Below are 144,179 nucleotides of genomic sequence, written 5' to 3'. Positions count from 1 at the left end.
AAGTACAAGCTGAAAGTCTCTCATATAAAAATGCAATTTAAAAACCTTTTGAAATGATTTGAATGTGTGTCAAGTTTTACAGGAGCAAAAATACTGTCGTTTATCTGCAGCTTCTGTATAAAATAAAATAAAACCTGACCTTGAGCAGGTTATATCTTATAGTTCCTCCTCATAAAAGTAATAAAATAAACCGATACCAAAAAAAAGGATTTCTAATCAACAAAACACACATGACATTTTGATGTGGGAGAGATGAATCACACATTGTCCTTGAATGCAGGCCGACCTTTGACCCGAGCATGTTGTGAGAGTAGTATATGACTCTATAGGTCACAATGGAAGCCTACACTAGAACCACACTGTCAGTAATAATAACGACAGACACACACACACGTATGGAAGCAAGAGGAAAATAACAAAGTCAGCAGAGTGAAAAATCTGAATAATACACAACAACATCAGCAGCAGCACAGGGCAGAATGTGGGGGAGCTGATGCTTGTCAGAGTGTGAGAGAGGGAATTTTTGTGTACAAATTTAATGCAGTGGTCGTGTTCTGCTACAACACCTTAGTGCAGGTTATCATAACTGTCAGAAATGTCTTAACTTCTGACAATCCACACTCTGAAGTCAGTAGAAAACATGTCTAAGTGAGAGAAAGCACCATCACTCTGCTCAGCTCTGTGCACTCTGACGGAAACTGCGTTTGACTTTTGCAAACACTTCAAAGTCACTGAGGAGTGTAAAACTTGGCAAAAACGCTTAGAGACGACGAAGAAAAGCTGGGTCGCTGTGCAGATCTGTGACTGCAGAGTCGAGATGCTGTGGCGTCTTAATGTGGCCGGGGCTCAGAACCCCTCGGGGAAGCTGCCAGTCAGGCTCAGGGAAATCAAACTGACTGACAAAAGATTCTCACTGCTCTTTGATTCCAACATGAACCACCATATCGTTACTATACCACTCATTTAAACGCATGCTTTTGCCTTTTTGTTAAGCAGACACATCTGATTGTTACCATAGAAACAGAGCGTCTTCTGTTATAGGAGACTTCGTTTTTGCCTTGTGTCATCAAGAGCGGCAACAGACGCTGCATCTGGGACACAGCGATGCACAACATCCTAACAGGAAGACTGGCATGTTTCCTTCCCGACGGTGGCAGGTTTATTTTATTACCTCTGCGACATTGACCGAAAGCAAAGCTGACAACGCTCTGATGTAAGAGGTGTAAACACGGCACAGTGGAATAGGAATAATGATGAACGGGGAGGTTTTTATACGTAGTTCATTCAGGCTACAATCACGGTTTCACTTGAATACATCCTGTTTTCATCTACTGTTAAGATACACTTTCCGAGGCGTGCTGCAACTGAGCTGCCATGTTAGCCAGTCATCTCCCTGCTGCCTTTTCAAATCTTTTGACTCCGTCTTAGTTCTCTTGCACTGCCGTCATGTGCAACCCTCCACCTCCTCACAGTCTCCAAGTCTTCATCTGATCCTTCATTTTTCATCAACAACAACAACAACAACAACCGCCGTCACTGCCTGTGCTCGGACTCAACTTCAATATCTCCACATCAGACGCAAGCGACAAACACTCCTCAACTGTCTCTTCTGTCATGTCATGTCATATACGCAATGATCCAGACACCATGTCCGTTTACATTCTTTTACAGAGAAGACATGAAACGCGGACAAGGACGGGTTTACATGCAACGGTGTTCTAATGGCAGCACGTTCAAGACATTTCTGCTACAGCAGAGTCTATAATCGCACATATGCACAAACACAGGTCAGCACACTCTGCCCTGCATTTGCTACTAAAAAGTCAAATGTTTGCATATTTCCACTCACGGGCATGTAGCCCAGCAGGGTGGCGTTACGCCGCGGCATTCAAGCATGAGAGACTCTGAAGCAGAGAGCATTTGTGTGTCTGTGTATGAAGAAAAAAAAAACCTCGAGCAAGAGTTTGTGTGTTGTTTTCCTCTCTTTTTTCTTTAATTATTTGTTTTGGTTCACCTCACTTTGAATATATTACCAGGGAGGACAAAGCAAGTCTGTGCCAGGAGGAGAACATAAATGAAAAGAGGACATTTCAAAGTCAAATTTATTTATAGTGGCTGGAAGCAGCCTCCGACATAGCCTCAAATTAATCAGGTGATCACAGAAGTAGATTTTGGCAAAGCGACGCATTCCCATTCATTAGGATGGGTGAGAGCACATGGAGGACGTGGGAAGACAGCCAGGGTGAAGATGTCATACGCCTCAAAATGGAAACAGATCCATTTAAGACTGTGTTAAATAATTACTGCAGGGGGAAAATAGAGGAGCATATTAGTTGAATGGCACTAAAATTATATATGAATCAAAAGAAAGACATCGAGGGTTGGCAGCTGCACGGCGTGTCTGATACGTAATGTCCCCCAGTGTTCGTGGCCATGTTTATTTCCTTGATGAAATTCTGCTTCCTGCATTTGACCCATTTGTGTGTTAGTTATAAACTATTTTGGAGACACAAATTAAATCTTCCAACCCTCAATGGCTAAGGTTGAGCTCACGGCTCACCATCTGATTGTTCTGGAACCAGAGCCTGAGTTTCACAGCTTCACATTTCGTCCTACACTGTACAGGACTATTAATCATCCTCGGGTCCTTTTTAACCACTTACCTAATTTGTAGTAAATAATAAAAGATGAATCATGGCATAAAAGTGACGATGATTGTGTTCTGTGACAGAATGAGAACAGGTGTATGGATGTATGCAGAAATCACTTTTAATTGACACCTCTGCTCTAGTTTTAGCTCTTTCTCAGCTTTGTGTCATCGACAAATGTAGGGAGTAGTAACAGCAGTCAAACATGTATTTCATATTCATACGTCCTGCATGTTCAAAGGTCTGTGTGGGTGTGTGTGTGTGTGTGTGTGTATGTCTCATTCCAGCTGCCATAAGTCATGGTTATCACGGTGCAAATGTGGGACCTTGAGATTGTAACACGGAGTGGTGTTGTTGGCAGGACTGATGTGATGAGAGCTGAAGGATGAACGGTGAGGATCAAATGGCTGTAAGATTTGACCCCAGCCCCCCCACCCCACCCACACACATTTAAGTAGCATGTAGACAGTGTGGTTGAATGTGTGTCAACCCTGAGCATAAACAGAAGTCTTAAGAAGCTTAGGATGAGTTCCGAGCAAATCAAATAAACAATTCCAAAAATAATAAGTGAAAAGACACACATTCTGTTGTGCTATATAAAAGCAGCGATACATATTCTGGTCACACGCACATGTGGCAAGTCAAAAGGTAGATTACCTCTGGGAATCCTTTTTCAATAAAAAGGAAGAATCTCTCCCATTCTCATCAGGCTAAGATTGGCAGTTGGGGGCTTTTGATGTGATTGGTTAATCATGTCTGTCCATGTCTCTGAGATGCAATGACGCAGATGCGTCTCGCAAGAGACTTGGGAAAGTGGTTTCAGCAGCCAGTCCTGCAAAAGAGCACCAACTGTTTCTTGTTATACTGCTCGTGGCTCAGTGCCAGTGTGTGGAAATATCTATTAAAAGTATGAAAACATGAAAATATATTTGTAGAATTTATATTTAAAAAGGTTGCAGTGAATTAGAATTGCCGACTGCAAACTGCAGTTTGTTATTGTAGTTTACATCGCTTTTTTAGGACTACAGTCTCATGATTTGTCCGGTGCCATGTTGACATTTTGGCATTTGCGACACTGGACAATGCCAACTGCCAATCATCCTGATGTCTACTCATATGTACCATAATTTACAACATAATTAAAGTCACCTAATTTTCCAACAGACTTCCTTTTTTCCCAAAGTGCAAACAGGACATGGTTGATGAGCAGGTGGCGCGAGCTCCAGTTCCTCAGCTCGAGCAATCCGTCAAATATCATGCAAATAACTTGACATCCAAGGATATAGGGACGCTTTTCACACTTCAAGGAAATTAAGCATCAATATGCAGGACCATTTTTTGCTTTTTTTGAATTTTGGAGTGTTTTTTTTTTGTGTCTGGCAGCCAACAAAAATGGATTACATGGAATCTCAGGAAGTCACTCCTCATTGACTAAATCTGACAGAACTCTTAAAATAATTAAAGCTGCAAGCAGCGTTGTGCAAGGGTGCCCTGGACTCTGTGTTCTGGCTGGTTCACTTATCTTGCATGTGAAGTTTTGATCAGATTAGTCAATGTATGGCAATGTTATCGGTCACTTCCTGTCTGGGAACACCTGCCTTCTGTGTGCAGGTCATGGCTTGCATACGTGTTCAGTGTGGGTCCCTGTCTCACATATGAAGTTTCGAGTCGATCGGTCAATGTACAGGCAAGTTAAAAGGCACTTCCTGTTTCGGTTGACCTACTTCCTGTGTGCAGGGAATATCTTGCAGACGTGTTCAGAGCGGGCCCTTGGTCTCTCATATCAAGTTTCGAGCTGAGCGGTCAATGTACGGCAAAGTTAAAGGGAACTTCCTATTTCGGGTGACCTACTTCCTGTGGGCAGGTAATGTCTTGCAGACATGTTCAGGGCGGGGTCTTGGTCTCACATATCAAGTTTCGAGCCGATCGGTCAATATACGGCCGAGTTACAGGGCACTTCCTGTTTAGCGGCGAAACCATGGTATTCAAAATGGCCGACATTGCGTTGGGTAAATTTTGCGTTTGTAGATGTGTTTGAGGGGCACTCTTTCGTGTCATTGGTCATTGTATGGTGAAGTTATAGCTCACTTCCTGTTTCGTGGCGAATCGCCGAAATTCACGAAAATTACGATGGCTGCCGTGACCACGTCCTTTTCAATAACTTTTGATCTTGGATGGGTCGAGTAGAATTTGATGCATTTTTTGTGTCAGACAAGTTTGTTTATATACGAAACGCCAAGATGGACGCCAAATCCAAGGTGGCCAACTTCCTGTTGCGTCTAGGTCATCGTCCCAAGAGGATTATTTGTTCGTCCTGGGCCGACCACTGCTCCCACCAAATTTCGTGAAATTCGACTCAACTAAATTTCAGACCACTCCATAGGCTTTGAGCTGAGGGGGGCGCTACTGAGCCATTTTGCATTGTTTTTTTGCATTTCCATTATTTTATGAAATTTTTTGCCCGTTCTGATTTGCGTGCCAATTTTTGTCCATTTTCAAGCACGTTTAGGGGGTTAAATAAGACATGGTAACAAGGAAGTGATCAGAAGATATGGAAGTCCCTGAACTATATGCCAGATGAACTGAGCAAGTTTTTGTGGTGAATAAATCTATTTTGTTTGCATTCATTGCATGTCCATTTTTATACACAGTGTATGATTAAACAGTTTCTGAAGTCAGGGAAAATACTTATGCTTCCCCAGAAAACACATTTCTTCAAAACAAATTTTCACTTTCCTACAAAAAGGAGTAAAAAAAACAGGTTTTCTAAAAGGAGACGGGATTATTATTTATCCTTACTGCCACAAAAACAAGTAGGAAGTGAGACTCACTAAAAACAAGGTGTGATATAAAACAGAAGATATTTCTGTCCCTTTTTTCCCCCGCATAAATTCAACAGACATTGACCCTTCTGTGATACCAAACCCCCACTGAGCTCACCAACCACAAACCTCCTCCTTTATAAAGCCCGGGCTGATGATCATGAGCTCACAGCTGAGAGGAGACCTCACAGGTGCCTCCAATGACTCCTGATGAACAACTGAGTCAACTGTGACCTAGATGTCTGTCACAAGACAGTGATGTTTTACAGACAAGCATCAATCACACTGTTCACATGGAAACATACACATTCATCCATGAAGTACACAGATATTCTCTTTCACCTGTGGGCATTGTGCAATACATTTGTATATATACTGTACATTTGGTGCCAGTGTGCTTTATCACACCTGACTGGCCAATAACAGCAGCTGTCACAGAAACAACGCTAAGAGGCCGCCGCAATTTGAAAACCCTGATATGGTTTCGAAATGCGTTCATTTTAGCCAGAGCAGATGTGGAGCGCAGATGCACAGAGAAAAGAAAAGGCTTATCTCCATCCTCCATCTCCGTATACTGCCGGGCTGATTAAAAAGAAAATTGACTTTGCCAAGTGGAAACCAAAATGAAAAGCGCGGCGGCGGTTGATGGATGACTGTGGTCGTGTGAGGCACAGGTGAAGCAGCCAATTTATTTATGTGCTTTAAACTTCCCCCCAAAAAGGAAACTGGAACTAAGACCGCTTGTAGGACTCACAGTCATGATCGGGCCCTCGCCCCATGCAAAACAGACATTTCATGGAGTTCTGTTGATGTTAAAGCTTTCAAAAAGTGGAATTTTAAAATAGTTTTCCTGCCATTTCAATGTCAACTTTAAATCATTCACTTGTCTAGAACATATGAACTGGGTTTGCCACGGCTAGCTCAAACGTGCTAGGATGAGGTTGTTCGAATGCGTAGACGAGCCATTTTTGTTTTTCTAAAATGGCTGACTTCTCAGCTAATGGAAGTACATTGGAAATTTGTTTGGAATCATGAGAGCACCAAGTTTACCAAGTTTGGTTATAATCGGAAAACAACTATGTGCGACTTAGACAAAATAGAAAAAATTGTAAAACATTGCATTTAATGCAATTTTGGCCGCTTTCTCTTGCGTAAAAAAATCCCCAAAAAATCCTCAAGGAACTTTGGAGTAAGCGTGACTAACTCACCAAATTTCGTCCCGAGCCACTATCGCATTTTTCACCGACCTGACCTCCGTGCCAAATTTCAATAGTTTTTTTGCACATTAACCCGCCCAAATAAAAAACTGGAACTAGGACCGTTCGTAGGGCTCACAGTCATGATCAGGCCCTCGCCCCACCCCAAAACAGAAATTCCATTTATGTTAAAGCTTTCAAAAAGTGGTATTTTAAAGTAGTTTTCCTGCCATTTTAACATAACTTTTGACGTAGAGAAAATCCTTTGACAGCTTTCAATCATTCACTTGTCTATAACACATGGACTGAGTTTGACGGGGCAAGCTCAAACGTTCTAGGACGAGTTTGTTCAAATGCGTAAAACAGTTTTTCCAAAATGGCTGACTTCTGGGTGGGCAGAGCTAATGGAATTACATTGGAAATTTGTTTGGAATCATGAGAGCAACAAGTTTACCAAGTTTGGTTATAATCAGAACAACTATGTGCAACTTAGACACGATAGAAAAAGTTGTAAAAAAAAATTGCATTTAATGCAATTTTGGCCACTTTCTCTTTCGTAAAAAAAAAATCCCCAAAAATTCTTCAAAAACTTTGGAGTAAGTGTGACTAACTCACCAAATTTCGTCCCGATCGGTCATCTTTTTTTCACCTGCTGACTTCTGGGGGCGCTATAGAGCCCTGGGGCTATGAACGTGTTTGTACCCTATTCCACTATTGCATTTTTCAACGACCCGACCAAATTTCACAAGTTTTCAAGTTTCAAGTTTTTATGCACGTTAACCCCCTCAAAAATGAGAGCAATGTCGGAGAAAAATAATAAGAAGTTGAGAAACCTGGTGTGTGAAGCAGTGTTCACACAAACACACTCATGATGAATCTCAATAAATTCAGCTGAGCATTAATTATGAATCACGCATACTGTATACTGTATACAGGGTTTCCCTGCTCCAACACACCTGATTCCAATAAACGGCTCATTATCAGGCTTCAGGACCAGAACTGTGTACACGTGTGTGTGCGTGTGTGTGTGTGTGTGTGTGTGTGTGTGTGTGTGTGTGTGTGTGTGTGTGTGTGTGGAAGCAGCAGCCCAAAAAAATCTATATATTTTCAATATATATTGTAATCGTGGTTCAAAATCCCACTATTGGATGCTTGATAGATGACTTTGTGCTCCGTTATATGCGTGGATCCTTAACAGCAGCTAATGCTATTCATAGGTTGTGACATGCGCATGCTCGGATTAAGGATATTTAGGATTAATCACAGAGTAACAGGATACATAAATACATAAAATCGGACAAATACATAGAGTACAAGTGGATCCTGGGTGACAGACCGCATCAGTCACACTGCAGGGCTCCATAAATGATGAACAAGGCAGCCCTGTGGTAGGTGGCATGACATTATTCCAACTCATTACCATCAAACCTGGATTATTGTAACGCGACGAAATAATTAATAATCTATTTTTTAAAGTAAATGTCCAGTGACACATGCGTTAGTTACACATAAACTGTGTGTTACTGAACTTTGAGCTGCCAACATTCAGCAAATGTGACGTAGAATCTGTTTGTTTATTATTATTTTATCAGTGGTGTTCATCATCATGTTTCCATTTCCTTCTCCTCCACATGTTTGAAAAGGTCTGGGCTGAAGTATAAACTAAATATGTCCTCACCTCCTTCCTCTTACACACAACTCTACTTTATCACCAAATATTTACACAATATTTTAAACAATGTTCTTGTTTAACACACAAATATTTCTGGCATTAAACACAACCATTTCCATTACTATGCTGGATTAAACTTCATCCTTAAATGTTTATAAATGTGTATTTTGTACATTCTTTTGTTTTCCTGCCCAAACACACCTGATTCAAATGGTCATGATAACGAGCCCTTTATTAGAATTAGGTGTGTTGGAGCAGGAAACCTCATCTCAAAACTGATAGAACTTTACATATTTTCACGATTTGTCTCTGTTTCACACAACACATTTTATTTTGAAATATTTCCATGCTAAAAGAAAGTCTAAAGTCTATCAGATCAGCTTTAAGTCAACATTTCAACTGAATCGCCACAATTATTTTTGCTTGCTTCTTTTAACGATCCATCCAGGTAATGGCCTACAAGCATCACAGTGACACTGTCGTGCATCACAGCCACACTGGATCATTGATCAACGTGATTTTGTCAGGATAGTAATTCATCAAAACATCAGTGGGGAAATGGATACATGATTTTTTTTTTTTACATTACTCAAGCACAGCGTTCCACACTGTGAATTTAAGAAATATCGAGAGTGACAAAATTCAACATTTGTCTGTGGGGGAAAACTGGATGTCATGAGTTCATCATTTTTGAATTTTGAACCCATTAAATGATAGGCTACTCAACATATGTGCTTGATTTTGTTGGATATGAAGATATCATAAAATGTGACTGTGAATATTTGACAAATATACAGATTATTGAGGCTCTGTGCTACGTATGTGCTAATGTATGCAAAGTAACAGCAAACACTAAGCACGTTAACCATGGAAGAATTCCAGACATCGCAGTAATAATTCAGTAATTAAGTCATTTACATAAACTGTCTTCATTAAATGGAACAATTATGAGCATAAACAAACAAACAAACTGTCACGTTTGTTCCCAAACACTGGGGATTAAGCTATGAATAGAGAGGTAATAGCAGGGCTTCTCACTCCTGTCCTGCATGTTTTTAGATGCTCAAACACACCTGATTCAAATGGTCAGCTCGTTAGTGAGCTCTGCTGAAGCCTGATAACGAGACCTTTATTTGAACCAGGTGTGTTGGAGCAAACTAAAACACAACATGGGATCAGGATAAGGATTTTAAAAGGAGCCAGGAACCATCAAACTTTCTCAATAAATCACTGAATCTGCAAAATAACAGTAGGCGAAAAGAAAACCTATTGTTACTTCAATGAACAGCACAGATAAGTGATTGTTCCGTACACGGTCAGCTGCACTGAACATTTACAGCGTGTCTGTGTCTCTGTTGTTGATGTTGTTGTTGTTGGTGTGGTCACAGTGTTTCTCTCTCTCTCGATCTCTGTCTGAAGTCACACCGACTCTTCGCCCGCTGTCAATACAGCGACACGAAGCTCACTCGTGCAGCAGAACTGACAATTTCCTTCTCGAAAAGTAGTTATGGTGATGTCAGTGAGTCGCTACATTTGTTGCCACAAAAATAACGTTGCAGCGGGTCGGTAAAGTCGCTAAATATAGAGACAAAGTCACCGACACTGTTGTCTGGCCTATTTGCTTTATGATAACTTTTAGTTTCTTCCTTTTGTTTCCCTTTCTTTCTCCTGGCTCGATTCATTCCGTCTCCATTTACAATGTCTTCTCCTCTGTTTTTGGTGTAGCAACATGACAGCGCCACTCACAGGCTTGGTATATGTATGTACTATGTACGACTATACTGTACTTCTGTGTAGCCTCGTACTGGCTGACACCCTGACTCTCCTGCCTGACGGACCTTTCAGTTGATGAGTCCTAGGTAGCTGTAGCATCGTTCTTTTCTTCTTCGGTAGGAATGCGTCCTATTCCCTGCATCCAGACTTGTACTGCCACCCTACAGTGAAGTGGGATACTACAGTAATGATATGCAATGAGCAAAGTGACACACACTGCAGCACGTGCGGCATGTGTGCGGAAGTATACCAGGGCCTTTAGACCTCGCCTATTGCTCTGTGTCATAGAGTGACATAGAGCGACCCTCCTGTGGAGGATAAAGTGGTAGAAAATTAATGCTTGGATATAATTTCATCAAAGGGACTTTGTATTAGCACTGGAACAGCACCCGTTCCAAACATCCACTCTCTGCCAAAATGTCATGCTCTCTCTCTCAGTGTTCTTCAGTGTTTTTTCAAGATCAATTGATTTACATTTCAGTGAAAGTTTATCGTGAAGTGATTCACAATAGTACGTTTATTTAGGGTCCTCTGGTTTCTTCCCAGAGTCCAAAAACATGCAGATTTGGGGATTAGGCAAATACTCTTAATGATGTGTCCCTGTGATGGACTGGCAGGGTGTGACCCCGCCTTTCACCCTATGTCAGCTGGGATTGGCACTGTGGAGGATAAAGCAGGAGAAAATAGATGTATCGATGGCAAGTTTTTACTTACATAACACCTTTCAAGAAAAACCACTCTGCTGTACAAAGGAATCGATTTAAGGGAGAAAAAACTCAGAGAATTCCAGTCTTGAGCCGGCAACGAGGGATAACAAGCAGGTCAACTCAGAGTCCTTTTCAGTAAGGCTGTAATAAGTCTGTGATATGAGATGTCTGACAGTGGAAGGCTATGAACGTGATCACAAGGATCACAGTGGAGACATTTAAGAGGACTTTGAAGGAGTGTTGTGAACAACTTGTACACCATGAAGCTAAATTCCTTGATGCTATTGCTTTAAGAGAGAAACGGATTCCTTTTAATAGAACTTATGGTCTGATACATGAGTCAGTGAAAAGTGAAAGCTGATTGACCATGCCTTGTTATGTAGATTAGTGAGGAATTAATTTCCCCTGATCAGAATAAAGGCCGGTGTCCCTCACACAGGCTACTGTGAGTGGAGCTTGTCAATCAGCTCTTTGATCAGACTCTCCGAGTGAAGAGCACACGCTGACTGACAGCTTTGATATCTGTTCATCCAAAGATTCACGTTTTCCTGTGAACGTAGATCACTCAAGCTTACGCTATACATCATGAGTCCTTGGAGAAGAGAAACCCAACAGCTCATACAATGATTTACAGTAATTAATGATTTTAAGGAAGGACTGACGTCTGATTTCTGGAATGTTTACATGCACAGTTTAGTCGAGCTAAGGCTGTAGTCCGACTAAAACAGACAATTGGACAACTTGACATCTGACTCCGCCCCCGTAAATGACACTGTGTTCCTTTATAAGCTAGTGCATATTGAAATCAGTTTCCTGTTGAGGGGAAAACAGCAAACTGTGAGATGCATGTGTCGTAGATCGAGTGTGAATCTTCTCTGACTAAGGCTAGCTATACACGACAACGATCTGAACACAAACCGCAGAAGTGGCGTTGTGTTCCCACTTTATTTTGCGTTTAGACGAGCGTCTTTGGGTGGAAATCTGCATGCACACGGTGACGCAAAAGTGTGTTAAATTGGATGTAGTATGCATGCCAGGTGGCTAGGTGTCACTGTGAAGCACTGCCATACAACAACACCAGGCGCGCGTGCATGCGTTGAAACTTCCTTCTAATTCTCTCTAGTAGCGCGAAGTAGCCCACAGTGGAAATCCAAAACATTAACTCGGCTTAATTGCTGAAATGACTCCTGGATAGGTATCAGAGCAGCTAAGGCAACTTGAATGTCTGACTGATGGATATAATCTGACATGTTTGTTGTTGTTTGGCTGTACTGCACATGGATCTGACGTCAATGAGTACAGGAGGATAGCCAGCGTGAGCAGCTCAGAGCACACTTTTGCGTTTTCAACCCTTTAGACGGGAACGCGACGGTTTCACCCAGGAGCATTGTCGTGTAAAGCCAGCCTGAGCATATACATGCAGGAGTAATCAGAATATGAATCACATTATCCAGGTGTGTTAGTCCGACTAAGACTAGCTCAGTTTTAGCAGTTATTAGAGAGTTTATAGCAGTGTTTTGGGTGACAGAAGTTACACACTGGAGCTTTAACGATGTGCTAATGCAGGCAGAAAGTCTGAATACAGACCAAACCAAAACAAAAAGAGGAGAAGCAGAGACAGAATGAAAGAATGAAAAGCAAATAAATTGAGACACTGGCAGAGAAAAGAGAGACAGAGTGAATAAATGAGGGAAAGAGAGAGAGAGAGTGACTTGCACCTCCTTTATTGTGACAGTCCAGCTCCACTGCCCCTCTCTCTCTCTCTCTCTCTCTCTCTCTCTCTCTCTCTCTCTCTCTCTCTCTCTCTCCCCCTCTCTCTCTCCGCCTCGCATCCACATCATCTCTTCATTTCTCACTCGGCTCCGCTCCTCTTCCTTATTTTTTCTTTTCTCCATCTCTTGTTATTCTCATTCTTCTTCTTTCTTCGACATGCTCCTCACGTGACGTCCGACAACAGCAGCTCCGCAAAAAAGACGTCAAGAAAGAAACAAGGAAAGAAAAGAAAGAAAGAAAGACAACAATAGAGGCTGAGTCCAACGCTCTGTGGGGGAATATAAGAGGGAGAAAAACACACGCACGTTCGCATCTGTGACTGAACTGAGGCTGAGCAGCAACAACATGGATCTGTCGTTCATGGCCGCGCAGGTGAGTCATTTCTCTCACTCATTATTGGCGCGTGCCAACTTTTTTAGTGATGTCAACAAATATTTGACCACTGAGTGCATGGGCGTGGCCGCGGTCAACAAGTTCACCAGAATAAAGACAAGAAACATTGTCATAACATTGATATTTCAAAAGAATGTGGAAAAGAAACAATGCATATATTGAATAAATGTCACACAGTTTTTATTTTTGATATAGTTGGACTTACAAAGTTGTCATGGACTCTTTGTTTTTGTATCCAAAACCCAAACATGTTCAGTTTTTCTGTTTTTTTGGAAAATATATAGAAGATATTCACATTCAGAGAAGCTAAAAACTTGTTTTTATTGAAGGTAAAAAGGCCCAAATTGATCAGCAAATCAGCAACAAGTTGATCTGTAACATCATAATGTATAAATGATGTACCATAAAAACAAGTTTTAAGAGAGCCAGGGTCGTCCTATTGTAATTGTAAGGTGAATTCACACTAAATACTTGACATTTAGCTGTTTTATTTCATGAAAATACATGTTTTATACCTACGACCTCATGTGGAGGATAAAGTGGTAGAAAATGGATGAATGGACATGTTTAAATCATGTTTCCCTAGTTTTCTGTACGTATTACAGCCCTAACATCACCAGAACAACATTTCCATTTTGTTTTGTTTACTTTAATTACACATTATTGTTTTAATCGACCGGGACATCTGCATATTCTGCCCTCCTGTGCCTTTTTCCATTCGGAATGAAACGCCCAATTGATTTTGCTTTGGTAGAGGACATGTGTTGCTGTGCATCTGTTTTTTTTACAGCAGACACGTGGTTTGTTTTTTATTAGGAGCCGAGGTCTCTTCTTCTTCCCCGTCTGCCTCTCACTGTCTGGCTGCTTATGGTTTGTCTGGTGCCATCTGCTTTGCCATTTTGTGCACAACTGCTATTACAAGGATCTTTTGCCGAGCCAAATGCTCCCAAAGTCTCTTCAAATCAAGGAGTCCTACATAGATAGGCGTTGCGTCCTGATTGAAAGAGAGATGGATCAATAACAGAACGATTGAAACCTAAGCTGCATTCATTTATTGTTCGATTATTTGTTGGATGTTGTTTTGGTAGCAGCATGTGAATCAGGTGTCAGACACAGACGATAGAGGCAGGATATTCTTTATTTACTGGAGCTGCTGTGAGAAATAATACAAGTTAGAGGAGTGAGGACTTCGATGCAGGTAAAGGTGCTGTATTTTGACCTCACCTTTGTGCTTAAGTGCACATGCATGCTTTCAGATGCTGCAAAAATGGCTTAATCTCGGATGCCCAGTGTCACATTTGTATAACTGTAACAATAAAATACCATAGCAACACAGTAATTAATCTTGAGCCACGGTAAAAGTTGATTTATTGATTTATTAATGGCAGAAAATCAATAAAAGTAATACAAAAACTGTTGCTTTTTTGTTACTATTTTCCATTATTTGCAGGCACACGGTGATCGTTAATTTGATAATGGAGGGAACGACTGGCAGATGAATCAATAATGGAAATGCTCATTAGCAGCAGCTCTTTTAATGCTACACTCGTCAAGAGTAAAAATATAGATGTGTCAGTGAATTAACAGCTATGTTCCATACAGAATCTGCACAGACAGGCAGACAGACAGACACAGGCCAGCTTAGTTGTGCTAAGGCTTAATTTAACTAAAAACAGAACGGTGTTACAGGCTAATTAAACTGTAACTGCTAATGTGCCAGTAACAAACTGAAGCCAATCACTAGTTGCAGAATAAAACACCTCTTTGAGAGCAAGACGCCATAATTTTATCTGGATATAAAGCATCATCATATCTCATCACTGCCGTCCAGTTCACCTTTTTTCCTCCCAACATTCAAACTTCTCTTCTCCCAGATTATTCAGCCTCGTCACAGAGTTAATGAGTCACTCAGTGAAGTGAGGCAAATGTCCCTTGAGTTTTAAAGACTTAGTTCACTTTGGCTTCTTTTTTGTCCTCACTCTCTCATTGTAGCCCTGACACCTGCAAATCACTGGACTGTGTCTTTAAAAGATGACGGATGCTGCCATAAGTGTTAAGCACATAAAACTCATAGGAGCTGGTTACTGATGATCTCCCTCAAGCAAAGGACAGGGGATTAATAATCTGTAGGATGTATTGGTCAATATTGTACAGAAGAGTATTAGGGTGAGGAATTACAAACAATTTAACAGCATGAATTCTGAGATTAAATTCAGAATTCTGAGATTAATTCAGAATCGAATGGTTAAAGGTTAAAGAAAGACTTCTGGGATTAAGTTCAGAATTGAATTCTGAGATTAAATTCTGAATTGTCAGAATCCTGACTTTAATCTCAGAATCCTGATTTCAATCTCAGAGATACTGACTCAGAATTCATGCTGTTTTATGTTCTTTAGTCTTTCTGATGTTGTGATGTTTCCTACAGGGATAACCTGAAGTTATTATGTGAGACAAATATGTGGATTATGTGTGTGAACACCAGTTGTGACTGGTGTTATAGTCGTCCGTTGTTTTGTTGCTGATGTGTCACGCTTCTTTTTGCTTTCATGATTTTGTATATGTCAAAACCATGTAGTTTAAGTAGTTTTCTGAAGAATAATAAGAGCACTGTTGTGTTTTTGGTGATTTGCCAGCTCTTCCTCACTGCTTTAAAATGGCATACTTCATTAGAGTGAAATGGTTTCATCTTCAAGCTTGACAAAAACACAAGAATAAAAGTTGACGATCACTGCGAAGCTTCGGAATACTTAGCTGCAGGCAATGAGGCAATTTCTACTTTATCATTTCAAATACAATGAATTTAAGATGAAAAAAGCAGGTTTTCCTTCCGCAAATGGAGTGCTAAACCCAGAAAGTAGAATTGTATTATGTGCATCTTTGTGCAGGCTGTGACTTTTTTTTTTTACATTTACTAGAATGTCAGAGTTTAAAAGGCTTACAAAGCCACTGTGTTCTCTGGGTATTTACTGACGTTAAGGTCATGTCTTCAGTGTTGGAGACAGACTCGAGATCCATCCTGGGCTTTTTGCCAGGTTCAGACTCAGATCTGCCACACACAGTGACAATAACACTAAAGGCCTCTCGCTGACCCACTGGCATTTTATATATAAGTCATATAGGCAACAAATGGAATGAGCTTTAAATGTTTCTGTCCTTTATCATGATAGGCCATCAGCAGTTCTCATATGACTCGATTACTTATTCAGTGAAGCTGCGGCCCTGAGTCGTTCTCTTTGACAGGGCTGTCCATCACCTCTCATGTTCCAAAGCACAGACGAGAGTGAACGGATGAGAAAAGAGGGAGATGTTGACAGCAAAAGAGAGCCGTATTTATTTATCTATCTACAGCAAGAGGCAGCAGACAGGACCGGCTGATACACATTTATTTATGTTGGTGGCAAATGAGAGGACAATGCCACCAGAATATAGGAACTATGAATCAGTGCAAGTCTGTTACAGCTACCCTTTGATTATAAAGTGACATTAAGATGAGTGAGGTTTCTGACTTGTGTGCATTGTCACTCTATGATATGGAAATGAGAGTTGCACAGTTCACAAATTAGATTATTTTCCTATTAAACTGTTTTTTTTTGTTGTTGTTTTTTTAAATAAAAAGCAGCCCCCACAAGGCATATATTGAGATATTCTCAATTGCATAAAAATTCAATTACATAATCTTGTTATCTGGCTGTGTAGACTGTCCCTTTAAAAACAAGACCAACAACACACACACACAAATAAAAACCCTCATGGTCTCTATAGGGGATGCTTATTTGAAGACTGTAATAATGGCACAGCAGCCTTTTCATCTCAAGGAGTTCATTTCCCCTCAGGTCTTTTGTCTGTTTTCTTTTTTTTTTTTTCCAGCAATTGGTTTTATATGAAAGCTGTAGTCCTGAGATAGTGAAAACTTGTAACAGCCCAATTTTCTCCCCCCCCATCCCACTTTTATGAGTGCTCTGCAGGGCCGTAAACGACTGTAGGAATAACAATCACCACAAATCAATTAGGAAGAAGGTGTATGCACACGGAAAATCAATGTGTTAAACACACACGAGAAGCAGGTGTATCCGTCTCTGTTAGGTCTCGTTTCTATTTTTAGCAGCTTTCCGGGGAGATCTATTTGAGGATTTGAAGCCTTTTAATCTCTGTGTCTTTCCTGCTTAGTTTTATCTGCACATGTTGGTCTTATTTCAAGATGCAGCTGGAGACTTGTTTTTAATATCAAATTGCCTGCGATGTCTCTAAATCATTTTATCGTGTGTGTCACTGTGTGATTTCACACAAGCAGCAGGCGCGTTCACAAACATTGACAGGCTGCGAGGGCGGCGGTGAGCAATGTGAAAAAGTCGACCCGGCTGTGGCTGAGGAGAACATGCAGTAATGGGGATGTAACCCTCGCTTGACACGTCTCCATTTATAGACGATTTTCACCGTTGGGTTGAAGGAGAGGTCAAGCTCCTCACAGCAGGGGGTCAACTTCAGAGTTTTACCCTCCGTTGATGGATGCACCTCATGCCGTGAGAACAGAACGGTGTAGAGCACAGTTTGTGGCGCGCAGGTTTGCTTCAGCTGAACATACTGGAGAGGAAAATAGAGGAAATGTGTATTTTCGGGAATAAAAACAGCTTCTTAAGTGTCTTTCCTGTGTACACACAACTGATTCAAATGGTGAGCTCATTAGTAAGCCAGATAACAAGCCATTTATTTGAATCAGGTGTGTGTGTGTATGTGTATGTGTGTGTGAACCACATAAAACATGCAGGACAGTGGCTCCCCAGGACCAGGAGTGACAAACCCTGGGTTAAAGTGTCACTTAGTCAGTCTGACGCTTGAACAATAGCACTTTTATTTCATGTTAACGAATTAGAAAGACAAGAGATACACGAATGGTGTTTCCATATTGCTGTTAGAAGAAAAGAAAGACTTGAATGCAAAAAGTTATCAACGAGAAAACAAGAAAATATCATCAGCCATAGCTACAAAAATAAAAAAAAGGAATCCATGCTTTAAAGCAGGGTTTCTGTCCTGAATGTTTTAGGTGTTTCTCTGCTCAAACACACCTGATTCAAATGGTTAGCTCATCAGTGAGCTCTGCTGAAGCCTGATAACGAGCCCTTTATTTGAATCAGGTGTGTTGGAGCAGGGAAACACCTAAGACATGCAGTGAGAACCCCTGCTTTAGAGGTTACTCCTTCTCATTTCCACGCTGCTTGTTTTGCACGGATTGGACAACCACGTCGTAGACCGGAAACTCCAATTATTGTTGTTTTTGGGTGTGTATCTGCGTCATTAGCTTGTCTATGAATCCCTAAAGTTTCACAACAAGTTCAGTCGTCTCTATTTTCTTGTGACTCCAAACGTAAGGAGCAAGCGACGAAGCTACCAACTGCTACGTTGCAGCTAGCTGCTAGCGCCGTTTGTTTTTAGCATTGAACGGAGAAACTAGGAGTTTTTTTTTTTTTTGTTTGTAAAAAGACGTCCATAACTCACATTTTTTAGTGACATAAGACCATTCTACCTGTAACTGAGTGCGGCTCAGAAAGAAGCTCATTCATGTCTTCATTAGCCAGCACCACAGCTCTATACCTACGTGTCAAGTGAATGGGACGTGATGCAGACATGAGTTTTCATATTGTAGTTGTGCGCTCGTTGAGATGTGACTCAGCCTCCAGTGTCTTATATGTTACAACACTGTTTGTACTGTAAACACAAACATCTCCCAGGTGTTTTGCACCTGAAGTGAGTGATTGCATATGGAAAGAAAGTCCTGAAAGGGAGACTTAATGGAGTGTGACAACCCGGTATGAAGTAATAACCTCTCTCCCTGATAGACCTAAGCCCCCTAACTACACGTTGCTTCCTGCACAACTGTGATTGTGATATTCCACTGGCATCAATTATGTATCTCTACATAAATAATCTATTCTCCGCCCATCTTGAGATCATTTCCAAGCTGCACCGCCCTGTGCATTAATACGTCCCTGAGTAAAATTGAGCCATGATTTAGGGGGAAACTTTATGCCTGTTTGTCATAAATAAGCTCCAAGCTGACATTTTTTACCACATTATATCACACATGCAAATCTTTATTCAGCCCATGAGCGGTCGTTGTGATGAAGAGGAAACAGAGGTGGGAATCATGGAGAGTTACACACACAGTCGACGGCTGCTTTGCTTTGGCGAATGCCGGCGAAACGGTGAATGGCAGCAGCTGAGTACACACACACACTCTACCTCTAAGAGGAGGCAGAGACGAATTATGATTAGAGTTATACATCAACGTGACTGCCGTAATTTATCGGGATCATTATGCATTTTTGAAATCATTAGTATGTTAAGTATAATGAAACTGCACGAGTGAGTGTTATTTGTGGTTACAAAACAGAAATCATGTTCAAACTCTGCTCCAGTGTTCACAGTTTATGTCACTTTTCACTGACCCTTTGTGTTCTCTCTCACTCACCCTGAGGTCACTGCACATAATGAACCTTCACTGCCCTGAGAAATATTGTTGACCTCATCCTTTATTACATTTTCAGAGACATTCTAACGCCAACCAGGTATTTTATGTGTTTAATCTAACAACAGGTTACTCACAGTGTCGTCACACCATGAATGTAAAGAAATGCAAATGTTTAGACAACATATTATGCATTTATGTGGTGCGTAATTGAAAAAAAATGACACACAGTTTATAAACAATCTAATGACTGCTTAATAACTTGTAGTTAATTTAGTCTATCTCTGCTCTGTTACATTTCACCACCACAGGCTTTAGCAGCCATTTTTTTGTCAGACAGCACTGGTTAATGATCCACATTTCCTATGATGTGACCTTCTCAGTTTGGGTTCATGCAAATTTAATGCCCAGATGATGAAACAGGGCATTTACAGTCAGTTTGGTATTGCATAATGTGATCACTTGGATTGGTGGAGAGGCATAATAAAAAAAAAAGTGTGCTTTTACACTGAAATCAGAGGATTTAACCTGGATGAAGCAGCTGACATTGCCATTGTCAGTGGTCCTGGATCTGTGCTGCATGTGCGTCACACCTCCATTTGTGATCGTTACACAGCTACTACAGGGGCTGATGCTGAAAAAGGATTGGTTTTTACTCACCCGTGTGTCTAAAAACAAAGAAAAAAAGTTTTTCATATACACACTCACACAGCTGAGCTAGCTCACCTTGTTGATGTGAAAGGCACAGAAATCTATTCATTTATAGCAGTGATTTATGGACTGAATGCCCTAAAGCGATAAGCTCTATAGAGTGCACGCATGTTTGCAACTGAATAATTCTCCTATCAATTGGTTGCTATGTGTATGTCGTGTCACATGAATTATTAAGTAACATAAAAAAACAGGATTTTCATTGATCCCTCGTACCGTACACACACACACAAACACACAAACATGAGGATTATGAATTAAATTGTCATATTTTATGCTCTAGTCTTTGCAATTCAATATTTTTTCCCGAATCCGTCCGCCCTGACAGAGCCGTGCAGAGTGAGCGAGCTCTCCTGAGCCGTCACGGTGTCTGAAAACACTGTACTCGGTACAGTAACTAGGCCAACATGGCACATGCGTGACAAATTCATAACGTCCCCACACCCACTCACACTCACGGGGGGGAAAGCATACAACAACCATTCATAAATGCTGATACCAACCTGCAGCAGTGACATTAGAGATATTAAACCATATTAAATAGAGTTTCATTATCATAGAGCCGATAGAATAAAATTCAAATTATTCTATGCATACTAATCACGTACAGAATACTGAATGGAACCAGGGAAAATAAAATAAAATTAGAATTTTGGTTCACTTCTTTTCTTACAAAACAAGATTGGATGGTGTCAGACTCCATTGACCTTTTACACTTGAGAAACACTCTTACAGTAATGTGTTTGGACACAAGCAGAGGTGATACATGCACTTATATAACAAATGGGTCGATATATATATATCTATATATAGCAAATTCTCCAAAGACATACATACATTCAAATATTTCTTCTTTGTGCACTTTACTTTAAAGTGTGTTTAAATGTCTTCTTTCCTCTTCCTCACTGTTATATTGTTAAGGATGATTTAGAAATGAAAATTCAAAGGCATTTTTCTTTGTCTTCTGTTTGCTGCACCTGTGATGAGTTGACCACGTGCAGCTGAGGCTAATTATCTGAGTTAACCACAGCTGGGCCTGATGAACCCTGCTTCATATAAGGAGGTTCCTGGATCTTTGTTGAGTTTGGCTCTGTGTTGTCAGAGAGGAAAGATCTCTGAGGAGTTTTTGTGTTTCGTAAAAAGCAAATCAGGGGTTTAGGCTGTTTGTTGTAACTTTTGATTGACTGTTTCCTTGTGCATTACCACTACAACTTAGTGTTTGAAACACCATTTTAAATAAAATACTCACTTCAAACTTGTTTAGTATGAGATTGGGATAAAGGCTTTTGAAGAGCTTTTTGCTTCTTTAGAACAGAGAAATGTGTTCTCTCTCTCTTTCTCTCAGGGCTGAGAGAAAAGAAAGGCCTCATTTTTTTTTCTTGCAGCCCTCGTTTGGGAGTTCTCACAGCTTGTCCTTGACACATCAAACTTTTTTCTTGTGTGGTGTCCAACAACTGTTGTGTGATTGGACAGAAATGTTAATATCCTATGAGGACTTTTTTCGTGAAAGTATGAAACTTTCTTCTTGTTCTTGCCACTTAACAAGAACAAGAACTAATCTCTCTATTCTTGTTCAGGCCTAAACAGAATAATAATTAATCTGTTTTCCTCTCCTTGAGATTGACAGTTTGACAGCAGCAGATTATTACACAAGACCACACAGAGAGAGGGGGGGCAAAATGGAAGGAATCCTGAAGGATTGAAACATTCTTAATCTATATTTGACAGGAAGCGTTGGTGCAAGCTCTGAAGCGTTAGCTGAGGGTGTGCAGAAAAACACTGTGCATGACTGGAAAGTCAAGTTAATAATAATACTGTACATGTTCTGATATCTTGTTCTAAACTTACAGTAAAGTGTAGGAGAAAGTTTTGACTCCTACTTCCTTCAAAAAAGTTGTTAAATATGCCGTGCATTGTGCACATGTTTAATCCCAACACTCACAGTGATTTCACAGTAAGACACAGCAGTATAAGAGCATCTGTCTGCAAAAAATATTATGGTATGCAAGGAGTGCATATCACTTTAATTTCTGCCTTCTACAGCTAATGAGGCAGGACTTTAATGAAAGCAGTCAAAGAGATGTGTGAATACAAATTATTATCCAGAAGAAACAGAGAATTAGCCGTTTCTAAGATGTAGCACATGGTGTTACATTAGCACTAACCGTCATATTCATATTACATGCATGCTATACGAGGGTGCAACTATAACGCCTCTGTATGGATCACTGCTTCACAATTACATCTTCACTAAGAAAATAAATGAAGTGTAGATGGAGCGTGAAGATGAGAGATGTTCCACCTCTTCAGGAGTTGACTTCTCAGCCCACGAGAGATCAGAAGTGAATATTTCAGCTTGTGAAAGCCGGGAGGGAAAAGATTTGAGACCAGCCATGAGCAGGTCAGAGCAGAGGGAGAGTTTCTAAGACGAGACAGCAGAATGAAGTCTGGCATGCTGGGATTATGACCCACGGCGGGCTTCAGGGACATGAAGGGGATCTCTTCAGCCTCTTCTCAGCCTCTTTAAGGTTTTTGAAGCGAGAGGACTGACACGAGGTGAATGTGAAGAGACTGAAGTCGAGGCGAGATGCAAAGTGCTCTCTTCCCTATAGCTCCATATAGGACATGAATGAGTTTTAATGCAACAGGAACCTTTGCGTCTTTACCAACACTAAACCAAAGGACACATTTCTGAAAATGATGTGCTGGTCATGTAACGTTAGCTCCTGTAGCTGTGAAACTGATGAGTTCAGGAAGCACATGACGTCTGCCCGCGAGCCACCAGAATATTAACTTTTTGAACTTAATATTTTAAGTGTCTTCCTTTTTTGAAGGCATAATTGTAGGTGAATTATTAATCATGGTCAAATCAACAGAAAAGAGTGTTTTTTAAAGTTTTTAGTTGAATGAATGTGGCCCCGACTGTCTGCTTACTTTGGTTTATATAGTTATATCTTACTTAAAGGTCCAGTGTGTAACATATTGGAGGATTTAATGGCAGGAACTGAATTTAATGCCCTAAAGTGTTTGTGCAGTGTACAATCACTGTAAATAATAAAAAAAAGCTTTTAGTATAAATATGTGGTTCAGATGAGGAGCTTTATTTCTATAGCGCTTTATTATATCGAGTCTAGCGGAGACTATTAGGTGTGAAAACAACCTTTATATCTCCTTTTTTTAGTTCATGTGACTCAGATCTTTTCATGGCTGTCACCGAAATCCAATTATTGGAGTGTCACCCTCACTAAATGTCACTCTCAAAAAATCTGTTTTATGTTGTTAATGTATGCAAAAACACTTTTGTGTGCATGCGTGCAGTTTGAGAGGGCAGACGCATTCAAATGCAAGACATTTAACTACTTAAGTCGTAGTTATGAATGTGGACACTCAAATCTGATCTGTAAGGACTAGATCAGAAGGCTACCATAGTTCTCTGATGCACTTGGGAAACCCTAACCTAATTATCACCCTGAAACCAGGTCTTGATCCTCAAAAATCCTGTTAAAGTTGTATGAACCAGCCAAAATGTCCTCACAAAGATACTTAAGACATGTACTCACACACACAGAAGATGTAAATAGAGCATTAATGAGGTGTGACACCTGTGTCTTTTCCCATATGTGATTGTTTGTGTGTGTCTTGGCACAAGGGGGCGCTCACTCGAAAACAGTCCTGTGAGGGCCGCCCTGTCACGCTGTAACTCTTCTGACGCCCACTGAAGAAGTGACACGTGACTCCACTGGGTGTGTTTGGAGTGAATGTAAAATACATGAGGAACACATGGAGAGTCTCTGCCGTGTGTGTGTGTGTGTGTGTGTGTGTGTGTGTGTGTGTGTGTGTGTGTGTGTGTGTGTGTGTGTGTGTGTGTGTGTGTGTGTGTGTGTGTGTGTGTGTGTGTGACAGTGAAATCTCCGCTGCCTTAGCATGACATGTTCTCGGGTGTAAACAGTGCCGTACGACACATGCTGCACATAATCCAGTCTATACATATTTAAAATAAATGCTGAGATTATTAATAATAAACAAGTGTTGGCTCGGCTGAAAAGGCATTTTTTTTGGTAGAATGTGAAAGTTATATTTGCATAAACACAGCAGAAGAAGTAAAAATATTCTAAAATCAAAGATTTAGGCATATTTCTGTATTTATGTCATGTTCACTTTAGGGTGCATAATTCCTTTTAACTTTCCAGCACCACTTAAGTCTCATTCTCTGTAAGAGTACCCAACATGGCAGGTGTCATGTTTAATTTTAGATTTCTTTCTTTGTTTATCAGGGGACAACGGCACAAAACAGTGAGGGACTTTTTGTCCTTCACATCTTCTCCTCAATCAAAATGAATGTACTTTTGATCATCTGCTCTGACGTCGCCTCTCACTGTCCTCCTTTTGTTTGAAATGGATTTTAATGTTTCATTGCAGTGAACATTTTTAAAGTCACGCAACGGCTAAATGTGGTAGCGGCATATATCATTGAGTAGCAATCCCAGATGGAAACATGCATTATTTCATTACCCCCCCCCCCCCCCCAAGCCTTTATTCTATTTTTTATGTTTTTTGAATACACATTTTACAAAAAAAAATCTATCCCACTTATAATGCAAAGTATAATAATCTTTCTCCTGCAGGTGCAGGTTTGAGATTGAGCTGACACACTGACCGGGGCGTCGAGCGCAAATAACTGAGGCTACACTTGTTCAATTGAGCTTTAAGATTTATTGAAACATGGCCGCTTGGCTGCGGAGACGAGGAAAATCAATGCTGTAAATCTGAGCAGCAGGAATCAGGCTGGAAACTTCAGGTCTCTCATCACTTTCTCTGCAGATGAACAAGACTCCGTTTTTTTTTTAAAACCTTTGTAAATTGCTCCTGCAGATTTAAGGTGTGTCCTGGTCAATACACTGTGATATACATCACCGATGCACAGGACAGATCTATTGTTTTCACTAAGTGGAGGCCATTAAATGGAGGCAGTGGCTGCAAAACCACAACACGTCAGAGATTAAACACTGGATCTGTTGTCGATACTGTAAACCCAATTTATTTCCCTGATCTGTTGTTGTCATGAACTGCATGCACTCTATTGTATAATACTATTGTCAAAAAGTGAATTTTTTTCCCCAAAAAAATTGTTTTTAATCAGGACAAAAGTGCATTTTACGAGTACTAAAATTAAATCAATGTCTTTAACTTCTTTAAAATGTTGGATTTATACAGTTTAACATTGTGCAGTAAGCCTGTCGGGTAGATATCACTCCATCCACTCCTGCATGAAAACTTGAAAATCTGCTGTAATGTTCCCTTAAAAGTTATCACACAAAAGACATTGTGTCAACTGCAAATGACAGGTAATTAAAGCTTAAATCCAGCTGTAATACCCAATTAAGACAAAGTTGGATTATTTTTTTCTTAAAATATCTTAAAATAATTTCTTTAAAACCAAATGTTTGCTGTGTAATGCCCTCCATAGTAGACATTAAAGTTGACATTAAAAGCACAGGTGTTCCTGATCACATGAACGGTGACAGGTCAGTGTGACTGACTGTGAGCTCACATTCACCCTAAAGCTTTGATTTTGATTATTTACACCTGCACTTTTCCGACGGCGACCTGTCACAAATGTCGCACACCTGTCAGTGATGATGCAACACTGGCTCACCACAGTCAATGTCACCACCTGTGTGTGTGTGTGTGTGTGTGTGTGTGTGTGTGTGTGTGTGTGTGTGTGTGTGTGTGTGTGTGTGTGTGTGTGTGTGTGCGTGCACTGCTTTCTCCTGTCATTTTGTCACAGGTTAAATTGATGGCGATGATTGAAATTTGAGGCGCTTCGTTGGCAACTCAGTGACACGTGTAATAATCATCAAACTGTAGTCATTATCTTTGTCAGTAAAGCCTGTATATAAGTGACTTAAGTAGGTATCAATTAATAAGGTATGAAGAGGACTTGAAGATAATGTGATAGTCCTCAATTAAGAACTATATTTTAACATGCATAAGCCAGATTTCCTAATACTGAACATTATTGATGACAAATTGCGTAAACAGTAAATGTGTAAATGCTGCAGGCTGTGAAGCATTCTGACCTGCTGCTAGAGACACAAAAGTTGCTCATCCTCTGTTCTTATAGGTATAAAAAACCCAGGAGTTCTTTCAGTTCCTAAAGTTTTTGAAATACATCAATCAATCACTTGTTCAAATTTGATTTATAGTTACCTTGTGTGTGTGTGTGCTAAACACCAAAGTCAGATACAACCGTGCAAAGCTCCCAAAATGCATTTTGTGGAAGCAGAACCTGGTGTTTACATGGATTGTGCGTGCCACGTCGAGCGTAAACGTCCACATTCTCTCCACTGCAGTGATTTTTGCCTCTGTGACTCTTGTGTTTCCCCTTGAGTGCACCTCCCAGAGTTTGTTCTGCACAAGGACACGGGTATCGACTTTGATTTGAGACCGACCTCATCGTTGTTCTGTCTGCTTTGGTCTCAGCGGCCCATGCTCCAGTGCCTCTGTAGTTTACTACGTTACATGTTTTGATTTCTCCTCTCTCCAAAGACTTTTATTTTTGGGGGTTTCGCTTGTTTTTGTTCCAAAGCCATTTTTGTGCTGAGCAGTCACTGGTTGGTGACATCCCCACAGGAGGCAATTATAGGCCATTCTATTTCACAATTACTGTGATCATCTGTGTGGGGATGACTAAGCAGAGTTTGTACGGTGCAGGGATCGTCGCTGTGTCATCTGACACCAGGGTTAGTGTTTTTACTGCGTGGGTTTTTTTGTTACAGGTGAAGCCATCACTCAGAGTCGAGAAGGCGTGAATTATGCAACTCGGCAGATTTTACCAGCGTTATGGAAGGAAAGTTAGTTTTTAGCAACAGGAAGCTGTTTGCATGAATATCAGTGATGTTATCCAGAGGACTAACTGTAAAAGTGAGATTAATTGACCTAATTTGATGAATATCTGTCTTTTTATAGTCTGTTAATTAAAAAATAGAGACAGTAATACAATGTGGAGCAGTGTGATGGTAAGGGGGTTAACACTTGTGCCTCACAGTTATTCAAATTCTCCACCACTGGGGTTTTGCTGTTAGATTTTAGCATGTTCCTTCCGTGTCAGCGTGGTATCTCTCCGGGTTACTGCTGCTTCCACCGTCAGTCCAAAGACACTGAGGTTAACTCTAAATTGCACATTGGTGTGAATGTAAGTGTGAATGGTTGTCTGTGTAAATTGGTCCTGTGAGAGAGGATGGTAAACCTGTCAAGGATGTACGAATTTCTCTCACCCAACGTCAGCTGGGATTCATGGTTTTGTTCCATTTACATCACAGATGATGTCAGAAGTGGCAGTGATGTCAATCCCCACGAGGTCACTGGACACAAATGTATTTTGGCGATATTCCAGTTGATGTAACACCCCCTCAACCCCTGAATTGCAACTTTTGGATACAGCTGGAATAACCATCAAAAGTAGAAGCTGGATCGACGATGAGATAATGTAGGACAAGAAGTTAAATGTGTTATTTATGAAAAAGAAAAGAGTGAATTCCCTCTTGTTCACTTGGTGCATTTGAAACAAGGAGCCAAAAAGGTTCACACTGGCATTATTTTTGTCACTCATCTTTATAATTCAACGATTGAAAAATGGTTTTATGGAATAAATTTGAAAGTTGCATACAGTCGTAAAACATTAGGTGTCTATGTATTAAATTGAACCACAATAGTTTGCTATTGTGATGGAAAAGTAATGTAATATTTACAGACAGAACTCACTCGTCCATGTCCACCAACAAGTACGACATTCTTGGCAGTGATGCTTCAGGGATGCTTCCCCACATACAGTATATAAGTGCTCCGATGATCCGGACACTCCTCCTCCTCCTCCTCCTCCTCCTCCTCTTTTCTGAGGTCTCTATTTCCCTCTGTTGCATTAGCGCTCAACTGCTTGCTTTCAAAAAACTCAAGTGCAAGATCCACGGGGGATTTGTGGGGAAACAGATGGATGGAGGAGCATCCCCAGGAAAACATATGATCTGACGTATATTTGCACAGATATATACGTGTGTGTGTGTGTGTGTGTGTGTGTGTGTGTGTGTGTGTGTGTGTGTGTGTGTGCACCATCTCTGCCTGCCGCTATAACAGCAATCAAATATTTACATTCAGGCTGACTACTGGAGTATTTTTTTTTTCTCCATTTTGTATGATACATTTACCCGTTTCTGCAAACATCTCGCTCCTTTCGACCGCAAGTTATTTATATTCAATGAAACATCAGACTGAGCATAAGATGAAGCAGGATTTCACTTTGTGTCATTTAATTGGACGAGGCACTCCACGAGTGCCCCTGCCTCACAGGTGGTCATAATAATCATTAAGTAGATATCCGCAGATATCACATAAACATGTCAAATCAAGTCAACACATTTAAAAAGCAATTCCTTATATAATATATGCTATATTGGTATATAAATATTTTTGAACAGTTTAATGCAGATATAAGCCTTAAGCCTACATATTGTGGAGAATAAATGTTAAAATGGATGAAAGGTCCCAGGGAGAGCCAGGTGGGTGGACCTCATACATGCCTGTCTGCCTCCATCATGTCCACGTGAGCAGCAGGAAACTCCACAGGATGTGTCATGACATGATTCACCACCAGGGGCCAATGAGAGACGAGCAGCACCGACAATGTTAACTAAACAGTGTGTGTGTGCGCGTGTGTTTGTGCGGCATGTATGTGTGTGAGGGGCAGCAGTGAAGGTGAGAAAATGAGCATGCAAGAGAAAGTGCGTGTGTGTGTGCGCTCATCATCAGGCCTCTGAGGTATTTTTAGCATTGTTTTTTTTCGCCATCTACTGCAGAGTCTGTTCTCCAGTCGCCAAAGCGTGGCACACGCGCGTCTCTCAGGCATTTCTCAATCATACACCCCTGTATGGAGCTGCACGTAACACACACACACACACACACACACACACACACACACACTCACACACACACACACACACACACACACACACACACACACACACACACACACACACACACACACACACACACACACACACACACACACACACACACACACACACACACAGTTCAGTTCCCCATGCTCTAATGGTCTAACAGGACTCTTATTGTCCCAAGCAATGCATCATTTTCACTTTGCCACATCTGAAATATTCATTCCATGTTAATCAAGCACTTTTTCCACACATGCACATGACTGTGTGTGTGTGTGTGTGTGAGTGGCTCACTCCCTTCCTGTCTACGTAGAAAACCTCATAACCACATTAATGACTTGTGACAAAGTATACCTCTTATTTCCTCGAATACAGCACTCACACTTGCTAATGTATGACCAACACAAACTAATCCCTCATGGATTCACTCTCACTAGAACTGTAGTCAATAATGATTACATTTCAATTCACATTTATTCCATTACACTTTCAATAAACTCTCTCTCTCTCTGTGTGTGTCTTAGTAAAGTTACAGGAAATTAAATTGAGAATGTCTTTCCACCAAAGACCTGCTCAGGTTGTGTATGCACTTAAAAACACTATAGTATAGTAAAGTTTCTATCCCATACGAAACAATATAGAGAACTATAGCGCCATGAAATGAAGCTTCAACATGAATGCACTTTCTTTCATTCAGGCCTCTCTAAGCTTTGCTTTGCAGCAAGGGAACGCAATTATGGTGCTGAGAGGAACTTGGTCTGGTGGAAATAAAACTAAACCTTTGATATAAAAAAAAAACACGTCAGTTTTGAAAATAACACAAGGATATAAAAACACTTTTAAAAAAAACCACACATATAAACTTATAAATAAAATAAATATTAAATTAATTTACGGTGCTTACAAAGAAAGTGAAATGAAATGATAAAAAGATAAAAAATAAAATGATAAAAAAGACAGCATCACATAAAGACCAGTCTATAAAAACAAGTTTTAAGAAGTGATTTAAAAGAAGACACTGATACAGCAAGGATGGAAAAACAAGTCTATGCCTCTCACTTCTAATGTCAATTTTAATGAATGGTCTTCAGGTTGCTATTTTCAGGTCTTCCTCAATAGAACATGGTGTTCATTTTGTTCTTATTAAGGGGCAGTAGCAAAATATCATATGCAATTCATCTTCTTATACTTTATTTTAAAGGTCCCATATTATGCAAAATCAACTTTTTAATAATTTTAATCCTTATATTTGGGACTCTGGAAGCACTACCAGTGGCCAAAGTGTGAAAAAGATGACTCACTCATGTTTTTGTGGTCCTCCTCAGTCTAAGTACAGGAGATAAAACACGCGAGAGTGCTGGCTAGGGCAACGGCATCTGAAAACTGGAAGTCAATGAAAACGTTGTATTCTTGGCTCCACAGTGCAGCACAGAGTCCTACACAAACGTCCAGCCTCAGAGGATTTAACTGTCTAGTGGATACATGTTATATATGACGGCAATGTGCCTGCTAGAACCGGCAAATGATCACTTTTCCAAATGCTAACTAGTAGCCTCTGTGGCTGATCATTTCCTGAACCCTTAAGTTTCTTTTTACTTGGACAAATAGGATATAATATTGGACCTTTAAACATATGTTGTCTACGAATGATGAAAATGTGCATTTATTTTTATGTTTTTAACCCTCTGTCCTACATAGATCCCAGTCATGACGGGCGCGTTCATGGACTCCTCGCCCAACGACGACTACAGCGGCGAACACTCGCTCTTCAACTCGTCCGCCAGCGTGCACGCCGCCGCCTCAGCCGCCTCTGTCCACGGCGCGCAGGACGAGTCGCAGCCCATGTCCAGCGACGCCATCTGGCTGTGGATCGCCATCGTCGCCACCATCGGGAACATCGTGGTGGTGGGCGTGGTCTACGCCTGCACTTTCTGATGAGCAGAGAGTGTGAGGTGACAAAGACAAAACTCTGCAGATACACGTGTTCGCTCTGTCTCTCTCTCAGTGTTGGGTGTGTAAGTTGTGATACTAAAGAATGACGTATAGACGCTCATATTTCCTCATCTGAGGAAAAGACTGGAACTTGGCTACATTTGTAGTCAACAGCAGGATGTTTGAGAAGAAGCTGTTTTGTGTAAGCGCATAAACACAGCCGTCCTGAGTCTGTTTCCATGTTTTTAGACAACAGCCTTACTTGAAATGCAGAGAGAGAAGAAGAATGGAGATTAAATAGAGCTTAAGATTCAGGTTGATCCAGGCCATCTTCAACACACACACACACACACATCAGGCAGTTGCAAAGAAGTGCTGTTTAATTATGAACAGAACAGAGACGGTGTTTGTTAAAAAATTTAAAAAAGTATTTTCCTGTGTTAGGGAAACCCTTAGGGTGAGGATGTACAAGCTCATTTAAGGACAAGTAAATCATCCCTTTTCAATACAGTAATATTCACTATGCAGGGATCATCAGAAAATCTAACTGATCTTATGTTTAAGTCGTATCTACAGATGTTAAGTGAATAGACATTGAAGCACAACTTCTGAACTTATTCACACTAAATTTATTTTTGTCATTGTTCTAAAAAAGGAGATAAGATTTCCCAGTGTTACAGATATTATGTCGGGAGGTTTGTGATAAATGTGGTTACCAGTTGCGAGTTTGGAAGTGACGATTATTCAGTAAATCAGATTTATTGTGTTACCGTGGGAGCTGGAGGCGGCCGTCTCCATGGCAACTAATACTCGCCCCCTAATTGGGGGACAATAGCATTAGTTTCCGTCTCAAAGTTAAAGCCGCAGACACACGTGTGCAATTACGGCGTTTCAAAGAGAAAAACTACACTGCGTTTGTACAACCTTTACTGCTTGTAGAAATTGCCTTTTAAGTCTGCGAAGTGATGTTCAAGCTTTGCTGAGTTTATCCCTCCCCTTTTTTGCCTTTTTAACACAAAAGTGAATAAAACAATATTGTTTTTTTCCCCCTATGTGCATTCAAATTGCTTTTCTGTTAATTACTTTCTGGTCTACATATTTAAACAATACTGAGAGAGAGAGTTGTTTATTTTGTGATGAATATTTCTCCTGGGATTTTAGAAGTCTGTTATTGTGCTATTTAGATGAAAGAATACAAACCTGTGTTGTAAACACCACGATCTGTTATCAATTGTTCATACACTGTAACAAACAAACCATAATGATACTGTATATCAACTGTACCATGGAAAGCAGACGTGCACTAATCTCTTGTTATTATGAGTGTTCATATACGATGTTCAAAGGAGGACGATATTTTTAATAAATGGTTGATGTAGAAACATTTAAAAAGATAAACTACAATGACGTTTGTGTTTTTCCCTCTGTTCAAAAAGAGTCTTTCATGTTCACGTCAAAACAGTGGTGGCATTCTTTCTGGCAATGCTCCTGGTGAACGCAAACTTGAGAACGTGAGATTGATGCAAGGCTCCAATTTCACCATCTGTCATTCTGACACAGGCTCAGGTTGTTTAGGAACAACCTAGAATCAATCCTCTGTGGACCATCCACTACTGTCTATATGTAAAAATAGCAAATTCTCCAAAAATAAATATTCCTACATTGACTGTAGGTGTTTGTCTCGAGCCTCTATCCAGGATGTGACCCCCACCTAGACCGTGTTGGCTGGGAATGACACCAGCGTCCCACGTGACTCTAATGTGGAGGATAAAGTGGTAGAAGATAGTTTTACACATGTATTAGTACGGCTAAAAATTTCTTTGATCGTAAAATAATGAGGTTTTACTTTTATGACCATTAAAATGATGATTTATAATGATCCAGGTTGACTCTTATGAGCAGAAGCAACTCGATGTCTCCACCACAGGGATATGAAATGGTGTCAAAAATTCATATTTGACACTGCCTCACACAGTAACTCTGCTATTTCCCCCAGTGCAGAGGCTTGATAACATATGGATGATCATCTCCCTGTGCATTTGCCTTTACTGAAGATGCACACGATCTTCCAAAAACCTTCATATTGTTGTGTTTCCATTTTGGATCTGATCAAGCAATAACACAGTGATTAAAAAAATAAATAAAATAAATGAATGAAAGCCACAAGGGTTTAGCAAGAGACTCAGAGAACGGAAAAGAGCCTTCCAAAAAAGAGAGAAAGTTGAAGTGGATAACCTTTGACCTTGCCTGGTTTTAATCTGTGCTAATGCATGGTAATTATTACACTCTCAGGTAAGTGGTGTGAAGAAAAATAAATCTGAATAATAGATAATCGTTCGTTTAAAAACAGGACAAGATTAATTGGTTTGGAAGAAATAAAGAAAGAAAGCAACTCTTATTGCTCCTGAGTGGAACAAGGTGTCATACTTCAGTGTTCAGTCATCAGTGAAAGTGTGTTATAAATAAATATAACACACATTATTCACATAACCTGTTTTCTTTCTGAGCATTTTTATAATCTGCTTATTTAACCAGGAAAATCCCATTGAGATTAAAAACCTGTTTTCAAGGGAGCCCAGTTAGGCAGCAGCAAAATGCGGTAACGCTTTCTTTTACAGTCCCCTAATTACCAGGTATTTACCTGGTAAATTCATGGTAACACCAAAGTGTTACTAGGTAATTACCAATGGTAATAAGAAAGTAAATACAGTGAAACTGTTGCCAAAATACTGGGCATTTACCTGGTAACTATATAGTTAATTATAGCGTGTTATTACTGCTGTTAATAAGAAGGTATGTACAGCTAAACTATGGCAAAACTATGGTAAATGTAAGTGTATTATTGGGTTATAAACTGGTAATAAGCAGGTACCTACAGTCCCCTAATTACTAGCTATTTACCCAAGGGGTAATCTAACAAACCTAACCCTAAAAATGTGTGTAATTACATGGAAACAAGCTTGGCTTTCTTTTACAGTACAGTTTTACTTTACTTACCGAGTACATTACCGTGCATTACCCAGTATTTTGGCAACAGTTTCACTGTATTTACTGATCTTATTACCCTTGGTAATTACCTAGCAACACTTTAGTGTTACCATGAATTTACCAGCTAAATACCAGGTAATTAGGGGACTGTAAAAGAAAGCGTTACCCAAAATGCAAAACACTCAACAGTTACAACATTTTAAAACACAAACGGAAAACAAATATAATAATCCAGATAGCATTTATTACAAGCAATTTATGAAAAACAAGTGCATATTGTGGAGTCAGCCTCAAGAAATGAAATTAACTCAGTTGGTTTCCAGTCTTTCTGCATCAATTCCGTGCAAAAGGTGTCAGAAAGTGAATAAGACAAGTCAGACACATGTGGAGACCCTCATCGCTGGTGAATCACAGCAGAAATAGGACACAAACACATGTGGAGCCTCTAAACAAATGAAATGATATCCTACTCATAAACACATATTACAAAGGATTAATAAATTTATGCTATGCCACGATTAATAATCTACATTTTTATCTGTGTAACACTGCAGTGCATATCAGCGAACAGAGACTCAGAGTCCAAGTATCTGTGCTTGTGTGAGTGTGTGAGTGGGAGAGGAACTCCGGAGCTTTTCCTGCATCATCCAGAGCTCACGCCTCTGAATGTCTGCACTACACCCACTCATTATAGTGAAGACAAAAACATGCTTAAATGTACTGTCAGCCGTCAGTGTTGTTGGAAAGTTTACTTTTTCTTAAACATGATTAGTGTTTTTGATTAGATTGTTTTTTCCAGTCATCCTTCATCTCATCGTCTCCTCTGAGAGGACGAGCATCTCATCTTAAAAAACACAGACAGTGAGAGCTTGTTGCTGCTCTGTGTCCTGACTGTTACATTATCCAAAAAATATTATCCGAAAATAATCATAATCATACACCGCCTTTTGACATGTGTGTCATGCAAGCACAGTTTCAGTGATTAAAATGTGGTGAAATAAACACATGTCAACAGTTTGAGTTTATCTACACACAACAACACTTTTATGCCCTTTGTGAAATTTGTGGCGTTTAACTTTTTGTACTCACAGAAACATTTTATACCTGAAAATAGTGTTACCCTATACATCCATGCACTTTGGAAGAAATCTGTCACTGAGTTGAAATAGAAACAAGGATGTTTATGGTATTTAATTTAAAACGAGCCAAGACTGGAATGGATCCAGTTTCCAGATTCCAAACCTCAGCCATCGGGCAGACAACAGAGCAGGCAGGCATCCAAACACCAGATCCAACTTAGTTTTCCAGAGGCAGATCATTCACCTCGCTAAAGACAGAACAAGAATTAGCAAGCAAGGACAGGAAAAAGGCAGACTAGAGATGTGGTGTGTTATTAATCTGTCTTCTTGAACAGGTGTGATTTAACAGTATTTGTGAAACAAAACTATCAGACCTGGCTGAGGGAGCATTTACTAAGCGGTAATTTGTGTTTTCAGTCATACGACGCTTAACCCTTTAGAACACAATGAATTTTGGATGCTTATTTTTGAAGAATGTGCAATATTGTGTCCTTGTATCCTTTTTTTTTTTTCAGCACACAAAAATAAATTTTCACCAACTATATAAACACACCTGAGCAAAAAGTCCTCATAATCGTATTGAATTTGAGAAATTTGGAAAATATGTTACAGTTCAAAGTTCAATTCTCTCGTTTTTATGAATTTAAAAAAAAAACAAAAAAACAACAGTCTAATTCAGTGACTTCTGCACGATTATTACTCCTAAAGTGATGATATAAAATGAATCATACCTTGGACTCAACAACACATAAGACGGGAAAAAAACAACACATTTTTTAAAGCCTGAATATGTGACCTACAAACACACACAAATCCTCAGGATGTCCAAATAAGGACTTATGCATTATTCCCATGGCATTTCACCATGCGTGCACCTGCGGCACAGATCTGTGCCGCGTGAGCACTAAATGTTAATTAGCATCGTGTGAACTCATCATTTCTTTATGTTTAAACATGACTCACCACAGCAGCTATAATGTGTCTTTATAATTCATGGCATTGGGTGAATAATAGAGATACATTAGCCTGGTGCAGGTTAGTGATAATCACTGTATTTAGGAGGAGGTTCTCCTGAGGATCAATGCTCTGCTCTGTGTGCCGTTACCTTCTCGCAGCCACTTAAAAAAAGGAAGAAGAAGAAGAAGAAGAGAACTGTGTTTGTTCTCATTAATAGACTGCCTTTCCTCCACGGCACAGTGCTCAAACTCTTATTAAAAGAGATTTTTCAGCTGAGTTGATGGTGGTAGTCCACCAGTGTGTGTGTGTGTGTGTGTGTGTGTGTGTGTTATCATCACACTCACAGAGATTTCACCTGAAGGCGTCCTATGATCGTCTCATGATAACACACGACGGAGAAAAATAAGGCGTTTAGGTGAGCTGCTGCCATAGCAACAACATATTTGATTTGGACAGCACCTTTAGGCTCATGGCAGCCATTTCTGGACCTGGATTTTGTTTTGTTTCTTTCCCTGGTTTTCCTCCTCCAAGTAGTCAGATATATAAGAATACATTTATTTATTTTTACTTGGATGCAAATCTAAAAACAGAACAAATCTTTTCTGCTTTAAAGTTTTCCCTCCTGCCTCCAACAACACGACAGTGTGACAGGGGAAGGCACAGAGAGTTCTCAGCCGCCTCCATGATAAAGCTTCATTACCGTGACTCCATGATGGGAGCTCAGCATCGATGGCTCTGGTTATTTCATATATATATATATATAACATTGTCAGAAAGAGATGGGGATTTATGAAGAAGCTGCCCTTCAAACCAGATTCTCTGGCTTCATGAGACTACGAGCCCTTGTGTCTTCAGTTTCTTCAGTGGAGAGATCATAAACGCATTCTCCAGCTTTTTTTTTGTAGAGTCAACTGTTTGTTAACCTCAGGGTTTGCACAGAACCACAGAGGGGGGGAAAAAAAGTCATCGGATCAAATTTACAATTGCTCCGGGGAACCTTGGCCGTCTGTACACATTTTGTTCCAATCCTTCACGGATAACGAGATGTGTCTGCGGATATGTGGAAACCTTTGACCCTTTGCTCGTTGCTCTAGATTAAAAAGTTGGAGGACAAGCGTGAATGTTGTGATGCACTGCGAGGACACAATAATCTCACTTAAAATTCAGGGATCTCTAAAATCATCCATCCCACGGTGGTTGAGCTGAGTCAGTAACCAACGTCCCCTGAGCTGCATGAGCTCTCAATTGCAGGGAAATGACGTTTATGTCACTGGAGAACTTTTATTGGATCCATAATCATGAATCTGGCGTGTGACAAAAATGTAAGGAAGCAGCAGCAGCAGCAGCAGCAGCAGACGACCCACAGCCACCGCTCTGTCACCACTATCAGCATGCACAACATGCAGCCAGCCTGTCACCATGGAGACTGACATGTATCGCTCTTTTTCCCCTTACACATCCACTGGCGCACACACACGTACACGCTCACAGGCCAAAATTAAAGTGGTAGCCACTCCGGGGTCTAATGGAGGCTGTGTTGGATGGAGAGAGAGAGAGCGAGATGGACGGAGAGATGTACGGGCTGATAGGAAATGACAGGATGATGGAGAAGAGCAAAAGAGGAGGGAAAAAAAAATGTGATTAAAAGTGAAAGCCTCTGTCTGTGTAGCTGTGCTTGCTGCAGATGATCTAAGCTCTGATCTTTTTGCTCATTCTGAAGCTGTGGCAGGTGTCAGTGAGAGGGTGGCAGTTTTCACGTCTGTTATGGCAGGTTTATGACTCCTGTGAGGTCATTTGTGTGAGAAATAAAGACACGGCTGCCATTCAAATGACTGTTACAGCAACATCCCAAAATAGTCACATTTTTATCATACCTGACTCTGTGTCTAAAAATGACAATTAATTTAGTTACCGAGTTTAGAGTTTACCGACCCTATAATATACTTCTAGGTTGTTACTTAAGGGTTCAAATCAATAATTAGTGGTAGCCTTAATTTAAATAATCATAAAGTATACACAATTAGATTTTTCTAATGTGGCTAATTACTTTCAACACTATTTCTAATCTGTGATGTTATTAACTATCCAACAATATGAATTATTCCATGCCACAGTATTTATATTATATAAACTTAAAAACACTTTACATGATTTATTTGTGAAATATTTTTTTTTCTATTTACATTTTAATATTTGTTGTTAGATACTTATATGGATAAAGTGTAAAGTGATCCTGATGTATGACACTTCTTATTCTGTCCACTAGAGGGCTTCATTTCCATATTTGGAGAATTCAGATGAGGGTGTACAATAGTATTATGTAGATTCCTTACAGGGAAATAAAATAAAATATACAACATAAATACAAGTAAAATCACAAAAAATAAAAGTTTTGTCATATAATTGGTGTATTTTGCTCACTTGATAATAAAATAAAACCTTGACCTGATACTTTTGTTTTATTCTGTGGACTGTGTTTGTGTCAGTCTGCGTCAGAGTAAAAAACATAAATATCAAGACATACTTTTCATCTGTTTGTGTCACAATGTATTGACCTTACTTTTTATATAATTTCTCAGTCGTGGGGTTAATAAAGGAAGAAAACACAAATAATACAATATAAAATCACACAGATAATGCAATATACATGCTATAATATAAAATATCAATGAAAATCTCTCTATTCTACTATATTTGACTGTGTAGATCAATGTATATTAACCCACAACTCCTTATATGGACATCCTGTGGCAATAATAATATAAAGTGGCAATCATTCTGCAGAAATCACAAAATCAGACTGTTTTTCTTTTGTTTTTGTTCATAAAAACGAGCCAAGTGAACTTTGAGCTGTGACGTAGTTGCACAATGTCACAATTCAATGCAATTTTTAAACATTTTGAGGACTTTTTGCTCAGGTAGGTTGAGCTGAAAAGACTCTGCGTTCTAAAGGTTTTTTTTAGGGGGAAAAAGTTCAAACAAATTGTTGTTTACCGTTGCTTTAATGCACAGGAAGTTTCTAATTTCCGTTGAAGATGTTGACAACATGACTCGTTCGCGGTCACATTTACTGTCGTAACCATGATTTGGTCGCACTCTAAATCAAATATTGATTTCCAACAAAGTGGCTTCAGTTTACCTCACACTCTCCTGTAAACACTGAAACGTGAGCCTGGACTGTGGAGCGTAAACACTTTAAAAAAGTGTCACTTAAATGTTTATTTCATCTGATGTTTGAATTACATTTAAATCCAGCCACGCACTGCTGACTCACTCTACTACAGAATCTCGCAATATTCCATTTTGCATCAATACAGAAGGAACTCAAATTACAGAGAAAACATTTAAGATGTGATTCATCTCACTTTTCCAAAACCTTTGTCGTTTCCCCCCCCCCCCCCCCACCCCCCCCCCCCCCAAAGAAAAAACCTCAACTCATATTTCAGCTTCAACACATCTGCCAGGAACATTAGTGCAGTAGTTGGATTTGAAGATTTAGGACTTTCAAAGAGGAGCTGAGGCCCAGGCTCAGGGGGCCACTCCCTGCTGCACACCCTGAGGTTAGATGGATCCATGTCCCTCAGCTCTCTCTCACTTTAATGGCCTGATTGTGGAGGACAGCTGTGAAAACAATACATAAAACCGCCAGCTTGTGTCTCGACTCTCGCTGGAGTTATGAAACAGGGAAACAGGGGCGGGGTCAGTAATGGAGTCTGGAAAAAATATTTAGGAGGCAAAGCAGAAGGAGACGGATAATGAGGCGACTATTTCTGAGGCCTCGCCATCCTCGCCCTCACGTCCAGACATTAGTAACACACTTCATTACACACCAGTGACACACAACTCACCGCAGTCGACAGTGCTGCATGTGTTAGTGTTATAATGTGAAGTGTGTATAAACACACCGAGGATTAGGCTGTTGAATAAATGTTTTATTTGGACATGTTATTAATCCTTGGAATTATCATGTTACACAAAATAATGTTTTTTGCCTACATCACCAAACTCTGTAGATAGTTAAGGATTTGATTTTCTGTGGCGTCGAAATAACCAACAATGAGACTTGTGACGCCACGCCTTTACATCTGTGGTGAGAGGAATTAGGGTTTTATTGAAAAGAATATAACAGCAGCTTTTATTTTATTAATTTACTTCTTCTTTTTTCACAGTGGAAAAATTTTGAAATCACTCCTTTATTCCTTGTAGAACCAACAGAACTAAACTAATACGAGTTTAAAGCACTACTCTAGTGCAGTTTGACGTTTGAATCACTGTACTAAATTAAATAATAAATAAATTGAACGCATTAAGGATGTTATGTTGCTACTTTTGCTCGATTGTTTGAACATTATTATTGTTTGAAATGTCCGGTTTCCAGGGGAAAGGCCCTGGGAAAAGTCACAACAATACATCCTCTGGTCCTCTAAAAGGCCCTTGAAGATCACAAGGGAATGAAATCATCCATCACATAATATCTGAGCGATCATCGAGATCATTTCAAGAAAACAAAGAAAGGGAAGAAACCTTTTTGTGCATTGCAACACAAGGAAGTCTCTCCACTTCCATGTTATTACTTTCACTGCAGATAACTGCTGTGACCTGTCACAGAGGAATAATAGAGAGGGGTTTCTGTTTAGCAGCGGGTCCTCGATGTCGCTTCAAGGTCACCGTGAGATCAGTAATTACAATCGAGGATCTAGGAATCCCTGAAAAATAAGATTCAAATTGTGTGAGTCGTAAAAGTTTGTGTATATTACAGATTATCGTGAATCTCGGAGCACAAATTGGAGAAGTGAAATCATTCTTTTTTTATTTTAATCCCTGTCTTTTTATAGCGTGCCATGCACTCGACTCACTGGCTTCCTCATGGGCATGGGATTGAGTGTCACGTGAATATCACATGAATATGACAGGACGGACTCGTTTCCACGCAGTTTTGCCCACATGTTATCATCGCTAACTTCAAAATACCTTTTAGTTCAAAGTGCATTCTCCCCATCTTTAATGTCTCAGAGTACTTTATTCGTATTTCTGTACAGTTCTAAAGAATCTGTAGAAGTATGTATTTAAATATATGTTTATTTGTGTTGTTTTTTGTATTTTATTTGTTTTATTTATTTATCTCTGATGTACAGCACTTTGTTTCAGCTGTTGTTTTTAAAGTGCTTCATAAATAAAGTTGGATTGGATATATACAGTATATAATATATATGGCACAAAGAGGAAGGCGATCATGCACGTGTGGAATGATTAAGATGATGATTAAAGGATAAGTAACGGTTTATAGTTTTATAATCAAATTCTCCTTGAAATGTATTTTATGGAAATTGTAGTTTTTTTTTCTTTTTTCACTAAAAAAACTGGAGTTCTGTAAACATAATGGCCTTAAAAGGGTTCAAATAAAAAAAATACTAATATTTGATATGTGTACTATATTTCAGGCTGAAGTTGTTTTAAAGGACGTGGAACAAAATATCAATATATTTAATAAAGTTAATAAAGTTTTTACAGCAGTTTTAGGGAAGGTGGCATTTTCTGCCACAAGGAACAAATTTGTAAGTTTTTTAAAATTATTATTATTTTTTAAAGGAACTCTTAAGGCTTAACAGTGCAGTCATCCACGCCTTCTATCAACATGATTCCCTGTCTTCTTCAGAAGCCATAAAGGCTGTCATCACTCGCTCATCTTCTCCCACTTTGCCCTCCTCATGAGGCTCACAGGAGACACGGTGAAAGTGAAAGATCACCAGTCCATCAGAGGACCACACAGAGAGACAAATCCAAATCTGCATGTTTTTGGTACTGAACCTGGATAAAACATCCATGCAGAAAGGCCTTTCTTAAACCCGGGGTCTTCAGGCAACACCAACCAGTATGTTGTGAGCTTGTTTTAGGCTTTTACCAACTATATTGGCATAAAATCTTCACCACAAACTTGCAGGATCTGAAGGACGTGCACAAACATGTGGACTGTCGCCTTGTGTTCTTAAATATCTCACAGCAGATATATTTTTTTAGCTTTGGAGGCTAATTTTAAAACGACTCAGATGGTTATAAAAGCAGAAGCAGTGGTTTCCTATCTTTTGCATTGCAAGGGCAAATATGTCGCTGTAAACAAGCGAGGGAACATCTTTAAACTACACTTGAATGCAGATTACACACAAGATGATTCACAACTTCTTCTTCTTCTTCATGTGAGGCTGGTGGGGCCGCAGCACCTTAGCGCCCTCTATGGATTCTCTCTCCAGTCCTGACCGAGCACTCAGGGCCACGACTCATTCAAGCCACGCTCACAGAACTTGTAACATGCTATTATTTCATCTTAATTTAATTTTAACACCATTCTCTAATCACATACATTTATGAAATATGAGCGTTTGTATGTACGACGTGTTCGCGAAACATGACACTGACCCCATTTGCGATCCGTGAGCCACTTTTGAAATGGCCACAATCGCCATTATCCTCTGTCATCCTGGGTCATAAACAACAAAACAATGGAGAAATAAACAGATCACACTTCAGAAAAAAAAGGAATGCACGTAAATGATGAGCTCGCAAATTGTATTACATGAGGACATAATGACATTATATAATATAACGACATAATTATGTGACGCCGTAATCAACGTATAATAATATTACACGTATGATGTATGTGAAAGTCTCATATGTGACTCATGTGTGATATGTAAATAACTTGCATTTCCTTTTTTTATTTGAACATTTGTGGAGGCGTTGTCTTAAAAGTGCTCTTAAACCTGACGTGAGGGGAAAAAAATGAAATCATTACAGTGCAGTAAAGTGATTAATGGGTCTAATGCACACTGTGATGCATGAACACGTCTTCCCTCGATGCTAAGTGGTATCAATCAGACAAAAGAGCAAACGAAAGCTTTTATAATCTCAAGAGATTAAAAGCTCTTTTACAGATGACTGAAGAAACTGAGATTGCATGTAAGTAGATTTCATTTCATTGTAATTATATGAAGACCAGTGGGCTGGTAAAGTTTCCATTGTGAAACAATGATGAACACATGAGCATATTGTGATTTGAGTGAGAGGAGGAGGGCGAGCAGCAGCATGCAGACTGAAGAATGACTTTTTGGCTGACATCACTTCAATTACAGTTTTCCCTTTAAAGGGACAGAGTCAGAGGCAGGCGGAGAATAGACAGGACAAGACAGACAAGGAACTGGCAGCAGAGGAGAGTTCTGTCGGCTTCTCTGCTTCTTCATCTCTGGACTAACTCAGGAAGAATGACTCTCACGCCTTCAAGGTAAAAAAATTTTAGTTTCGCAAGAACTCTCTGTTTGTAACAATTCCCAGAAAGTACAGCATATCTAAATTATATTATCTTAGATTTATGACACATGAGGATGTTAAATGAAGCCAAAAGAAAAAAAGTTGAAGAGCTGAAGGATCAGACTCGTCCCTGGTAGCAGACACGTGTCTTTTTTTTCTTATTTTCTATGAGGAAACAGAAATATTGATAGACTGGAAACTTTAATGAAGATTATAGTGCTGGATCCAGCTTTACCCACAGTCTTTAGAGGATAAGCGGTATAGATACTGGACAGATGACTCAAGTTATGACTCGTTTTTTGTTTTTCTAGTTTTGTTGCCTTTTTTTTTTTTACAGCGTGAGCTCCTGAACTGACGTTGTCCTCAGACGGCCACATTTCCATGGTTTCTTCCCCCTTTTTTTTAAAACAAAAACAGACTTCTTCTGTGGCACAGTGGATGGGGTTTGGTTTTTGAAGTTCTCCCCTTCTGTTAACTGTTAAGGGTCTGTGACAGTTTCAGAAACATGATTTGAAATCTTCCTCAAACAAAAACCCTTCACCTACATCCTCATAATGTGCAGCACAAACATAAACAGCCTCTGGGGGATCACAGGGAACAGCGCTTGCCCATTAGTGGTCAATGTACGGCTGCAGCCAGGAACATTGGTGATGAATGAGTGATGTGCAGATTGGCTGCAGGCAGATTGTGTTTGTGAGAGATTTGAAAGGAAGTGGCCACTGAATGTACAGTTTTATTTGTAACTACAGATTAATGTTTGCGGAAGAACCAACAGTTCAACACAGCTCAATGTGTCAAATACAAGTTAATCAAACCCCTGGCTCATGACTGAACCAGTGATTTCTGAGGAGCTGATTCATTTTAACATTACGCTACAACATTTATATTTGTTTATGTTGGTGTATTTTCTCAAACTCAAAATATTTAAATAATGAATGGTCATACCCTGAAATGTTTATGTATTTTTCTTTTTCGTTGTATTTTCTTTCATCTGTTTTCGCTCTTTTTGTCTCTCTCAAAAATGAGGTTCTTAAACCTTAGAACACACAGTATTTGGCTGCTTTTTGTGTATATATTCATACACACACATATATATACATAATTTATAGTGTATATATATATATACGGTGACCACGTGGAACGGGTATATATATATATATATATGTATATAGTCTAATTTTGTGAAATAAATCAAATGAATCATAACTTTGACTCAATAACACATAAGAAGAAATTTCATTTTTTAAAGCCTCAATATGCGACCTATAAACACACACCCAGGATGTCCATATAAGGTATTGTGTATTAATCCCATGGCAAATGACTATGGGTGCATTCAACGTTAATCTCAAAAGGTCTTTTAGTGGTGAAATAAAGGTTAAACACAACTAAAAACCATGATAATTTCCCTTGTGTGTCCACAGCATCCCATTGTTCAGCACCACAGACTTACATGGAGCTCAGAACGGCACAAACGGCACGAACACCCCAGCCTGTCCTCCCTATGATGGCTGGGAGTGGCTCAACGCCAGTCAGCCCGTGTGCATCCTGCTCATCATGGCGCTGGGAATCGTGCTCAACGTCTTTGTCCTGATGGTTTTCCTCTTCCACAAGAAGCCCTGCACGGTGGCTGAGATCTACCTGAGCAACCTGGCTGTCGCTGACCTCGTCCTGATGTGCTGTTTGCCTTTCTGGGCCGTCAACATATACAATGGGTTTGACTGGCCCTTTGGAAGCTTCCTCTGCAAAGCTGTGAACCTGGGCGTGAAGCTGAACTTCAACGGCAGCGTCTACTTCATCGTTCTGATCAGCATCGACCGCTACATGGCCCTCGTGCATCCGATGTCTCAGGGCAGAATGCGGAGGCCAAAGTACGCCAAGCTGGCCTGTGTGCTTATGTGGGGCTTCGGCTTTATCCTGAGTCTGCCCACACTCATCTTCAGGGAGGTCGAATATTTCCCTGAGTACAATGTGACCGCATGCTTCCTGAACTACCAGAACGACTCGCTGCAGCTGATTCTGGATGGGATATTGATCATCTCTGGCTTCCTCATCCCCGTTTCTATTGTCCTGTTCTGCACTGTCAAAATCATCCAGGCTTTGAAAATTCAGGCCGTAGAGCGTTTCAGCGCTGAGAAGACGGAGCAGAGGGCCACCATCCTGATCCTCGTCGTGCTCCTGGCCTTCCTCATCTGCTGGGTGCCGTTCCACGTGGTCACCATCCTAGATGTTCTCCTCAAAGCTGAACTCCTGAAAGGATGTCGATTGTGGGACGTGGTCGATATCTGCAACCAGCTTTTCACCTACCTTGGGTTCTCCAACAGCGTCCTGAACCCCTTACTGTACGTCATCGTGGGGAAGAACTTCCGCAAAAAGGCTCGGGAATTCTTCAAGCAGTGGAGCATTAAGAGAACAGGCACGATGGAGTCGTCCAGCTCACAGCTGTCTTCTCTGAAAACTCTGAAATAAACACATGAGGTTGCAACACATGACATTATGCCCTGATTACTGTTGTGCTTATAATCCTCTCTGTATTATTTTCTTGAGAAATTAAGGATAAATACAAAAGATAATTTAGATAATGTATTCTGTCTTGGCTCATGCATTCTCCAACAATCGTTGATTTTTTTCGATATTCTCGCTGACATATACAGACAAACATATTCTCTGTGCCAGACTTAATAAACCTCAGAGATAATGATTCCAATGATGAGCTAGAGTTGTGAGTATATTTGCACTGGATGTAGTTGTGTGCTCGTGGGACCAAATCGCCCTCCCTCAAGTCTCCAAGGAGAGGGACTTTAATGTTGTGAACACTTATTCTGTTACAGCCATGCTAAATAATAATAATTATATAAAACATCGGCCAACATCAGTATCTTGAATGTACCTGAAGTGTTATTATCCTGTAAAATAATGTATACTGTATATATTTTTGCATTTGTTTCTTATACGTGATTGTACATAATATAGCCTGTATTTGTATTTCTCAAAACGTAATCAAATCAAATAAAATGTGCAGATATCTCATTTAGTCTTTCTGATACCTTTTACATTTTAAAGCTCTAGTAGGGAAGCTCCATCACCCATCGTCTTCTGATGTTGTTTCTTCCGTACCTCTGTAAGTTATGTGTTGTACATCCATCGTTTAACCTCGCGCTACTTGTTCAGTAGCTTAAGTGGGAGCTGCGTGGTGAAGAAAACAGCAGCAGCTGAAATTGGCACAAGCATGGCACATTCGGTTTCTCGAAGCTGAGAAGTTGCACAAAGGAAAAACATCTGTACATAGTTTTAAATGTTGACCTTCTGTTTTGGACATTGAGACAAAACCCAAACAAATATTTAGTTTTTCTTCATTTCAAATCATTAATACACTATTTTAACATGCAGTAAATTGTAAATAACTGCCAGATATTGATTAAGTTATTCTGGAATAATCCACAAAAGCAACTTGACTCACAGTACATTTTCTGGCGCCTTTATGGTTAAAATAAGCAAAAAAAAAACAAGTCCAAAAGGACATTTTGAGGCTTAGGTGTGAGAGGGTTAATTTAGTATTGCACAAGAAGCCAAAATCATGACACAATTTGAAGTTTATGTTAATTTTTAGCACTAGAATACACTCTATGTTTGTTTTCTGCTTTACTTGCTCTGTGTGCTTCTTCTGCCTTGCCCACTGAGTCGTGAAACACAATGTACAAAGTGTGCAGTGAGGGAATTTGCCAAAGACACAAAAACAGATAGTCTGGATGAATGTAACATACATTCATGTACATTTAAAAACTATAAACTCCAGCTTTGAAGCAGAGTGTTTCCTTCTGTTTCTGACTCATTGTCTCCACAGTTAAAATCAGCGCTCTGTCAGAGAGTTTCCAGTGGTGACACACAAACATGTTGGCTGTTTGCTCTCATTATACATTTTCTCCCCCACACCACCTTGTAATGGCCCAGTGTTGACTCAATGTGGGCTGTGGGCGAGCTCGGGTGCAACCCTCGTTGTCTCTGAAATGAATGCGTGCGATGCCAAACAGGAAATCTTGGTTAGGAGTCAGGTCTAGCCATTATTGTACGGGGTTGAAATTGTTGTGGAACAAAAAGAAGAAAAACGAAAAACGTGCAGGCAGTTAATTTTAACTCAAATAGAGAAAACACTGAGGATGCAGTCTGTATTTTTGTCTTTTTCCCTTTCAAGATTTTGAAACCATGTTTTTATACGACGGTACCTTCTGGAGCTTGAGTGAAGTGTATTTCTGTCCCTGGGTTCCATTCCATTACACTGCTGTTTCAAATCACGACACAGTTGAGGTCAACAGACGGCTGCTCAGGATCCTGGTTTTCAGACACAGACTCACAGACAGCTGTAGTTTAAAGTGTTGTTTGTGAATTAAGCTTTTCCACCATGGCTCCTGATACTGGAAACTGTGTTTTTTTAGACGAAATTAAAAAAAATATGCCAGGCTGTTTTCACAAATTTGAGTTTTTCTGACATTAGCAGTGAACAAAAGTAGAGTAAATTCTTGTTGAGTAACCATCTGGACATCTAGGTTCAATTCTACTTCTTCCATGTTCAAGTTGTGTTTTTCCCACTGAAACCACCATTACTTCACACCTCAAACACCTAAAATCATGACACAAAGGTATAGCAACATAGCTTTGACTCTCTCCTCTCTGGTCTTGCTCACAAATCCCTCCATAAACTTCAACTGCATGGTCCAGAATTCAAGGTTACTCCAACTACTCCACTGGCTCCAGGTTAATTTCAGATTCCAATTCAAAAATCCAACTGTATGCTTTCAAGGCCATCCACAGCCTCGCTCCCTCAGATCCTCCTCCATACTTTCAGCCACTCCTCATCTCTATAATTCACTCCCACCACACATCCGCGACGCTGACGACAACTCTTCCCCTCTTCAAAATCCAGACTCAAACCCCACCTGTTCAAAAACAGCCCACTCTCTGTAATCACACTGTTCCATTTATCTGTTTACTGTCTGGTTTTTATTGCTGTCTGTTTTTGTGAGGTGTCCTTCAGTGTTGGAAAGGCAAATTCAACCATGAATACAAACTATTAGCACCATGTTTCCACAATTTAATAAGGTTAGACTGAAAATACACCAAGGAGAAGTTCATCTCCTGATCTTTCTCCTGTGTTCTTCTGTTTCAGCCCACATTTATCCAACACAGTAAAAACTTGCCTTAATCTGTATCCTGTCTCAAAGTCTGCATTGAGACAGGATACACTTTGTTTTGCTCCATATTTTGCCGAAACCTCGACCAACATATTATACAAGGAGATCCCACTTTTAAAGAGACACCGCTATCGAGTAAACAATCATGATGTCAGGCGACAAACAGGCGCTTTTTTCTGGTGTGGCTTACACAAAAAATCTACAACAATAAATAAATCCATTTTTGTTTTGATGAATAAGAATTGCTGACACATCGGATGAAAAAGGTCAACATTCAATAAGTTGTCCTTATTCTGACCATAAAAGGGGTGACTGCTCTGGTTATTTAGATAACACACATAACGGTTTATATTTTTCCTCTCTATCCCGTTTGTTATCATGAGCTTTTCAGAGATGTCAGTTGTTGTGGAGCCAACCTTATCACCATAAAACATGACAATAAATCACATTAGAATACAAGTTTTCGAAAAGTATTCCAATGTTTTTTTCAAATGAATATGATTTTTACATTGTGCAGTAAAAATAAAACATGTCATATTCTATGAATCCCAGCAAGATGCAATACTCCACATGTAGTTTCGGCATCATGTCTCTAATACGCACAGTGGAACACTTTCGTAAACAAGTTGATTTATTGAACACCCCGGCCAAGAATGAGGAAGAATGCAACTGTGTAAACACAAATTCTCAACCAAGTCTCCCCCTCAGCTCTTTCACTACAGTACTTTGACCAGGGGTGAAGTCGACACTGGAGAGCGGCGTTGAAGACATGACTTTCAGGGTGCGTTTCGACCGCAGGAGCATTTTCATGCAACATTTGGTAAAAATCCTTTCCTTTCAAAAATTTTTGTGAACTTTGCAAAAGTTCTATCTGTAAAGTTTGTCTTGACATTTGTTTCTTAGCCCATGGAGCAAATGCTGCTCTTTTCTGTGGAAACGCTGTCGTTTGGAGACAGCAACACGTCGCTGCCTGTGACTCCATCCGAGTCTTCCTCTACTGCAGAATGGGATCTGGTCCACGCCGTTGTTCCTCCGTACATCTTCGTCGTGAGCCTGCTCGGCCTGCTCTTGAACAGCTTTGTCCTCGGGGTGTTTGTGGCTCACAAGGACCGACTCACCGTGGCAGAGATGTATCTCTCTAACCTGGCGCTGGCTGACTTTTTCCTTCTGTGCGGCCTCCCATTCTGGGCCATGTACATCCTCCACGACTACAACTGGCCGTACGGCGACGCTCTGTGCAAGCTGGTCAACTCCATCATGATCGTCAACTTCTACACCAGCATCTACACGCTGGTGATGATTAGCTTAGATCGCTACCTAGCGCTGGTGAAGACCATGAAGGCGATGTGGCTGCGGCGGACTCTTTATGCCAAGATCGCCTGTTTGATCCTGTGGATGTTAGGACTTCTGCTGAGTCTGCCGACCATGCTCCACAGGAAGGTGAAATTCATAGACGAGTACGAGACACTGTCCTGTGTCCTGGACTACGCCGATGATATGTCGTGGAAGCTTGCTCACCAGATTCTGATGAACGTGGTTGGGTTTGTGCTGCCTCTTCTGGTCATCATTTTCAGCAGTGGAAGTATCGTCAACGTCTTGGCTCGGCGGAAGGAGACGGTGGGATTCCGCGACGCCGACGACAGAAAGGCCACGGCTCTGGTGTACGCCGTGACGCTGCTCTTCTTCTTCTGCTGGGGTCCATTCCAAATCTTCAACTTCCTGGACTTACTCTGTGACTTCCACGTGCTGGAGGAGACGTCGTGGTTCCACGTGCTCAACGTGGGCGGTCAGGTGTCCGTGTACCTGGGCTTCCTCAACAGTGCCCTCAACCCCCTGCTCTACGTCTTCTCCGGACAGTACTTCAGGAGGAAAGTGACCGCCATCTACAGGAGGTCCAGACATCCTCGCAGAGGCTCAGACATGACCACGTACCAGCGCTCTGTTGTGTCCACTTACGTCAACAAAACGGAGCAAATTAAGCCTGTGGTTATTTTTTAATGCGGAAAATCTTACTCCTGACATCTGGTGAAATACTGACAGAGTTTCATGATGTTTAATTATTGTGGACGCGAACTACCTTTTTTTATTGATATTTTATTGATATTACACAAAATTTAACATTTTATACACTTTATTATCTTCTTTTCATTTTGTGTACTTTATTGTGTAAATGTGCCTTTATAATCCCTGTCCATATATATATATATATACTATATATGTATGTAAGTGTATATATAATATATATACACTATATATATGTATGTGTATATATATATATATACACATACATACATATATATATATATATACATATATATATGTATATATATATATGGCCATTACAAAACCCTTATTTATACATTTGGATCAGCTCATAATCTATGAGCTATTAATATATTATATATATAATATATTAAGTTAAAAATGATGATGATGATGATGATGATGATGATGTGATTCCTGCTGAGGTGTGAATCAACCGTACATGTCCCTTCGTGTCACTTTATAAACAAGTTTAGAGAAGTTTTACAGCTGTGGTCTTTTGTATTTGACGTTTCGTTGTTAATAATAAAAACTCCACAGCATATGTAACTCTGTATTGTTAGCATTACGTTTGAGTCTATATCCGTCCATTTATGATATAAATCCACTGTGTGAACTTATGTGAACTTGGTTTATATCCACACGCTCTTAAACACACAGCTTACAACTTCACTCCTTGGGAAAATGCATAAATTAGACTTAAAGTGCATTTCGGGGAGGTAAGGTTTACGTTTATGTGTTGCTGTGCAAGCTAATCATCTCTGTCACACAAGACTATAGAGTACAGAGGTCTTTGTTAGATAGTTTCTCTCCATTTGTCATCAGCAAACGTTAAAGAAAAGCACATTTTGATGAAGTCCTGCTCCAACACAGCTGATTCAGATGAGCAGCTCGTTATCAGTCTTCTGCAGAGCTCGATGATGAGTTGATCGTTTGTTTGAATCAGGTGTGATGAATCATGTCTTAAACATGTCATGCAGGGTGGAGTTCCCAGAGAAACTCACGCTAACTCACGCTTACTCACTTTTCAATTGGCTACTTACAGGTCAGTGGATCAGAATTTACTCTCTGCAAAGTTAATGAGAAGATGAAGATATTTATTCCAGACCGGAAACAAAGTTAAGTGCCATATGGTCACATGTTTCCAAACTGCAGGACAAATATAAATACATGAATAAACAAGAACAGGTGCAGATGTTTAAGCCATTTGACACGACACGATAAGATACAAGATGACAGGGTATGACTCGTGCAGGACCCCATTAACAATGTATTTGTATATTTGTATTTATGCATATTCATAGCTCACTTTCATAAATTAAGAAGTCTACTTCCTACATGTTAAGCTACTACAATTAATTAAGAGTTTTAGATAGTAAATAATGCATGCTGGGATGTTTGTGAACCTGTTCATTTCAAGTCAGAAAACCTCAAGATTCAACTGATAAAAATAGGTCAATTAACTATAAGTTTAAAATTTAAAAAACGTATTTAATCTAAATTAAGGTGACAAAATGTGGGTGTCTTAATCCATGTCTTATAACATTTCAAGACCATTTTTATATGATGTTTTTTTTTTTTACATGGGCATCTTAATCCATGTCTTAAAATGTTTTTCTCAGGCTGTCATATTAGTAAAACTAAAAGTATTTTTGTCTTTTGTATTTATATCACACTTCTTTTCACAGCGTGGCCATGGAACTGATATTAAATCACCTTCTACCTATAGGGCGTTAAAAAGAGGTCTTTAAATGTCAACACTTTAATGAGGTGAACCGCGCCGAAGCCCTGTCTCATCACTCTCGTGTGTAATAAAAGTAAAACGCCCGTCACCACCAAACCCTCACTTATTAAAGCCTGGCTCTGCGAATGTGAGAAAACACGGTTTACAGCCATTTCCAATTTAAATTGCGATAGCTCTAGAGTTCAAATGAATCTGTGGAGGAATTTATAGACAGAAACTCTGCGTAAAAACACAAAGATTGAAACTAAAATTACACATACACACAGTGTATGGGATAAATGATGATGTGGTGTGATTTGATGTTCATTTTTCAGATGTTTGAAAGAAGTTCAACTGTGTTTAGTCGGGTTCAACCTTGTTTACCCACGTTTAAACTAAACATTTTTTTTTTAAAATAGAAAAGCACCCACGTGCTTCAGTCTCTTAACAGATGTGTTATACAGCTGGAGAGCCCTCAATATAAGAAAGAAAGGAGAATAAAAAGTTATTTTAACAAAACTATCAAAATAAGATCTAGATCACACCTAACAACTAATTATAGCAAGTTTCTTCTGGCGGAAACAAAAGAGTAATTATATCTTTTAAGGTACTGTTTAATTAGAAACATGCATTCAAACAGAACTTTATTTTATTACATGACACTAACAGACTAATATACTGATCAAACAACATCAACTGAGGTGGAATTATTTGTCTTTTCTCTATTTACAGCTGCAAACTTATTATGGATGAGAGATTGGAACTCTGAGGTGTGCTGTGTTCGGATGATTAACATTTACATCACGGGTTTCAAACTCATTTTAGTTCAGACGCCACATGCAGTTTTCCATTCGATCTCAAGTAAATAATGGCATAATAACCTATCAACAATAATAAAGGACTCTAAATGTTTGCCTGTGTGTTAAAACAAGTGTAATTTTAGCAAGTATCTAGATCTGAAAAAACCCTGTGGGCCAGATAGGACCCTGTGGTGGGCCAGTTCTGGCACCGCGGGCCGTATATTTGACACCCTCTGATTTACCCACATACATATAAGTGGCCTGACTAATTTGCATGTCTTAGTGATGGATTTTCGGCACAAACGTGATTTCTTTAACTATTGTCATTACTGTACTTGACCACACGGGGGCACTGCAATGCAAGCTTTCTTCTTGTAGTTCCCTGTCTTCATTGTGGCTATTAAAACATCTTTATCCTGGCATTTGTGCCTGACTGTATAAAGACTGCTGTGCTGCTGCGTTCAGAGACCCATATATGGTCACGACGATAAACAATACACTGGATGTTGTTATAGTTTAAGCAGCTAGTGTTTAAAGAGAGATTAGAAAAGCAAAGACGACGAGGGGGAGGAAATGAACTGCAATGCAGTTCCATCAGTTTTATAACCGCTGAATTAGCTATAGGTTCAGAGTCTTTTGATGCATTTAAGTCCGTAAACGTGCATCTTTGAGGCCGAGACAGGAAACATCTACATCAAGGATTATCACTGTGTGTTTTTCACTCTTTTATTTCAGTAATTCTGCAGCTTTTAGGAAGCAGGATTCTTTTTTTGAACAGATAATGGCTTATTAAGAGGATTAACACTGATGTGGTCTCATATTGACTGAGCCATAACAAACTTCACCAGCTGTAACAACCTGTAATAAGACAATAAGCAGAAGCACCTTTGTCTGTATATTATATATAATATAACCAAGCAGCCTAATATAGATTCAGCACCCAAATTAAATCTACCAAGTGTGGTCCTTTATCTGTTTGCTCAGTCACGGCCTATCACCCAGTAAATGACTCGCAGTAGTCAGGGACGACAAGGAGGCAGCTGAACCTCTTCCTGTTTCTTTAAAGTGGCTGATGAAGCACGAGGAGTCAGGACAACTGAGTGTTTCTGTGAATTGATTTTGTCCAGAGAGTTGAAGTAGGAGCATCAAAAGTAAGCCGAATTTAATGATTTATATATGCACATATTTATATATACTTATACTTAATTGTGTGGTATTGTTAAGTTAAGTTGAGCAAGTTGACTCTGATGGAAATGGAACAAACTGATCAGGATGTTTATATTTAGAATATATCTTTTCAGGGTTGCAATGTTTTCAACGGGCTGACGAGAAATGCCTAATCTAATTAATTGCCTGTGTCAATAAGTCTCCCAATAATCGTTTATTGCTCTTATTCTGGCACAGCTGTCAGTGTCAGGTGAGGAGTTACAGTTAAGAGCTGCCAAACGCAGTCTGAGGTCATTGGAAAACAGTTTTATACGTCACTGTGACACTTTCTTATGTGTTTATCTATATGTCTGCAAGGTGAAAGTGCGTAAACGTTCCATCCGCCATGGAGAACTTCACCCTTGCCGTCAACTACACAAGCTGCTACTTTTTTGACAGCGTCGTCAGGAGGAGGTCTTTCCTCTTCTTCTACCTGTTTATCATCATCATTGCCATCCCATCCAATAGCTTCTCACTCTACGTGTCCTGGCAACACATCAGACAGAGGAACGAGCTCGGCGTCTATCTGGTCAACCTTGCCCTGAGTGACCTGACCTTTACCGTGGGTCTGTCCCTGTGGCTGGACTTCCTGTGGCGAGGAGTTTGGACGCACGGCGGCTACGTGTGCATGCTCTCCGTCTACTTCCTCTTCACTAACTTCTACACCAGTGAAGCTCTGCTCTGCTGCATCGCTGTCGACCGTTACCTGGCTGTGGTTCATCCACTGAAGTTCACCTCCCTGAGAAGAGTGAACACCGCAGTAGCGGTGACTGTTGCCATATGGCTGTCAGTGCTCCTTTTCAACGCCTGCACCATCAGATGGGAGGACTCATATCAGGAGTACAACGGTTTCTCTGTGTGCTTTGACACCTTTATCCCTCTGTCACAGAGTCTGGCTCGTGCTAACATACTACGCTTCTTCCTGGGCTTCGTCGTTCCCGCTCTCCTGGTGGTGTTTTCCACGTGGAGGATCTGCGTCGCGGTGAAATCCAACCAGGCCACAGAGGAAAACGAACGCAGACGCATTTCCAAGATGCTGACAGTGGTTCTGCTCTGCGTTGTGATCTGCTTTGGGCCTGTCCACGTCATGATGCTTCTGCGCATACAGGTGGATCACTGCAAGGACGTGACATGGTTCCTTTATCCCTATAAGATCAGCACCGCTATCTCAACCCTCAACTGCCTCGCAGACCCTCTCCTTTACTGCTTCATCACGAGAACAGGACAGGCTAACGTTAATAAGGTGGTTCTCTTTTGCCAGGGAAGGAAAGGGAGCAAGAGTAATGCTATGGTGTAGACGGTCACCAGGAAAATGACTTTGGTAGAAGTTTTAGTCACTTTTTAAAAGTCTTAAAGTTTATGACATGTACTGTACTTAAGTATCAAAAGTCATTTTCTGGATATAAAATTTAAAAAAGTAAAATAAAGTATTAAAAAAGTGAGGAGTAAGGATTGAGCCATGGTGGCTCAGTGGTAGGGCGAGTTGTTGTCAACATGAGGTCAAGTGTCCTTGAGCAAAGACACTTAACCACATGTGGAAGCGTGTGCAAGACTAGAAAAGTACTATATAAATACAGACCATAATACCAATTCTTCTTCTTATGATTTTATTAGGTACTAATGAGTAACAAGGATAGTTAGGGCAAACGCATTGAAGTTAAAGTAAAGTATAGATGTGAATGTTGTACTTAAAGGGGACATATTATGCAAAATCAACTTTTTAATCATTTAATCCTTATATTTGGGACTCTGGAGGTCCTATCAGTCGGCAAAGTGTGAAAAAAGATGACTCACTCATGTTTTTGTGGTCCTCCTCAGTCTAAGTAAAGGAGATAAAACACGCAATGTTGACTTCTGCGCTCATTGGGACGTCAGTATCCGAAAATTGGAAGTCTGCGAAGTCCACAAAAAGTTCTATTCTTGGCTCCACAGTGCAGCACAGAGTTCTACACAAACTTCCAGCCTCAGATGATTTATCTGTCCAGTGGATACATGTTATATATGATGGCAATGTGCCTGCTAGAGCTTGCAAATTATCACTTTTCCTGGCCTCTGTGACTGATGTCATTTCCTGTCCCTTAAGTTTCGTTTTACTGGTTTTTAAGGTGGACCTAAAGATACTACTAAACAGAGTGTTCTGAATTGGGCTGTTATGATGGTGATTGAACTGCTGTGGTGCTTCATCCTTATGGTATTTTGACCAAAGCATGTCACAGACATGTTCATTAGGACACCAGGGAACTAGGTTAAATACGGTATAATATGAGTCCTTTAAGCAGAGTTACAAAGTATTTGTCCTTTGTTAAATTAGTAGATTTAATACAGGGTAAATATAACAGTTTACAGCAGGTCGTTCGCCCACCTTCATATTTAAACTGACTCTGTCTCTATAAAGGTGCTGTAATAATGACAGGGAATTAACAGCATTTAATGCAGATTCAATCCTTTGAATAACAACCTTATGTGTGTGTGTATATATATATATGTGTGTGTGTGTGTGTGTGTGTGTGTGTGTGTGTGTGTGTGTGTGTGTGTGTGTGTGTGTGTGTGTGTGTGTGTGTGTGTGTGTGTGTGTGTGTGTGTGTGTGTGTGTGTGCGTGTGTGTGTATATTCTTGTCTTGTCAGATACACACAAAGACAAACACTGTGTGAATTGTATTTGCCTTATCACATAACATCATAGTTTTTAACAGTGATACACTGTATGCAGTAAATACACACGTACAATAAACATGGTGCTCTCTTCTGTTGACAACTTTAAATGCAGGGAAATTTATGGTCCACATGTGACGACGACGACACCATGCGTCATTAAAGGTGTAATCTTCACCTTCACTCTGCAGGAACATGATGAAAAACTTCTCACGTGTTTTCCTCTGCTGCTTAAATTGCGATCATGACATGGAAAGGACATGTGCTCCTCCATGTGACTCTACCTCTTCCATCCATCCATCCATGTCAGATAATATGCATCACCTGACAGTGAATAACCCGCGTCAGCAGAATCACGGGGGCTGTAAAAAACACTCATTCAGTCAACCTTCCACTGTCCTTGAACGTGCAACAGACGGCCGTCTTTATTTATACATGAAGTACAGATGCACACACAGAGAAGTGTGAGTCACAGAGTCTGCCTTTATATTTATATATACACACATATATATACATATATATATGTGTGACTGTTTAAGCACATACTTGATGATCCCCACCATGATGATCCCACCATGGTGTACTGTACACGGACACATGTGTCAAAAGAAAGGAAACAGATGGTTAAATATAGCAGTACAATACAGTGTTGTATGGAAACAACATTACACAAGCCAATAAGAGACTATTGTTATTATACTGCACTTATGCAGTCAATATACTTGCTCAGACTATAAAACTGGATTGTCATTTAAAAAAAGAAAAAAAAGAAGCATAAAGTGATGTTTCTTTTCTCATTAACTCTAACTTTTCTTTATTGCGTGCATTCTTTTTCAAGCCACTTTGTAAAGATATTCATTGTTCTCCAATAAATCTGTTAATTTGTCCCCTGACGCATCTGTAATAACATCTTTAGTCACTGATGAGGAGCAAAGCACTCTTATTATTGCGGTTACACAGTCATTCTTACTCTATGTAAGTTATGTGAATTTTGTCAAGTTTCACACTGCCATAAATATTTATACTGTATATTTTAATCCATGTAAGGTTTCTTCAGCATTATCATAAACTGAATTTAGATGACAAATTCCTGTGTTTTTGTTTGCATCAGAGAATAAGATGAATGTATATAAGTCAGGCTACATGAACCCTACAAGCTAAAAATCAAAATCTAGGAAAGGTTGTGCTGTCACATGATACGATTTAAACACATGAAACTTCTCTTTTCTTCAGTGTCTAACACTACTGACACGTTGTCAAGCTAATTTAACACCTCACTCCTGTTGTACCGGATGTCAAGCACGCTGAGCTCCCGCAGGCGACATTATAACTGTCTGACACTGCTTGCTTTCTTCCTCTCCTCTTCTTCCTCTTCTTCTTCTTCATCGTCATCTTCAGCATCGTTCCTGTCGCTGTCAGCACTTTCACACTTCCCTCATTCCTTCTCGTTTGGCGCGACAACACAGAAAGGATAGATAGATAGATAGATAGATAGATAGATAGATAGATAGATAGATAGATAGATAGATAGATAGATAGATAGATAGATAGATAGATAGATAGATAGATAGATAGATAGATAGATAGATAGATAGATAGATAGATAGATAGATAGATAGATAGATAGATAGATAGATAGATAGATAGATAGTCACTAATTTCACTTTGAAACAGATTCCCCTTCCTGCTCTGCTGGTTGTCGGTGCACGACACAACAACACAGAAAACCCACGCAACTATAAAAAGCAAAGGGGAGGAAGCAGGAAGAGGAACGTGTGTTGTGCACATTGTCAAGTAGGCAGTAGAGCAGTAGATGTGGCAGCAGGCCTGCAAAGTGAACATCGATTTGGTTTCATTAGTGAGTGATCTGAAACCTCCAACAAGTTAATCTACTGCTACTGTCTGTCACTGGATTACCTGTCATTGTGTGTGCAAAATACAAATGTAAACCTAACATTTATTAAAAACAAAATAGAAACTGGTAGACTGTGAGGTTTGTACCAATATTTACATTTTTTTATTGCGTGTAATTGTAATTATTTTTTTTAGAATAGAACCTTTTCTTCCTGAGCTGCTCAGAATCACCTCCTCCACAACCTCTGCTTCCATATAAATCAATCTGATCACGTGACTGACTGCCACGCATGCACAGATAAATGTGCAACATATGTAGATTAAAAAAGCCGGAGAGAAGTGGTGATTCGTGAAATGTGAAATGTGAGCGAGGCAGTGAAAGACAAAAAGATAGAAATCAGGAGGAGAGCAGAAGAAGTTGAGGTCACTTCCACCTTGAGAGAAAAGCTCCACAAAAACACACTTTCAATTATGGACGATTTATAGCTCGGCCATTTATTGGCCCTGTGTCCGTGATGAACCTCTGCTGTCAGCCGGCTTCTTTTTCTGGGTTGCAACCACATAAAAAAAAAACATGAAAAAAGGACACACCTGACTGTGGCCGCGAGGCTGCACTCTCACAGATGGAGACCTGAGGCTCGCAATGAGTTACTTACATCATAATGTATTCTGTCGTTTAATTAGCCAAAAGCCGAGTCCAGACAAAGTCAAAGTGATAATATTTAAAAAAAAATACAAATAAAGGAGACACAAAGAGACAAAATTGAGATAATTTGTGGTGTGTCACAGATTTCGGAATAAATATACTTAAAAGGTTTCGTTTAGATCCACTCACTCATTCAATGTCATGCATAATGTTTCCAGTGCTTTTCCACTTAAAGCAGAATGTCATTTCACTGAACTGGAGGTCATATATTACAGGAAATCATCGTTTTCTCTTCTCCTCTTACCAGAAGTCAGCTTTTAGTCCATATGAATGTTCTACTTCAATTATATTACTTATTCTTCTTTGTTAATAAACCCTATATGCGGTTGGCAAGCAGTATACAACATAATAAATGATAATAAAAGGCACAATTAGTGCCGTCGTCATCAGTAATGTTCCTTGAAATCATCAACATCCCTTTATTTTAGACTGTTATTGCAGAAATAAACACATGTTCACTCTTTCATTTTGTTTGTTATTTTTTTTATTATCTGGAAAAAGGCACTCACTACATTATTATGTGATCTGGTCATAAAATACACAACAAATGATCGCTAAGCTCGTCACAGGTCATGGTCATGGAGAAGGTTCATGATCAGTCGTGTGTGTGTGTGTGTGTGTGTGTGTGTGTGTGTGTGTGTGTGTGTGTGTGTGTGTGTGTGTGTGTGTGAGAGAGAGAGAGAGAGAGAGAGAGAGAGAGAGAGAGAGAGAGAGAGAGAGAGGGAGAGAGAGAGTAATCGTGTGGTGTCAGTACCAGTTTGTGAAATACAAAAAAGGGTCATATGTTGTCAGTCAATGATTGGATTACAACAGGATGTGCTTGAGAATATAAAAAAAACAAAGACAGATTATATTGTATTTGCTGCTCCATGGAAAACACAAGAAAATAACGCTGTGACTGATAGAATAATAATAAAAAAAGAGAAAATATGTAAATGTGATGTCCATGATTGAAAAAGAAACAATAACATCGCTGACAATCTTGTGGCCAAAGGTGAATTTTGTTATTACAACATTATTACAGTTGTCAGTTAAACGCCATGCACTATTATTTGTTTTTTTATATATATATGAGCTCTCATGTGTCGTAGTTTATGAAGGCTACTTTTTTCCACATAAGTCACATACCATAATAGGAATGACAGCATCATGTCAGCTATATAGGTAAATGCTCATATTGTCTATTGATTGAGCAGCAAACGCAAACCTCCCACTCTCTGCATTTGTTACAGTCCAGTCCTTTTAAAAGCAGACTGCCCGGGGATAAAAATAGCTCCTGCTGTAAGAGATCAATAAATGTTCCTGAAGATGTTTTGACGTGACCGTAGCTCTCTGCGTGTCCAGGGAGGAGCAGCCATTTGCCTGAGTGTCTGAGTTGAGCTGAAAGGACAGATCCTGGAGAAGTATTCAACATCTTAAAGGTGGCATAGACCGGAAGCTCCAATTAACGCTGCTTTTGGGTGTGTATCTGCGTCATTACCCCGTCTATGAAGGCCTAAAGTTTCATAACAAACTGTTCAGCCACCGCTGAGAAGGCAGGGTTTTAATGTTTTCCTGCAGCTCCACGAAGCAGATCTGAAAAGTGCTTGCTCGTGACATCATAAGCAGGTCTCAACACTCCTCTGAACAGCAGCTCCGGAGCAACTCGGAGGTTTTTAACCATAAAAATAAGTTTGTCAGTCGACCTCCATAACTCACATATATGTGAGATAGGACCATTCTATGTCACCTTTAATCAGCCTGTTGTACAGCAATGAGGTATTTTAACTCTCTGTCACTCAGTCTGATTCATTTTTTTGGCAACAGATTTTCTTTCTCACACGGCTATGGCACACTGGCTGAATTTCCTGGGAGGGGTTCCAAACATTCCAATCGAAGCACGAGAAACGAAAAAAGCACATTTCCTGAAATGAGTCCCATTCTCTGTCTCTCATACATCTCTCGACTATGGTTGAGGTTCTTTTCCATTCAACACCACATTGTCTCCTCCCTCCTGGTCCTGCGCTGGTATGAATCCGTTGAGCTTGGAGCGCTCCGTCACATACTGCGACAGGTTTGTCAGGCTGATGTTTCCCTCTTTCCTTTCCGCGTTCTCCTCATGTGGCTCCTCCTCGTCGTCCTCCTCCTCCTCTGTCCTCTCCTCGCCGAGCATGGCGCTGCCAATGTTTATGCTCACGCTCGCTCGTCGAACATCGTCAGGGATGTTCCTCCGCACCTCGCGGTTCTTGTTGCGTCGGCCCAGTTTGGTGAGCGAGCCGAATCGCAGGTTGGAGAGGTTCTCCTCTGAGGAGGACGCCGTCTGCGGGGTTTGATCGCTCCTCTGGTGGTCGTAGGGCTCGCAGGCGCCCTTCAGCCTCAGGTTGTTCAGCTTGATGTCGATGCTCTCCTGGGACGAGGTCTTGAAGCGGCCGGCGTCCAGGCTGGCGAACATGGCCCGCTTCTCTGGAGACAGCATGTCCAGAGAGTGAGCTCGCTGATCCAGGCCCAGCTGGCGGCGCTCCATGCTGCGGATGGTGGCGGCCCGCTGGAGCTTGTCGTGGATCTCCACGCTCACGCGCCGCCGCGTCTCGCGGAGCTCTGCTCGCACGTTTGCCTTCCATTCAGCTGCGTGAGCTTTAAACTCCCCGACCTGTGAGGACAATGACATGAGGCACAGAACATCAGACACATTTGTCTGCTATGTGAGCAGCATATAAAGAAATTATTAGAGTTTGGATTTTAAAAAACCTAAAAAAAACACTAGGAATCTATGGGGAGCATAAGGAGACCTGTTTAGAGGGGAAAAGGTGGGCGGAAAAACACAATATTGTGTCAGGATTTCAGTTAAGATATTCATGATCATATTCCACCGAATTTCAAACTAAAAGTGCTTGTTTTGAAATGCATATCTCACAATAATAACATCTGATGCTAAATAACAAATAATAAATAGCAAAAACAGAGAACTAAATCAAATACTAAGTAAAAACTACTGTAGACAACTGCAATTAAGACACCAAACAAGCCTTTATATATAAGTTAATAATGTGATTATTACAACCAAGTATGTTATATGTGGTGGACCACATATAATTGACTTTGGGGGCCGCATCTGGCCCACAGGCCGCCAGTTTGGCACCTGTGCCTTAGAACACCACTACTTTCCACTACTAAAGAAAAGAAAAACACATTTTTGTGTTGTGTATTATTCCCACAACAAATTACCATGGGTTAAATAAAGAAAATAGTATATAGTATATAACCAGCGTTAGGTTGATCCTGCATTGAGCTACTTGGTTCCTACACTAAAGGATCAATAAGTCACTTTCTGCCCTCTGTGGACTAAAGTCAAACTGCCACGACATCAGCAACTCAAACAATGGCCGTCTGTTAATTGCAGCAATGAATGTGGAAAACAAGAGAGAGCGAAAACAGGAGGGGAAGCTTTATGGAGAGCAGCGGCTGAGTGACCTTTCATGTTGCTGCCTCTCTTATGTAATCGTGAGACGTGTAATTGAATGAGCCCCCACCTCTTCTTTGGTCTTTTTAGACAGCACTCGGAGCCAGTCCCCGATCATGCTGAGAACGGCCGCAAAGTACGCCAAGCCCACCAAGATCCAGAACCACACCAGCGGCTTGTACCACTGCATGTAGTCGATCCTCCGGTCTCCACCTGGAGATGAAAGAACGAGTCATAAATTCCAAGTTTTTTTATCAGAACATAGGTAATATAAGTATATGGAGTATAACACAAGCTCTACCTGCGACGTAGTCTCCTATTCCCACCGTGGTGAGAGTGATCACGACAAAGTAGATGGCGTCCAGCGTGGTCCAGCCCTCGATGTGTTTGAAGATGACAGCTGGGATGGTGACGAAGACAATGCAGCCGGCCAGGATGAACAGGATGGTGGACGTCACCCGGATCTTAGTCTGACTAATCTGCTTGTGCTTTTGCTGCAAAATAAAAACAAGAACGAGAGCTATATCTTTATATTTTCGTATAATAATGACTTCAATAATCACATAGACTGAGTTACTTTAAACTCACCCTGAATATCTTCTCCACTCTCAAGATGCTTTTCACAAAGATGGTCCCGAGCTGGTCTCCAATCCCCGCTAACAAGAACCCAAAGAGAGGGATGCCAAATATGGCATAAAGAATGCAGAAGATCTTCCCGCCTTCAGTGCTCGGAGCGATGTTTCCATAACCTGTTGAATTAATGAAAGCAAGACGGAGAAAAGAAAGAGAAGAAATGAGCGGAGAAACAACACAACAAACTAAGGCTGAGAGGACACAAAAAAGCACTTATGTAATAATAGCCTTAAGTTCTTGGAGAACGAGTCTGAGGTAACTAAGCTCCTCGAGAGACAATAATTAGGTTCCCCTATATGTAATTGTGTTAATTATGTCCTTACAGTGACAGAGATACAAAGAAGAAGCCCAGGAGACAGGAAGCAACGCATGTATACTGTTTTTACCCAAGCCCATCCTTTTCAATAATATTACCTTCTTACATTTAGGTTAGGTTAGGTTTCAGTTAGGTTAAGTTGGGTTAGTTAGTTACTTAGTCGTATTTTTCCACTGACCTATGGTCGTGATGACAGTTCCAGCGAAGAAGAAGGCGCTGCCCATGTCCCAGTAACTGGAATTGTAGGACGTGTCTCCGATAGGACTCACTCCGGCACTCACGGCGTCTATGGCATGCTGGATAAAACAGAACAACAATTACATTATAGTCTTATATTTGATCCTATGAAAACGATGAGAATCAAGTGATGTGCAGCGATTGAGCACATTAATTCTCTTCCTGTCATTGTTTATATTTTTCTCACATGTGACCTTTGCCAGGACAAGGTCACATGACCTGACATAAGAAAAAAAAAAGCACACAGTGTTTTTAGAAGCTGAAATGCACATGTGGGGACGAAGATGGACCACAAATGTATTCATTCCTATACTCATGTCGTACCACTGTATAACACAGGAAATACAACAAAGTGGATGGAGTTACAATTCAATCACTCAGTCCAATACTATTGTACACACAGTGGAATTTCATTATAATATCATATGTCTAGATTCATTATCAGAGAGCCTGTAAATGGATGTGCACTGCTTTGTGCAGGAATTTTAATATGATCTAATTAAATACAGCATTTAATGCATTGTGAAACAAAAATACTGTAGTTTTATATTTTTGCTGCCTAACTCTATACAAAAGGAGTATTTATAGTACTAAAAATGTAAACCTACCCAGAAATTAAAAATATAATCTCTTACGTATAAAAATAAAAGAAAAAGACATACCATATGTACTGTATGTACAAATAGAGCAATGTGTGATTTATGTGAGTCCTACAAATGCGACAAAACATAATCCCAGAAAATAAATTCAAAAATGAGGAAAATATAATGTATTTCTTTTCAACCTCTTTTGGACTTCCTGACCTCCAGCTCACCACCGTGTAGACCATCAGTGTTTTTATGTTTATTCAAAATGTATGAAGACACTGCATCTTCATGCTGTCCCTGTTGAATTATACATTAAATATGTACACAAACATCGGTTCAAAAGATTCTGTTTCCAGGTCTTCACGTGAAGCCATTTCCATGTGTTTACCACCTCACATTCACAGAATCAACATAGACTTCAGGCTTTTTCTTCATCCTTAACTTGTCTCATATTGGGAAAACAAATGTGACAATTATTCCAATTCATCTCCCTCTGCGCTGCTGTTTGAAATGCTAATCTGCTATCATGCTTCCTGTTTTACAGTCACTTTATGAGGGAAAGCATTTTGCTCTCATGTCTCTGTGGAAATTCCGAGTTTGTATTTTTGCTTCTGGCCTCATATTATCGTCGTCAGGCAGCAGCTTCATAGAGTTTGCTATCTTTTCCTTCTGGGACAGCATCTACAGCGTCCTCCCCCAGACCTTCCATGGAGGTTCTTAACAGGATGCACGTCCATGAAATGAAATATGCATGCAGCTCTCCTGACATACATTTCAAAGCAGACAGTCATGGAACCACTTTCACACACATCATTTTGTGATTACCACAGCTGCATGAACACAACACACCGACTAAGACTAGCATCACCTAAAATGCACATTTTTTTTATTATAGTTAACACAAACTAATGAAATAACAAAAAAAACATTTTTGTTAACTGAAATAAAACTAAAACTACAGTTTAACCCTTGGTGCTCACACAGCACAGGTGGGTATAAGACACAACTCCTTAAATGGACATCCTGGGGGTGTGTGTTTATAGGTCACATATTCAGGCTTTAAAAACAGTTGTTGTTTTTTTGGCCGTCTGATGTGTTGTTGAGTCAAAGTTATGATTCATTTTATACCAAATGCTTAGTAGTGATATAAAGTAGCAATAATTGTGCAGAAGTGACCATTTTTCTTTCATTTTTGTTCCTAAACACGAGCCAAGTGAACTTTGAATTGTGACGTGTTTCCTAATTTGACAATTCAATCAGATTTTTTTTTGGGGTACTTTTTGCTCTGGTGTGTTTATATAGTTGGTGAAAATACACATGCAGATTCTTATAGCCGCTGTATATACTGTACGTTTACACATAGTCATGGAAGAAAGAACCCATAACTTATTGTGTGTGTTTATAAAACGGACCAAAACTGCAGCGAAAATGTGCTTAGTTTTCATCTTCGTAAAAATTAATTTCTGCTGGTAAAAATAACTAATATGGTGCACATTTTACACTTCAGGTTACTATTGTCTTATAGACTGTAATATTTGATTCAGGGGTAGTTCTAATAAACTTTTAAAATGGCATCTTTTGCTGTGTTTTTTTTTTTATAACACAATACTTATATTCCATATAACAAAGCACTCAAACTAATTGTACTGATGCTATTTCAAAGGTTTAATCTACTCATTCATGCTATAATAAACCACAAATAACCTAATTCTGTTGCTATAAATAGCCTCACAGTGCATCTGAATACTTTATGGCGAGCTCTATTTTTGTCTCGTCGTTTTCACAGCCAAGTTCACGCTGAATTAGAGATGAGGGGAAAATCTTGGCACACTTCTGCGACAAGAGAAGGATAATGACAAATAGTGTGAGGTTGTTTTTGTGTGTCTATTATGCTCTCTTGTACTACACTCACACTTATGACAGGCTCTTAGCTAATGTGTTTTCATATACTGCAGGACCATTAGGGAGCAAGTATAAGCCCAACTGCAGCTCTTTATACTCTCAGCGTGTCTTTCTGCACCACAGCAGCTGCCGCCGCTGATCCAGTCCAGAGCGGTGCCTCAGTCTTTCCTTCACTCCCCACTACAGCAGCACTTCACCATCTACAGCACACATAATCTACACCTTCACATCTCAAATACCAGCTTTTGTTTGACTGGGTGTGTGCGTGTGGACAGCCTGTTAAATATTTTATGGCTTCGAATTTGTATGATGTAGTTATTATGCACCGAATGGCAGAGATGAAAGTGACTTTTGATGTATTACTAGTTTTTTCTTCTTCGTGTTTTAGGGTAGAAATGTCACCGGACGTCGTCGCCCATAAGAATCTGAATTCCCGTTCAAAGCCTGGCATTGTTGAGGTTTTGCAACTGGAAATTCACAGACACCATCTGCTATTTAATACATGACCATACACTATATTTATTTATGCGTCTACCTGCAACGTGCACTATTTCTCGAGCCTTTTATTCATTATATATAACGTCCATACCTTCACATAGACTATAGTCCTTTCTTTAAACCCTTGCTTGTTTTGTGTTGTCTAATTTTGGTATCTGTCTTAACTGCTTTTGCTGCTGTAAGTAAATTTCCCCAATGAGGGATAAATAAAGTTTATCTTTATCTTATCTTACTGGTTGGTACTGGCCGTCGGTCGTCTATTTTCTTTTACGTGGGAGCAAAATTTACAACATGTGCGAGTGGAGGAGAACTTAAACTAGCGATGTAGACCATTATGTCCTCAGAAAAATCTTTACCAATGTTGTAAATCAAGTAGGGAGTGGATTAAAGTTTCCCATAGACCATTTCCATTCAAACAGTTATTTTTTGCAACCAGAAAAGCTGGGTATTAAATATATTTTTACTTCTGCAGCGGTGTCCTAAGGAGAACTTGAAGGTCTATGGGATACATATAGAATATCCTAAAATATAAATCAAGCATTCAGTGCAGGTTAAATTCAGCCTTTGCAAGCTGCTTGCATTGAAAGTACATTTCCATACTGGCAATCAATCACATTTGTGTGAAATGTGTGGTCTATTTCCTTTTACATGGAAACATAACTGACAATGTGTGCAACTGGAGAAGACCTGAAACTAGCGATGAAGACCATTACGTCCTCAGAAAAATGTCTACTAATGTTGTAAATCAAGTAGGGAGTGGATCAAATGTTCCCATAGAGCATTGGTGTCCTAAGGAGAAGTGGAAGGTCTATGGGATAGTATAGAATTCAGCCATTGCAAATTGCTTGCATTGAACGTATAACAGTACATCTTCATAGTTGCATTACACACCTGGGAGTTATAATAAAGGAGCGCAACTATAAATACATCATACAAAAAACCTAATGTAATCACATTGACGTTGGTTTGCGTGTCCTGATGTTTTGTTTAACTGCAGGTAGCTCAGCGTGAAGCGGTAAACTTTATTTCCAGATGAGGGACTCATGAATAAATGAGGCTTGACTGGTGTCAATAATAGAGCGGCTTCACATTGTGTCTCACAGTGTGAGTCATCCCCCAACACAGCAATTAGCTCCGCTGCGTGTCGTGTCGTGGGCACACTGTCGGTGGACGGCACAGACGCGCAGGCAAAACACGGGGAGGTCAAACAGAAGCGTGCGCAGACATACACGCACACACATCAGGTCAACACATTCTGTGGAGGAAGTCTTTATAAAAAAATGCCTCTCCATCTCTCACACACGCACACGTTTTTCTGTTTTTTGAAAGCAGTGAGTCACCACTCGCGTCTGTGTCCCCACAGAGGAAGGTCGTCTGAGTGACGGGCATCTGAGTTGTCGGCCCCCGGCATCAGTAAACTATGCAGCTGCAGGTACTAAAAAAGTACCAGGTACGTGCCGTGCCGTGCCGTGCCGTGTCGTGCCGTGCCGTGCCGGGGCCATGTAGTGGAAAAGCGCCATTAGTGCTTCACTTTGAAAACACTTTTGACACTGGTTTGGTGTAAATAACACAACTATAATTGTGTATAAGCCAGTGCCCCATAAAGGTCTGGATTGGCCGTGCATATGGTGACAGACAATGACACAGCAACGCCCACAGACAGACCGATAACTGACCTTGTGAGAGGAGCAGACAGACTCTGTGATGCAGCGCTGCAACATCTTATGTCCCAAAGGCCTTTCTTTGGCGCCAGCAGAAGAAATTGTCAGTGTGAACTTCACACATGACTTGTCATAACTCTATCAAGTGTTAATATCACTTCTGATTAAGACTTGTTTGGCATGAATTTGAATTCATTGCATTCGCAGGTGATTATGTTTAAAAAAAAAATGGGTGTAAGTACATATTACTGGCATATAAAAGTCTGAGCACAGAGCCAGATAAAAAGAAAGAAAGTGTTTTATTTCATCTCCGACGAGTGCTGCTCCTCTTTTTGTCTCCTTATGCAAGGCCACACCATAGAAACACATCTATCCTTTCACATGATGATTATTTATGTACATTCAATGTAAGATAAGATTCTAATTTCTTCTAGATGTCATGTATCTGAATCTAAGTATTTGTCCAATCGACAGGTGTGTCTGTGATTCCACTTCTGTTTCTATGGTGCTGCAGTCCTGCCTCTGTTGGTCTGTGCATGCAATGAATAATTAATCCCCTCAGGACCCACAATTCTAAAGGTTTTTTATTTCCACACATCTCCTTAGGAAATGCTGTCATTGATTTTTCTTCTTCCAATCTCATGATAGTACTCTTGTGCCTCTGAGGTTTTGCAGAAACGGAAGAGCAATGGAAGAGAGAGGGGAAAAAAAAAACTAGAGATCAGAATAAATGAACCGAGGTGGGCGTGGAGGAGTTTCTGTGCAGACAGAAAAGGCAGCCCTGTATTCACCGGAGGAGTGTTTAAGTGGTTATAACATCTGATGGAGCCAGTAGAGCAAAACAACTCATACCATGTGTTATATACTGTACATATATATAATATACATATATAGGTATATACTATTAAATATAAGAAAGTATTTACAGCATTAAAATGGATCTTAGGTTTGTTTTCTTGGATCTTGTGATGCACATTTTTGGGGCCATCTTTACCCATGGAAGGGTTGCTTTTAAATTTGTTGTCAAAGGAGATCTTGGTTCCATCACCTTCTCACAAATCGATCTCACCACTCGGCAACATCTCAAATCATTTTTCCAATCCGACACCCACTCGCTCGTGTGAGCTGCTCGCAGTGACCTTAAATCTTGATCCATAATTCAGGGGAGAGATACGGCAGTGTGAACACCACCGTTACGAAGCAGTTGACACCATAAAAAAAAGACACTGTAAAATGCACAGTTGAGTCGTGATTAAACTCTTCTGTCATAATTCACCAAGGCATTACTGTATATATAATCTATAGAATTGAGGCAAATCAGAGTTCTTGTTGAAATTGAAGGAACATCACATTTCTGTTTCCAGGAGTAAAAATAACTGTGCTGTTGCAGCCGCGAGCCAGATTTCTCCTCATCCAACATGTGTGGGTGTCGCTAAAGCCTCACTCTGGCATTTTATACACTTAATGTCGAGCGCACAGGGCAATGTTTCATTTTTAACACAAAAAAAACAAAAGAAATATAGGTCTTGTTTACAAATATTCACTCACATTGAAGTTACAAAAAACAGCAGATTTCCAGTCGCTGCTATCTAACACACACACACACACACACACAGCTGTTTTTCTGTCCTGTTATTTAACCTGCACACACCAGCATTTCTTCACGCCACGTGTCTTTTCCACCATATGTCCCTGAGAATGATGAGCATCGCTGTGGTGACCCTGAAGATTTAGCTGCACTTCCTGCTGAAAGACGGAGCTGCCCCTCTGTTTTTCTGCCGATGACATTTATTCATCATCTGTCAGCCAACCAGGGGGCAGAGAGCAGGGGGTGTAACCTCTGTTGGTGCTTCAGAGCATAATGGGATCCATTTGTTGGCTCAGCAATGCATGAAGAAACCTCATAATAAAAAAATGTGTTATTGAAAATGCATATAAATGAGAATTATAAGTGGTGTGATAATAGACTTTTATTGAGCATGTAGACTTCTTTTTTGTTTAGTGGGCAGAAATAATGTATATTTAGAGGCTAAGTTCAACAAATACAGATGAACAATCAGGGATCATTTAAATGTTTAAGAATCACTGCTTCTCCTTTGAGTCAAGTAGTTATTTTATGGACATTTGCTCCCCTAACCTGGCTGTCTCCATGACAACAACAGTGTTTAGTTTAGTTTATTTTAGGTTAATTGTCAATTCTAGCAACATACTCTATTTGTATCAGTTAATGTTTTTTTCAGAATATAAGCTGAAATTGAAGATGACATTTTTTTATGAAGATAAGCAAATAATTTAATATCAGATTTGTTAAATCATCTGCCGTGCCCAGATACTGATGCTGGCGGGCCCATGGGCCTCCAATTGCTGACCACTGCTCGCGGATATAATTCAGTCAGAAGGATCTGCTGCTGCCTTTAAAAATGTAAGGTCACTCAACTTGAAGATACGTAGTTTCAACACAGTTGAAGTTTAAGTTGTTTAACTTGTGATAATCTGCTGTTTCAACTTTCTATATCTTTTCAAGCACTAGTTAAGTCGTTTTAAGACAAGTTGACTTCTTGATTCTTGTTTTATATTAGATTCCACTTAAATAATATTTCCTGTACGTACTCCAGTTATCTAACATCACATTAAATCAACATAAAACTAATTTGTTCAAGAAATGTGTTATGTGCACCCTTCACCTCCCCTTTGCTGCCAATCTGATCCAATATTATCAATCCTTTATCGGTCAGTGCCTGGATTTCAGGATATATCCTTGATCTCAATATCTCCTGTATCTCATGGTCATGTGCCGCTGCAGCAACTGCTGCAACTAAAGCATTTCACACAACCTGTAAATATGGTGCATGAAGACAATTAAAGAACATGTATGAGGAGGAAGTTTGAGCAAAACCGATTCTCTACATTAACAAATGGAGACGACACTCTGGAGAAATGTGCACCTCAGCATCGAAATAGACTGCTTTTAACAGGTGAGAACCTGGGTGTGCTGTCAGAGCAACACGTTCAATATGCACATCATAAAATTTTACAGCCGTGAATTTAAAGGATGAGATAAAAAAAAAAAAAAAAAAAAAAAAGCTTCATTTGCTGAAGGGCAGTCTGGAAATGACAGACAGAATCATCTAATCTTTTCAAGATCATTAGTTAACAAAACCAGAATTAATTACCCCGAGATCCCTAAATTAGTCCTTGACAGCACTCGACAGTAAAGACGTTCTTTTTTTTATCTACAGATCAAATGAAATGACACAAAGTATCTACAGTGACAGTTTTCATTTATCTCCATTATCGCTTCAACTAGTCATCTCCATATCTGGCGATGAACAGATGCAACGTTATGCAATGCAACTATTCTGAGGCCGTCTGTGCAGACAGGTGGTGAGAACACAAAAAATTCATCACCATGTACAGTTGTGTTACTACGGTAACACATGCACCAAAATTGGAACGATACAGAGACGTGGTAGAGCGAGTCATCTTTCAACTTCAAGGTTGTTGACACTTAACCCCACATCGCTCCTGGCAAGAGTATGATGAGTGAATGGGTGAATGGCAAAACTGTGAAAAGCAGTGGCCATCAAGACTAGATAGATTTACCGTTTCTAAACGCTTACCTTGATGATCGCCTCGAGCTCGTCAGGCTTCACACAGCGGTGTTTCTCCAGGAACGACGCCTTCTCCATGGTGATGCTGGTCTTCTGGTGGCTCTCGTACGGCATCTCCAGCGCCTTGAAAGTCAGCGCGCCACAAAACAGGTAGAGGATGACCACGACGAACACGGCCACCACCGTCTTCCACTTCATCACAGAGTGCAGGGCGGCGGCCGAGCCCTCGCAGCTGGCGTCCATGCTGGCGACCACGCTGGCCGAGCGGGAGGCGATGGACAGACGTGGCAGGAGACAGTGGCCGTTGGCCTTGGGGTCGTAGCCCGTCGGGTTCTGCATGGTGGCGACGCTGGCCTGGACGAGACTGGACTTGGCCATGCCAGGCTGGCCCTTTTTGGGGGGGACCAAGTTGGTCTGGACCACCACTGAGGCACAAGGAGGCGAGAGACAAGAGAGTATGAAGGATATGATCTTTTGAAGACTGACAAAGTGAATCTATTGAGATGAAGTTGGTCCTTCATTCTCAATCAATCAATCAACCAACTGTCCATCAACTGTCTCAAAGCTTTACTGTGTCTCTCATTTCAAAATAAAGGAAAGAATTCTATAACCACAAGCCCACAAGCAAGATGCATTAAAATGCAATTTCCTTGTCTTACTATGAGCTAATTAAGGCTCTCATGCTAAGAGCCATCAGCAAAAATGATGTCTATCTGGCCTGCAGCTGTGCCAAAGCTATCGGCCATATTGTGACTCTCTCTCTGTGTTGCTTCAACGTTTTGATTTCAGATTTCCAGTATAATGAATCCTCACACATCAGACAAACCCTCACAGTGTTATCAGGTGAAAATCTGTTGCTCAGAAGCAAGATTCCATTTTCTCAAAGTGTCTCTTTACATCATGATGAAATAAATAAATGCATGGGTGTTTGGGGGGCAGGTGAACCTTGAAGTGAACAGCCAAATTTAGATCCGCTTAATGTATAGGAGGCATTTTTTTCATAATCTATTCAGAGCGGTGGAACCTTCACCTGCAAAGACCCCACCCCTCTCAGATCATATGAGGATGATGTTACATGAGGCAACTCTCAACGGCAGGAATATTAAAAAAAAAAAAAAAGGCTGTGTTCAGTATAGGCATTCTTTGGTTTAATGTGATAGTGGGCTGTTCTAAGAGGAACACACACACACACACACACACACGCCCATGATGAGTCAAGGACGTCCTGGAAGTGGCTCTCTCTCTCTGCTCCACGAGCTATGAATCTTGTTAGTTAATCCCTGCATCTCCATGAGGGGGGGATCAATAACAGCAAAGTGATGTCACAGGCTTTGGGGAAAGGTGCAAATCTGCCACTTTCAATTTACAGTAACTGCCCTTTAAGGGCGGCGGCCGGCTATTTTTAGAACGTGATGTGATTTAGGAAATTAGGAATAAGAGGTGAAACGGCAAAAACAGTCAAGACTCTGGAGTTGGAGTCTCACTAATCCACAACTAATTTAACTGATTGACAAACTAGTTGATTAAATCAGTTGATTTCATCTCTTAACAAGTGACTCAAATTGAAAAAAATCAGATATAAGAATTTCCAGGCAAAAGCAAAAGAGCATAACTCATCTGAGTCTGTGTGGTATTCACCTGAAATCCTTTCTCAAACCACTGCAGCTGCATCATATTGATTTCTTTTGCAAATTAAATAAGCGCCTGAGTGGGAAGAAGTGATTTTTTTATCTGACGTTCTTGTTCTTTCCATAACTCTAACTCTCTCCTCTCCTCCCAACATGTCCGGCCAAAGCACACACACACATATTAACCAAACAACTCTCAATAAATGAGATGTTACTGAACATTTAGAGAGGACGACAAGCTTTTAAAACAGTGATTATTAATCTGCCATCACATTTCTGCAGTGTTGATTTGTGGTGGGACACTAAATATCCAGCATGTCAGTAAATTACTACTAAATAAGTGTTTACTCACTAAATTCAAAAGTAAGCACTGTGCATGGCTCTATGGCCAGTTATTGGACACAGGTTGCAGGCGTTTCACCAGCTGAGCATCATGATCAAGACTGAGTGACACAGGGAGGCAAACAACTTCCGGTAAAAAACAAACAGCCTTCAGAATAAAAGTTTCTTCGAGGAAATATCATGTCCTGAAGGTTATGTCTTTGCAAAAACAATGTTTTTCCCAATGTTTTTGTGGAAATGTCAGCTTTTTGAAGATCATTTATTGCGTCTCGTGCTCATACTGCACGTGGTTCTGACTCATTAATTTGAATGAACATATCCTTTGACACCTTTTCCGGTCTAACTTGTGCAGCTTTGACAGTCGCCGACGCGCCACTGCTGCCACAGCAGAGCACATGAATTACAGAGAATAAAGAAAACACTCCCATCTGCTTTGTCTTGTATAACAAAAATAAATGAAATAAATGAAACTCTAAATCAAAGAGATTTTAAATAAAAAATCTGGTTAAAGGTGTCAGATATCAGCCTGGTGTGATTTATTATAAATATACCTCTCTATCAAATACCGTTGAGAATGAATAGCTCTTCATTTAAAATATACAGACATAAAGAAAGCAGTATTTACCAACCTTGTTCCGGGTCCCAGTTAACTTGTTTTCTTGGGTTTTCTATTGGAAATTTCATCTCGGAATTTGTTCTCAGTCAAAGCGCAAAAGAAATGAGGATCAGTGCGATGGGATTTTTTTTTTCCCTTTTTTAATAAAGGTTGGGGGAATTACGCAAATGAGTAGAAAATCTTATCACACATCATATCATCTATCATCGTTGATGTGTCTGTAAAATGCACAGATGGGGGGGAAAAAAAGGCACCGCACACCCGCATTGTCTGCTTCTACTGCACCCCCTCCTTTCGCTCTCTCTCGCCACCTCGTTTGGAGATCCTCTGACAGACTCAGGGACTTGGAAGACCTTTGAGCGAGGACCAAACCACCTCCCATCTCACTGCCAGACACTCGGGAACCAGTGGTTCGGTCCAGTCACACGGACCATGTGTGTCCAAACCGGCAACTTTACGCACGCGTTTACGCCTCTGTGTCCAGAACAACGGGAGCGGGTGCTCTCGCTCTCCGCCTCTCCTCCCTTTATTCTACTCCACCTGTTTTCAGTCTAATAACCGTAACAGAGTCCTTTTCCATTTTCTGCACATCCTTTTCATTCGTGTACTCACTCTTATTTTTCTTCTCCTTCACAGCAGGATTATCCTCCCGTCGTTTGCCAGCCGGCGTCTTCAACACATGTCGTGTGTAGCTGAGCTCCCCCAAATCAGTGGCAGACCTCAACCATTACATCATTCACATATGGGAAACCGTGCATTATTTATGAATACAATAGTTAGCCACTAAAGCTGCTAAAGCTGTAAACTAAGACTGGACACAGATCAAACTGGATTATTTTTGGAAACACAAAGTGTGTGATATTTCACATTGCACAATAACACGTCTTAAAACCCCACCTTTATTTGCAATTATGTGTAAATGTGCAGTGCAAAACGTTATGTAATAGGCTACTAGATTTACTGTATAATAATTACTGTTACTCTATTTAATACATTTGTGTTGCATTGTGTAACAAATCACAGCAATAATGCTTCCTTGTATATACAGTGCACATATTCACAACAAAATCAATATGAAATGCTTATTGACGGAGTAAACCATGAGTAAATCTGGAAGAGCAGACCTTTTTTTTAGAACAATAGACATGCATAAAGTACACTGCATTTCATACTGCATTAATTGACCAGAGCCATTACAAATTAGCCTAATATCTGCGTTAAAATGTAAATTCATTTAGAAAATACAAAACAAACAACCAAGATTCAGGTTACTTATCAAAAAACTGTGTACAAAATCAACTTTAGAACAAGAATCAATAGCTTTTCAAGTGTCATTTAAAATGTAAAAATATCAGAAACTACAGGAGCGTGCCTTATTTTTAGGCAAATGACTATATTAAGCCATTGTTTTGTTGGAAAATGACGCAAGGGGTCAAAAGGTCGATTTAACAAAACAAGGAACATGGCAGAGCGGCAGAATTAACAATATGCTGCTGACAGAACGGTCTCACAAGCAACATATACTCAGATTCATCAGATTTTCTATTTGTTCTGTTTGTCACTCTGTGTTCTGGTTTATTTTCACATACTGCAGCGTTACAGTAAATGAGCTCATGAAATCAAATTTGTATGGTCAATTCATACAGAAGTAAATAAGATCTCATGGTTATCTCACAAACTTTCTTTTGGCAGGCAAAGTATGAAGTCATAAGATGTGAACCTCATAATGCACATTAGCTGTGTCAGTAGGCTAACACTTGACTGTTCCCTACAATGACACGTTTATACTGTGAAACAGATCTTTTCCTTTGTGAGAATTAAGTGCACAAACTGAAGTCACAGTCATAGTTATTCTAATATCTGTCATCAGACGAATCAGATGTTCCTGTCATGCATGACTGATATTTATTACTGCACGGACCTAGAAGAGATGTATTGAATTGCAACTCATGTGCCCTAATGCTTTGAATATTAAAAAAGCACACTATTAGAAAGACATCTTAATAAAATTCAGAGCAGTGTGGAAGCAATGCATATGCAGGAGCTACAGTGTACAGTTTATGACTGTGCAGGATATCATCTGGCTTTTCCCGCATGTTATGGGCTTCATACTGGCTCCATCCACTTGTATAATGAACAAAAATACCACAGCCACACCCAGAGATCTTACAATGTTTAGACGCAGTTATTCGTGTCGCATTTTTAGTCACTTTGTTCACTATTTTTTGGCTGTTTTTGGCATATGACTAAAAGAAACTTCATAAAAGCAGCCTTTTTCATTGTAAGGGCATCTTACAGGACAGGGATCAGCAAGTAAATATGGTTGAGGGCCAATTTTCTGTAAGCAAGTGCCTTAAAATGTCTTCAGTCAGAAACAAAAACCCATGTTTGCTGCCTTAAACTTACAAAAATGTTGACGTTGTCTTTAATATGAGATACATACTCGTATGTGTTGATATGTTATTGCGCATCATTTCAATTTTTAAGAATTACGGCTTCTTGTTTGAGCCAAGTCGTTATTTTTACGGACATTTACTCCCCATACCTGGCTGTCTCCATGACAGCAGTGTTTTCATTTTTTTTTTTTTTCAAACCAAACATTTAGTTTAGGTTAACTGTCAATGCTAGCAACATAATCTATTCGAGTAAGTTCTTTTTTATTTTTTTTCAGAATAAAAGCTTTTTGTCCATTAGGGCCATTGTCCACCCCCTGTGCACGCCACTGGTTTCTTCTCATCTTTGTTACGAGTAGGGGGCGTGGCGTGCTGTACGTACGCGTGTGCGTGATGACGAAAGAAGCCGTAGCAACCATCATGGCGACGGGAAGCTTTGCTGAGCGGCTCATCTGCTTATGACCTCGCATTAGTTTTGTTGACATCGCGTTCACTTCGTCACATTACAGTGTTTAGCATGTTTACAGTCGTGTACACTGTCGTAATGGGATGTCTCCGAGCTCCGCAGTCTCTGCGCCGGGATATTTACGAGGAAAATGGGATACGCTGAGTGGGACTTTGTCATGGACTCGAGAGCGGGTATGGAATTACGCTATTAGCATTATTAGCTCGCTGTTTTGCTAGTAATCGCCGCGAACTGAGGATGAACTCATGCTGCTAATGTGTCCAAATACTGTGTCTACTCAAACTACTGTTCGTTAATCTAAATGCTGCTAACAGTTTCAGGTAATATAGGATTTAATTTAAGCCACTATTCGTGTTTACAGTACATTATTATGATTATTTATGACTGTAATCCTGGTATTTACCAACAACCAAATTAATACTGACCATTACACCTCATACTGACTATTTATCTATATGTCCATACAATGGAAAATTATCACATTTGAGAATGTGTATGCATGTGATAGTTCTTATTCTACCATGCCTGCTAAATCCATTATGCCCAATTCATTCATGATCTGTCAATCTTTAGGGAGTGTGTCATCAGGACTGGGCTCCAGTGCTGGCAGGAGAGGACAGACGTTGAAAAGTAGCCGTAAGTATTCGCATCTTTGTACTCATATGAGTTTAGTAGACCTTTGTTTTACAGTGTATTGAACATTGTCTCATGTCTTGGTGTTTTCAGCGTTCTGTCCTCGCTCATCCAGCAAGTTGACACAGTCCATCGTCAGAGATCACATGGTGTCTCATTACAAAAAGGTTTACTCAGCTAAAGGTGATCCATTCATTATGACCCTTACATTAAGATATTGAATGTTAATTCAGCTTTTACATGCATTATTTGTTTATATAACTTGATAAGGATACAACATGATAAGGATACATTCTATGCATTTTTCCATAGCTGCCATTGACACTTCAGTTCCTAAAAGCATGATACACAGTGTAAAATGTAAGTATGAAATATTATATATAACTATATTCCTTGTCTGTCAAACTGAGGACAATATTGAATTCAATTTCTGGGGGCTCAGTTGTTTGGATATATGTTTATTTCCCAATTAAGGGAGTTGGTAAAGATTGAGTCTGTGGTGTCGAGGCATAACTTTATTTTTGGAACACTGCGATGCTCTTTATTTTGGGCTTAGTCAAGCTTCCCTTTCACACAACTGTGAGCACATTTACCACCCTTCTGGCCTCCCGTCATTGATGCCTTGTGCATTTCAACAGAGTTCATTTAGAAATAGTTTTATTCCATTTTTAATCCAGATGGTTGGATCTCACTCTACCTCTTGCGTTCATGAGTTCTCGGAGATCTTCCTGGGTACAGCTTTGATAAGAAATAATGTACCGCAATGCACTGAGTCATCACTTTTGAGTACAGGAAGCAACTCCTCGCTAATGGTTACAGTAATGCTTTCTTCCTATTACCACGCTATCACGCTTGCGTTTCCTGACCCTCACATACCTCAGTGTAGTAAGTCTTGTTCTCCTGGGATAACACAAAGTCATTTCAGGGTTTAAATCTTCAAGTGTTGATAGACAACTGGAGTTTTAAGACAATTTAAGACAGGAAAATGTGGCACCTGAACCTTTTAAAAATACATGAAAGTAAACTGCTTTGACAGTAGTTCCTGTCTTCATCCAGTATTTCATATCTGGTTACAGACAATGACCACGTCAGGCAGGATCGCTTCAGGAAAGGAGGTCGTCCTCAGTCGGCTCATTCTCTGACACAGAACAACAGCAGAGCCTCCTGTTTCTTAGCCCAGGTGAGACATCAAGGCAAAATCAGAGGTTTGCTCACGCTTTTCATTGCTGACTTCTTCATCTGTTGCAGTGTTACCTGTTGGTGAGGTCCTAAAAGGTGTAACCACCGAAGAATTTGATGAACATTTTTCATGATGTGCACTGTCTAATTTAAGAAAATGTTTGTGGTTTTCAGAGTAGATTATCCTTGCAGTATGAAGACAACTCGTATCTCTGCTCGAGGAGCTCCGTGGCCTCCAGCTCAAAGTTAAGAACTTCATTCCACGCTCAGGACATTGTTAAACAATCACGTAAAGTGGAGCATTCCCCTCACTCTCGTCCGCCATCGCAGTCAAAGTTCCGGAGCCCAGAGTCAGCTTTGCGCAGAAATCAGTCAGTGTGTTTGTCACTGTCAGCTTCAGGAGCTCAGAGTTTCTGTAAGACCTTCCAGGACCCGGTCCAGAAGACTTACAGCGGAGACTTGCTCCAGAAACACTCGCAGCACTTTACACACGACAAACCTTTCACCCCCAAGACCCTAAAGTCAGATAAGAGTTCATCTCTGGAAAAATATCGCTACTACAGAGCACCACGGAGGAAGCCCACTCAGGACTGCAGCGAGTACACACTGATGCAACAGGAGAGCGGTGACAGAGGGTATGTAGCCATTTAGCAGGAGATGCAGCACGTGTGTGTGTGCCCGTGTCTTCAATATGTTGTCTTCTGTGTTTTCTGGGCAGCACGAAAACCACCGAAGAATTTGATGAACCGTCTCAGGTAATTTTGAGAAATTTAAATACGTAACTTAAATAGGTTTGAATAAGTATTTGATCATGATAAACGCATGATATATAATTATTGAATTCCCTGTTGTTGTATCAAAGGGATTTGTAACGGAGCACGAGTGGTCTGAGGACGAGTCAAATGGCACATATTTATTAGCATCCAGACAAAAGAGTCGCACAAACAAGAGCAGAGACTATTCTTTCTTTGACTCATCATCCAGGTAAAATTGTGATTGGAAATGTTTTGTTTTTTCAATGTCATATTGTTGCTATAAGTTCTTAAATATATGATCTCACCTTTTAGGACCTCACCAGAAGATAAGAAATCTCTCAATAGGAAGAAAGTATCTGCAGAGTAAGTATTGTATTTTGTGCATAGTAGGATTTAACAGTTGACTTAATAACAGTTTAAAATGATGCAGTCTTGAAATTGAAATGTGTTTTTCTTATTTATTCTTCAACAGGGAAGAAGAATTAAAGTACCTCGAATTTATTTCTGCTGTAACGGAGGATGTTTTATCCAGGAGACACATCTCTGACAGGTTTGTTGACACGTTTTGATAATATCTGAGTATGTTTAATAAAGACTAGTGTATTTCACAATATCCTAAGTGATTAATGTTTTGTAACTGTCCACATCCTCTGTAAGGGTCCTGGATCGGGTGATAAAGCACCATATTGGCATAAATCGGCATCGGCTTGATGAGGTATGTAAGTTTAAAGCAGCAAGTTGTTGGAATCACTGCTTGAAATTCAATGGCATCTGGAACATCTCATGCATCTGATTTCATTGTCTGTTTCAGGCTAAAATGCGCCACCTTCTGGCAGTTTTGCGTAAAGATTTTGAAGAGCCAACCAACGTGTCCACCTCCAACAGAACAGTGCTTGAAAAAAGGGAGAGTGATCTACTGCTGGACTCACTCCAACCTTTTCTGGAATCAGGCAGGGAACAAGTAAAGACCAAAGAAGACATTGAAGACGCTTTCTCCTACGCGTCACTGATCAAACGCTGCGATTCGCCTAATTTCACTGATGCCTTACTCGTGTCTACACCCGTATGTTCTCCTGACAGGACTGCGTCACCAATAAAAACAAATGAAGAGGAGCAGGAGAGTGACAATCAGGAAAAGTTAAGGCTCAGTGAGCGTCTCCCTGAGAACACGGACGTCAGTGAAGAGGACATCCATCAAAATCAAACAGGTAACACTGCAACAGATGAAGAAGTCAGCAATGAAAAGCGTGAGCACACCTCTGTAGCCAGCGATGAAATATTGAATCAAGACCAAGTCGAGGACGGTCACGATGGAAAATCTCAAGAGCTCGAAGATCTGGGAAGCCGTTTGTCAGAGTCTCTTCGTGTGTCCAGCAATAACTCGGTTAATGTGGAGGCCGCTGATGAGCAACATGTGAACACGGTTGCTTCTGTCAGTGATGATGAGTTCTGACTTATGTTGGTGAGAGGGAAGAAATGTAATATTTGAAGGTATAGTTACATAAATGTGACTCAACACTGGTTGTGTTTTTAAAAGCCTGTTCACGTTTTATTCACATTTTTCCCAAAAGCTTAAGATTTATCAAAATGCAGAGTAATAGTAGTTGAGCTACACTTATTACAATAAAAATGTGTTATTTTGATTCGTAACATTAGGTTAGTCCTCAGCACTGCACTGACATCAGGAGTGTTAAATTAGTGGCATCCTTAGTTTGGAGTGGTTTGCCGTGTCCCCAGTTCTGGTCTAGCTTTGTTTTCAGATTTCTAGAAAAGCAATTTGTTCTGTTTCACTTGACACATGTCTAGATCACATGTAGCTACTGTGAGATGACTCCAGATGTCACCAGAAAGTGTCTTTTACGATTGCAATAAATTTTCTATTCTTCTGATTCTGTTATGCACAGCCATTGTTAACACATTGTCTGCTGCCAATCCCAGCTGACGCAGGTCAGGGGTACATAACTACGGTCAATGATTGTCCAATTAACCTCTACATGTTTTTAGACTTTGGAAGGAAACCTGGAGTAAAGTACCACTGTCCTGCAACTGCAGGATAATCTCACCTGTTGCAGCATCACCATACAAAGTCTTGTCCAAATCTATCAATCCAGCCATCTTCTATCGCTTAATCCTCCACATGAGGGTCGTGGGGAGATGATGTGCTAATCTTACTGACCAAAATTCAAGGCTTGAACATCTTCCAGGTTAGAGGAGGACAAAGATGCTCCCAAAGAACCAGGTGATGCCACTGTATCTGTACGAGAAAACACACAGTCTTTCCAGAACAATGTAACACAAACAGATAATCTGAGAAATTAATGTTTCCACTTGAATTATAAGACTATAGATCAAAGGCATGGAAGCCCGTGTGAATACTAAGAGTTCCTCTTTGTGCCTTTGATCTGTACAGATCATGTGTCAGGTGTTATATGATCACTATAGCCATGACATAACTACTTTCAAAATGTGATTGGGAACGTTGACCTGCAGAGGGCGTCATTGCACAGTTTAGTGTACAGCCCCCTGAAACTAACTGGAAGAAGAATTTCAGCTGTACAATCCACATTTGGTGGGTTGGTTATTCAGACTGGTTCGATCATGCAGCTCAACAAACAAACTCCCCTGTCCAACAAATTGACACAGTCCACAATCAAAGACATGCTGTTTCACCACAGAAGAGTTTACTCAGCCAAAGGTATCACAATCAGACATTGATTTAATGATGAAGCCCTTGCATGCAGCACAATATGCTTAACGTGATGAGTTGAAAGGTAAAATATGTAAGATCTGTGATAATCTTACATTTCTGCCTCCCACAGCTGTCATTGATACATCAGCACCCAGAAGCCTGATACATAGTGTAAAATGTAAGTTATCCAAGTATGAAATATTAAAGAAGAAGTTCGTGAAAACATTTTCCCCTTCCCTGGTGGTTTTGCAACTGTGGTCTTTTAGCTGAAGAGATGGGAAAAATATCATGGTATGCAAGATATGATACCACATCAGATATGGAAATATACTGCTTTGTAGTTAGACAGTGCACAGGAGAGCTTTGGTACTCATGTAGTGTTTACATACATGCTTACAGACAATGAGCAGAACAAGAAGGATCACTTCAGGGAAGGCAGTCGTCCTCAGTCTGCTCAGTCTGTCTCATACATCAGCAGAACGTCCTCAGCCCAGGTGAGACATCGTTCAAAGTCTCATCATTTAATATATCATTAGAACATGTGTTGTACATGTGAAGCATTCTATTAAATAGAGGTTTATTATCAGAGGACATTTGTTACAATTATCAAAAATAAACACAAATAGCAGAATAACACATACAATAAAATAATGAAAACAATTACACACATACACATTTTCCAAAACAGTCATTTGTGGGGGAAAAAAAAATTGTTTCAAGACTAAAGTGCAAAGTTTTCTTTCTTCTTCCATGAGCAAGGACTGTATAGTATCTGAAATCACAAAGTCAAACGTATAATATCTTAAACTGTTGTCAGAGTTGCCACAGGAATGTCCAGAAGCCACCCAGCATAGACGTGGTCCAGAAACACTCTGAGCTCTTTACCCAGGACAGACTGTTCACACCAAAGATCCTGAAGTCCGACAAGAGTTCAATCTTGGAGAAATATCGCTATTACAGAGCGCCACTACAAAGGAAGCCCGCTCAGGACTGCACCGACTCCAAACAGGAGACCAGTGACAGGAGGTATTTCAACATTTATTAGCACCTGTTTATCCAGCTCCTGTGTGTGTCCATGTCCAGTGTTGCCAGTTTCCAGCCCAATCACATCTTAGAAGCCGCCTAATCCAACAAAAACCAGCCAACGAAGTTGCCAGACACCCATGTAAAACCGTAAAATACAGACAATAACACATGCAATAGAAAAACAAATCCAGAGCTTCATATCTGCATCACATAACCACACATAGATGATAGATAAATAGGTTTTTGCAAATTGCAAACCAACAAGAGCGCAGTAAGTAAATCAACCATAGGCTACACAAATTGCAAAATTAACCTCTGGCATCCGAGTGCCAGTCCCTGATAAGTAATAATGCCAGCTGCACGTAAAAAGGTGCACTTTTAAGCTGTGTAGGTCTAATACATGTCATTATTTACATCACAAATGACCAGTGTGAGGACTACATGCAAAACAGTTTAAAACAAAACAAAATTATGCACATACAGAGCACCTCTCCTTCCCTCGCTCCCTCCCTCCCTTTTTCTCCTCGCTGCTTTCCACACCTGTGGTTCTGAAAGACACACAACTCGTCGTTTGCTTTCTGCTGAACTGACGTCACGGTTAAGTTGCCAAATGAAATAAAAAAGACTCACTTCAATTATGTATTTATTCAGGGAGTTTTTTTTTTTTTTAAAGAGAGATAGAGTGCTGTTCTCACAATATTAAAAACTCATCAAATGCAACCCAAATTTTATTTACTTGCTCAATGTATTTTTTCCCCGCCTGACGTAAACAAAAGTCCACTGTCCATGTCTTGAAATATATATGTTGTGTGTTTTCTATGCAGCAAAAAAAACACAGAATGTACACAGGCTGTGGATGAGCCATCTCAGGTAATTTTGGAAATAAAATGTAATTTTTCATACAATCCCGTTAGGCATAATTACTGTATGTTTCACATGAGCCAACATAAGCATTTCAACATGGGAACGTCTCAAAAACACTGGCTGTTCCTTTATACGGTTTTGTTTTAGGGGATCATTACAGAGCGTTGTGAGGAGGAGCTGAATGGCACATATTTATCAGCATCCAGACAAAAGACTCATTCTTTCTGTGATTCCTCATCCAGGTAAAGTTGTAGTTAAAATAGCGTGTTGAATCTTTAATGTAAAGTTGTTTTCTTCTGAGTAGATCTCTACGATTGTTTGTCTTCCAGGACATCACTGGAAGGCGCAAAATCTCCTATTGTGATGAAAGTTTTTGCAGAGTAAGTTGTGTGTGCATTATTTATTGAGATAAAAAGCAAAGATTTGACAGTGATACAAGTTTTTTTTTTTCCTCTACAGAGACGAATTCAAGTACCTCAATTTTATTTTTGGTGTCACAGAGGATATTTTGTCCAGAAAGCATATGTCTGACAGGTTTGTTGACATGTTTATGTACCTGGTAATCTGAAGTTAAACAGTTTACAGTCTCCTAAAATCATGCCTGTCCATGTTCCCTGTAAGGGTCCTCGATCGCATGATAAAGAACCACATTGACATGAATCGGCTTCAGGTCGAGGAGGTCAGTATGGCAATGTTTTTTAAAGGCAGAATTCCAGATATGTAACCAGTAACTTCTCATGCATCTGATTGCATTGCTTGTTTCAGGGTAAAATGCGCCATCTAGTGGAGAAGCTGCGTGAATTTCTTAAAGAGCCGACCAACATATCCACCTCCAGTACAGAGCTGACAAATGATCTGCTGAACTCACTCCTGTCATGTCTGGAATCAGGGGGACACCAGTGAAGAGCACAAGGTGTTTTCTCCTCAGTCAAGGACTTCATCATAACCTAATTAAGATAAAGACTCTCAATCTATTGGCACAAGGTTGGAAATTACATCAACGTAACCTTCTCTGTCTCGATTTATTTGAGTTCATTGTTTTGAAATAAAAATTAAAGATCAAGCTCAAATTGAAAATAGAAATTTCCCTTCTTCTCATGTAATCTAACAGTACTGTACTCGAGTACAAAATTGATGTATCTAATCTAACTGCACTTTTACTTCTAAAACTTCAGTCAATTTTATATCAGAAAAATACTTTTGATACTTAAAGGTGCCATATGTAAGAATGTGGCCAAAATGGTTACTACATTCAAATTCAAAATACAGAGGTCTTTTAGGTTTCGTTTTCTGACATAACTGGCAACCCGTGATTGCTGGGTAGCTGAGACTCTACTGACTGCAATGATTGGTAGACGGTGGTAGGTGGCGCCACATGTCAAAACATGATTTCAAAACATAAACGTGATTTTCAGTCTGCAAAATGTTTTTTTTAATGCAAATATTTTGGCTGTACTGTTGTTGTTGGTGAGTTCAGTATGTTATATGAATATAATGGCTGAGTCTCTGTGGCATATTAGGAGGATTTTATGGCCAGTTGCTTTAGGTTTATTACATAATGCACCTTTAAGTAGAGTAAATGTCATTAACATTAAAAATGTTACTTAAGTAATATTATAAAAAACTACCAAAGTCATTTTCTGGTAAGATACTTGTACTTTTTAAGTATCCCTTTAATAAACATACTGGAACTGTATCTATTGGTGTATTGTAAAATGCAGATGCATACTTATAGTATATCTTGAAAGTTATTCAGGTGTTTTATAAGCAGAAATGTACATGTTCTGAGAGCTGAATTCTTAAATGCTTATCCAGCAAGAAAACATGCACAGCCATTATTTTAAACTTGGGCTTTTTTGTTTGCAAACATTTGCAGATTTAAAAAAAAAAACCTCATGATGTTCCTGTGTGTGCAGAATTACAGCTGTCAGTGGATGTAAAAGGTAAAGTGACAGGTCAGCGGTGGAGAGAGCAGCTCCAGGCAGCTGCGTCCCATTTGTGGCATTTTCACCACCCGGCATTCCAGCTGTCTGATGTCATGGCTCGCGAAACCTCCACGTATTCCTCCGCCGCGGGAGGAACTATAGTGCACTTTAAAGCGACAGCTCGAGCTCACGCGGCTAACTATACTTTCCGTTACAAATATATATGAGTTTTCAGTTTCAAGTACGCTCATTTGTAATTGTGGAGTTTATTAACTCGTGAAGAGGATGTGCTCAAACTATAGAGCCCCCGCCGCGGATGTATACGGAATACACTTGTTGCTCTCCCAATCCCAGGAAGCGAAACACGCTTGGAACTTGAGTGAACTGTCGGACCAAGAGGCATGGGGTGCAATCCAGAAACTAACCTCAGACACATTAGCCACCTATAGCTCCGGGAAGTGTCTCGAAAGCAGCCCATTTGTTGACCTGGATAGTGGAACCATCAACAGACTAATTCCTGACTGGGCTACGAGGTTGCACCTGTTGGAAACGGTGAAGGTTTCTGCCCCAAATATTTACCGGCGACGTCAGCTTCCCAAGGGTGTCGTCTATTTGCTGGGATGTAAGTTAGCATGCTAGCGTCAAAGCTACATGGATTTGTAGTCATTACTTTACATATCATTACTAGAGTAATTGACAAAGTGCTACGCATGTTGTACAAATATCTGTGAAGGTTGAACATTAGTGAGGTAAGCGACCTCGATAGTTTCTAATGTGGTGAAGAAGAACATAGATTTTGGACGTATTTTGCTGCGTATTGATTCAGGTAATTCTTGTGTGTTTGGGTCTGACTAACCAGCGGAAGGGGATTAATGTAACCACAACCTTGCTGAAAATGGGAAATTAATGTCATACTTTGGTGTTTATTTCTCAAGCAGGGCAGTCTACTAGAACGTTTAATTATGACATCTTAAAGTACTGCTAAGTAAATGTTAATATAATCAAAAGTTGGTGACTTTGGGATTACTTTACGTCACATATTGTTTTGGTTACTCAGCTGTGAGTACTACATTCAGTCTCGTGGGTGTGTCGTTGGATTAAACGGGATGGAAAGAATCCCTCATTTCACATGTTTACAATCAAACCAATCATACAAGCTCTTGAGTAATAGGTTAATGTCAGTTATGACTGTTATTCCATGCATGCTGTCTGTCGTTTATTGCTTTGGCTTGGGTATGTCGTGAGCCTTTCCATCTTGCTTTCCAGATCTGTTTGCTGATGATGAACCTCGCAATATTCACAAAACCTTTAAGAGGACAGCGAGGAGGATAATCTCTCAGGGCCGAGTGAAGACCTTCCCCCTCGGAGGAAGTGTGAAACATGCCCTTGCCATTTGGCTTTAAACTCAAAAGGACTAGAAGGTATACTGTTTCAAGCAAGAGCTGTCTTGTCACCCGGATTCAGCAGCTCAATGGAGAGTTTGTTGAGTTTACACTTTCAGTGGAGAGCACCGGACAGGAATGTTTGGAGGCAGTTGCCCAGAGACTGGAGTTAAGAGAGGTATGTATGTTCTTTCTGCAAATACAAATGCTGATTGTTGTCTCTTGTTTTATAGCCACCATCTCGGGCAAGAAGGTGAAGTTGTTTTTGTGAAGGTGTGCTTCCTGACTCGTGCTAACTTAATACTGAAAAGCATTATGGTCATATAATTAAATCTTTTATAATCCCTGTCCTTGTTGGAGGATGTTAAATCACATTCACTCACCACAAAGAACTGTCAGTTGGATATAAACAGGTTTAACCTTGTGTTGACAGTAAAAACCTGTCGCACAATCAATAGTTGAAATCAATAGAAGAAAATGCTAATGAAACCAATGTGATGTGGAAACAATGAAGAGGACACAGATTAACAAATGCTGTAAGGCGGAATTTATCCTCTGCTTGATCAGTGTATGCAGATTTTAATTTAAGTTTGCAGGGGTTGCTTCTCTTGCCAGTGTTTTATTGTGGGATGTACGACAGCCCCAAGACTCGCCAATGAGTAAATCTAGAAAGCTTTTGCTGTGGTTGAATTTCTTGGTCTACATGAGGATCGCATGTGCGATGTCGATCTCACGCAGTGTAATAATGTTGTTCTAATGTTTAATACAGTGCAGCAAGTCAATTATTTTCAAACTGGTTAATAATTTAATTATTTTCTTGATTAAGTTATTCACTGTTCTGTCCCTAAAAGATGACAAGGAAATTGTGTAAACATGTCAATCGAATGACGGCATCCGTAAATCATTTCTGTACTTAAACCAGAGATTTTGAATAATTTAACAAGTGTAATAGTTATTAGTGAATATATATATATATATATATATATATACATTTTAGTGAGTATACTTTGTCTCTAGTGTAATTACAACGCTTCAATGTTAAGTGTTGTGCCTGTTGGTGAAGTGTAACACGTCTGCTTGCTTTCTTTTCTTTGCTCGTTAGATAACGTACTTCAGTCTGTGGTACTTCAATAAGCAGAACCAGCAGCGGTGGATTGACTTGGAGAAGCCGCTGAAAAAGCAATTGGACAAGTATGGGCTGGAGCCCACCGTGTACTTTGGAGTTGTGTTTTATATACCCAGCGTTGCCCAGCTGCAACAGGAGATTACAAGGTAATGCTCCGTCAGAGGTATGAGTTAACCTGACATCATGCAACCATATAAGATATGTTTTTGTTTGTCTAAATAAGCTCTGCTCAGGCAAATGTGGCATTCAATGCTCGAAATAGACAGAGCTACTTAGAACCGATTAGCAGTGTATCTGCATTAGTAATTAAATAATCATGTTTGGTTGTTTGCTGCTTGTCTATCACCTCTGCTCCCCACAGATATCAGTATTATCTGCAGCTGAAGAAGGATGTTCTGGAGGGCAGGATCTCATGCTCGCGTGAACAAGCTATACGTTTAGCTAGCCTGGCAGTGCAAGGTAATATCAATAATAATACACTAGAAAGGGCTTACTTGTGTTCAGAAATGTATAGACAGGCACCTGTTGCCAGTTTATTAAGTGCTTTCTCAATTTAAATCACATGTTTGTTACATACTGGGTGTTGGCAACTGAAAAAACTCAATTGTTTTTTTGCCGTTACCCTTTTAGTCCTTGTAGTGAGAGAAAAGGGTTTCTATTGAAAGCATAGAAAATGGAAGATGAAATTGGAATTTCAGTACCAAAGTCCTGCTGCTCAAAAGTAGAAAAACCTCTGTTAAAGTTAACACATTTTCATTGTTCTTATCATACTCTCTGCACCCAACAAGCATCACACCTAAAGCAGCCTGTTAAGTTTGTAAAAGTTGTGTGTGTGCATTTATTTCTATGGTTAAAATTTAGGCTAAAAACCACTATTGCCCAAATTTCAAAGTTTTTTTTAGAGAGTAAATATTTGTTTTTTTAGGTTTAGTCTAATGGTAAGGGGCTAGGGGTTGCATATCTATCAGTGTCTTGTATGTATGAGAGAGACACATCCTTCCCGTTTTGCCCATGCAGAAGAATCTCAAACACCGCTGACAAAGTTATAAAAGGCACTGCAGCTTACTGAGCTGGCTGTTAGCATAGCAGAGCTGCTGAGATCACTTACTGTTACAGCCGCGAACTGCTATATGTGTCTCGTAGAAAGCCCCATGAAATGTCTCGCAAGTGCTCCCAATTTTTTTTTTATATTATTGCTGGAGCTTAAGTCTTACACTTGGAATTGGTGCTGTAAATAAAGCGGTGTAGTTCACCAGCGAGTGGGGTATTTTGGAGTGAAGGGCAGTTGTAGCTTTTGAACATGGGTGATGCCTGGGATGCTCCAGATAGTTGTGAATGCAGCCAGCAGGCAGCCTGAAGCTGTGACACTTTTGGACCTCTGCGTTGTCAGACACTGAAGCAATCGCTCTTAAAATGAGTCTGTCTAGTCATCATACACTCTTTCAGGTACAGCTTTCTGTATGTCTTCACTGTCTAATTTGCTCTTTGCTTCATGCAGTAATAGACATGTAATTGAATTTAAGTGGGTATTAGTGTCATATATCATGTTCCAATTGTGTTTTATTCACTTGCCATGTTTCTATCTTTAAATTTACAGCTGCTTTTGGAGACTATCGCTATGACAATCGATACGATTCACAGGAGTTCCTCCAGAAATTTGTGCTCTTCCCTATTGTAAGCATTTTATTTAGCTTGCTTCACATGTAAAATGAATGTGTACATGTTGTAGCCTACGTTTGTGTTTTACACCAACACTGAGGCAATCCTGACTTTGTTTTTGAAGGACTGGATTCAGGATGAGCGAGTGCTGGAGGAGGCCACTCAGAAAGTGGCTCTGCTGTATCAGTCTTTCAGGTGAGCACACTTTCAAATGTCTGTTTACTTATTAACCTCTCATCTTTCCAGACCCACGTAGTCTTGCTCAGGATATACAGTATGCAATACAGTGTAGTATTTAAATGGAATGATTTAAAATGACTTGTAAAACACAGGTGAGGTTCGTCTTGTTTCCTCTAACCTCTTTTTACACCGTTTTATGTTATTGGTCTTGGTATGTTACATACATTCATTGCTTGTTTCCTCTGATTTTTCAGGGGTGTGTCTGCACCAGAGGCAGAGATGTTGTACATGCAGGAGGTGGAGAAAATGGAGGGCTATGGTCAGGAAAGTTATCAAGCCAAGGTTGGTCTAGATCCCCCACATCCCCGACCTCAAGGAAGTTTAAAACTGTGTGTTATAGTGACTTCTGCACAGCTTCATCAAAGAACTATTGGGTTGAAAATCAATCTAAAATTGTTTCTTTTTAACATTAACAAATGCCCTCTTATCTTAACAGGACAGTACGGGCGCAGATGTCACCATCGGGTCATGCCTCGAAGGCATCTTTGTCAAGCACAAAAACGGAAGGCCGCTCCTTTTATTTCGGTAACCCTGGAAACAAATCTGAGACTGCTTTTGTTTGACTTTTGTGATGCTCAGGAAATATGGTTAACCTCTCAATATGAAGCATTGAATACAGGCTTTGTCTGCTAACTTGTGACTCTCAGCAGTAAATGGCACTGAATCGGGGGATTCTGTTTGTATGGACTTTGTGTGGTTTAGATCATGGGTGGGGTTTTCTTGTGTAATGTTTATTAGTGCATTCTAGACCAGAACCTAGTCTGAGAGATGAGTCAGGTAGACAGTAATAGTAAGGATGGTGGGAATGTAATGTCAGTCTCGTGAGTGAGCAAACAGTCATGACCCAAGCTAAATTGTATGTACATACCATAACATTTAGTTGACTTTTATTATGCATTGTTAAAAGCAGTCAGTCTTTTAAAGTGCTGTGGGGTTTTTGAGACTGCAGTAACATCATGTGTTTTTTTTTTCTCCTTTCTCTTTGCCACTGTGCTTTAATTGGCTGTGTAGGTGGAACGAAATTAACAACATGAGTCACAACAGGTCCTTCTTTGCCCTGGAGCTTTCCAACAGAGAGGAGAGTGTTCAGTTCCAGACCGTAAGTCTGCGTCCATTACAATCTTCTCTGCTCGCACCCATCCCAAGGGACATTGTGATCTCTTATTAGATTTGAGCTAAGTTGGAAATGGCCTTTCCATCAGCAAATTTCCAACAATGCACCTGTGTATATATAAATAATGATAAAGTCAGATTTACTGGAGGGTTTACACAGGGATGTTTGTGTCTGTATATTAGGGAATAAACAATTACACTTGAATGGAAAACTATTTTCAGACTTTTGCACGCCACTACAGGCTCACCATCTAATTACTTTCTTTTTCTTTTACTTTTTTTTTTTCTTAGGAAGACATGGAAACCTCCAAATATGTGTGCCGGATGTGTCTGGCCAGACTCAAGTTTTATAAGATTAACAAGAGTAGTTTGTAAGTGTTTTTTTAACACGTCTCGCCTAGTTCCTGTCTCTTTGTCCCTCGTCGTCTTGTGTTCTTCTCTGCTGTTGCCTCACGACTGTCCTCCTCTCTTCAGAGAGGAGTGTGACCCCCTGCCTTCTGAGGGCTCCCAGAAGTCCCTTCTCACTCTCTCCTTTCCTCGCTTTCCAATGCTCTCTCGTCCCTTTCTGCCTTCTGATAAGGGGTGAGCAACACAATCAGCCACCGCCTACAGTAGCCTATCAAAGCAGGTGCCAACACCTTTCCCTTACAGATTGCTCTAGCTAACAGGAACGACTGTAGTTACTTTTTATGTCATAAATAAAGTATCTTCCTTTAGCAGGGCAGAGAATCAAACCTCATGACCCGTTACACCCAAGCATTTTACAAGTTTTGTTCAAAGAAAACCAAATTAAAAGCATTTGCTGAACTCCTCTGATGCACTAAAGTGCAGTAAGTAAATGGTGAACTCGATTAGTGTTGAGTTCTAAATTTGAAACTTTGGTGTGTGTGCTCCAAAGTTGAACACCAAAAATGTTGTGTAGAAACCCCTTATATTATCATATATTCCTTTCTAAAAGGAAAAGTATGATTTGGTTATATGACCCTTTTTTTTACCCATATTTCTTTTCCAACCAGACAAACCCAGCCCACGGTTGTAAACCCGGTCAGACGGAGATCATCGACCAGAATATCTCTGGTAATGTTCATACTTTTCATACATTTGTGTGCTTTTATTGATCTCTGGCTCGTATTATTGCACATGGTGTTGAATTTGTCAACAGTATTTGGATTAAATGAGCAGTAACTGAATTCTTACAGCCAAAGCCTCAAGCCTACATGATGCCCCCTCCACAAATGCACTACAACGGCCATTACACAGAGCCTTACACATCATCACAAGGTAACTGCTGTGTTATTATTTTTTTTTTTTTACTGTGTGATGCTTGTTCAGTGACCACCTAACTCTATCATTCTTTACTCTTACAGACAACCTGTACATGAACAGTCAGAACGGTTATTACTACCACTCTCAGACCAGCTTGGATTGCCCTCCTCTTGAATACACCAGTGGAGGACGCTTACGTAACGGCAGTGTCTACAGTGCCCACAGCACCAGCTCGCTCACCAATCCCCAACATTACCTTCAGCCCTCGCCCATGTCATCCAACCCTTCTATCACCAGTGACATCACCAGGCCAGACTACGTCCCCTCGCATCGCCACAGTGCTCTCATCCCACCTTCCTACCGTAACACGCCCGATTATGAGACGGTGATGCGTCAGAAGAACAGAGGAGTGGGAGGAGGGATGATGTTGTCTCAAGAGCACCGGCAGAGTCACTCGTTGAGGAACCTAAACATTGGAAATTCATACGCCTACAGTAGACCAGACCCTCTAGTTTACAGCCAACCAGAAATAAGAGGGGAGCATGGTGGAGCAGCCCAGCACCACCATTATCCTTTTCATCTGGGCTCCAGCTTTAACAGCCCTTCTCCATATCCTTACCCCACAGAGAGGCGGCCTGTTTTCGGAGCAGTGAGCGTCCCTGAACTCACGAACGTCCAGTTGCAACAAGCTCAGGAGTATCCGGCCCCCAATATCATGAGAACACAAGTGTACCGACCGCCTCCCCCCTACCCATACGCCCACCCTCGGCCTGCAAACAGCACACCTGATCTGTCCCGTCACCTGTATGTCAGCAGCAGCAACCCGGACCTGATCACGAGGCGCGTGCACCACTCTGTACAGACTTTCCAAGAGGACAGTCTCCCTGTTGCTCACTCATTGCAAGAAGTGTCCGAGCCTCTCTACAGCGGGCCCCCACACAGACAACCGTACCACGCTCAGAAGCGTAATTCCATTGAAATTGCTGGACTGACTCAAAGTCTGGAGGGAATGAGAGTCAAAGAGCGGACGGTGTCTTCTTCCGCAGCTGAAATTGCAACACCTCCTCCTCCTCCAGTGATGCTCGGTGGTCAAGGCTCAGAGCTCAGTGTGTTCTTGGAACACACAAAGACAGAAGAAAGGGCCGACATCAAAGAGGACGTGCGTTATGGACACAAAAAATCTCTTTCAGACGCCACCATGCTGGTTCACAGCAGCGGTGAGGAAGAGGAGTTTGAGGATGACAGCGGACGCCACACTCCACTTTCTCAAGACGCAGTTGCAGCCACTCTTCCTGAGCAGGCGCCCCAGCCGCATCACAGCCTGACCTCTCTTTCCTCTCTACTGCCTCAGCAGCAGACTCCCATTGAGCCACCGCCTGCATATCCTATAGGCTCCTCCCTCAGCCCCCCTCTTGCAAGCTCCCTGACATACAAGATTCACCCCCTGATTCAGGAGACTGAACCTCTGTACCTGTTGTCAGACTTAAGACAGCCGAGGATTATGCCCTCAGTCTCAGAGGGAGACCTGAGTTGTCAGGCCAGGCTGAAGCTGAAACCAGACTTCAAGAAGAGACCAGTGTCTGATGTGCCGCCTGGGAAGAAAACAGTGGAAGGTTTGCCTCCTCCGGTGAGTTGTATTGTCAATCTCCTCCCATTAATTGAGCGTTGGTTGATTATGTAATTAGCATGATGCAGTGGTAGTTTGAAGCTGACACTATTCATCGTTAGAATCTTATGTGTGAAACATCAGTCCATAATCTAGAAAGAGATTTAATTTATTTTCATTTCACATAGAAAAGCATACAAATATTTGGCTGATAAGCAGTTGTTCCCAGAGATGGTCTTCTAAAGATTTCCAGACATCTTTTGTGTTTTAATATGCATTATTGTGATTAGAACTGAAACAATTAATCAATTACTAAATTAATCGTCAACTATTTTGATAATCGATTCATCGGTTTGAAGCTTTTTTATCATTATTAAAACAAGATTTCTGGTTGTTTCAGCTTCTTAAATTTGAATATTTACTTTGTGTCTTTGCTCCACATGGACAAAACAAGACGAAGGTTTGTCAAACACTGGTCAACGTTTTTTTAAATAATTTTCTGACCAATGATTAATCGATTACGAAAAAAAATTGTTAGTTGCAGCTCCAATTGTGAGATTGAAGTGATAGCAGCCGATCGGTTTGTTTAAACCATGTCTGAAAAGTATCTCTGTAACTTATTGCAGACACAAATAACATTCGGTCACACTCCAACTTTTTTTTTGCTCTGTGGAAACGGGGTAAAAATAGTCCAACGAACCCCAGAAGACAAATCGACTGCTTTAGATGTTGTTGGCATGTGTTTTTATTTTTTTAATAGTAACATGATGTCTGTGACTCATGTCATGACAACAATAGTATGCATACACAATGCATTTCAGGCATCGAATTATGCAAACATGCTCATTCTGACAGGCTTTGAAAGAATGAAGTCGGACTGACTCGGTAAACCAGATCAGTGACATTCTGCTTGAAAAACACCCAGCGCCGCAGCGCCGTCCCGCCCCTCTTCTAACTAATCCAACTCCGTCAGGTTCACACACACACGTTCATCCTCACTTATTCTCTCCACTCTCCACTCTGTTGACAAACCAGGGCATGAAGAAAGGCTCGAGGTCAGAGGTGAAGAAGATGGGCCCACTGAAGGTGGCAAAGCTCAACGGGCTGTCAGTGTCCAGGCAGCCGATGTACGACGAGCTCAAGGATGATCCTGAACGAGCCTCGAATGACGAAAGGGTAGGGCACAGGGTTTTGATTTGCTTGTCAAAGCAGTAACAAATGTTAGGTTTATGCATTTAGAGCCTATAATATCATTTCATATACTGTATTACAAATCTATAGCATGTGCCGTGTCGGAGCCTCGACAGATCTTATAACTCAGAGCGACTTGTTTTGCTTGTTGGTGTGAGTTGAGCTGCTGGATGATGGCTTGTTTTGACAGATGCATGACAATTCAAGAAATTCTTGAGCAGTTTGTACAAAATTGTACATTTATAAGAAACACGTGTTTTTTTAAAGGGACAGATCAATTTTAATTCACCCTTGAACCACACCTTGCACGACCGTGTACTGTAAACTGCTTTCTCTCCAGTAATAGAAAGTAAAACTACAGTAATAGAAAGTTAAGTATGATGTCTTAGTTTCTGAACACATTATTTGTGTTAAATAAACCGAGGAACTCAAATAACTAAAAAGTCAAATTGAGGTCATCAGCCAATCAGTGCTGCTGCTTATGCAATGCATGACAGTGATGTACTGACTGGCCACCATTCTTGTGTTTACAGTGTAAATTGCTGGAACAGCACATGGAGAGCGGCGAGCTGCTGAAGGAGTACGAGACGATCCCGAAGCGTCCCGGGGGGGATTACACCATCGCCCTGCTGCAGGAGAGCGGCGACAAGAACCGCTTCCAAGACGTGCTGCCATACGACAGCACCCGAGTGGAGCTGGTGCCCACCAAGGAGAACAACACGGGATACATCAACGCGTCGCACATCAGAGTGAGTTATGGAGAGATGTAGAAGTACACTTGAAAATCACATCCTGTACACATCCTGTATTTTTGGCTCTGGCCTAATTCTTTAGATTTGACAAAGACATAAATCTGTTTTTTATTAAGCTTAAAATTAACACAATAAGCAAACCACGAAGGCTGCAATTTATTATTTCAAATTCAATGATTATTTATTTTTGATGTGTCTCAATCATGTTTTACATACATATATTACAGGAGCATTGAAATGTAGGTTAACCTCAAACAATTACATCACAGGTCACAATTAGATGTATTCACATGGATCTATCGTATAATACTATGTGAGCTCACAGTGCGTCTTCATAATATTCTAATTATAGTTCAGACGTGAACTTTAATTAAGGTTCTACGAGGGTTGGGCATGAGATTATTCATCTCGTGACCCAACCTCCCAAAGCACCTTGCCAAGTTGTTGTTTTTTTGTAAATAATGTGTCATTTATGACCTCATTAGATTACAGTGGCAGGACTAGAGTGGAACTACATCGCGTCACAGGGTCCCATGTCAAACACGTGTCAGGACTTCTGGCAGATGGTGTGGGAGCAGGGGGTCTCCATCATCGCAATGGTTACTGCTGAAGAGGTGAGTGAAGTTTTCATATTTGCAGTCTCACTGCTGCCCCTTTTTTTTCATCCATTGACCTCTCTGCTGCCCTCCTGCAGGAGAACGGCAGAGAAAAGAGCTTCCGGTACTGGCCGCGACTCGGCTCGCGGCACAACACGGTGACGTACGGACGCTTCAAGATCACCACCCGGTTCCGCACGGAGTCCGGCTGCTACGCCACCACAGGACTGAAGATCAAACACCTCATGACGGGTCAGGAGAGGACTGTCTGGCACCTACAGTACACGGACTGGCCTGATCACGGTTGTCCAGAAGACTTTAAAGGCTTCCTCAGTGAGTGTTTTACCATCATTGTGCTTTTTCTTGGATGACGTATGAAACTAAGTCGTAGTTTAGTACGTCATCCAAAATGAGACAAAAAAGTCATAATTGGTGTGCTTGCTGAAAGGCAGCACACTATTGTCCTTCTTAAGCAACTCTAGAAAGCGAAACTAAACTTTCACAGGTCACAAATTTTGTCGGATCTTCACGAAACTTGACATACATGATCCTTGGACCAAGCCTCACAAACGTTACCAAAAGGATTTTTGATTTTCGGAAGCATTTGCCCATCACAGCCAGACGAAAGTGGTGACGTAGCCGCCAAAAAGGAAGTTGGCTCATATATCAGGAACACTTTCACATATCAAAACCAAACTTTGTACATGAACTCAGGACTCCGATATGAGGAAGCACGAGATCTGAAAAAAAAAAAATCATTACAATTTTATGGATATTTCACAGACTTATTTACATGACCACCACACCAAGGCAACTTTACACCTTCTTCACTGCCCCTAAACGATCTAACCGTTTACTGACACAAATGCAGCTCTGCCTTGCATCATCAGGATCATGCCATGGGGTTGTATGGGCTTACAGATACCAGTAAAGTAAAACAATATGTTATATATACCCAGCAAATTCAGTACATTTCACAGTCATGGTGTTCAAATCTAACTTGTTTCATTGTGATGATAGTACAAAAGTTGATAGGAAAGTAATATTCTAGTGTTTGCATCTATAAAAGCATACAAATTTATATATTTACGGAAGATTATGTATTATTGTGTTGTTTTGCAGTGTTTAAAGACTAGCAATGCATTCTGGATAGGCAGCGGTCATTTCACCAAAGCTGTAACTTACTATTACCCGTACAAACATTATTAGGTTGCATTGCATCCACTGGGTAAAACAGGCACATTTATATATCCATAGACATCCTTTCCTGTTGGGCAACATTTGAGATAACATGTTGAACCTGTCAGTAGTGAAAAAAACACTTTTAATGTTAATGCATTTATACACTAGGTGACACTGTTGTGTTACATTTCACATCTAAATACGGTTAAATCATAATCATAAAATGAGAGGAAAAAAAAGACCCAATTCAGAGCTCTAACCTTTAAGAAAACAAATGATTTGCAGTATCATAATATAAAAATGCAGTATTTGTTCCCCTAAATAAATCTCACGAGTGTTCTCATGTGTTCCCAGCTTACCTGGAGGAGGTCCAGTCTGTGAGGAGACACACAAACAGCATCAGTGACCCAAAGAACACAACTCCGCCTGTCCTGGTCCACTGCAGCGCTGGAGTGGGACGCACTGGAGTGGTCGTCTTGTCAGAGATCATGATCGCCTGTCTGGAGCACAACGAGGTAACAAAGACAACTGCAGTGAACGTTCTTCACCTGTGTTTGACGATAAAACACTCGTTCATTGCTCTGCTGTGTCGTCTCTTTCAGCCTCTCAATGTGCCAGAAGTGCTGTGGAAGTTGCGCACTCAGAGGATGATGATGGTTCAGACGCTGTCTCAGTACAACTTTGTCTACAAAGTCCTCATCCAGTACCTCCGCAACTCCAGGCTGATCTGAGCCTCGGGCGCACGAGGTGATCGATGATTTCAGGTGATTTCAGGGTGGAACTTGTTCCAGGTTAAAGCCAAACTGCACTGTGATGGTGTTTCTGCAGGATCCTCTCTTCATGTAGCAGTCGGTGCACGGTGCACCCTGCTTTAGGCCAAGTATTAAAATCAAGCAGGGCAGAAGGAACAATGTGTGGATTTATATATGTTTGGAAAAAAGAAGACGACGCAATGCCACATGAAGGAGCATGAAGACTTAAAATCCTGCCTTTTGACAGTATTATATATTATTTTGACCTACATTACTGCTTAATAAAGCTCAGCACTTTTGTAGTACTCTGCTGTATATATTGAACCAATATTAAGCTGCATTTATCTTTTTTCATACAGGCCCGTGTTTTGAAGTTGGAGTTGATTTTGATTCTGATTTAATGAAGGAAAGTTAGTTTTTACATGAAGGTTTGATTACGTTTGAAGACGCTGTTGAAGTAAAGTGTCGGCACCTGAACGAGCAAAACGCCTGTTGAGATTTGATGTAAGGTTTAATGGAAGTACAGTTGAAGTGGAAGAGAAAAGTCACTTTTTTTGGAGGGGGGTTGGAAAATTAATTTTATACTTTTGTTACTTTTTTATGATCGCCCCTGAGTGCCGATTTTGAGCAATTTTGAAATTGTATTTATTTTTTTTAAGACGGTGCCTAAATATCTTAGCCTAAAAACGAAACGCTTTGTTTTGTGTAAAATGAAGGATATTTAGATGTTTGTCTGTGGCATTTATTACAGTAATTCCTGAAGCCCCCTCCTTTATTTTTAAAGAGCATGAAGGAAGTCACATGTCTATCGTGAGAATGTCACCTCTTGTTGCTGTGATGCTCATTATCCATGTCTTCTGTTACTCTACACGTGCTTGTTTTCACTTCTGTGTGAAATCCTCTGTTACAAAGCTTCTCCTCACGATAAACACGTCCTGCTGCAGCTGTAAATGATAAAAAGATCAGGATCTGCAGTTCAAGGAACCAGGAAAACTACAAATGTGGCCAAAGTGATTTGTTTGTTTCTTTACTGAAGCTGTAGTATTTTTTTATTTTTTTTTAATTGCTTTGAGATTTTGTGTTTGTGGTTTTAAGATAACAATTGAGTCTTAGTGCGAAGACTGAAAAGAATGATTTTATTTTTTTTCTCTGGCCTGAGGTGTAACTTCTGTCCATGTACAGGTCCGTTGTTCATAATGTAAACAATGTAAAATTCAGCTTTAATGAATATTGGTTATTGTACAAAACTGTAAAAACTGTATCTACTGAAAAAAAAACAACAACCCTGTATTAATAGGAAAACTTTGAAGTGTAGAAAATCTTTACATCAAGAATAAATATTTGTCAACAACCATCAACCTCTGAACTGTTGTTAGTCGATGATGCCACCATGTGGTCAGAACTGGCCACTGCACCCCAGTCTGCTGTCGCTGACAATGAAAACAACGAGATTGAGTTTATATTTATGAGTTTTAATTAAATAAATTAAAACTTTAAAAATTATCATCTTTACATAAATGATATCAGAGAAAGTAAGAACTTTATAACCTGACATGAAAAACCAAAACTGATTGTTTTCCTTAACAGAGATTCAGATTGCACAGTCAAAATCATATTTTTTTCTCTAATCCTTTAACATTGACTACAGATTATTATCTGATTGACAGCAGTGGCTTTAGTGGTTTAAAAAAATGTGGTCTTTCCTGAACTGACAACCACAACCACCACAAGCATGTGGATATACAAATAAAAGTACTTTTAATAGTATGGCCTGGTATTTTCAAACAGAAAAGTAAATCAAAAACACTAATACAGTAGAAAAGAGAATACAAAATATTCCAAATGGGGAAAAAGTGTGGTTCACCTCAGTAGAATCAAAGATTACAGAGTCCATGTGATTGACTCACTTCATGAACATAGGATAATACTGTAACACTTTACTTAATTAACGTTAGTTAGTACATTATGAAGCATTAATTATTAATTATTTAATAATTCTATTAACAATCATTATTATCCTGGGGAGGCTGCTTTGTCTTATCATCACTATCTGTTCATAAAGTTACTGATAAATGTGATGAACAGATAAATTATAGTTGAAGATAAACATGTTGAGTGAAAGAATCTGGAGTTATAAAACTAGTTGTAACACGTTGTTATTGTTCCTAATAATATGATCATGTTAGAGTCAGTCTGCAGGTTTATTTTGATATTGTATGATTATTATAGTAATCATAACAATAACAGCTTTATTTGCAAACCACCTCTACAAAACAGTTACACATTTGAAATTTGAAATTTAAATGACGTCATCTTTGAACCGTATCACAAATAATGTAATTAATTAATCCATTATTAATTTATTATCTTATTTTGAAAACCGGATGTCCTAATCCGGCCTGTTTGCTCGTTCGGGATCCTTTCAGTGATTTACCCTGGCTTGACCCTAGTTTTCCTGTAGCGCGATCCCCCTGCTGCTTTCAAGTGTCCCCTGGAAACACTTCCGTTGTTTTGTGCGGTGGCCCTGAAGTGCAAACCACCACCACAAATAGGAAGAAAACTAACTTTTGCAAATAACAAACAAAACACAAACACAAATTAAACACAACTGCGAATCACAAAACAGAACAACACAACGAGTAAAAGTGGATTCCTCCTGGTTTGGTGCCGTCCGTGCCCTCCCCTCTCGATAAATCTAATTGGAATTATCCACTTCCTGTTTGCCAGTGGGAACTTCACGCACATGGAGCCAGCAGCAGGAAGACGAGGAGCAGCGGGGACAAACATTTGGTAACTGCTGCTTAAAAATGATCCACACATTTCTTACATGTTGTGTTGACGCTCTGTTCACACCTGCTGTTAACATCCGACCTGAGTGATACGATCACAGGTGTTCAGATTACACCTGCTGCTAATGCTAACGCTAATGTGACGTCACAGATCCACAGTAAACACACACCTTTCATTTACAAATGATTATGTTTTCGGTTAGTTACAGAAAGATACAGAGTCCTTGAAATTGTAATGTTATTTTCTTTGTTTGGTCCAGAAAATATTTGAAAAATGTTGATCAGTGTTTCTCAAACCTGGAAATTATGATTCTCAAATGTCTTTTTTTAAATCCACAAACCAAAAATCAGTTGTAATTAATTCTTTGTTAAGCGGAACAAAGAAACCTAGTTGTATTTTTTTTGTACATTTGTAATAAAAATTAAACAAACAATGAATTGATTATTAAAGTATTTGACAATTAATTTAGTAATGTTTGATAATGCAGTAATCCTTGCATCCCAACTTGTTTATATATACACATACGTATATATATATATTTACATATATATTTTATTTATTTTTTAATCATCAGAGACACCATGATCAGCACCATATCAGGATATTTGCCAAATCACATATTGTGATATTCTGACAGGGGGAGTGAAAGTGAGCACTTGGCACCATCTAGTGGACTGAAATGTTAATTTAATTTAGTTATTTTTAATGCTTATCCACTAAAACACATATATGTGTATATATACACACACATATATACAGCATCCATATACCTGTGTATATATGCAGTTTTCTTGTGGCACAGCAGATGAAATCCCTTAGATTGTGTTGAGCGGCCTTTCATTTCGTCACATTGACGGATGAGAACGCAGACCGATTGAACTCTGCTAACGCTTGTCATCCTCAGGGCAAACCTTGCATGGACTGTCGACGCCACCTTCTGTACGACCTGCACCCGGTGTCAGATGTCCAGAGAGGAGCAGCAGCTTGGACAAACATGTGGTAACTGCTGCTTAAAAATGATCCACACATTTCCTAGATGCTCTGTTGACGCTCTCACGCATTAATCACACAGAAGTCTAATTAATGTGAGGATTATTTTTAAGCAGCAGTTACTGGACACCTGGACCCCAATCAATTTTTATTTTTTGCGGGTTTTTTTTTAATTTTTGGCCAAATAAAATGGCATAACCCCCTCTTGTCATCTCTCTGGGGGTCCGGGGGGGCCACAGCCCAGCCCCTTCACCCCACCACCACACCACCACCACCACCACCAGTGCTCATGTAATCGCTGGGACACGAGGTGGATTCGAACCTGCCATCACCAGACTGGCACAACCTTACGGTCGTTGAACAAATCCACCACGCCACACATCCCTGTCAGTTTTGGAAGCTCTCAGTGCTTTTCAGTCTTCACCTTGGATGTGGAACATTAAACATTGAAGTATAAAGGAATTGAACTCTCAACGTCAGGACTGAAAGGCAGCTCTTTTACCAGCTGAGCTAACTTGCCACACTGCTAATATTTTTTTAACACCTATTTACTCTTTGCGTTGAATATTGTACTCAAAAACATCGCCTTGTCCAAGATTCGAACCCCTGACCTTTGGAACTCCAGTCTTGCTCCTAACCATATGAGCTATTTATCCTTGTTTACTTTGGCTCACATTTTTGTAAGTACTTCAATAATAGAACCCATGACTTCAAAGACCTCAGGCTAATTAAGTATTTTACAATATCTACAGCTACATCATCCTCACTGGCCAAAACAGTTGGTGTAATGGTTTACTCTCTTGCCTTTGGAGCAGGATGTCCTGGGTTCGATTCCCAGTTGAAGCAAGGTCATTTGTTTGTACGCTTTTCTTCTCCCACGCTGATATCACTGTGAAACAGACACACACGGTTACTCAGTGTGTGTGGAACCCAATCTCTGTATCTGTGTGTATTAGTGTGTCACGGGGAGAACAGGCAAAACTGCACACAGAAAGACCATTGTTCCAACCAGGAATTGAACCCAAGACGTCGTGCTCCAAAGACTAGAGCTTAAACCACAACGCCAACTGTTTTGGCTGACGGGAAAGAACAGATAATCTAATATATTTCATCAGTTCGAGGTCTTTGAAGTAATTGAAAGTCTTACAAAATTTACAAAAAATCAATCAAACAGTTGGTGTAGTGGTTTGCGCACTTGCCTTTGGAGCACAATGTCCCAAGTTCACGTCCCGGTCGGAGAAAGTACTTTTGTGCGTGCAGTTTTTCTCCCTGTGTGATTGACACACACTGAAGTCTGGTTGTATTACCATCAACACTGACTTTGCTTAGACACTGATTAACTGTGTGTGTGTGGGGTGTCACACCAGGACAAATAGCTCACATGGTTAAGAGAAAGACTCGAGTTCGGGAGGTCAAGGGTTCCAATCTCAGATGAAGTGATTTTTTGAGTACTACATTAAATGTAAATAGTAAATAGGAGTTAAAAAAGATGTAAAGCGTGTGGAAAAATAGCTCAACTGGTAAGAGAGCCGCCTTTCAGTCCTGACGTTGAGAGTTCAATTCCTTTATACTTCAATGTTTAATGTTCCACATCCAAAGTGAAGAGTGAAGAGCTTGAAGAGCTTCCAAAACTGACAGGGATGTGTGGCGTGGTGGATTTGTTCAACGATCGTAAGGTTGTGCCAGTCTGGTGATGGCAGGTTCGAATCCACCTCGTGTCCCAGCGATTACATGAGCACTGGTGGTGGTGGTGGGGTGAAGGGGCTGGGCTGTGGCCCCCCCGGACCCCCAGAGAGATGACAAGAGGGGGTTATGCAATTTTATTTGGCCAAAAATTCAGAAAAAAACACAAAAAAAAGCAAAAAATTAAATTTGATTGGGATCCAGGTGTCCAGTAACTGCTGCTTAAAAATGGCCCTCACATTAATTAGACTTCTGTGTGATTAATGTGTGCACATAATCTTACCATTGTTAACAGGTGACTTCAGTGAAAACCACATTCAATTGTTTGCTGAAACACAAAAACCAGCAAACAAGTGAATGTGGTTTTCACTAAAGTCACCTGTTAACAATGGAAATCAATGCAGACACATTAAACAGAGGCTCTGTTGACAAGTGCTGTTAACGTCCACCATTTGTGTTTGTTCTAGGGCTGCAACTAGCCATTGTTTTCATCATGGATTAAAACAACAGTTTGTGTGACAATATTATATCGCTTTTGAGTGTCTATTTTTTTTAACTGACGTTACTAATAAACGTCAAACTTGTTTGTGATCATTAAAAAATAACTAAATAAATTAACATTTCAATATGAACACCTGTGATCGGATCACTCCAGCTGGATGTTAACAGCGGGTGTGAACAGAGCGTAAACAACATCTAAGAAACGTGTGGATCATTTTTAAGCAGCAGTTACCACATTTGTCCCCGCCGGTCCTCGCACTGCTCTTCCTACTCCTCCTGGCCTTTAAAAAGAGTAAAATGTCAAATTAATTTGAATCATTTGCAAAAGCATGCACTTCTGGTTCACTGACGCACATGTGACAGGTCTTTGCCGACCTGTATGTTTCTTATCCTCATCTCTCTGGACATCTGACACCAAGTGCAGGGCGTGCAGAAGAACAACAAACTATTTTTCGTGCTTATGTCACAGCAGATGTGGATATGAAATATCTTTATTGTGCAAAATAAATTAGCAGAAAAAAATATCTGTAGGGGGCGCTAGCATAGAAGTCAAGGAGGTAGAAGCTTTTTCAGTCTACTATTGTAGTCATTAGTCATATCGGCAGATCTCGCCGTGTTTGCAAATCAAACTTTTCAAAGCCAATATCTGCCCATACATGCATCACGACACATTTCAATGTCAGGTGTAAACTAACAACATCTTTTGCTCCGTTTATTCATTTTTGTTGAAAATACATGCAATTATTTACTAAGAAATTACATCTGTTGGTCCCAGTGGCACAGTTTTGGAAAACACTTGACGGTGTGATGCACTGAGACCTGCGCTCACTTCACCACTGATTCCTGTGAAGGCTGCTTTGTCTTATCGTCACTATCTGTTCATAAAGTTACTGATAAATGTGATGAACATGTGAATTATAGTTGAAGATAAACATTTTGAGTGAAATAATCTGGAGTTATAATACTACTTTTAACACGTTGTTATTGTTCCTAATAACATGATGATGTTAGAGTCTGCAGGTTTATTTTAAAATGTTATGATTATTATATTAACCATAATAGTATTTATAATCTAGCTTAATTTGTAAACCACCTCTCCAAAAACAGTTACACATTTGAACCAAATATACAATGAGACCAAAAAATCCTATTCATGGTTAATATTCAACGGGACTTAATGCTGTCATTATTTTCTTAAACAAGAATATATACAATCCCTGAATTCTGTGACAACAAAATTTTGTATTTTACAACATGTTTGATAATTATCATACAGCGAATGGAAAATCAAGCAAAAAGTCCAAGAAAACAACATGATTCCTGTAATATACATATTAAAGACCGTTAATATATTATTAAACAGTTAATTAATGCTTAATAATGTACTAACTCACGTTAATTAAGGGACCCTTACTGTAAAGTGTCACCAATAATACTAGTACCGTCCTCTCTTCCCTCCATGGTTCCATCTATTTCCTCTCCAATCACCTCCACCACCTCTGCCTCCATATCCCCAGCTGCCTCCTCCTCCTCCTCCTCCTCCTCCTCCTCCTCCTCCTCCTCCTCCTCCTCTTCCTCCTCTCCAGCCTCCTCCACCATCTTGTCTCTTCTGCCACGGAGGCATCTCAGGAGGCGGGGCTGCGATCTCCGAGGGACGTCCTCCTCTGTCTGGCACTCTCCCCATCCGCACCTGTGCATGAGAGAGGGGAAACTAAATGTTCGCTTCAATCTGACGACGTTGTGTCAATACAATGTTCAGACAGAGGGGGAAGTTGTGCTGAACCTTGTTGACGGCACAGGAGGTGTTCTCTCTGCTGGAGCCGCTGCTCGTCTTCAGCACGTTGCAGAGGTCTTCTCTGGCGGCGAGAAGCATGGCCATGTCCACGCTGGACTGTGGCCTCAGAGAGTGTCTCTTAGGCTGGTACGCCCTCGCCATGCTGTCCACCTTTACCTGGCCAACAACACAAACTGAGCTTTAGCACAACATTTGCCAAAAAGAACTCCTTAAAGGTCTATGGGGAAAATTACCTGAGAATTTACGGAGTTGGTCTCAATTGCCAATTTCAGAAGTTCTACATCACTATGTTCCCGTTTAGAAGTTAATGTTAATGTCTGGGGACGCAAAAATCATGTAATGCATAGAAAATATGACATATTATGAGCTAAAAACTATTTTTTTTGCACAAAAAAGGGGTCGCACAACAGTCAAATCAATATACTTTTACTTACTCCCTAATTAAAATGAAGTTGCTTAACCATCATTCAAGATTCAAGATTCAATTCAAGATGCTTTATTTATCCCGAGGGAAATGAGAAGCAGTTGTATTTGAGAAGCAGTTGTATTTCTTAAAAGTCAGTTTTATTTTGGGGCTGGATCCGTGAATCTTGTTCGTAGAGTGATAAAAATGGTAACCCCTCTGTGAATTCTCCGCTGTTTACATAATCACGCTGACGCTGCGGTGCCGCTTTTAAACGTGTGCGCTGTAACGGTTTTTTTCCTGCCTAATAAAAGCCTTTCATGAGTCACAGGTAGGGCTGTAACGATACACAAACTCACAATTAGATTTGTATCACGATTTTTGACCCACGGTTCGATACATTCCACGATTTGTTTTTTAAATTGAAAAAACTACTAACAAATATTTTGGAACACTGAACAGATTTGAACATAAATAAATAACCAAAGATTTCTCTGTTTTCTGTAACAAAATAATACTGTTATACATGTAATACAAAGTAAATGATCAATCAGACTGGGATGTGTCCCCAAAGCATGCTGGGAAGTGTAGTTCTTCATGAGAAGCAGTTGTATTTCTTAAAAGTCAGTTTTATTTTGGGGCTGGATCCGTGAATCTTGTTCGTAGAGTGATAAAAATGGTAACCCCTCTGTGAATTCTCCGCTGTTTACATAATCACGCTGACGCTGCGGTGCCGCTTTTAAACGTGTGCGCTGTAACGGTTTTTTTCACCTCCTGCGGGTTTGATCCATCTGTGTTTTAACTGTGTTTGGTGAACATAAGAATGGTTTATATGAGCTTTTAGCCGAGTTTCTGACCTTTCTGTGGGTATGCAGCATGTCTGTGTTTATTAAACTTAGACGTGGTTTTATGACGCTTTTGTCGCTGCCTGACGCTGCCCCGGTACTGGGGACATCAGTAAAGAAGAGATTAACGTGATTAAAAAGCATAACGCGTTAATGATGACTGTAATTAATTAATCACAAAATAATAGTAATTTGAAAAGTTTGGTAGCACTAACAGCTCATATCATGTGGGTGACTGGAAAAATAACTGGGAGTTAGAAAGGGCGTTTCGCGATTCAGTTTTCTCACGCCACAAGACAGGTTCGAGGCTCTGAGTATTGCGATTTCGATAGGCATATCGTTACAGCCCTAGTCACAGGGAAGTGGAACATTTCCTTTGGAACGAGTACAGGACATTGAAAACCTCATTATCTATTTTGCTGTGTGAATGAGTGTGACGCAGCACTTTAAGTCACGTTATAATGAGGTTAAGTGAGGGACAGTGGTCACAGATTTGATCGTGTGACCGTCACATGAACATACCTTGGCTCTGTCTGACCAGCCGAACGACTGAACCGTGACGTCCAGCCGCTTGATCAGCATCCTGCGCCGACACTCGTATTCCGAGGACAGGACACGGTTGATGTCCTGCAACTTTGCCTGCACAGATAAAGAAGGTGAAATTTAATAACACAACAAACCTCTGATGTACAGTAGATATAGAGTGTAGAGCGTTTGAGACGTCATTCTGCTTACCCACTGTTCTGTGCTGAGAGATTTTGTCAGCACTGGGCTTCCAATGGAGGCACCTGGAAGATCTTTGAGTAGGTTATCAACCTATGAGGACACACAAAAAGCAGATTATCTTCTAATCCAATCTAATTTATTTATAAAGCACATTTAAAAGTGCTGTATAGTAATAAACCTTGAACCGTCTCACATTCAAAGTGTGAAGCAAAACAAAAAAACAGCTTAATGTGCAGATGCAGTCCAGTGTACTACAGTGAAGGTCCTGAGATTCAGCCTCATTCTCAGGACAACCAAGAGCAGCTGATCTTACGGACCACAAAGGAGCAGAGAGGTAAAGGTGAAGAAGGGCCACAAATACATTTTTGAGCAAACATTAACATCGTAAAAAAAGGATTGTGTAGCTCACTGAGAGCCAGTGGAGGGAGCCTTTGAGCTCCTGTTAAAAGGCAAGCAGGAGCAATGGAAGCCCGGCTGACCCCAACATTAAGAGTTTTACAGTAATCCAGCTGCATTGTAATGAAATCATCGATATTTAAACTTAAACTCCTAGTTAGCAATCATGGATTCCATTAAAGGATCTACTAAGAAGTGAGGTCAACGTGGAGGCTGACAGTTGAGAGTTCAAATATGTGGCATGACGGCTCTCAAATCGCTGTGACTTAGTGGAATAATTGTGCTGCGTTTACAACAGGGACCCATTCTCTTAAGAGTGTAAAGTTAGTTGTAAAGTTATGCGTTAACCCTCCAGCAAGAAGAAAAGTGAAGATGTTTTTCCTCCACTGTTCAAACCTAGCAGACAAAATGGAAGCTCTGGTGGTTTATGATGGTGTTGTTGATAAACTAAAGCCTGTCGTACAGCAGAATCACACAGTCTCACCTTGTTTTTTATTTGGGCGAGGACGGCTGCCGCGTCTGATCCCCCCGGGTCAGGCACGTTCAGCGTTTCACAGATTGCTCGGAGCTCGTGTAACGCTGGATTCTCTTCGTGCCGTTGATGATCGCAGAGTTGTTTTCTCTTCACAATCTGAGCTGTCTGGAGCTCAGAGCTGAGAAACACTGAAAAAAAAATAAAGACAACCTTTAAGTACAGCAGAAGTGAAAATATGGAACAAAAAAGCGAGAAGGTAAAGATAACATACACACAAGCTTGAGATGGTCTTTAGTGTTTTTCACGTCACCCTTGAGGATCCCTGAAACTACTTTTTCATAAGGACAATGTAACTCCTTCAACAGGCCGCTCATCTCCACCTGGAGTCCGTCCATGTCATCTGAAAAGAAGGGAGAAGCAGAAGAAATCATGATAATAATATTATGTCTTTAAAGATACTGCAGAGGTGCGGAAAAAAGAAAGAATAAACTGGGGACATCGAAGAAAGCATAGTTGTTAAATATTTCAACCACCATTCCCTGTCACTCAATTTCCACAGACAGGGGAAAATAAAGAAATAAGACAGAGAATGTAATCATTCAGACTGATATTCGGAGTGATTAAGTTCTTAAACTGATTAGAATTGCTGCACTGAGCTCTGCCTGATGATAACCACTCACACTGATGGTGCACAACATGAGAGGGATCACAGAGGATTCCCTGTGTGTGTGTGTGTGTTTGAGTAAAAACTGGTCAAAAACAGACTCTTATGATGTTCCTTGCAGTTTTTACATCATTATTCTCACTCAGTGTGATACATTGTGCAAAACGATGACCGTGTGACATTTGTGTTTCCTCTTCACAGAAAATGCATTATTGAGACGTGTGACTCACCTTGGCCGGAGGTGATGCTTTCCTCCAGGTCACACAGCGGCTTTAACCTGGACACGAGCCACACACACAGGTCCAGAAACTCCTGCGAGGACAGGCCGTCCTCTGCGGCTCCGAGCAGCGCCTTCTCCTCCAGCAGAGGTCCGTCATAGCTGAGGAGTCACACGGACAAACACACGGACGGGAGTCAAACAGCAGCTTTATCCACAACTCGCTCCTTCAGTCGCTCCCTTTGATTTGAAAACACGCGACAGGACACGCGAAGCTAACGCCAAACCACCTAACGTTAGCATGCTAACGGCGAAGTAGCTTACCCCAGCTGCTCTAACGAGTCCAAAATGTCGCACTCCATCGATGAGTCCGCGGTGTTTTTACGCGTCTAGATGAAACATCGAGCACCACCACGGAAAAGTTGTGGAATGTGTCAAAACAAGCGCACATTTAACATTCATCCATCCATTCATTCACTGTGCCTCCATGATGTCCGGTGAAGTGCTCGGGCCGGAGTGAAACGTGCGACTGTTGAGACTGATGGTTCCGGAACATCAGTTCCGCCAGTGTGTAACGTCAAAAATAAATCGACAAATTAGATGTAACACGTATTAAAAAAAGTGATAAATGAATCTGTAGTAGCAGCGATTATTTTTGAAATATTGAAACTGCATTGTTTTTACATATTTTCCATATAATGCAGCCCATTGAATGCTGATTAGTTTACTTCCATGCAACAAACACGAAACAGCTTTTATTATTATTATTGAGTTTCAGTCTTCTTGAATCTTGTATGAATACATGATATAAAACTATCCACTATCTAGCGGGTACAAGCAGGGTAGTAATATTATACTGAATTGTGGAATTGCAAGTAAGGGAAATTTGGAAAATATGTCACAGTTCAAAGTTCACTTGGCTTTTTTTATAAACAAAAACAAAAGAATTTTGTGACTTCTGCATAATAGTCGCTTCCTTATATCACGTTAAAAAATGTGACATAAAATGAATCATAACTTTGACTCAACAACACATAAGACGAGAGAAAACACATTTTTAAAGCCTGAATGTGACCTATGAACATAATATTATGGTAATACTGTTTTATTTATCATGCAGTTTTCACCTTAATATGGTAATAAAACGTTAATATTATAATATTATCATGTAATGTTTAATGTTACCATCACTTTACATGAAAATCACATGATCAAAAATGACTGTTAAGTTGAAATTCATCCACCTTTAAGTCAATTTACACTGTTATCACCAAGCTAATAGTTGGTAAATACTGGTAATAAATTAGGTGGTAGTACTACTTTTAACAATTCTCCTTATTTCATATAGATTTTACACACAGTACATCATCGATATGTTTGAGCGTGAATTAAATGAAAAAAGCATGTAGAAGAAACACAACAACACCCACGCGGCAAAAGATTAAAACTCACCATTTTATTATGATAATGTTATTTGATATGTCAAATTACAAGTGTATGATGTAACATAAAAACAGTTACAAACATATGTATGCATATTTACATTATATATTTATGAAAAGTAATGAGCTACATCTGTATGAAGAAAATACAACTATGACATGTTATTGGGACTATAAATTTTACATCATATACTTGGTATTCTCGAACCAGAAGAAATACCTAGACGTGTAGAAACCAAGAGAACCGGAACGAGAGATGTTAAATAGTAAAGATGGAAACTAGGATGGACGTGAGGCACTTTTTTGAGGTTGTCAGGATGTGAAAGCTGATGGCACTAAAAGGGGGAGGGGGAAAAAGGATGCACAGGAAAGAAAATATGCACAAAGAGAGTGAAAAAAGGAAAAAAGAAAGAAAACAGGCAGTGTTTACAGAATAGTTAAGAGTAGTACCATTTATACTGCAAGTTTCAAAACACAAATGTTTTCCACTATTTAGAACTAATCACATAAATGTTACACCAAGCACTGTAAGATGAAAAGAAGCGTACATAGAGTATCATCAGTGCACCAAAGCATCGGAGAATCCAAACATAACCACTCAACTGCTGTGTAAAGAAACCTTTTTAAAACAATACACTGAAGAGAGAACATATTTATATAGCTTTTTTTCTTCTTTTTTTTTGTTTTTAAATCTACACGATGTCAAGAATGTACACTTGTATGCATTCCCCGAAGATATGCACAATTTTTCCAAGACTGAAAGAGGATAAAAGACTAGCAGCAAAGTGGTTAAAACTGAAGTCTTATATATATAATGCAGGTCAAAAAAAATATATATATATTAAAGCGGACAGACACATGTTGCATATATAATACAGTACATGACTGTGCTGGTTAATGCAGAATGAGAAGTGTTATTTCAGCATTCTCTACACTTTGTATAAATGCACATCCTACATTTTGCTTCTCAGCCAGCAAGTTTTAATTCAGGTTCATCAAACCTTGGTTCAGCTTGCAAATAAATGCAGGGAAAAAAAAATCCAATTTCAATGGGAGAGAATATGGCAACCAACCAAACCCTTGGTTACACACCCACAACCCCACATACACACAGTACAAACACACACACACACACACACACACACGCACACTCGTGGACACACAAGAACACGTATAGAGTCACACTCGTGCGCCCAATCGAACATGGTGGAAAGGTTGCCGTCATGGCGACACGGCGCGGTCCAGACGTCGTCGGACGCCAGCGAGCGTCGTTAAGAGATTTAGGGTTTAACAGTCATTCATAGCTGATTTTTTACTCTGTCAACACAATAAAATTAGTGATTGTATCTAGCAGCTTTATATGTACGTTTGTAAATATACATATATATATATATATATTTATATATATATATCAAACTTTTGAAACAAGTGGACTGACATAACCGTACCGTGTTAGCACTATCCTTCCGTCTACCGTACAAAAACTAGAGAGAAACTCTATTAGAAGCTCAATAGTCATTTCCCATCGCGACCGCCCTCTACTTTTCAATGTGAAATAATACTAAAAGGTGACCTATGTACATAACGCTGTCAATTGAAGCTACAGTATATGCTGACAGCGGCGATAAATATAGTTCTATCTTTAAAATTTCAACAAAAATAAAAACAAACAAACAAAAAAAAAAAGCTGGGATTATTATCAGTACTTAAATATAGTGTTAAGTATTTACAGGTGTTTGGAGTTTGGTACCAGGAGTTGTTTTTCGTCTACCTCTACAGCGTTAAAGTGTCCTGTCCTGTCCTGTCACTGACTCAGCCTGCAGAGAGAGAGGTCAACGTGTTTCCCCACATTAGAAAGTTTGCATAGAAAGTAAAGGGAGCATTGGTCAGGGTGGAATTAAGAAAATAAAAGTCTCTCTCCTGTGCCACTATAGATTCTTCTTTCTTTTTTTTGAGAAGGAGGAGGAAGAGGAATGGGAGTTGAGAAGAGATGCATATCTGCTGTGCAGTAGTGAGGTGTTTGAAACACGCTAATGCTTAGCCGTGTGGAATTTAAGTTAAGTTATTGCAGACAGATATCAGACTGAACTGTGACTTGTGAGGGGAGGATCTGTTGTAAATTAAGTTGTTGTTCAGAGAAGCTTGGTAAACAATCATTATATATATGATTTTGGTTTAAAGCCTATCTGATGCCAAAGGAGCAGAATGCAGATTTCTGTTTGAAAATAAATGCCTATGTTGTTCTATTCTATCGTCTTAAGACCAGATTCTGAGCTTGACTTCATCTTCACAGAGACACCTCCACCTCCTCAGCTCAATCATTATCATTTGTTTACATAAAACAAGTGTGAGTTGCAGTTTAATAGAGTACAGTATTAATTATCATTATCCTTACAATGCATTGTTTTTGTGTGTGAGTTAAATGAATAATATGTGAACTAGTGAGCTTTAGAGGGGTTTAAGTCATTCCTTTGATCATCTCTTTGTTCTGGGGAAACTTCGTCGATGATGCTGGTCAGTGCTTTTAAGAGCCAAAGCCTCGATCACACAAACAGTGGTGACGTTGTTACATGACATCAGATCACCAGAGCATATGAAGACCTACGCGCACACAGTATACATACATAGTTTTCTCTTTTAAACATATGGCTAAGATACTCTGCATTTCTTCTACCATTCACTCAGGGCCTGATAAATGACAACACACAGGGAAGGAGTGGACCGACGTACGATACTACATGTGACACTACATCAAAGGAAGTCACTACTCATGGGGACAAACGTGGAGATTTGAAGAGAGGGTGCTGCAACCAAAGCTTGGAGAGCAGTGCTTTGAGGAGATGCCAGATTGGATGTTCTATATATTCATATACAGACTTATTCCTCCACGAAAGAACAGCCTAATTTAAGTGCCTCGTCATTTAACCAAGGAGCACACACACACTTAACCCCCTGTACTCACCAAAACAAAACTTGCTGGTTGAGCAACATTTCAGCCTTTGTTTTCAAAAAAAAGAATCATAAAATGAGCAGGATAAAAAAAATGACGTGGAAACAGAACAACAATTTCACTACAATAGTAAATAAATGGACTAAAAGCAAGATTCACTGGAGTGAATGAAATTGTCATAGTTCCTTTGTAATTTGAATGGTTCAAGATTAAAATTGTTATTTTTTTGTCTTATTTTGGGGAACTAAAACATGGTAAAGTCTTTACCATTCTCCATCGTGGAATCGATCCCTTCATTCTGGAATGCAATCAGATGTTTTAAATCACCTCTGGAAGGCAAGGTAACCGGTAACAACACCTTGTTGTTATGAATGTCAAAAGCTGTGCCAGCTGAACCTCGAGAAACAAGCTTATTATTTTTTTTTTTTACAACATGTCGTGGAAAAGAAAACAAGGAAATCATATTTGCCATACATCCACCACAGCAGCATCCCTCTAATGTTAAAATTACACTAATTATGGTGGCTAAAGTACCCCACAAAGAATTGAGAGGGTAACTTTGAGGGGAAAATACCATTTCTGTTGCACTTTTCTCCATCTAGTAATTAATTATACTGTCAGAAAATGCTTAAGCTGTGAAGGAAAGGCCACTGTTACCCGACTGCAAATTCACACAAAAAGCAAGAACAGATCCCTTTTAGCATATACTCAAACAGCAAGTATTTTTGTGAATGCAGAATAGCTTTTGTTTTCTTTCTCTTTGTTGTCAATATGTTGCTGCTCTCTGTACAAAAGACGTGTTTTTCCTTCATAAAGTTACACTTTACTTTGAAGTAGAGTTCTGACGTTTGTGGCCTGGCTCTGTCAATGAATGTGTGTGTGTGTGTGTGTGTACAGGTGTGTGTGTGTGTGTACAGGTGTGTGTGTGTGTGTGTGTACAGGTGTGTTAAGTAACATCTCCAAGTCTATTAATCTTGACGATTTCCCCCCACTCCTCAGGTGAAGCTCCTGAACGTAGCTTGATGCTCAGAGCCCCCACAAAGCATATGGTTTGTCCTCCACTGCTGCTTGTCGGCGACAAACACAAACTGAAATCTCCAAAAGCCCTCAGAGCTGGGGGGTCAACAACACATCACCCCGTCTGAGAGGGGAATGAAAAAAGGATGTCGGCTTTTAATTTTCCGCTTTTATCCACTTCCTGTGTTAGCTATAGCTTTGAGGGTGTCCCAGAGCCTGGTGACGGGGGGGGTCACCCCGCTGCTTTGTGCTTGCCCCCGCAGCAGCGGCAGGCCTCGCCGCAGTGGTGGCAGGCGCGCAGCGGCAGGTAGCAGCACATGCAGGGCGCGATGAAGGAGAGCGCCACCAGGGCCAGCCAGCGTAGACAGAACTGCTCGTCAGACGTGTCACATGAGCAAGGGTCTGAAAAGTCGCCCTCGGAGTCAGACATGCAGTGGTAGAGCATGCTCTCTGCGCACAGCATGCAGCTGACTTTGTAGATGCACTGCTTGATTGGGTCCGGGGCGTCCTGGCACTGCCCCCGCCAGTTGTCCTCGTGGTTAAACATCTCCCGACAGTAAATGCAGCGCGAGCGCTCGCCGTCCTCTCGCCGCCGCCGCCCCTTCTTGGACTTGAGCAGGGGCGAGGGCTGAGTCTTGATGGCCGTGTCCTTGCCCAAACCCAGACCCATACCTGTTCCCATCACCATGCCTGGGCCAGAGTGGGAGTCCCCACCGGGGCCGTCGGGGAACAGGTACTCACACTTCTTACTGTCCAGTTTGTGGAAGGTGGTGGGGAAGTCCAGGTCCTCGCGGTCGGCCTCCTGTTTCCACATGACAGGATGACGGTAGTCCTCATAGCCGCGGATGAGCACGTCTTTGCGAGGGTTGATGCGAACAATCTCCTCTTCGTCCATGTGAAAGCTGACATGGCGGGTCGACTTGAAGGAGACCTTCAAAAGAAGAGAAATCAAATCAGTTGGACAGCTTTATTTATTAAATAGAAGAATTTACGCTCCTCTGTTTTAGCCACAGATTACATAGTTCAAAAGAACACAGGCGCAGACCTGTGGAGGCAGATAGCGGCGGTTGCTGGAGGGGAACTCGTCGAAGGGCTGTGCGCGGACGTAGCAGCCCCGGAACGGCTCAGTGGAGACGACGTTGTTCAGGGGGGAGAACGGTTCTTTCATCGGGGTACAGATGGAGGGAGGCTCATCGCACACCTGCAGCAAAACAGAAAGAAAGAAAAAAGAAAAATAATCAGTTTGTGGGAGCACATGATGTGTAGAGACATTAAAAATCGTCAAAAATTAAGAGATAAGATTACATGAGCAACAAAAGGCCTTTTATACATTTAAAAGGAATATCTTCTCTGTTCATTTTCTGTCATTTATATCTTATGACTTTATAAAATGAACTTCTGTTACTGTCAAGGTCAGCGTTACCACAAAAGTCTGTTACTTTGGTCAAAAACAGTTTTGACAAAAAGTTGTGCAGGCTGTGTGTGTTCCACTCTCAGCCACCAGGGGGCATCCCACACCCACACTTGGACAAACGAGTGCTGTGTGGCGATGATGACTCAAGGCCCTTCTGTTAAGAACTCAGAGTTCCCATCAGCCTTGCTTGTGTTCCTACAAACATTTGAGCTGAAGAAAAACCTACAAACACAGAAAAGCCCAAAAAACTGAGGCCCTGGAAGAATGTGAGCCAACATTCCTCACCATGTCACGCCAAACTATCTCGTAATTACAAGAGGGACGATCATAGCTGACATCAATGAGAGCGATACGCCTATAAGTAACATCTTGTGAACGTTATAGACAGCAAAAAACACGTCTTATGTATCCAAAGATATCCAAATAACAATAATCCAACACAGCAGTGCTCCTGGCAACCAAATCAAAAACAGCTACTGCATGATTCATGTGTGTAGAGGTGATGAGAGACGAGAGAGAGCGCCGTCACTTATGACATCAAACGCCCGTTGTGATGATATTTATTGTCCGGCATTAATTCAGCGCATCAATCTCCCACGACCTCCAGCTCAAACATTACAGCACTGACGAGAACGACAGGAGAATAAGAAGATTTAGGGAAAATCTGAATGTTTTTTTACAAAACACTAATCTTTCAAGGTTAACTCTGTCCCCGACACCCCCCCAAAAAATAAGGTCTTCACATGTCACATGTATGATGACAGGATTCAAACGTCTTATAAACACTGGCTCGCTGTCCCTCGTTTTTCCCACACTCACCCCAACCTCATGGAGGCAGGGTTAGTCGTCCTCTCCTCTCCTTCTCCCACCCTCTCTCGCTCTCTCTCTCTGCATGTGGAGGAGGCTGCTGGCTCTGGCGAGTCAGTGCCGTGTGTAAAGTAGCCCACGCCAGTGCTTTAACGCACAGCGGAAATCTGGTTTGCTCCCAGCTGCTGCTACAGTAATTACTGTCCTGTGGTTGCTAAGAGATGCTTCCTTTGACTTCTTTTTTTTTTTTCCCCTCTCCCTCCTTCTCTCTTTTCTTTTTTCTCTCTCTCCTCTACTTGCCCCCTCCCCTCCTCTCCAGACTGCTAACACATGGTGTGTGTGTGTGTGTGTGTGTGTGTGTGTGTGTGTGTGTGTCTTTGCTCCCTCTGCCTCCAAACATACCAAGTGGTGTAACACACATCGACAGCATCTGCAGGGGAATGTGAGGAACAGGAGACAGTGGAGGGAGAGGAGAGAAAGAACAGAACAGGAAAAAATGACTGTGTGTGTGTGTGTGTGTGTGTGAGAGAGAGAGAGAGAGAGAGAGAGAGAGAGAGAGAGAGAGAGAGAGAGAGAGAGAGAGAGAGAGAGAGAGAGAGAGAAACACACACACACACACACACACACACAGAGAGAGAGAGGGAGGCCAAAGAGTCTGCAGAGGGAATGTCATAAACCAGCTCCAGCTGGAGAAATGCAGCACAGAACTTAAAAAGCCAGATGACAGCTGTGTGTGTATGTGAGAGAAAGAGAGAGAAAGGATCTAGGGGTGGAGAGGTGGGGGTGTGGGGGTTGGTGGGGTGGGTGAAATGGGAAACAGACTTGGGCTTCCTTTTAAAGCGCTTGCCTAAGCCCCAGCATTCAAAGGCATGCGTGGGGGCCAATCTGGAGCTGATCTGACCCTGGAGATGTGGCTGGGTGAGGGAGGAGAGGAGAGGAGATGGAAGGGATGGAGAGGGGAGGGGGAGGTGGTGGGAGCCAGGGGCAACCTGGCCCCACACCAACACCAGGGATCCATGCACTTCCAAACGTCTTAAAAGGGGACAGGGGCTCAGGCCAGGGAAGGGAAGGGAAGGCTGAGGTCAGCTCACATACTGGAAAACGAAAAGGTTTGCATGGGTGGAAATGTGCGTTTCTCACACTCAGACGAGTCAAATTAAAAGGAGGTGCTTATCTCAGGGCCTGTGTGACATAAATACGCATTAGTTTAGCCAATTTACAGGCCGTTTCCTACATCAAGTGTCCCTGAGAGTAATGGGATCATTCTAAATCTCACTGTGTTTCCTCACTTCCTCCTATTCCTCAGTTCTGTTTTCTGTTTCAGGAAAACAACTTATTTTCTTTCAACTTTGAGAGTAAACAGACGCTCTGCTGTAAGGTGAATCGCAGGGGCCTATGTATCCATGTTTTCTCCTTATAAGCGCAATAGCACATCATTTAAATACTATTTGCATATCTTAGACCATACATCTTGCCCACTTCTAAGGTAAGTGTTTTTATCCTGTGAAGTTGCATCAGTTTATGCCAGCTTGAAAACATACATGTTGGATACAATTCATATCTTTAAATTCTCATGTTTGCATTAGAATATACAGCAGGTAAGGTAAACAGTACATACTGATATGAAGCTGGACTAAAAATGAAGAAATTAGACATTCGGCCCAAGTTAGAGTTAATACAGAGGATAAATTATAGGCGCGGGTCGCAGCAGCACCACAACGTGACACGGTTATCCACAAAATCCAACTACGAGCAAAGCGAACAAGTCATTCATGAATGCATGTTTGTTTATTCAGTGCCAAACGTAACTGTAATTACTACAGTCGGTGGTTTTACAGGAGACTGAATGCAAAACTGGTTCCAGGTTGTGAAACTACTGACAACAAAGCGACTGAGGAGGATTTCCCAAAGCACAAACCCACTCCTTCCTCTTTACCTGCTATAAGATGCTTCATGAAGACCAGTAAATGGTCAAAAGGTCTTTATTTATATCGTGTTTTTCTTGTCATGAGTCAAAATGCTTCACTTTATTCACACACTGAGTTTCAGTGTGTTGGGGACACTTTGGCACATGGACTGACCCTGACCCGTCTGAGTCACAACCACCACACCAAACCAGTGTGCGTGCTTCTGTTCTGGGAACGAGGCTGTAAAAGTCAAGTGGCCAACAAAGCGTCTGTCCTAAACTGATAAGACAAAACTTCCTGCCAGGGCTAAATTAGAAACGGATGTTTTTTTTCCTGTGGCATTAAAACGAAAAAAAAAAAGAGGCATTTGTCTTTGTACTAGCGGAAGGACTGTTGTGGTACGGCATAATTGCTGGCAGTGGGTCATCACAGCTGAGTAGGATGTTGTTGTGCAACCATCTTCTTTTTTTTTTAATGGGTAAAAAAAATGGCACAGGAATACAGGGTGTTACTGAATGAGGAGAGGAATGTGGTTCGTTTGTCAAGAACATGCAAAAACTGGTGCTGAACACTGCCAACGCAAGGCTATCATACATATACACTGACCTTGACAGGATCAGAAAACCTGGTCCTAATAAAGCTGAACCTCCTTTCTGAGGAACTGGTTAAGTTTAGAGCTGCATAACCTTCAGGTTAGGGATAAGGCTTTGGTGGAAGCTGTGTGAACGTGTGTGTCTACCAGCAGTGTGAATTTATTTTGGAACATTAAGAGCCGCCCAGCCAACGTCACAAACTTGTGCTGTGGTATTTTTTCGCTCGTTCTCTGGCTGCAGCGCTCGCCACTGGTTAACTTCTATTTCTCTGTAGCCCAGGTCTCAGACCGCAACATTCGGATGCCAAATCACCATGGTGACACCCCCGGTGGCTCACTCAGTGAACCTTATGAACACCCCCAACCCCACCACCTTCACCCCACCCCCGCTGCCTAGCAACAGTGGTGCAATTGGATTTCCTGTATGTTGAGGCTGATTCCTTAAAGAGGAACTTTGCCAGAGGAGCAGGAATACAGGCTGTAGACACCTGCTCTTCCCTCCCTCGCTGCATTGGTGCTACACACCATCATCACGTCAGACACCAGACAAGTCAGAGGGGATAATGACAAGTCTCTGGCAAACGCAGTGAACTCATAGCTCAAAACTAAGCCACAAGAGGTGCACTACTCGTCAAACTTTTTCATGAGCGTTCAGCGAAACAAGAAATACAACAGAGTCAGTTCTACATTACAGAGCTTTCTGTGTTTATCGTCACTCAGTTTATGTGTGCATTGACGAGAACTGCCCACCCTCCCTCCCATGAACATGTCTTTTCACCTACTTAGCAATCAGAAGTAGAACAGAGGACGTCCCTGTGACTCCCCTGATATCTAAAACAAATGAACATGGGTGTGTAGACTTGGACTATATACCTGCTGCCTCTCCACACACTATGAAGTGGCACACAACCCAACCATGCGTATATATACATACATATATATACATATATATCAGGCTTAACAGATCTAAACCAGTCGACAAAAGAAGACTCAACTCCCGAGGAAAGAACATTTAAATTCATGAGCATTTTTTCACAAAGCTGCATTTGAACAAGCAGCTCCTCGGGCAAAAAGCTATTACATCACAACCTATTGTTACAAGAGTGACAACCACCAAGTTTAAGATTAATAGAAAGACAGCTAAGCCTGCTCTGGCACATCCGCTGGCCAACAACCAACTTCACCTCTGGGTCTGGCTGGCTCTCGTTTAACATCTGCAAATCTCAAAAAAAAACAACCTTTATAAAAAAACAACTCAAGGACTCAAGGCCTGGTTAAGGTTCTAGCAAGGACTTGTCTCCTGTTTCATAGTAAGGGAGAGCTGATTTATTAGTATAGCGTTGTAAACATGTACTCGGACACAAAACACACATTTCTGTCATACTAAAACCTCTCTGCGTTGAGCTCACTCACCGGTAGTCCGTCCTCTGGAGTATCACCTTCACCAAACGGTCGACATCCTGGAAGAGAGGGCAAAAAAAAAGAAAAGAATTTATTGCATGATCTTAACACAAAAATATGCATTGTTACAACTAAATACCTGACTAAAAGCTTGGAAAAGTACAATGCGAACACCACAGAATCAAAACGATGGTCACTTTCTTGTGCAAAAACATGACACAAACAAGAAGATGATGTTATTTGTGAGCCCCTAAGCTACATTTAATGTATCTATACCACATCTCCTATTGCGAAGCATGTTTTAGCCGATAGATTAGATAACACAGCATTGCTCGTCAGGCCACAAAAGGCAAAGACTTCTGCATTCCTCTTACGAAGCATATTGGGGAAATGAAAGTGGCCTTGTGTCAGTGGGACACACAGAAGTTAATAAAATATGCATACCAGGAATAATGTAACCCCAGCCTGGACTAAAATGCGACATGACTTTTTTTTTTGCGTCTAAAACATCTGATCTGCTGACGCAGTAGACGGGGGCTTGTGTTTCAGGTATCAGACTGACCGTGTTACAGCTTTTCATTGTCACAGGGAATTAAAAACTGGTGTAACCTGAGCAGAGACACTAATGTTACTGCTGTTATTATTATTTGTTTAAATAATACACAAAAATGCTGTTTGTTTAACCCTTTTGTAAATGTAGAAGAGCAAAATCATTTTCATTTGTGGAGTTCAGAGTGTTCCGTTTGAAGATGCTCTGTACAGGTGAAGGTTAAAGGGGGGTAACGTGCTATTTTAGCAGTTCATCGGGTTGGTATCTGATATTTAACAGCCAATCAGACGTAAGACTGCGATAATATCAATCACCTATCCTCATGTGATGCCTACACACATTATTATGAAGATCATGGTGAAAAGAAACCTATATTATTACAACAGAACACACTGCATAGCAGGTACATATGAATTTTTTTCTAAACCGGGTAACAGGGGGCACTGCAAACTCTTACTTTTCTTGCAGGACCAAAATACCAATTGAGCATCAGATGCTTTTCATAATCGCAATGTTTTTTTAGTCCGTTATCATTGCAGAGATGTTGATAGGCACACGTCCTGTGTCTGATTCGCAATGTGTCGTCCTTTCATTCTCCCTGCACTCTCTCAGTCACACACACATACTGCCAGCTGATTCTTCTGTCCAAAGACCTTCAAATGTTGCGTTCTTTGCCATTTAAAGGTAGGTAAATAAAAATACAAATAGAAACAATTATTTGCCCCTTAGGAAGCCTTAAAATGCCGCACCTTTCCAACCACAGAACTGGTGAGACCATCTGTTTTTTAATCTGGAAAGAACCCTGCACTGTTAAGGAAACGTAACAGGTTCTGGCAATGTTGAACAAAAAAAAGGGACCAAACCATTTCCGCTGAGATGAAAGGAAAATGGGAAAGTGTCTGTACCTTGGGCATAAAGAGGGTTCTTAATAAGTAACATGACTGAGGGTTGGTTTAAAGCAATGAGGCATCAGTGAGCTCATCTGCAGTCAGGGAGGAGGAGCATTACAGCAAACACATGGCAATGCTGTCTCTGCCACAGAGAAGATGGAAGACTTCGCTTGGACTTGTGTTTGACAGTCTGTCCGTCAGTATGGTCGTATATCTCAGTGTGAGTGTATGTATGCGTCTGTGTCTGCATTGCTGCACTACTGAAGCTTCTTTGCAGCACGACTCTGGCAGTGCTGGGCCGCGAAGCTGCCTGAGCCATGTGCCCGACGTTGCCATGGCAACAGAGGGCTGCAAGAGCGATGCACACACGTGCGCACACATACACATAGGCAAAAACATATTCTCTCTCTCTCTCTCGCCGCCTCTCCCCTCCCCACGCACATTCACGCAGCAGTCCAGCAGCAGCAGCGCGATGCAACAGGAATACAGAAGAAGCTGCACTGTGCTGAGGAGAGTGGCATTACACAACGAGAGAGAGGACAACAGAAGGAGGAGAGGACATCAGGTTTAAGGCACAGAGCAGTGCAGCCACTAAGGCGACAAAACTCATCATCATCATCTCCTGCTGTAACTGGCATTCACAAAGAAAGCGCTGAAGCCTTACTTCCAGAAACAGAGAAAACAGCCTGTGGGTGTAGGTGAAGGAAGGGTGTTTTCTTTTCACACTGATCAGCTATCAGAGATATGTGCTATGTGATGTGAATGAGGGCTGCAACTACATTTCAATTGTATCACTGATTAGTTTGTCAGTTGTTTACATCTTCAGATATCTTACATTACCTAGCAAAACTAAATAAATGTATGATCTACAGTTGGAAACAGAGCACTTTTATGGCATCTAACTTAAAAAATAGGTTTGTTTCCTATCATCTAATATATACATCAAGTTTTACATTAATAAGTTCTCCATGTTAATGTGAAACACCTGGCCCAGCAACTCTATAGCCAGGCTTCACCTTTTACCTAGACTTAAGTGTGGACCTGCGCCCAGGAAGTTCAAACCTCAGATAATAGGCTGCAGCTGAGGAGCAACTAACACCCAGCAGCGATAAGCCTTTATGATATGTTCTGCTGTACCTTCTTTATGCTCCCCAGGGTTCCTGGAGGTCTGGAGAGTAACACAGATTACAGCTCCCCAGGCAGATTGCTGAACTGGCAATTCTCCTGCTAATTGGATAACTTTGCAACCTTCAACTCGTGCTGTACTGAAAAAAATGCTTATCAGGAGCAAACTTAAATAAGAGACGCAACTTCAGCTGAGTGTAATATTTAAAAAAAATGCTACATAATACAGAGCTGGACCAACCTGTTTGAGAGTAGACAAGCCTGTCCTCAAGTTTACTTCCGTCTAAAGCTCAAGTTGCCATCCATTCTACGCCTCAACCTCTGCCCTTGCTTTCTTAAAAAGCCACTACCTGGGCAAAGCCCTGGCCTGCCAGTCTCTACAGGAAATGGAGGTTTTTATCAGAGCAGCTGGCACTGATAAGATAAAGCAGGAGGGGGTCACGCTTGGGCGACTGAGCAGGTAACAGTGGGGAGGGGGGGGGGGGAGTCATCGAAGCTAATCAACGCTATACATCTCTCCAAGAACACATGCTAGGTCAGCCATTACAAGGGTAGAGACAGACAGGGAGGAAAACCGGCTGTAGACAACCAAGCAACAGAATGCATACCACATTCGTACACATACACCCGTATTATTTTACACACGCTGGACGGCTGCCAACACGCACAGTAAAGCGCAGCCTCTTCTCACCGAACAAAGCCGGTGTCTTGTTGATAGAGGAGGGTGAAAACGACGGGTGAGGGTAGTGAGACAAAAAATCTGTGGGCTCCTCTGATTTAGTTTTTTGATATGGAAACAGCGGCAGATGCTGGTCGCTTGATATTTGATGAAGAGGAGTTTAAACTGAGCAAATTCACACGCGCATACGCCCTGAACAACAACACAAACCTTGGTTGATGTCCTCAATGGCCCGGCGGATGCCCCGGTCAAAAGCGCGGGCGTCGGCGGGGCTCTGGAAGGTCAGCCCAAACTTTTTATCGTTGATTCTCCAGTGATGAAAGATGGGATTGACCTTGTTGTATACGATGCCTTTCTGTAGGACACACTCCAGGACCACCTGAAAGACACACACAGATGACATTTAAGATGGAATCACAGAGTAACTACATCATTTATGCTTTCTTTCCAAATCCAGACCGTGCTCGCAAAAGTGATCAAGTTATACTTTAATATGCAGAGTGGAAATGGTATATTTTAAGGGCTGGATGAACACAGATGTAAGTCCATCACCTTACTCTTCACATTCTATCATTCCACCACAACACCAGTAAGAGAGAAAAAGGGGAGGGAAAGAGAATCAGGAGAGGCCTGCATCTGGAACAAAACGAGGAAAAAACCTATAAGCCCAGTAATTTCATATACTTTTTGGATAATTTGTAAAACACATTCTAAATGGTGGGGTTTTCATTACAGTTAATGATAAAGTTGGAGAGCAGTGGTGGCAGCAAAAGGGAGACGGAGTATGTTTTGGAGCCAGGCAGCCCGAGTGTGTGGCGGAGAGACTGTGTTTCCAAAAGCCTATTATTAATCAGGGCTACTGGGCCACCTCACGGCCTTCCTCTAGGCAGATTAAATGAAATGAGAGACAGCCATTACAGTCTTTGAGGTTTTTTAACCGAGGTAGACGAGAGGTGGCTTAATGGGGTGTGAATGTGTGAGCGAGCGAGTGTACATGTTGATCTGTGCGAGGTTGGTGCAACGAAAAGCCCAACGATCCACTCGATACGCGGTGCATCTTGTCAGAGGATAGCGGTCGCAAAACCAACACTCGGTGGCTGAAAGCAGATGTGAACGACAGTCTAGAAGCAAACGTTAAGAACAGGAGTGCACTTGAGTGAAAGCGGTCTTCTACAATCTTTGATATGTCTGTGAGATTCATGCTTCCCCCATGAATGAAGGGTGAGGGTTAAGCCTGTGTGCTTACCCAGAGAGGAAGTGGACGAAGAGAGGAATATGGTGTGGCATGGAGTTTGGGGGTGGGAAAGGAGAGGGGGGGCCCTCAGTGACTCTGGACCGATTGTGGAGGCGAGACTGAACGGAGCCGGAGCAGGTAAGGTGAGCGCGCGGCAACGCCGACAGAGGAGGAAGTATCACAATTGCATAGAAGGACGATACTTAACACCACATTCCACACTGTGCTCGGAGAAAGGAGAGGGAGGAGCCACACTGACAGAAACAGAGAGGCAGGAACAACAGAGGCAGGGGATGTGAGAGGAGGAGGAGAGGGGACAGACACAGACAGAGGTGAGACGTGCAGAGAGTAGTGAAGAGCTAGCGTGAGAGCGACATTGTGGGGGGACAAACGAGCATGCGAGACACAAGGTGGAAGAAACTAGACAACACTATGTTCAAGGATGAAGCCCATTTTGTAAGCAACGATGACTTTGAAAAGTAGAAATGCACAACTGTAACCAGTGGGCCTTGTTAAGACTGAGCACGGTCAACGCCACATCCACAGCTGTATCAATCAGAACGAGCCGCCGACTATAAACGACATGAATGACTGGCGGAGGAGTGGCAAAGAGCTTAGCCGGAGATTTTTCATAATCCAAGAGCCAGTACAGTAAGTAATCATTAACTAATTAGATCCGTAGTTTTTACAAGAGTCAAAGGAACAGAGAGAGAGAGAGTGAAATTGAAAGAGAGAAATGAGACAAGGGAGGGGGCTCAGAGGAGAGTGATTGGTAGCTATAAGGAGAGCCAGCTGAGTCATCACCAGTACACTCTGTGCCGCATCACTGCGCATATAGACAGATCCCCTCCACTTCTCTTCTTCCGTCTATCTCCCTCCACCTCTTTTCCCTGCTCCTTTTATTACCCCCAACCACCACTGCCCCCATCTCCTTTTCCATTTCAAAACAGCTGCATCTCTAATCTGTTTTTCCCTCAGGTGTAGGACATGAATTACAACACTGACACTATATCCTTTCAAAATAAGAGAAAATAAACAAAATGTATTTATTATTAATGGGAGGAGTTGCTCACTTTTAATAATATTAGGAAAAAAAGACTGTGGGGTTTTGTGTGGCTATACTGTTCTTATGCAACTGTTGTTTTCTTAGACTCATCATTTGGCCTCTCCTGATGCACTCAGACTCCTGGTAGCGCCGTGGTTGACGCCAACACCCTGGCACTGGGTGGCATCCTAACAGTCCTACAGATGGCTGGGTGTTTGTTGTGGTGGCTGATGGGTAGACTGCAGCAATGGTAGGGGGCGTTTTTACCCACAACCCAGAACAGTTGCCGGGGTCTCTGAGCCGAGCCACATCTGAACCCTGTCTGAGCAAGAGCATTCCCGTCACACCCCTTCCTGTGCCACACACATGCTTGGATAGCAACGCAAACAAACACACACAAAACACACATAAAATGTGTTCAGTCAAAGAAGATAAAAACTGATTTAGACGCCCGACAAGCATACGCACACACACACACACTTATACTCTGATTACCGAAGACCAGGATTATCCCGGTGCAGCTTCTGGATCTTTTTACATCAACAACACAGAGTGCGCGATAAATAGGTCACGAGTGTTACAGAATCATATATCAGCATAAGCCACATGGATTAGAACCAAAACAAACTACTTTTTGATATACTGAAAATTCACATGACCATGCAGGTCCTGCTTGAGGTTATTCAGGTTATTCCTTTTGCAAGAGATCAAGAGAAATTGAATATTAAATAGATACAACTATTTGTGTAATTGTGGTTATTTCACCAGCCCCAATTCCATTCTTTTGGTCCCTTTCAGGCTCTTTGTGCATTTCCCACATCCCTCATCCCACATTCTCCTCTCCTGAGTAATCTGCCCTTCTCCCTGATGATGTCATCATGCATCACAGAATCACGCAGTTTGCTCCTATTTTCAGACACCTGCGCCATGGAGGCAAGCCAAAACAACCACTTCCTGTGTGAGTGTCGATGTGTGAGCGAGATTGAGAAAGACGGGAGTCTGGGACGCACGGGGGGGCTTTTGGTGATTTCATCCTAGAGAATGCACCATGTCTGGTTTGTGCACCAGGAAGTATAGAAATGAGGCAGAACAACAACATATTAAGACAATTAAAAACATAGACAGTCATTTAGTTACATGTACAGTGTATTACGATATAAATGTATGCAGTCCGCTTACCAATTTGTCTTTGAGCCTCTCGCCCTTGATGTGGAACTCCACAGTGGTGGGACTGGGACTAGGACTGGGGCTACAGGGGCTAAGATTGTTGTTGCTTCCTCCGCTGCCTCCACTGTAGGTGCTGTTGCTGTCCTCCGCCCGGCTCACCTTGTAGACGGTGACGCAGCTCAGGCCTCCGCCCCCCAGGGGAAGCCACCCACCGCTGGAGTCATCCCGAGTCATGACCACTGCTCTCACACGTGCATAATTGTCACTGTGTAGAAGGAAGGGAAGAAGGTGAGGAGGAAGAAGACACAGTTAAGGCAACAGTTATCACAACACATCACCTGTACCAAAAAAGTACTACTACAAAACGACATCATCATTTTCCCCATCAAGTAATAAATGATACACAGTGTTTTCTGTAGAGTTGTGTTAAGTGCATTGTTTCCCTCAGCCCTTCAGTAATAACACATGTCCCACAATTACATGTCAAAAATGGCTGCCATTATGCCAGGTTTATTTAAGACATGCTTGAGCATTACCTCACATGTACGAGTTTAACTCATGTTTGTGGCCTAAGAAGCCGCATACCTCAGTCTTTTGTACAGAAATATACATAACTAAACACAAACATAGTCAATTGAAAAATCATACATTGTGACATACAAAGCTAAATTCTGCAACAAGATTGTGAGTCTAAAGTGAATTAATTAAATTAAGTGTAACTTCCAGGGTATTTAGTGGCTTTTTCATACAACTTTAAAAGTCTCTAAAGCCATAATGTATGTTTAGCCTCAATCAGAGGGTGACTGACCATGTGGCCAAGTTCAGGCTCTGGTGGCAGCTGATTTTCAAACTTTACCCTAAATCAGGTAGTTTCAAACTAAACATAACATGACAAGGGCTCCTTCCACTCCAGTCTTCATCATTTCACTATTTTCAAACAAACTGGCCAATGCTCACCTACTTTATTTGTGTGCATTGTGGTAACTGATTGGACATTAGAGGCTTCCCTGTGCATAGTAGCACAACTAGTTTCTATCAATACCATGCATGTGTGTGTCTTTGATATAGACAAAATAGTTGTAGCGAAAATAGTTCAACTTCAACTGTTCCTTGTTACTTTTCTCTCCCATTACGTCTCCCCCTCTTCTCCCTGTCCCTTCAAAGAGTCAGATGTTTCCCAGATTAGATAACACAGAACTGCAACGGGCCACCGGAAATGACAAAGGTCAGGTTATGCTGAGGGCAGCATTCTGCACAAACTCCTGGTAACATATTAAACGCAGAGTAAGATCTGAGAGCTGAAGTAAACACAGGCGCAGTAAGTGAAGAAGGTGAGTGCCAGATGTCTTTCTCTGCGGCCAAACTGCGGGTTGACCCATGACGATGACATCACGGCGTCTGAAATGCTTTGTGCAATTCAAGAATTACATATCTGGCCGTGTACTCATTTGACACAGTGATTTGGGGAGAGGAATGTCAACAACGTAATATTAGTACATGGCTCTCTAGTGCTCCAATGGATGGCTCTCCTCATTAAATATTGGCCTGCTCGATGAGGCTAACCTTTGGTCTACTGCCATCCACGCCCTTAACCAACCTCAGTGTCCAAGTTATCAGTTAGTAATTAATCTAAGAGTCAGCGAGCATAAAATCTTGAGCAATTTTTTTTGCAATGTGAAAGCCCTGATATCCTGGCATCTGGTAACAGTTCACCAAAGTACCCTCAAAGGACTGATGAGCACAATAAATAAAGAAGGTATCTCAAATAAACCAACAGAAAGAAGAAGAACAAAGAAACCTTTTTATTTTCGAGAGTTCAGTTACACTTCAGCCTTTTCATCCTTACACTCACTCTCACAGGTGAAGGTGTAGGACTAGCTTTTGAACAAGATGCAGCAGTTGGTAATTAAAGCACTTGCTCATTAATTGGTAAAGAGTAAAACATATTAAAGGAACGTTAGAACTAGTTTTGTCAATACTGGTTAAGTGGTACAAGTTATAACTCCATATGCAGCAGATTATAAAGTTGTTTCTATTTCAGTAACCGCTTACTAGATCAACTTCAAAGGGGAAAAGAAGGAAAAGCATGTTTGTGACAGATGCACAAACAATGTTATTGCAGATTTAAATAGAAGTTTAGTAAAGGGTTTTTGTTTTGACAACTGAAAATCTAGAAAACTAAACTTCAGTGATGAAACTACTAACTTAACAGACTCTTTGATCTCAATCATCTCTTTTCCTGTTAAAATAACCATCACAATTCCTACATGATGTGATTCTTATGCACTTATCTGAAGTCATATAAGTATAACATAAGAAGTAAGGCTGGACGATATCAGACGCAACATCTATCTTTAGTTTGCACAGCTTCTCCAATCAGCCAAAATGTATTCATATCAGATGCGTCAGTTCTCTTTTCACACACCGCCCTGAGCTTCGACAACAGCAACCAATTGTGGGAAACCGACAGAAAAACATAACCACGATTGACTTCCCCCTTGCAACCTCCAAGCAACAGTCTTTCTTGTCACAACTTAGAGCAGTACCACAGAAGTAGTGCTTAGATTTATAAGAGAGCTCCTACCAAACGCAGGGAAATTCATTTTTTTTGGGTCGTATAACAGACAATAAAAGAGGAAAAAAATACTGTTGCTGTTGCACCCCTATATGGCCCCCAATAAAGGATGCGGGTGATGACTGCAGGAGGGGCTGTCAGTCAGACAGGGGTCCCTGGGGTGAACAGAAGGCAGGCGGTGGTGTCGCTCAGCCGTGACCAGGGCACAATGACCAGGGCCTGACCCTTCAGACCCACCATCACACACATGCCAGCAACCATTACACTTTCAGAGAGGGGGGGGGGTGTATATGTGCATTTATTTAGTTTAAAACAACCTAGCTTCAGGAGCAGGAGATACTCCTGCAAGAAGTAATTCAAATTTAAAAACTAACTAAAAGAGACAAAAAGATTCCAACTACTTTTCTTCTTTATCGTATAAAGAAATTCTTATTTTCCATTGGTCCACAAAGATATTTGAGTACAAACTTCAGCAAACCACACACACACACACACACACACACATGAAATCAGTTCAGAGTGGGATGGTGGAGACAAAAGGCTGGACTCCACGCCCCTTGCTGGGAGCACACAGTCGACTGGACACACAATTGAGGAGCGGAAGCAGATCAGCTGGCCTGGGCCTGTGAACAGTGGAGTGAAGAGGAACAGAGGGGGGACACATAGAGAGAGCGGAGCCCCCTATTCCAAATTATTCAAAGTTATTCTGCTGGATGACTGGCTTCATTTCCGACTAAAAGCAGTGGAGAATAACGGGGAGGGTTGGGAGTCGGGGGGGGGGGGGGGGGGGGGTGGTTGTGGTGGATGGGAACAGAGTAAAGACCAAGGTGGCAGTCAACTTTTTAATATTGCCTTAATGTGTATGTCTATGGGCTTTTGAAGCATCAAAATAACAGTAATCCTACAATTTCAAACTCTATAGAAAGTGAAAACAAAAAAAAAACATTATTTAAATTTTAATACAGCTTCACTCTTGCCCTGATGAGGGAGCACACACATACACACACCAGGCAGGCCAGAGCCTGGAGGCTGGCTGCTCCAGTGTGAGGTGGAGAAGGGGGATCCTAGGACAACCATTTCCTAAGTGGACAAAGTGGCCATTTGTCTGCTGCTGCGGCCCATGGGCTCATTGGGCTACAGCATGCCATCATGCTTTGCTCCTGTCTCAGCCTTGGGCTTCCAACCCCAAAGAGGAGTGGAGTGGAGGAATATTGGGAGGGGGGGGCTTGAAAGAAAGACAGGGCGGGGGGGGGGGGGGGGGGTCAGGGCGAAGAAGGGAAGGAGGACAAGGAAGAGGAGGAGTACATGAGAAGAGTACAGGGAGAAAGGATGTGGCCTGAGCCCTGGGTGCTGGCCAAGTCACCCTCCCTCTCCTCCACTCCGTCTCCCTCTCTACCCAACCCCTCCTTGGCTGCCTCTCGCTACACAATGGCCGCTTCTCTGCTGAAATTTCACGTTATTGGATCCCGGGCCTGGAGTTTTGTCCTCCCACAATGTCCAGGCAGCGGAGCATGCTGCAGGGGAGACACACTCTGCAAGCTAAAAGCTAGAAAACCATTCCTTCTTTCATTAGCATCAGAAAAGGGGAGAACGTTCCCCCCTGCCCCTTTTCCTCCCCATCTCTCCCCTGTATCAAAACCGGAGGAAGGCTGTCAAGCTCGGTCAAGCTCCACTAGACCACTTTGGCTCGCAGGACTTTGGAGGGAGGAATCATTAAAATATCATTGGGGAAAATAAACACAAGCTACTTATCCCAATCCGATTCTATAGATTATCCTCGGAAAGGAAAGCAATCACAGGGAAAGCAGAGGATGGTGTGAAAAGCTACTCTGGGTGTGACTCACTCACTTTGCTTACTTAAATGGGAGGTTATATTCAACACCTGTTCTCGTGGATAAAATGTGATACTTTTACAATACCTTGTCTGAGGATTGACATGAAGTAGAAAAATAATCATTGTACAATATTCATACAATTGCAAACCACCAAAAATATTCCACTCTTTAAAAGCCTTACACTCATAAAGTTAAGAAGATAAAGTGGTGCAGTTTACTTTACTGTGATCACGCCTCATTGAGGAAATAAATAACATGCAATCTGGGACTCGATCATCAATTCCAACAGTGCATCTAATCTGAACGCCACAAACTAGCGAGCCAATTAGCCACGGTTCAAATCCCCTAAATAACCAATGGCAAACTCAAGAGCACAGACTTTGCCCAAAACAAACTCCAATGTGGCCTAACATGGACGCAGTACAATTATGACATGGCTCCAGAACAGGATGCTTTTAAGGGGGCCATCTGTTTGCAGCCATTAAAAAAAAAAAAAAAAAAAAACAGGACCACTAATAGGACAATGCCTAAAGAAACACCGAACCAGCTTCACAAGTCTGGTACATTAGATGCAGTGAAAACTATTATGCTGGCTATAGAAAGAAGTGAAAGAGAAATTTGCCCCATCTCCTCTCAACACCTCAGGCTGCTGGTGAGTCATCACTCCTCACAATAACATTCAGCTTAACTACCAAATGACTCAGGGAAAAAAAAAAAAAGAGAGAGAGAAAGATTACTGTACTGCCGCGCCACGCAGCGAATCTACTCTTCGAAATTGACCACCATCGTTTCGCAGAAATACAACCTACTATGCTGGCGAATTAACTAATCAGAGTCAATTCTGGTGAAACATACGAATACTTTTATAATCGCTTCATTTGTTTGATTAAATGATTAGTTGTTTGGTCCAGAAAATGTCATAAAATCGGTATTTCCCAGACTTCAAAATGAAGATGTTCTCAATGATGTTTTTGTTGATCATCAAAAATAGTTGCAAGATTATCGATTCATAATCCATGAATGGATTAGTTGTTGCAGCCCTAGGAGCAACCGTCACAGATAACATTCAGCGTGTCAAATTAGCCTGTCGTGCAAATCAAAGATGGACCTAAATCAGTAAATGGATGTCAAAACTCCTCATTCAGACATGGTTTCTGACATTGATTTTCTAACCAACCCCTCCATTACTGGATTGGGCCTGCAACCCTAACAACAATGTTCTAGGTGCCGCTGCATTGTGGTGCTATAAATCAAAAGAATCCCATATGGCTATCAAATGCCAGAAAACTATTCTCAAGCATCAATCAAAGCAACATATTGAGATGATCTTAATTTAAACCACAAGCATTTGGAAAATTAAAACCCTTTGCTTGCCATTACTAAAGAAAAAAAAGAAAAAAGAAAGGAACCACAAATTTAAACTGCTGCGGTGTGTTTGGTTTTCTTTGATGTCAAAGTAGTCTCCAGGGACCCGAGCCTCTACTTGTTAAAGTTACTCTGAAACCAAGGGAGAAACAGGAAACTGAGGGGACACGGCAGCCGTCTAAGCTGTGAGTGAAACTATCAATTCACCTCAGGAGAAACTTGGAAGGACAAACCACCAAACCATGATGAAGGCCCATAGATGTTCAGACGTTATTGACCATCACAGCGTGTCCTTTTGGTCAGAAATAATATGTTTTGATCACTACTACCGTGAATGTTAAAAATCAACCCATTAGGCCATTTTGAAAATCAATTTGATTCATATTCAAGTAGCTCTCGACGGAACCTCTCAGAATTAGAGGAATAAAGGAATAAAGAAACACTTATGAAATACTAAAAGCAACGTTTGTGTTCTAAATATAACTCATAAATAGGACACAACCTGACTACATGTTCTAACCTCCAATTTAAAATTATTTGAAAATGTGACTGCTTTAATTATTTACAGTTATGTTTTGTCATCTAGGGTGCAGGCCCATCTCTCCCAGAAACACATACACACACCAAATGTTCTCACACGAGTGTGTGTGTGTGTGCACAAGACGCGCACACACAGAAACCCCTTCCTGTTTTCAAAGCCTTTGGAAACTCAATCAAAGACACAAGGTTTAGGATTTACATCTGTGCCCTTTTATGTCTGTTGCCTCGCAGGAAAGAACCGTCTCAGCCCAGCTGCAGCAAAGACAAGGCTCACAACAAGGCCCGACGTTCATGCTCCCGCATGCAGCACAACTGAAAACAATATCCATAATTCAGACACTTGGTGCGAGAAGCACTTCTAAAAAGACATTGAGATATGGTCTGTGAACATCAGAGACCCCCTCATTGACAAAGATACAAAGACAAGCGTTGCTATCTTGATGTTTTAGGTGTAGACTCAACAGCCGACGTACAGTTTACATCCGAGCTTTTGTCCTTAGAATAAGAAAATTAGTTTGAAATAATCTCAAAATACACTGCCGACATTTATACCAATTTGTGCATGCCCCAAAAATACTCGAAGAGGAAATGAAAATTATAAGAGGGAAGTGGCTCTGGTTTAAAATACACAGAATCCAGACCCAAAACTGGGCATGGGAAAGGAACATTTCACCACTATATGAGGCCTGCTCTGTTTGTTGTCGTCTCAGTAACAGACAGTCAAACTAACTTTCAGGATGATACAAACTAAAACTGATGGAGACACATTAATGTCTTCAATGTACTCCATTGTTATCTGAAATCCCTACCAAGTGTAATTTAATGTGGGTTGAGCAACCAGTAAAGTAAAATGCTGTTCCATGTGCTCTCAAGTATATTGTCAAATAACATTTTACTAGCCTCTGTAAACCACTGTAGTCACAAGCAACACTTCCCCAAAAGAATACAGAAGCAAAACCGAAGACGTGTTCACTTCAGCAGGCGTGATCAAAGTTTAAAATGTGTGTGCATGGCTTAGACTTGGTGAGCTAGTATATCTTAGTGTTAGCACGGAGGTCATGGTAAACGACTGGCAGTCACACCAAATAATACAATCTATAAAAAGGTCCAGGAAATTATTTAGCTTAACATAAGGGCCACAGGATATAGGCAATTAACCAGGCCATAAAGCACTCGGCCGAACAGCTGAAGTAGCCGTCTCTCTTTGTCGTTTCAGGACGTGATGGGGGCTGTTTGGGGAGGAATGTGTTTGGAAAGCTCTCCAACAGGAATGGGTGTGCGAAGCAGCCCTCCCTCAGGTGATAAGATCATGACACCCGCATTGGCAGATAAAACGCTGAGCTGTCAAATCAATCACACAGATAGGAAGAGGACACAGAGAGTGGGATCACCAAGGGTCACCTGACTGGCAACTGAAAATACCACAGAAGTGCAGGAATCTCAAACAATGAGCTCTTACCCTGTGCATATTCAGTTAGCGTTAAAAGAGGCAACTGACTAATTCAGTAGCCACAAGACAAAAGAAGCAAAAACAAAAATATCTTTTTGTGTGTATGTGACTATATAAGGAGTGCATTACATTGGTTGTGATAGATGTATTAGATAAACACGACACAAACACGGTGCTTTCACATACTTTCATAAATCTCCCACTTCTCCCAGCATGACCATAGTCTTTGTCAGCAGAATTCATGAGCCGACTGCAGACGCCAACCAAAAGGCTTTATGTGCCGTCTTGTCATTTCAGCCTTGTGAACGAACACGCACCAAGGCCAAGTAACATGTTCTCAGCAAAGGGTGTGCTGTGTGCGCGCCAGCTTGGTTCACCACCCATCATTCAAACTAAACCACTTAAGGACCAATCGCAAGACACTTTGGAGATTATTTTTTTCATTAAAACGATGTTTACAGTGCAGGCTACAAGAGAGCAAGCACAAAATCTCCTTAAATACAACCAGAGTTTACACGTTACTACCTTTGAATGGAAGACGGCAGCATGTCACAGTGGAAACTTTTTGCTGCTTAAAACATTAAACAAGACTCAAAATATCAGATTGGTGATTGTTCTTTTCAGCAAACGGCTCAGACAATGCTTAGTATTCTGCTCATTTCATTATTAGTATGAACTAGAGAAAGCGTTCAAAAGAGCACAAACAAGGCCACACAGTCTTACAGCATGAATATTCTCCCCTATATCTCGCAAGGTTAAATGAATGAATTAAATGTATTTATTCGAACCAACATGCAACAATATGTACAACCAAATGTAACAGAAAAAGAAAACACGCTACAGTAAAGATATAATAATTCTCAAATTTCATCCACATCCGTCCTTTACTTTTTGCTTCTCACAGATAAATGGAGTAACAAACCGTCATTTAGATGACTTTATATAACCTTAACTGTAACTATAATGTGTGTGACACTGTAGCTTACACATGACTGATAAGGTGTATACAGTTTCATCATCAACTGCTGTAGAGGGAATACTGGGAGTTAGTTAGCAGTGAGTCTTTGACACCACCAAAGGACAACAACACGCAACTCGACGACATAAATAAAGAGTGCCAATCGCTGTTGATATTTGCTGCAACTACAACTCATTACCGTCGTAATATTTGCTTCGGGGGAGTTGACAAGGCCGAGGAGAGTCTTGTGGTTTCCTCATCAGTCCACACGTACCTTCTCTTGCCTGCTGTATCCTGCGCAGCAAAATGCGGAAGCTGGGCACACATTTCAGTTGCAGGATTTCTAAATATCTTCTTTTATTCACATTTGTATCTACCTTTTATCAACACAACAAAGTTCCCACCTCCCTGAAGCATAAAAACTACAACCAATGTTTCCAATTTCCGTGTTTCCATTGGGTTATTTATAAGCGCTAATCATAAATACATATAGAAACGGGCAGAAGGAATGCCACCTAGTGGCCTGGGGGAATCTGTGAGGTTATTGTATGGAGTCCCGTGCAATTTAGAATGATTTAATTTCACTGTGATTCATCTCACTGGTGGTTAACACTTGGAAAAAAAGGTGCTCGGATGACAACACATAACAGAGGTGTCATGTCACACCTCCTGCTAGCATGGGATATGCTAAGTTAATACAAAACGCAAGGTGAATCATGATTAATGACACAGTCAGATCACTAAAAACAATACATCACCAACATATGCCTACTCGCTTAATTCTCATCTATGTGGTGGGGAAACATAATTAGATAGACTTAGGGGGAAAAACATGGGTGTGCTAAAAACATTAGACCATGACACAGTAAATGGCTGAGCAGGGCATATGACTTCCTCTGTGACAAATACATTAACAAAGAGCATCCTCTGACATAGTGAAGAAGCATCGGTCAAATGAAACGACAAACAGAGAGAGAGCTGCTGTTTTTACATGTGATGCTTTTTTTTCTAGTGCGGGAAATGCAGGAAATACATTGTGTGCTCGGCGGTGCAATGCGAAACAGTGTACAGTGCTGTGAATGGGCAGGCAGGTACTTTATGAATGGAGGGGGATCATGTGACCGCAGCACCTCCCGAAGCAGATATTTCTCACTGACTGTCAACAAGCGCTCACAAGGGATCGGCCCATTGAAACAATACCAAAATGCGACTTAAAAAATGGGCGCGACGTGCACGCACACACACACACCACCTCACACGCAATTAAACACGACATCCGCGGGATTGTGTGGACGCGACGCCTTTTTTTAGCGCTTTTTTTATGAATGGAGATTGTGATATGTAAATGAGTGTGATTGAGAAAAAAAAATGGCATCTTCAGCTTTTCAACGCTGACATTGCAGCAATCGGGCTCGATCGTTTGAATACGTGGGAGAAATGAAAGGCACAGACGAAAGCTGCACGATTTTAATCGATGATTATGCTCGGAAAATCATGGCGGACAGTTACATATCTCAATGCTCAATGTAACGCTGTAGGATCATGATATGCTTCACTTAAATGCACATGAAATGATATTAAGACTGTTTTATAGTTGATATGTATATGTCTACTTATAGTAAGGCCACTTGTTACCTACCAAGTACACGTTAATAATAAACCATTTACATATAAATATGCTCCAAATTAATATAATCACACATAGGCTATCATTAAAATACCATAAGACAACACACGGGCATACATGAGTTTAGAATTATTAAGGATGGGACTTAATTTTGACTGTGGGCCTTATGTCATTGTTTGACAGAGACACTGTTCCTCTTTAACTTAAACTGCGATAATCTATACTGAAACCTTTGTCTTAGGCCACGAATAAAGGGTGGGCAAATAAAGCGACTGTAATCTGCGATTCTTACTGTTGATACGAGCTAATGGGAGTAGAATAAGGTGGAAATGGCAGCGTTGTTCGGTTATAGAAATGTCATTGGGAGCCGTGGTAATAGTGCATTACCCCCGTGTAAAGCGTGTGCTAGGACCCAAAGATATTTAAGAAGCTATTATCGTACAGGAGTGTTGTATAAAGGAGAAATGTGAATTTTAAAACACACAATACTCACTCGTTGTTTGGATTTGTTGAATCTTCACTCATTTTTTTCCTCACGGGGATCCAAATCCTAGCAATAGCATCGACAACGCAGTGACGGCGGGATAAAATACCACAAATATCACCATTTTCCTTCGCATGTAGAAATAAACCTCTGTCCGGGATGGTAAGCAGACGACGTACGGCGGGGTTAGAAACCGCACTCAGCGAGCGTCCATGTGAAAACCCGAGTGGCGGAGCTAGCTTAACGTTAGCTTCGCTGGCGACTGGAACTAACGTTAAATCGCGAGGAGGAGGAGGAATGACAACCGTTGATTCATTTTATCCTCCCTGGAAGTAAAATCCGACCACAACAAATGGGCCATCATCCGCATCGTCCTCTCCCCTCCGACAAAACACAGATCCTCCGCTTTGCGCGTACAACAAAAAAAAGATTGCGTTTAGATCCCGAAAACACGCAGGGACGGCGGCTGCAGACTGTGTGGTTTTGGCAGGTTATTTATGGCTGGCTGTCGAGCATCCATTCGCCAACTTCAGGTCCAGTACAACACTTAGGGGGGAAAAGCGATGTGTGCGAGCGTTGCTCCGTCAACGTGTCCGAGCCTGGACTCTGCAGTAAAGGCATCCAAAGCCCCCCGAGAAAGGTCCAACTGTTCCCGACGCGAGCACCGGCGGTTAAAGTAGAAAACAGGGCAGGACTGGAAATTTCCTTGCGAAGTTGCTGGGCATCTGCTTTAATCGAACTCCATTTTCAATTCGGGGGGGAATGAAACATCGGAAAACTGGGCGGATGTGTCGACCCTCGCTTGAGAAAATTAGATCCTTCCGCGACGTAGTAAAAACCAAAGAAACATAACACTCTTAAGATAAGATACGACAAACCCGCACACTGTTTAATGCATCTCGTTGGAGACGAACACACACATTATGTTAAATCGCGTTTACTTGGAGCCGCGTGCGACAAGGTAGGAGCGTTTTCCGCTCCAAAAGTAGTTCCACGCACTTCCCAAAAGAAGTTTCCCTTCAATCACGCATTGATACGAGAGGGAAGCGTCTGTGTGATAGCACGCAAAGTAGAAAATAATCTGGAGGAAGGACTAGAACTGATACACACACACAGATACTCGGCCATTAACAAATTCTTCTTGTTTTCTTTCTATCACGCACTTTAACTGCGATCCACCGCCCACGAGACACTTTAAGATCTTTGACGTGAAACTGTGTAAAGCGTGAACACAGGCGTGAATGCTGCAGCACGTGGAATTACATCAGATCCCCTTCATGATTCATGTAGCTCAGCCAAAGTAGTGTGTCTATCAGAAATCCTTCCATTATTATTATTATTCGTGTTAACTAGGTGCGTACTAAGATAAATACGTAGCATACTATTCCTTTATTAGTCACCATTAAGCATGTATAAACACCTTATTCTACCTCTATTACATTAATTTTTCCTACATAAGGTGTTAATACATGCTTAATGTTGACTAATAAAGGGCTAGTATGCGACTTATATGCATGTTAGTGAGCAAATAGTTAATGGTGATTATAGTTTTGATCTTTTATTATTGCTGTATATGTATTTATTGCCATAATGGATGGATGGATTATTAAACACACACACGTTCATTATAATGCAACAAAAAAAGTGAAGGAGGGGAGAAAGAGAGGGGCAATCCAGAAAAATGATATTTTATGAAACACAGCTGTAACCTATTTTAGGGCTAGTTTGAAATGGCAGCGTGTGGTATTGTTTCAGTAATCTAATAGCCTATAATGGTAAATAAAAAAAATGAGACGTGTGATTAGCCCTCATCACCACTGAGCCACAAATAGGGGTTTCCATCTAACAGTAGCAAATCTGGTCGAAGAGGGGACTAAAATAAAACTCGGTTAGAGTGACCCCACCTTGCACCCCAGACTCTCTCTGGGCACCCTCCAAAATACAATAAAAAAAAAAAAGAGTACAAGAAGTTGTCAGGAAAACCAACCGATGCGGCTATGAATCTTATTTGCAAATGTGCTAAAAGCCCCGAATCGGTAGCGCGCGGTTGTGTAAGACTTAAATGCTATTGGATTTCTGTTCTGTGAGGAATGGCAAGAGATCAGGCTAAATGATTCTGCCTGGTTGTCATAGTGACAGCATGTTGTGTGAGAAGTTTCTTTGTGTTTCCCTGGCTTTCTTACAGCCTGCACCACAGCCTTATGCTGCAGCCATATAAAATATCCTTCTATGTCACTTTATACAGTATAAATAGCCTGTGAATGCAGGACCCTCACATGTGCAGCCATGACATATATATATATATATATATATATACTTCCTTTGGTATTTTAATAGATTTGTGTATTGTTTTCTCACCACTAACGTTGGGCACTCTGATATGCTAACGTTATGTGCGCTTATTTGCATGAAACGCTATTGTAATCATGTTCATTTAAAAATACATGTCCCCCTTTTTTCAAGTAGAGCAGGAAAGGCAGTGACCCTGGATTTCCCCCACTAGCATGTTTGTATCCTTCAGAGTATTCAGAGTTCAGGAAGTCAGCCTGCGTTCTCATCTCACCAAATGTGGATGGCCCGGGTGCATTTCCTGTGTTTGTCACACTGCACAGACGAACACTAGTATACTTAAACACAGGGCAACCGGATGTTTAGCTAACGGAGGCATCCCTCGCTAAGTGCAATCAGGGTCATTGCAATTCTTTTTTTCGAGAGCGGAAAACAAAGCAGCAATCCTGTGTTGCCATCAGGCAACAAGAGTCCTGTCATAAGGATGGGTGAAGATCATATTTTCAGTGTTTACTTTAATACCGAAGCTCATTTTACGAAACGTATTCAGTAGTTTTGTCTGTTTTAACTTGACGCTTCGCTTGAGTTTGTTCATTTCTGACTTGGAATATGAGTTATATGAGGAACTGAGCTACCGTTGCTACCATCTCTGCCTTAACCAAGTTTAAGTGTTGGGAGTGGAATGTGATTCTTTGCACGCCAACAGCACCACATTCAACATGACGTGGGACTTTATTCAAGATAGCACAGAGGATATATTCTTTGTACTCGATAGATTATGATCGCTATCAGATGATGACTTCAAAAACACACAGGTGATGTGATCACCAGCTCCCAGCAGCACAGACGGCCTCTGGCCACGAGAGAGAGAAGTGAAGGCCTTCCTTTATACGGCGACTGTGAAAAGGAAATTCAGTGTGTGTAGAGATCTGCAGAGACCTCATCAAAGGAGAAGCCAAGGATCCTCTGCCTTGTATTTTCCTTCCCTCCTTTCCTTGTCTTGATTTTTTTTTGAAAATAGAAAATTCTCATTCTTTAAAACACACACATGTAAAGCTTCCACAGAGAATCCTCTCCACCTTGGCAAAAAGGACCGAGAGGTGTGGCCTAAAAAGGAAAAGAGGTGCTGATTTTTAGAGGCCTGGCAGCTGAACACAACAATGCATACCTATGATTAGTGTGGGCCTTGCCCCGGAAGCCTGCAACATTTAGGCACGCTAATTGTAGGGTGGTGTGGAGAAAAGGTGTAGTGGCTGCAGGGGAAGGAAGTGTGAGGGCCTTCAGGCATGTTTGACTATATGCTCCGTGAACTGGTTCTCTCGTTCCCTTTCTTTACCGTGTGTAGGAACAGTAAGGAATTAAAGGTGTAAAACATTCACTCGCTTAAAACCTCTGAAACACGGAGAGGTTTTTCATCCAAGAATGTCTTAGAGGAGAGGTGGATGTGGTGACTCGAAGAGTAAAAGTGTGTCAACCTTAAAAAGAGGGAGTCTTGTGACCGTGCACAAGGATGTTGGGTTTCAAAAGCCTTGAGAGAGGAATT

At 40.9% G+C, this 144,179-nt stretch overlaps 9 protein-coding genes across 10 annotated transcripts; 6 read left to right on the top strand and 3 right to left on the bottom strand.

Moving 5' to 3' along the window:
• Positions 1–12,936: 12,936 nt before the first annotated feature.
• On the top strand, positions 12,937–31,044 carry LOC310939125 (uncharacterized protein C14orf132; the record flags this gene model as incomplete). Its single annotated transcript, XM_083903791.1, has 2 exons — positions 12,937–12,963; positions 30,808–31,044. 2 exons carry the CDS (start codon positions 12,937–12,939, stop codon positions 31,042–31,044), a joined length of 264 nt encoding a protein of 87 aa, XP_083759917.1.
• Positions 31,045–43,215: 12,171 nt separating this feature from the next.
• Positions 43,216–46,138, top strand: bdkrb2 (bradykinin receptor B2). Its single transcript, XM_083904329.1, has 2 exons — positions 43,216–43,344; positions 44,795–46,138. The coding sequence occupies exons 1-2, from the start codon at positions 43,325–43,327 to the stop codon at positions 45,837–45,839; spliced, it is 1,065 nt and encodes a 354-aa protein (XP_083760455.1). The 5' UTR covers positions 43,216–43,324; the 3' UTR covers positions 45,840–46,138.
• Positions 46,139–49,465: 3,327 nt separating this feature from the next.
• Positions 49,466–50,557, top strand: bdkrb1 (bradykinin receptor B1; the record flags this gene model as incomplete). Its single annotated transcript, XM_083906515.1, has 1 exon — positions 49,466–50,557. One exon carries the CDS (start codon positions 49,466–49,468, stop codon positions 50,555–50,557), a length of 1,092 nt encoding a protein of 363 aa, XP_083762641.1.
• Positions 50,558–54,677: 4,120 nt separating this feature from the next.
• Positions 54,678–55,628, top strand: gpr65 (G protein-coupled receptor 65; the record flags this gene model as incomplete). The annotated part of the gene is made up of 1 exon (XM_083906502.1): positions 54,678–55,628. One exon carries the CDS (start codon positions 54,678–54,680, stop codon positions 55,626–55,628), a length of 951 nt encoding a protein of 316 aa, XP_083762628.1.
• Positions 55,629–61,488: 5,860 nt separating this feature from the next.
• kcnk10b (potassium channel, subfamily K, member 10b) lies at positions 61,489–75,081 on the bottom strand (the record flags this gene model as incomplete). Its single annotated transcript, XM_083906490.1, has 7 exons — positions 61,489–62,172; positions 63,053–63,195; positions 63,284–63,476; positions 63,571–63,731; positions 64,110–64,227; positions 72,437–72,852; positions 75,027–75,081. 7 exons carry the CDS (start codon positions 75,079–75,081, stop codon positions 61,489–61,491), a joined length of 1,770 nt encoding a protein of 589 aa, XP_083762616.1.
• Positions 75,082–77,845: 2,764 nt separating this feature from the next.
• spata7 (spermatogenesis associated 7) lies at positions 77,846–81,960 on the top strand. The gene is made up of 12 exons (XM_083909967.1): positions 77,846–78,045; positions 78,446–78,508; positions 78,599–78,688; positions 78,818–78,865; positions 79,582–79,685; positions 79,859–80,319; positions 80,403–80,439; positions 80,547–80,668; positions 80,752–80,802; positions 80,912–80,989; positions 81,097–81,154; positions 81,251–81,960. Exons 1-12 carry the CDS (start codon positions 78,003–78,005, stop codon positions 81,890–81,892), a joined length of 1,797 nt encoding a protein of 598 aa, XP_083766093.1. The 5' UTR covers positions 77,846–78,002; the 3' UTR covers positions 81,893–81,960.
• Positions 81,961–87,323: 5,363 nt separating this feature from the next.
• On the top strand, positions 87,324–101,107 carry ptpn21 (protein tyrosine phosphatase non-receptor type 21). Of its 2 annotated transcripts, XM_083903033.1 has the most exons (20): positions 87,324–87,565; positions 88,210–88,503; positions 89,428–89,597; positions 89,813–89,910; positions 91,049–91,125; positions 91,235–91,305; positions 91,545–91,632; positions 91,787–91,875; positions 92,362–92,449; positions 92,755–92,834; positions 92,938–93,045; positions 93,480–93,540; positions 93,663–93,744; positions 93,831–95,356; positions 96,371–96,511; positions 97,060–97,275; positions 97,764–97,892; positions 97,973–98,207; positions 99,411–99,571; positions 99,659–101,107. In XM_083903033.1, the coding sequence occupies exons 2-20, from the start codon at positions 88,324–88,326 to the stop codon at positions 99,785–99,787; spliced, it is 3,729 nt and encodes a 1,242-aa protein (XP_083759159.1). In that variant the 5' UTR covers positions 87,324–87,565; positions 88,210–88,323; the 3' UTR covers positions 99,788–101,107. The 2 variants fall into 2 exon arrangements, with proteins under 2 accessions (XP_083759159.1, XP_083759160.1); XM_083903034.1 differs by lacking the exons at positions 87,324–87,565; positions 89,813–89,910 and having other exon boundaries at positions 88,438–88,503.
• Positions 101,108–107,207: 6,100 nt separating this feature from the next.
• Positions 107,208–111,749, bottom strand: fam98b (family with sequence similarity 98 member B; the record flags this gene model as incomplete). Its single annotated transcript, XM_083910259.1, has 8 exons — positions 111,618–111,749; positions 111,307–111,455; positions 110,684–110,812; positions 110,422–110,600; positions 109,551–109,631; positions 109,338–109,454; positions 107,556–107,723; positions 107,208–107,462 (listed from the first exon to the last, which is right to left on the bottom strand). The coding sequence occupies exons 1-8, from the start codon at positions 111,653–111,655 to the stop codon at positions 107,208–107,210; spliced, it is 1,116 nt and encodes a 371-aa protein (XP_083766385.1). The 5' UTR covers positions 111,656–111,749.
• A 5,184-nt stretch (positions 111,750–116,933) lies between these two features.
• spred1 (sprouty related EVH1 domain containing 1) lies at positions 116,934–140,388 on the bottom strand (the record flags this gene model as incomplete). The annotated part of the gene is made up of 6 exons (XM_083910714.1): positions 116,934–117,633; positions 117,748–117,903; positions 122,836–122,882; positions 126,278–126,446; positions 129,526–129,778; positions 140,357–140,388. The coding sequence occupies 6 exons, from the start codon at positions 140,386–140,388 to the stop codon at positions 116,935–116,937; spliced, it is 1,356 nt and encodes a 451-aa protein (XP_083766840.1). The 3' UTR covers position 116,934.
• Positions 140,389–144,179: the final 3,791 nt, after the last annotated feature.

Source organism: Microchirus variegatus (assembly GCF_963457635.1).
Source record: "Microchirus variegatus genome assembly, chromosome: 2".
Classification (NCBI taxonomy): Eukaryota; Metazoa; Chordata; class Actinopteri; order Pleuronectiformes; family Soleidae; genus Microchirus; species Microchirus variegatus.
This window is presented reverse-complemented; position numbering and strand designations above follow the sequence as displayed.

What these genes read in the sequence shown, in the direction of transcription:
- spata7 (XM_083909967.1), top strand. Translation starts at nt 78,003, where the DNA reads ATGGGATACGCTGAGTGGGACTTTGTCATGGACTCGAGAGCGG. An exon ending in CCTCCTGTTTCTTAGCCCAG is followed by an intron (nt 79,686 to 79,858) that starts GTGAGACATCAA and finishes TGTGGTTTTCAG; the next exon opens with AGTAGATTATCCTTGCAGTA. An exon ending in AGGAGACACATCTCTGACAG is followed by an intron (nt 80,990 to 81,096) that starts GTTTGTTGACAC and finishes ATCCTCTGTAAG; the next exon opens with GGTCCTGGATCGGGTGATAA.
- bdkrb2 (XM_083904329.1), top strand. Translation starts at nt 43,325, where the DNA reads ATGACTCTCACGCCTTCAAG. An exon ending in ATGACTCTCACGCCTTCAAG is followed by an intron (nt 43,345 to 44,794) that starts GTAAAAAAATTT and finishes GTGTGTCCACAG; the next exon opens with CATCCCATTGTTCAGCACCA.
- ptpn21 (XM_083903033.1), top strand. Translation starts at nt 88,324, where the DNA reads ATGCCCTTGCCATTTGGCTTTAAACTCAAAAGGACTAGAAGGTATACT. An exon ending in AGAGTGTTCAGTTCCAGACC is followed by an intron (nt 92,450 to 92,754) that starts GTAAGTCTGCGT and finishes TTTTTTTCTTAG; the next exon opens with GAAGACATGGAAACCTCCAA. An exon ending in CATCGACCAGAATATCTCTG is followed by an intron (nt 93,541 to 93,662) that starts GTAATGTTCATA and finishes GAATTCTTACAG; the next exon opens with CCAAAGCCTCAAGCCTACAT.